The sequence below is a fragment of the Ascidiella aspersa genome, chromosome 9 (assembly GCF_963924565.1).
Source record: "Ascidiella aspersa chromosome 9, kaAscAspe10.2, whole genome shotgun sequence".
Lineage (NCBI taxonomy): Eukaryota > Metazoa > Chordata > Ascidiacea > Phlebobranchia > Ascidiidae > Ascidiella > Ascidiella aspersa.
Window position 1 is genome coordinate 13,367,689 of NC_139455.1, and position 123,115 is coordinate 13,490,803.

The 123,115-nt window shown below is 35.8% G+C and overlaps 4 protein-coding genes and 1 non-coding gene across 5 annotated transcripts; 3 read left to right on the plus strand and 2 right to left on the minus strand.

The window, feature by feature from the left end:
* The first annotated feature begins 4,169 nt into the window (after nucleotides 1-4,169).
* LOC146133069 (prolyl endopeptidase FAP-like) lies at nucleotides 4,170-30,873 on the plus strand. The gene is made up of 19 exons (XM_083397640.1): nucleotides 4,170-4,281; nucleotides 4,335-4,455; nucleotides 8,639-8,762; nucleotides 9,751-9,875; nucleotides 10,037-10,242; nucleotides 10,331-10,464; nucleotides 11,226-11,341; nucleotides 11,977-12,106; nucleotides 12,168-12,314; nucleotides 14,017-14,144; nucleotides 15,181-15,255; nucleotides 16,339-16,507; nucleotides 17,478-17,641; nucleotides 24,866-24,990; nucleotides 25,935-26,060; nucleotides 26,193-26,258; nucleotides 28,003-28,103; nucleotides 29,099-29,206; nucleotides 30,652-30,873. The coding sequence occupies exons 1-19, from the start codon at nucleotides 4,170-4,172 to the stop codon at nucleotides 30,871-30,873; spliced, it is 2,499 nt and encodes an 832-aa protein (XP_083253766.1).
* Nucleotides 30,874-31,140: 267 nt separating this feature from the next.
* LOC146133070 (gamma-aminobutyric acid receptor subunit beta-3-like) lies at nucleotides 31,141-40,019 on the minus strand. Its single transcript, XM_083397641.1, has 11 exons — nucleotides 39,946-40,019; nucleotides 39,708-39,811; nucleotides 38,709-38,776; nucleotides 38,388-38,498; nucleotides 36,470-36,579; nucleotides 36,195-36,277; nucleotides 34,753-34,893; nucleotides 33,947-34,099; nucleotides 33,257-33,477; nucleotides 31,844-32,029; nucleotides 31,141-31,383 (listed from the first exon to the last, which is right to left on the minus strand). The coding sequence occupies exons 1-11, from the start codon at nucleotides 39,990-39,992 to the stop codon at nucleotides 31,141-31,143; spliced, it is 1,467 nt and encodes a 488-aa protein (XP_083253767.1). The 5' UTR covers nucleotides 39,993-40,019.
* An 814-nt stretch (nucleotides 40,020-40,833) lies between these two features.
* LOC146133071 (gamma-aminobutyric acid receptor subunit alpha-6-like) lies at nucleotides 40,834-63,086 on the plus strand. The gene is made up of 13 exons (XM_083397642.1): nucleotides 40,834-40,966; nucleotides 42,457-42,608; nucleotides 50,563-50,662; nucleotides 52,169-52,366; nucleotides 56,256-56,352; nucleotides 56,407-56,539; nucleotides 56,931-57,034; nucleotides 60,239-60,287; nucleotides 60,757-60,900; nucleotides 60,982-61,075; nucleotides 62,559-62,698; nucleotides 62,764-62,879; nucleotides 62,955-63,086. Exons 1-13 carry the CDS (start codon nucleotides 40,863-40,865, stop codon nucleotides 63,084-63,086), a joined length of 1,563 nt encoding a protein of 520 aa, XP_083253768.1. The 5' UTR covers nucleotides 40,834-40,862.
* A 541-nt stretch (nucleotides 63,087-63,627) lies between these two features.
* Nucleotides 63,628-70,167, minus strand: LOC146133072 (succinate dehydrogenase [ubiquinone] flavoprotein subunit, mitochondrial-like). Its single transcript, XM_083397894.1, has 13 exons — nucleotides 69,918-70,167; nucleotides 69,809-69,864; nucleotides 69,662-69,749; nucleotides 68,869-69,033; nucleotides 68,659-68,807; nucleotides 67,337-67,552; nucleotides 67,174-67,270; nucleotides 66,402-66,578; nucleotides 65,943-66,146; nucleotides 65,409-65,600; nucleotides 64,805-64,948; nucleotides 63,908-64,021; nucleotides 63,628-63,714 (listed from the first exon to the last, which is right to left on the minus strand). The coding sequence occupies exons 2-13, from the start codon at nucleotides 69,835-69,837 to the stop codon at nucleotides 63,628-63,630; spliced, it is 1,662 nt and encodes a 553-aa protein (XP_083254020.1). The 5' UTR covers nucleotides 69,838-69,864; nucleotides 69,918-70,167.
* Nucleotides 70,168-80,105: 9,938 nt separating this feature from the next.
* Nucleotides 80,106-80,180, plus strand: Trnaa-ggc (transfer RNA alanine (anticodon GGC)). Its single transcript has one exon. It is a non-coding gene; the product is annotated as a tRNA-Ala (tRNA).
* The last annotated feature ends 42,935 nt before the right edge of the window (nucleotides 80,181-123,115 follow it).

A 123,115-nucleotide genomic window follows, 5' to 3' on the forward strand; every position in this document is an offset into this window, starting at 1 on the left:
GCCCCACCCCCATTTTTGCCAACTTTAGGCATGTGAATGCCAAAAAAGAGTTTTAGCCCATTTTTAGGGCATAATTCCATATTTTGTATATGGACATAAAATCGAAATGAATTAATGTAACCGTATTCTTTTTTGACATCTAAAATTAGATAAATATATATAAAAATTGCCATACAGTCAATAGGAATCACTAGCCCTCACAAATCGTGTACTAATATAGTCCAAAAGTACCACTTTAGCGAGAAATGTGCTTATTTTTTATGATGTTCCAAAATCTCCTTTCGAATATTTTATTTTTTTAATGCAAACACAACATCTCTCTCACGTCGCGCGATAAGATAGGCTTATTTGCGCACAAATTCGTTCGAGAACAGGTTTCTTACAACTACTATAGTTTTATGACGTCGCGTTATAACACTTAGTGATCTCTTAATTATTTTCCAAAATATTCATGCTCACTAAAACAAATATTTGATTAGTGTGAATATTTCTAAATCGTTGGCTACAACTGTTTGCTTCGTGTGTTTTATCTTATTATTTATTGCATGACTTTTATGTTGGCTTGCGGCCTCACAAATTCAGTACTGTGGAAAAGTTATGGCGCTTTTTTTCATTTGTAAATTGCAATTAATGTTTTTCCATTAGTTACACAAATGTTACTCTTGACATGTAATTTTGTCTTTTAACGGTTACAAAACGTCTAACGTATTTTCTGTGCGTATTAGCTTGCATTTTACGATGTTTAATTGCCTGTGCGTTGAATGTGTACTGTTGTAGGCCTACACTTATTTCTATTTCGTATTTGAAAATGAATGAACAACTTCAATGAACTCCTAATATAAGCTTTTTCGTAATGTTGGCCACATAATGATTTACAGGCCCGTGTTTATCCAACGTGTTTGCAAAGAAGCAATTTTGCACCGTGTTAGATAACTCTGGCAACCCTGTAATCATTTACTGTTAAGCCGACGACAGTACGATACAGTTTTACAATTAGCACAGCCTCAAGAAAATATTTAGAAATTATTTGAAAGAAGTTTTTTAAGAAAATATTGAAACTTGAGGCGTAAGAACTGCAGCAATGTTTAAACTGTTAGTTAATTCTTATACATTGTGATGTGTATTACAACGGTTATTAAAACGGTTAACTCTCAACAATGTTCCAGAAAATTTAAGAATGCAGAAAAAAGTGTTTGGGTTTGTTTTAAAATGGTGATATATAAGACCATTAGTACGTAACGGCAAAACAGATAGTAAAACTGGAACAGATAGCCAACTTTACAATTACCTCAATGAATCTGAATGCTTTTGAATAATCTAGGAATAACTTAATGTATTGCGCGGTTTAATGTTTTTTCTCGGCGGACCTCTTTTAGTGACCTTATAGCGGTCAAAACTTTAAATGTTTTATCTTAATTTTTTTGAAATGATTTCCAATTAACCTCTGTTTTTTTACTATAAAGTAGAATACAGTATAACCAAGTCTTACTCAAGTGTAGGGAACCTTTCTGGTAAGAAAGCTATACTCGGAGTAGTCATCATAGCAGTAAACACTCTTGGCATTATGTGAACGGCAGCCCATTTCAGGTTTGACAATCGACTGATCTGCTGGACGCTTGTTTTTTTTCATTTCCACCCAGTTGTACTTGCTGTCGCACGGGTATTTTAAAATCTTGGCTGTCTTAAAAGTTGTTCCACATGTCTTAAACGTTTAGGCCAGCAAATTCAGACTAGAATTTTTGGAAACACCAGGGATGTAACTCAAGTCGACGTCGTACGCAGCACACTCATGTGGATGAGTAATATACTTAGAGAGACAATCAGGTGGCACTATATGAAGACAAAGCAATTCAAATGCATTAAGTAGAAGCACAAGCGCCAGTAAAGTGCGTATCCACAGGTACATGCTCACAAAGAAGGGTGTGATTAAAACAAAACTAAAATGTAACAGGAGGTCTGCGCTTCAAAGTACGCTGGGTGTAAAAGTGTCCTATGAGGCATAGACATAAAGCCCAAATCCAAATTGAGTTCAACATTGATAGCGTTTTACTTTTTAATTATGCTTTGTTCGACTGTGAGCCTCGCTTGACTGCCGTTTCTTACATTTTTGATCACCGAAACTCGAAGGCCTTTAAACTGTGTAATCCTTGCTTAAAATGTTCGCCAACAGGTTTGTTCATAGGTCTATGCCCTATGTCACTTTTGTGCCCAATCATGCGCTTTCTGATGGTTTTCTAGTTTCTCCAATACAGAGTCCAGTTTCTCCAATATTCTATAGCACCGTTTTACACCCAGTGTACTTTGAACCACATATCTCTTGCTATTTCATTTTTACGTCAGTCACACAGGTCTTTGCGAGCATGTGCCTGTGGATATGTTAGGCTTCATCATTCTTATCGCCTTTTACTCTCGCTTGTGCTTCTACTGGTGTATTTTAATTGTTTTCATTTCTATTTTGACCTGATGAAGAATCTACAAAGATTAAAAAGACAAGTATGCTCACAAAATTTAGCGCCTTTTAAATGACTGCATAAATTTGGATGTCAAGCCAACTAAAGTTGCTGTTGAATATCAAATGATTGAGTGGGTTTCTGTGAATGCAACTTTCAATTCATAAGAGGTTTAACCTTTTTTTAAATGCTAAAACTGCTTGTTGAAGAAATAGCATTTGCATTTCTAATGCCATGCTGCTTCACATTTGCCTGGTTTAGATATTCAGTGACGACAACGAGATAGTAAAACTTCCAGAACAAGTCAATGTTAGTAAGCTCTAGCTTAGAATAAAATAGATGAACATTTTTCCCTCCCAGACAAGCTGCAAAACAGCTAAGCACCTTCCTTTTTGACAATCGAAGCACATTCCTGCGTCAAAGCAGACCGAAATCATTACCCAGTTCAGCTAAATTGGCCACCATTCAAAGCTCGAGCAGGATAAAGTTAACTACCGAAATTACCACAGACATTACTTTAAAATTGCTTGCCACTTTAGCATTAAATGCTTCCTGATGAATGAAATACTGGTTTAAAACTGAAATTTTGTCGCGGACCGGCCTTAAAAAGCAACAAATGTTCAGTAAAGGAAAATTATTAAAGCTTTTTTCAATGCGAACTTAAAGCTTGTTTTTCGCAACGATATGCTTCAATCTAGGCCCTATAGGAATTATTGAACTTAATGAATCCCCAGACGGCATCCGGCCGGACAAGCAATTTGACCCAACCCGCGGCACATTTCAATAAAACTGCCTTTAGGTTTATTTTCATTAAGAATATTTTATTGAATAAATAACTTTTGTATACCATGATCACCAATTCCTACTTTTAGCAGCTTGTAAAAATAAAAATATTTAAAGCATTCTTTTATAATAAGTCACACTTTGTATTATATAACATAAATGTAATTTTTTTAGAAGCTCGCTAAAACTAATTAAAGATCATACGTTTTTGTCGAAACCTTTTCCGCATTAATATCAAAATAACAAATCCTTTCCTTATGGCACATGGTTTATAAACATTGTTTGCATGAATCTATTCTATTAGACTTTGGGGTGAACCTGCTTGAACATCAAAACACATGATATTTCAGCCCATTTTTCGATATATTGTATACGTTTTAGGAGTCATTCAAATTGGAAAACGGCATTTTTAAATGTTGTGAACGTGCTATGTAACTCGGCGTTTGCCGACCACTGATCTAATTCGTGTTCACCAATGGCGCTACAAATCCTTTGCTTTTCCCACCATGCAGAACTCACCATCGTTACACACTAAAATAAGTTGATCTATTGACAAATTGTCCTCTTCAACAAAACAAAGAAAGGCCTAAATAAATCCTGCCGTCTTATTAATTCTTTTGTTAGAACATCAAATTTCTTCATGTAGTGTATCGACAGCAAAGTACCTTGCAATCACACTGAACGGAGATGACTATTCAGTCGCGTCATTAACTGATTTTTGTTCTTTAACGAACAGAGCGAGTGGCAGAGCAACCTACCGACCGACAGAAGAAACTAAAAACATATATATTAAATGTTTGCAAAAAAAAAATTACTAAAAAAAAAACAAATTGCATTTTTTTTTCTAAACCAAATTATTGTTTGAGGTTATAGCAAGTTGTACTATTGTGTTAAGGTATTATCAATTTTTCTAAAAGTTTTATATTAGCTGGAAAAATGAGAGGATACGTAAACCTTCTTGTGGTTTCAGTATTAGTTGTTGCTTTCGTCGGGTTTGCCAAGATTGTCACAAGGAACCAAAATAAACATAACACCAGTCTGTTTGCTTGTTTGTTTAAAAATAACAAAGTTTTTTGATTATTTTAATAGTAATTTTTTTAGGGTCCAGTTCTATTGACATTGATCCGATCCAACGCGACTTGAAAGAGGTTCACGGTTCTAATAAAGATGTTTCTGAGCTGCCACCATTTCAATTTGATGATCTCTGGGATCCAAAATTCTCGTTAGTAATTTAATTTTACTATTTAAATTGATTTATATTATGATTTAAGTTTATAAATAAGCAACCTGAAATATCCATCATATGTCTTTTAATATTTAGTTGATATATTTTGAAAAATGAAAACCCCAGAGGCGTTTATATATATTCTAAAAATTTGCTAAACTGTAGTTTGTACATTTTGTGTTTAACTAGATTTTAGTTATCCTATTTGTTGAAAAGTAGATCTTGGTGGTTGGAATGAGATTTTCGGGGCTGTTGCTATACGATTTTGCTGTTGGGTGTTTGTAATAAGTCTACACCAGCGGTTCCCAAACTGGGTAACGCTGACCAACTGGGGTCTGTACAGCAGTTTCAGAGGGTCCGCAATGAGAATTAGTCTTCTAGTTTTAAAACATTATTTGTCTACATTATTAGTCTTTAGTTAAACTTTATTATTCGTTAATATTGCGTGTTTTTATGATGTCTCTTGTGACATCATGACATAACTATTATGCTGTACTGTACTAAAGGCAGGGTTACCATACGCGTGCTTAGTTCTAAGAAACGTGCTTATTTTAGAGTTGTGTACTTACTGCGTAGTTTGTCTTTTTTTAGTTTCTAAAAGCGTTCTTTATCAATTTTTTATTTATATTTACCAAGTTATTTAACCCAGATTATAACAGTAAATGCATTAAATTGCATAATAACAATGGATTATGATTGTTTATTCTAAATCTAAAAAGTAGGCTACATTATAGCCTATAGAAGTGTGGTAGGTTACTTTAGCAATCAAGTAAACTTTCGGATTGACCTGAGGACTGTCTTTTATCTGTCAGCACAGACAAAATGCTAAATCAGCCCAGAGGCTATGGAAAACACAATGTTACTACAAAAAAAAATTGCTAGATGCATTACAGTAAATCATTCAATGAATAATTTTATTACAAGCATAACTCCGCCAAGTGAACCAAACTTAACTACCAGGCAGGGTCAAAATTAGGCGTTTCATGCTGCCATGCAACACGGTTTAAAAGGTGTATAACTGGTGCGTTCTGGCGCGAAAAAATTGACAAAGCTTGCATTAAATAAGGGTGGTTAACTTGCCAATTTCAACCAAATAAACGCATTTTTTTGCGCTTCGCGCGATTAGCTACGTTTTGCGTATACAAAAATAGCTGTTTTTCGTTTTTTTTATTTTATTTTATATTTTTATTTAAGTTTTTATTTTATTTTATAACGTTTTTTCTGAAACCTTTGATTTCACCCCCGGAGTCCTGGATATGTCCCTGATCTTTCGTAGCGTGCTTATTTTTTTGGAGTAGCGTGCTTATTTTTTGGTATAAACAAATGGTAATCCTGACTATAGGCCTTACCTGCTATCAGCAAATCGTTCGCATTAGTTAGTTAGAGAGTGGTTATATAGAAAGAATCGTGACTACTTGTACTACAATAAACATAGGTCGACGGACCCTTGAAGGTTTATAGGGCCGCGAAATATCAAAATAATTACAAATGGTCCACCAGGCAAGGCAAAATTGTTAGAAAAGTTTGGAACCTCCGCTCTACACATAAAAATTTATAATTGGGAACCTGTAGTTTAAGATACACTAACGACTAAACCAAGGAGGTCCAATATTGACAGCATCGCGGGCCACAATATTTCTTGCACATACTTTGCGGGACACATAAGGTAGACAACATACGTGACAGGAGCGGATTAACGATTTTTTTAGCATGACGTCATAAACATTCATTAAAAAATAACGTCGAAAGACCGATAAGTTTTTCTGCTATTGTTGAACTTCTGCGCAAATGAAAGTGGAAACACACGTTTATAACAAAGAGCGTGCAACAATTTTTTCGTTTATTTTTTTAAATAATAGTAACGAATTTTCTCTACTCATTACGTTGTATGTAATGTCCGTTGGATATTTGTATGTAATGTCCCGTTGTATGTAATGTCCGTTTGGAAGAAGTTATTACTTAAATTCATAGGTGTTTTTAAAGAGCAATAATTGTTTGGGATGTCTGATCAAATCTGATTGAGATATCCGAAGCCATTTGGTAGTTGGTACTCGTCCGATACTAGGATGATATGGTTGACAATCCGATACTAAATTGTAGGAATTTCAGCCATGATATGCGATCATTTGCAGCTATGCAACCTTAAAAGGTGAATTTGTTAAAAAAAATACTAGGTTAACATCAGAATTAAACTTTCTAACGCTAAAGCAAATTTTAACAACCTGAAAAAAGTATACCTTTGAACGTTTCAATTTTTTGCTTGTTTGAGCGGAGTAATGATACCTATTGTCCAAAAATATTGGGTATTGGTATCCGAGTAAAATGGATATCGCAATTAAACGTATCGCACATCCCTAATTTATTGTCAAGGTTTTATTTAGGGTTGGCAAGCCTGTCAATTGACCGGTCAATTGACCACACTTTATTTAACCGGTCAAATACTTATATTGGATTTAAATGTTGTTTAATTTTTTAAGAGTTGTTTTGTGATTTGAGTTTTAAATAATCTTGATTGTAACTTTTTTAAAGAATTCAAATATAAAATTGTAGGGTTTACCTGATGCAAACACAGGTTCTGTGGTAATCACAAAGTGTTTGTAATAGCAAAGTAGATTTATTTTGTTTAGAATAAGTACACATATATCATGAATCGCGTTTGTCATAAAAGAAAACACTAGTTCCAGTGGTGGGATTCAGCCGGTTCGCACCGGTTCTGTAGAACCGTCCCACGAAATTTTATGAGATCAGCGAACCGGTTAGCAGCATTACTGGTTACTGTCAACAGATTTTTGCATCTTATCTGATACACCGAATTTTGAGATCCAAGTAGCTCACGTGTTTGTTTTTTTCATAATGTACAATGGTTAAGTTCTCAAGTAAAAGTTATACATTGTGTTAATTTTTTATAATTATTTTTTTTTCTTTTGTGATTGTTTGTCTGAAAATTGAATTGCTACGTCATAAGTACAAGTAAAAAACGCTGCTTTTCAATGTGGCTGTTATATAGCAGTGATGGGATTCAGCTAGTTCGCACCATTTGCTGGAACCTGGGGTTGCACGCAGTTTTTGCAACTACTTTAATCTCAAGAATAGGTTGTTAGATAGTTTGGTTTATAAGAATGTGATAGGAAAAGAAGACGTTGTCTTCATAAAACGAAGTTCTGTTGTATATATAAAAATTATCTGTTTACTGCCTAAAAATAAGACTTTTTGTAACAGGACCGGTTTAAAATGTGACTTTTGCGATAGAAACTGCTAACAATAAAAATGTTTCCCACCACTGGGTATACCACAATCTTTTTTACTGATGCATTTATTTGTTGTAAAATTTCGTTAATAAACTTGTTGGCTTTACTTGGTGGTTGTAGTAATGGTAAAAGTTACTACAATACTGCTATAGTATTGCTTGCAAGATGGGCATTGTTTTGCAAAAATTCTTATTGATAATCAAAAAATAATTGTTTTTGTTTTGTAAACTATTGTACTTAAACCAAAATGTTCATATATTTATTTAAAGTTAAAATCAAGGTTTATTTCTAACTTTAATTGCTTTTTGATTGTGTGTATAGTATTTGACCAATATTTGACCTATTTGACGAGTATTTGACCGGTCAATTGACCGGATTTTATTTGACCGGTCAAATGCCCAACCCTAGTTTTATTCATTCGTGTATAGGCCTAAGATTTTTCCTTTTTTCATTTTGCTTACTATTGGCTCCGATATTTCAACAGAGAGGACTGCCAACCGTTTTTAAAAAGCCTCGATGTTTTGACGTGGATTTTGTCAAACTGTTAAACTTGCTGGTCACGCTGCATTTTTTGCGTACTGATGCTGATGGTCCGTTTACTACAGTGTATATACAGTTTTGTTATTTAGTGATTTAGAATTATTGCTACGGGTTTAGGACTTAATTTGGTGGGTCGAGGTCGTTTCTATGTCGTACAAATTATTTGGTTTTATTATGTCATTGGGTTTAGTACTATTGCATTAGGAATATTCCGATGTAGATATTGTTGCTTTTTAGCTTAACAGCGAAATGTTGCGAATTTACAAAACAATAAATTTACTGTTTGTCATATAAAACAAGCAGGCAAACTTTATAAAAGATATTGAAAATATAAATAAAAGTTTTAACCAACTCAAAAAAAAATGTTAATTTAAACAATAACATTATTCCAGATACAACTCTTTTTACCCTAATTGGATATCGAATTCTGAGTACTTGTTTCGAGATGAAGCAGGAATTAACATTTATAACCTCGACGACCGCACAAATAAGACGATAGTTAGCGACGAATTTTACGTGAGTATATACTCTTATATTTTGGTTTACATTCCCTTTGTCCACACTTTTTACAAGTCCTTGTAACCTAAAATAACTATATGCTTTATAAAAAATACCAAACTAACATTCAGATTTGTTTAATTACAATTATTTCGATCAGTTAGGATGGTAAAACCACAATAATACGACAGTGCAATGATTATTATGCATTTTTTTACATGTTTGAAAAAAATTGCTATTGTAACTGCAAATATTTGTTTTAAATTGACTATACAGCGAGAACGAAAAAAATATATACCGATTTATTATCTTATTTAGTACACATGATTTAAGTCAACCAAAAATCTTGACTCTTGCTTTCACACAACTTGTGCGTATAAAAAGCATAGACATAGATTTATTATAAGGGGCTTGTATGACTCACTGAAAAAATCCGACTAGCATTCTACCGGTCAACCCTTCACGTTTGTTTGCCGAGTTTTGCTGACACAATACTTTTTTAAAAATTCTCTCGCGAGGTAGTTGATCACAATACTTGCCTCGATCAGGACACGTGACCTTTCATCCTTTTTTTAGCATTTTATGAAGGTCGCATATTGTTTAAAAATAATGGTGGATCGACTATTAACAGTTTATGTTGTTGTCGTTTTGTTTGACAACCGGTGAAAAAAAAAAACCTTGATCAGTTGTAGCGACAACATGAAAAAACTCTTTTTGCAATTCTCTTTTTAAATTTTAGTTTTGCCTTGCTAATAGTTAAAATTTTTGATAAGCCCATAAACACAAACATCTATGAAAAAACCGAAGCTGCTAAAAATGTTCACTAAAGAGCACGGTGAAAAGAACGACCACTACATTTATTTTGTAAAAGGTCACGCCAACGGTCACACCAACATTTTTTAAAGTGAAGTTTTAAGTAAAGTGAAGGAATATGCGCCTTATAACTAAATGCTCTAAACGAATTTAATAAAGGTTCTTATTTATCTTCTTGTGTTTACTCAACCAGAAACAAACAAATGCATCTGCGTGGTCTATTTCACCCGACAAGCTATACCTACTAGTACGAACTAGTTATTTTAAGCAATGGAGAAGCTCTTACAATGGTTCCTATGCAATTTACAGAATTGCTGAGTAAGTATGGAAATAGGCCACTATAGTATGGTAACTTAATAATGTCGAAAGCTTACGTAGAAAGTAGGCTACTAAACATTAAAGTAATCGGTCAGTTATGTTATTCTTTTAGTTTTTACGAAACATGTTTCCTTCGGACATCATTTGTTATATTTCTGCAGCGAAAATAACATTTTTACCCTTTCAAATGACGATGTGCAGTACATCCGTTGGTCCCCAACAGGACATGCTCTTTCCTGGGTTGTAGAAAATGATATTTATTTGCATGATGGTATCACTCCTTTAAACGAAACTAACGTAGTCAAAGTAACTTCTACGGGAGAAAAAAATAAAATATTTAATGGAATTCCAGATTGGGTCTATGAAGGTTTGGTTTTTTTTTATATACTGAACTAATTAAAATAAATATAGGCCTAACTTACACAAAATATTTAAATCAAAATTTATTTCTTTAGAAGAAATGGTTTTTACAAACCACAACTTGTTTTGGTCGTATAATAGTCGTTTCCTTGCATATGTGGTCACTGACGACAGTTTAGTTAAGCAAATTAAATTTTCAAGATTCGACCATCTCAAGTATCCTGAAACGGTAATATTTTAATTCACAATAAATAAAATGTTTAACATTGACTACCATAAACTCATTTTGCTCATGCACAAGGGCCATGTCCGTGATTTGGCCTAAACTACTTTTCCCGCCTCTTTTTACAGCATAATTACAAAATAAGTTCGCATTTCCGTTTAACTTTCAAAGATTTTTCGAATATGCTTGAGTGCAGTGAAAGTTAAATCTCACTTTATCTGAAATAAACGATTTATACTTTCTGTATCCCGATTTATACAGATCTGTAACGGTTTACACCAAGGGTAGCCAACACTTCGATCGCGATCGACCGATCGATCGCCACATTTCACTTGGTCAATAGCGTCGAATATGCGTTACGTCATTACAGTAACTGTCGCCCACAAGCGGAACATTAAAATGACCAATTGTTGTCCGGACATTGGACAAGCCTAATAAAGCGTCCGTTGACGTAGCAAATTACCCTCCATCACTGGCTTGGAATGCAATTCTCAAAAATGTTTAATAAACGCTCAAAATGTTTAAGGTGTTCTTGTAACTTTTTTACCGAACCAATCGATCAAGAGTCTCTAAAAAATATTTAACTCAATTGCAATCAAACCTAAGTTGGCTGCCCCTGGTGTCAACGATAAAAGCACCTCTTTTATCCTCTAAGTTACGTTATTTTATCTATTATTATTAAGTTGTGGCGTTATCTTTTTTATGACCTTTTTAAACGAAAAAATATCTTGCTATATATTGCTATATGTTCTACTAATGGAACGCAGATTGAACTAGCTTATCCAAAAGCTGGAACTCCAAACCCAAAAGTGAAGATCGATGTGTACGAGCCCGGAAGTGGAAATAATTTTACTGTCCTCGCACCAACTGATTTGGTTACAGAGTAGGACATCTTTCATGTTTGTCTATGTTAATTTTTTTGGGCTTAATCGTTTCCCCCTCTTATATAATAATTGGAATGGTATAAAGAACAGTGTTTCGTAACTTGCGAGCTGCGAAGCTCCTTCGGGCGTTGGCATACTTTAGACCAGTGGTTCTCAACCGCCAGTCCACGGACCGGTGCCGGCAATATGACGTCATACTCTGGCGACTATATTAGTTGTAAAATGCAAATGTTTTTGTTATAGGATTAGGCTGAATAACCCAAAGGGGTTAGATCAGGGTTTCTCAAAAATCACCATAATGCACATGTGCACGACTTGCTGCAAAATGTCAAGAAATCACTGATATTGCAAACTATTAAGTCTTTCCACATTAACCAACGTTTTCTTTAGGCACTATTTTTCGCCCTTGTGAGTCATTCTCATTAGTTTCCGTTGCTTAACAAATGATCTTATAAATTGCTTTGTGACGTTTCTCGCAGTAACTGCGGTAACTGCAGTGAATACACCCTGGAGTGTACACTACACCCGGTTAAAAAACACTCGTGTAAAGTGTGGCCTATGATTGAAAAGATCATCAGGCTATTTTGTTACAGTTTCATAATTAAAACACACAGCTGTACATTTTTGGAAACAGGGACCACCTATTCAGTCGATTTTACTGGTATCCGGATTCCGAAGCTTTTTTGGTTATTTGGATGAATCGTATTTCTAATCTAAGTGTTCCACAATTGTGTTTTGTCAATGAAACATGCTCAGTTGTCGAGGTTCGTTGAAAATTAACCATTCGACGTAATGTACGCTATAAAAAAATAATTAACGTTTCAGATAGGAATCGAAGAAAGTTCGACGGGTTGGATTGGTGATGGCGGTGTTCCCTTTCGTCCACTTCTGCTTGATTATATCGATCGTTCATTTTTCACAATATTTTCAGACAACAATGGTTTTTGGCAAATAGCTCTGGTTAACCTTACTGTAAGTTCGCCTCACTTTCTTTCACGCCAGTTGTTTACTATAGGCATAATGACCCATTTGATATGGATTAAATTGTTCGAAGAATTTCGGATATACATTTTCGGATATATATATAGTAGCTCATTAAGAACTTTTAATTATGCTTAGCTTTCTTAAAAAAAATAATGAAGTTTAATAATAGTTATATCAGGGAGTCTAACCGTTTGACATTTCCGGTTCAGGCTCGGTTCCGTTTGAAATATTTTTTAGAATCCGCTTTAACTCCGTTTCGACCAAAATTGTTTCAAAATTGTTTCATAAAGTTGCGGTTTGGGTTCAACACAAGTTCCTTGCGAGTAATTAACCTACAGCTACTGTAACTGGTATTTAATCTAAGTTTCGATGAAACAAGCAGCCTATTCCTAAACCTGAATTTAATATATATGCATCGTTTTATTTAATAAGCCTGCAGTTTGTTTTTTTGTAATTTTTCGCGCTGTTGCATCGTTTACCACTTTTGGTTACGGTACGTTAGTTGTGGAGGTATTCGATATAATTCTCTAGTTTATCTCGAAGAATTATCTCTGGATTATAATTTGATGAGATCAACTTTATCCAATATTTACCCAACATGATAAAAATTAGGTTAACAAAGAAAGTTAGGACACAGGTCGATAAATAATAATCTTTAGCATTAAAGGCGCCATTTCACGGCGTTCTAAAAAGTAAAACCTATTCTGAGCCACAGCACATAGTTCACCAATTAAACAAATTCCTAACGCTAAAGATACAGAATTAAAACAAAGCCTATATTACTTACATGTGAATAGCTTACCCATAGAAAAATTTTATTATAAAAATAACAAGTCGCATGTAGGTACCATACACAGATAAACAAAAACTGTCGCCAAAAATTTATGAATATGGCTATTATATAAGATTTTTCGTGTCGGGGAAAAAAATCGTAATAATAACTGTCAGACTGATTAATTCATTATACTGTGACAATAACACTATTATTATTTTCTAAATGACCATTCTGCCCTTAATCACGGGAGCCAGAGCATCACGCATATTAAAGAGCTGCTCCGGAGCCGCAGGTTGCCGACCACTGATATAATTTTCAAATTGTTTCACCAAAATAAGCAGATTTATGAAGTTTATTTGTAATTGTGACGTGAATTTATGATGTCATATTTGAATTTGTCTTTGCCTACAGTGGTCCAAGCGAAGCAAAAAAAATTATGGGGTCCGCTGTAAAAAAAGTTTAAGAACCCCTGGTCTAATTGTTTTGTAATACATCGAGTGCTTTTCGAGCAACCATTCCAGTTTTATAACATCTTAGTTAATTAAAGAAAACTCTCCCTGTATGGAGTCTAAATACTCCGTTTTACTTATAATTATTGTTTTCCATGACAAACTAATTACTTATTAAGTATACACTAGTATTTTAATTAGGCCTTCATGGACCCCCTTACACTAGTTCACGGCCCCCAAGGGGTCCATGGACCCCAGTATAAGAACCCCTGAATTAGATCTTGGTCACAATTCCGGAAAAATCAACACAAAACCGGTTTGCAGATCCGGTTTGGGTTCGATTCGACTCCCTGTTTAAAAGTAAACTTGATAACCATGACAATACCAACACGCAATAGCAATTATGAACAGTATTAATATGGCGACTGTAAATAAATACGTTCTTAAAGCAACAACTTGTTTAAAGACCAACAGGAGAACCTTTTTAACAAGCGGAAATAGTGTAGTTACCTCACTGTATGGCTACGACGTGGCACACCAATGGATTTATTTTCGTGCTGCCTATCCACTGCCCCGGCACCGGCATGTATATCGGTAAGCAACTATATACAAATGTAGAGGTATATTATGTAATACTGCGGGTTCTACATTAGGCTATATACCGTCGAGCCAAACACGCATATACGGATTATACCACGGGACACTTCTCATTGAATAAATAATCATTATTATCAGTTTATGGCTACTGCGAAATAAAAAGATAATACTTTATTGTTAATTGACATTTTTTATAATCGCGTTAACAGAGGGATTCGAATAGCTTGCCTTCCAAAACACTCTCTACATTAGTGGTTTTCAACCGTCAGTCCGCGGACCGGTGCCGGTCCGCGTCAACTTTTCTGCCGCTCCGCCAAATATATTACAATTTTATATCTCAATTGCAAAATGCAAGATGTTGAAGGCTTGTCCACCAAATTTAGAACTTCATCAGTTCCATAATTTGCGGCATTGTGACGTAACATAGAGTTAATGGTCTACTTTGGACGTAAGTCACAATGCTGCAAGTGCTGTGCCCAACTGTTTAAAAGGCAACGACTCGTTTGAGTCTTAACGTTTAAGACCAGTTGTATATGAAAAACTTCAATAGAACAACGTATACCACGTATGATATCAAAAATACAGCGGAAATTGCTAATTAAATTGAAGTTTCCATCCTTTGCTTTTAAGTTGCATACCTTGTCGTTGGTTGATTTTGATTTTTAAAGGTCCACCGGTCCGCAAAATTTGTTTTGAAATTTTACCGGTCCATAAGCCTAAAAGGTTGAAAACCACTGCTCTACACAACAAATTCATGCTAATACAGTGGTTCCGAATCTTTTTTGTTGTCGCGTGAATTCGAAAACCATGTTTTTAACCACTCGTATAAATGATGTTCATGTTCCTCCCCAAAAAGTCTTCGGCAGGGCACATATTTTCGCGCTGCTGCGGGTCGTAGGTTTGACACCCCGGGTGTAAGTCACTGCATTGTGCAATCTTTCCTCTTTAGATAATTCCTATAATGTAGAAATTATTATTGTGTACGTTGCAACTTATCACTAAAACTTTATATATCACCAAAACTGTTTTGCAGAATCAACCTCAACAGTGAAACTCCTGTACCACAAGAAAACTGGGAGTGTATGACTTGTTCGATGGATGCAACGAGGTGATCAACATTTAGTTCGTGCAGTTGTTTGCTTATTTTGGTAAAAAAACGAAAAAAACAATAAAAAGTCTTTATAATAAGTAAACACACTTAAGTGGGCCTAAAAACTATAGTAAAAAATAATAAATAAAAATCGTAGGAATAAAATTGCACTGAACTATAAAACAGATTAAGATATGTTGGCACATTTCTGCGGCTGGTACCTTTATTCACACTAAAACATTTTTCACACAACTCTGTTTGTTTTATGAATTCTGTGTAACAACGTCGGGAGCCTTTAGACCAGCCTTTCTTAACCTGGGGTAGATTTACCCCAGGGGGTAAATTTACTCGTTTTAGGGGGTAAATCCAAGGATATGTATTTTAAGCTCTGAATATTCTGATTCCATTTTCTTTAACTAACTTTTGCAAAGCGGCTTCTCTGCATTGCTAACTATCAAATATAAAGCACGAAACCGACTTCATGTTAAATCTGATATTCGTTGTACATTACCACTAATTTCCCAGACATTGCAATTTAACTCGTTGCTAAAAAGCAAGGGCAGCCGTCACACTGACTATAACTGATGTAATTTGTTACTTTCGTTTTTTTTAATAAATGAGCACCACTTTATATATTGGGAGTAAATTTGATATTCACTTTTGTTCAGAGGGTAAAACATACAAAAAAGGTTAAGAACCGCTGCTTTAGACGGATCGACTAACTAAAATCAGTTAATCAGTTAAGGATTTTCGTGCAAATAAAATTTCAGTACTATATTATGTTTGTCGAAATCGTTGGTCACTACGACTTCTGACACGTTAGGTAGCAGTTCTACACAGCTGTGTATATTTTTTGCTTGCCTACATTGTCACAAATCACATTTGATTTTTGTCGTTAAGCACATTGGATTTATATTAAATATTTAGGTATTTCAGCAGGTAGCCAATTGGTGCTTGTGATCTATTCCATGTTTCAAGTATGTGTTTTGTAAGTGAAATTCGTACTTAACACAAATACACGAACTCCGGAACGAACAAGCAGGAGTAATAATAAACCATCGGTAGTAAAATATTTTGTACTTTTTAATAACTTATTATTAGATGTGGATGGGTGACACCGAGCTACAGTCCCAACTTAAAATATGTGGCTATAAATTGTGGTGGTCCGGATGTGCCAATGTCTTTTTTGCAAGAAGTTGATGCTGATGGCGATTATAAACCTCCTGAGTTGTGGTACAACAACAGCCATTTAATTGAAAATAAAGCACAGGTAAAAATACGCGCAAAATCAATTTACTATAAAATTAATTTTACTTAAATTTCTTTCTAGAAGTTTAATTTAGAGCAGTGGCTTAAAACGTTATTCTCGAAAATTGAAAAACAATTTTACGGTTTACTTTCTACGTATTTTCTGTGCAATTTTACAGCTGTGAGTTCAATGGCCCCAAATTATTTGTTTTAAAAATCATGGTGATAAACATCATTGTGTCGAGCAATAATGTGCTTTTTATGTACTCAATGCGCCACCTCTATTTTCACAAGTAAAAGTTTTGTGATTTAAACCAAATGAATGGAATATTTTTCTAGAAAAATACTTGATTACAGTTATTCAAATTTACTTTAGTTGCTTATTTGCGCACTAGTTCGATCAAGAACAGCAGATGAAACAAATTACTAACCGAATGTATTCGGCCCTCGAAAGATACGCAATAATATTGTGTCCCAAGGTGATGGTTACTTGGACTACCCTGATCCATAGTGTATTGCAGCCCGTGGGCATACTTACAAGAGTTTAATAGGGCACTTCGAGAAACTTGAGTTTAAGACATTATGAAATAAAGTACGTTATGAAATAAATTAGGCTTAAAAACGTCTGTTGTTCTCAAGCGAACTAATTCGCAAATAGAAGTTGAAAAAAATATGGTATTTCCATAGTACAAATTTGCAAACAATATGGTTTGAGGGAGATATCGACTGGCCCCTAGAAAGTAGAAGTAATAAACCGAAACTTGTTATTACTTCCTGAGCCACACACCAGCCGCACTAAAAGCTAACGCAGTACACATATGTGCGTAGTCCTGGTTTAGTAATGTCTTGCCTGTTTTTCTTTAGCTTTTTTCCGTATTTAAAACAGAATGCCATTATTAAGGGGGGATTTTTTTAAATCGAAGACCTAAGACCTGCCTTAGGTTTAGTGTATTTCGCAAAGTAAAATTATAAAATTTCATCAACTGTTTTAGGTGAAATGGCCTGTGAAAGAATATGACTCATTCAAAAGCAGTTCTGAACCTGGAATTGACATCCTTTATCAAATGTTTAAACCAATTGACTTTGATCCGAGCAAAAAATATCCTCTTTTAATTGAAGTTTATGGTGGACCTGGTTATCAAAAAGTCCAGGACAGGTAAGTTATACTCTTTGATACTTTTTTGTGTACGATTATAATGAAAGAAATAAAGAGCGTGCTTCTAAATTAGGCATATTACAGGTGTGTGTTTTCTGTGACTGAAGAGTAAATTGTTTAGCGTAGGGCGCCGCCACCTTTCAATAATTTATATAGGGTGACGTAAGCTTAAAACGTTTGGAACCACTGTCTAAATCAGTGCCCGCAACCTTATATCACTTGCGGCACACCAACAGGGCTAACACTACTTGCGGCACACCAACGCACCAACGGGGATAAAACTATATTTACCTACAAATATACGACAAGACAAGACTTATAATTAAACGAACCGAAGGCGCCGAAAATTTGACGAATTACATTATTTTATCTTCTGATTTGGGGGGTTTAACGGTCTTCCTAGAAATATTATGCGCGCCACCAGGTCCGAAAAATTGCACCCCTTTGCAATAGCGAATCAGAAAACATAAGGGGTTTTTAATAGTATATTCGAAAAATTAAAACCTGACCATTTTTCCCCAAATTATTTTTCGAAACAGCAGCCCATAATATATACACTCACAAAACGCCCTATACATTTACAAAGATATTTTGTGGGCTACCTTTTAACTTTGCTGTAAGGTTTGAAAACAACTCTTGTATGTTTACTCCTGAGTTGAGTTAGTTGAAAACACTCGTTTGAAATTAGACTTCCAGCGATTATACGTAACATAGGTTAAAAAAAAGTTTTAAATATTAAGGAAAGTTCATTAAGTTGCAATTGGATTATTGCATAAGGTCAAGATGCCTGCCATGAGGTACCCTTTTCATGTTAGTTCTCTTAAATAAAAAGTACCCTTAAAAACGCGGGTAACGCTCCTCCGGGAACGTCGCGGCACACCGGTTGCGGAGCACTGGTCTAAATCAATAAAAAGGCCACTTAACCATTTGTTGTCAACTATAAAGATTCCGTTACCGCGTGTTTGTTCTCGTTGTTGTTAACTATAGTTCATAGTTCACCCCAGCTCCTAAAGGGACTCTAGCCATAAGACCAAAATAAGAACAACATCAACGTCGGAATCAAACATACTTTAGAATAAGACCAAAATAGCACTAATAACTAATAGTCGTAACACAAAAAAATCGGATTAAGACCTAAACCCGTCGGAATAACACCTACTGTAAATGGCAAAATCAGGCCTATACAACATTTTAGCAAGCCCCAAACCCCACCCCTAAGTACATCACTAACTCCCCTAGTATTATCAACCCCAACCCATTTTCTAACCCCACCCATTACCCACAAATAACCCCAAACAGCCAAAAGAATCTGGTGCCAAAACAGCGGCGCCGTGACGGCGCCATTCAAATAGGGCGCCCAAACGTCGACACCACAACGGCCGATGCCAGGGTAATGGCCCCCATATCCTTTCCCTACAGTTTAAGGCGTTAGTTTGGCCTATTAGGCCTTATTCTGACTGGTTTATGTCTTATTCAGACAATTAAGTTCTTATTCTGTTGCAGATTAAGTCTTATTGCGTTTTAGGTCTTGTTGTGTGTTCCCTTCTAAAGTTCATCCGCTTTTTTAATAAGGGCTGGATAACTAAGGATTAGCGATCGCGGCCCTGATAAAAAAATCGTGTCGAACACAAAAAATACAATAATGAGCCTTACGCAGTTGTCATTTCGTCAGCACACTTGTCATCAGCACAAAACCAAAAATCCAACGACGCAGACAGGCGACGTATAGACAGTAATATAGTAATTTATAAAATAAACTTTTCTAACTGTTCGTCGCGACCAAATTTTAGTCGTGGAACAATCCGTCGTTACGTAATTATCGCAATAACTGGTAAACGTGCGTAAAATATTGTTTTTTAGACCGGCATCTTTATCGTTAAGTTCCGTCCTAAATGACTTTGCTTTTACTTTGTAGTACTTCACCACTATAATAGTACAGTAGTTATGACGTAACAAAAAATAATTTTGTCTACCTTTTTACGTTCCACTTAATCTACTAATAGGCCTACGGTGGTTCTCAATCTTAACCTTTTCTAAAACGATTACGTGGCGGTCTCCTGCCAAATTTTTAGATGATTCACGGTCACTTATAAAATGAAGGACAGTCGACAGAACAAAAGCGTGATTCTGAAAACAATAGTTTTGTTCCAAAATCACTAAAGTGTTTGAATTAAATGGACAGTCGCCAACTGAGAGTCCAAACGAGTTTTTCAGAAAACGATCGCATTCCTTGTTTTCCTGGAAATTAGGGCATTTTTTCTTAACAATTAAAATGTGACAATTTGTCATCTCAAGGATACCGATATTTTAGTAGACTTGGCGTTATTTTTTTATCAAGGAATGAGTTTTTAGCACTTTGTCCTTCGAAAGCCTTCTCACGTTTTTGATTTGCTTTAACTGTATATTTAGCTTGCTCGGTTTAAGTGCAGATAGCCTAGATCAGGGTTTTTCAACCGTGGCCCTCGGCCCCCCTGGGGGGCCACGGAGCGGTCATTGGGGGTCACCGGCATAACTCTCCAGTTAGATATTGCGAAAACCAAAGTGTCACTATTTTTTCACAATTTACCAGTTAACTTAATTTTGTGTTTTTATTATGACTGTAAACCTTTCTTGTAACATTTTGTAACACATTTTTCTGACACCTGCTTTGACTAGACAGTAGGGGGGTGTTTAAAGTAGAATATTGAATCCTTTTTATTCGTTTTTCGCGGAAAGTTACGCCTAATTGGTCGTTCGCGAGTGGCAAGTTTGGTTAGAAACCTGTCGCTGTGGCGAAACAATTACTGTGCTGCTTTGTAGATAGTTACGTATCGTGCTGCGTCAGCGTTTTTTTTTCGAACAGCCAATTATTACTTGCCGATACCCTTCGACTAATCATTAAGTGTCCGACAAAGCTGTTAGGCGAGCTACTAGTGTGTATTGCCAGGTGCAACGGTTCGCAATTTCCTTTAAGGGCGTTTAGTTGCAAAATAAACATTTTACCGTAAAACGCATAAAGTACCGGTACGCTATACTGGGTTATTCAAAAGGTCATTTTTAGGCCAACATTCAGCGGTTTATGCAGCCTATTTGTTTAGTAGGCTAATAGTAACGCAATAATAAAACGAAAATCGAGTAATCATCTTGAGTCTTGACGAATGTAGTGACATCGCTTGGCTTAGTACAAAACAGAGCCGAATATACAAAATACCTTGGTGGCGTCGAAGAGCAAAATTTGTAATGACTAACTAAGTTAGTTTAAATTAAAATGACTTATTTGGTAATTTTTTAGAAAGTAAGTGCATTTATTCGTTGATTAATGGTGTATTGGTAATTAACATGAAGAAGTAAAACAAGTGAAACGAACTTTAACCACGATGCTTGGTATTTTTATAAGCAGGGAGGCCACAAGGGTCGAGTGCCTTTCAAAGGGGGCCACGAAGCATAAAAGGTTGAGAACCACTGGCCTAGATGCTAGCACTTACACACGGTGCACAAAAGGCACTTGTTTCTATCTCCACCTAACTTTGTCACAGCAAGCTCGTAACTGCGTGGAAAACTATACCATCATTTCAGCTTTTTTGTGTTACACGTATGGGTGAATTTATTTTTTTAAGCATCGATTAGGAGAATGGTTTTCAACCTTTTTATACCGCGACCCTTCCAAAAAAATTGATTCAGGCATATGTAATACATTTGACATTTGTGTATGCGCAATACCACAAAAAATAAAAATAACATAAATTATGATACCACTCAGTTGAAAAGATACTTATTTATTAAATTCATCACCAGCATCATTGAGATGGCTGGTGCTGCATCTTGGCTAGGCGTGGCGCGGATCTGGCAATACTTGTGACATCATACTAAAATATTTCCCGTGATAATAATCGTTATTAAGATATGTAATAACTAGTACATGTCACTTCGGTTATTAGTTTTTTTTTGTAGTACAGTAAATACTTTTTTAGCCTGTGATTTCAGTCTTTATTGAATCTGAGGATAAACAGAGCGCAATATGAATAATTGCGACTTGAATTTAAGGTTAGAGTTTGCAATTAGTTGTTTGACAAATTGCGAGGACTGGCGTGTGCAAGTTCTTCAGTAAACGTAGAAGTGTTAACTGTTCCAAAAAAAGGTTGAAAAGCACCGCCGTAAGCTATGATTGAACCAGGAAACTCAGTAGTAAGCTCACACTGTTAAAATAATAGTCTATCACGCAACTTTCTTCCTGGCTGCTGTTTGAACATTCAACTTTTATTCAACTGTTTAAACATTCACTAATATCATTACAGATATTTTTTATTGTAATTAATTGGCATTCTCGTAATAGTGATTGGTATTGAATTGTCGTCTTTGCAACCCCCAAAGAAATAGCAAACAACCCACCCGCAGTGACGTGCGGTGAGGTTTCTAGATTAGAAAATTGAAAACAAGAAACAAGCAAAGTAAAAAAGGCGATTTTTTAAAGCACAGCCACCGGTAGCGTAGCCAGCCGGAAGTTTGGGGGGCAAAAAAATACCTTTTTTGTTTAGCTTTTGCCATTGTATGAGCTGCACATCGAACACAAATAAATATGCTAGCATGCCTTTGATCGACTGTTGTTGTAGGCTACTGCTCATAAAGGTACAAAACAAATTATTATTAAGAGTACAATATTTATAAATTTTGGGGGACCATGACCCCTGTGGCCGCCCTGGCAACGCCTATGACAGCCACACATACACTCCTTTTTTTACCAATCTCATTAAAAGTTGCGTGTTATTTTTTTTGTCCAGTCGTCTAATGCAAACTTTTAAGCCTGAACAGGTCTGCCTTTATTTATGACTTCAACTTTAGATTAAAAGTTTATTTTAAAAAATCTCTCAGCTTAGATGCTAAATTTTCCTCCATTTTAGTTGGGACGTCACTATTGAGGCATGCCTCAAATCATAGCGAAATAGTTCATCAATCATCATGTTTCCGAGAAATTTGCAAAAGAAAAAGGCACGCATAATGCAGTGTACAGCACTTTTGTGATCTGAAGAGAGCCAAGCCGTGCCCCTCTGCGTATTTCAACGATTTTAACCGCGTAAAGGCTTAATTCATATGAATGGGTATAGAAACGTAACATTTGCGGGAGAGGTGTACGACTACAGCAATTCGTAGAAATTAAAGCACCTAAAACGTGCAATGTTTACTATACTTTAGCAAGTAATACATATTCTGTGATAACCATCTCTGTGATACAAAAAAAAAGATTGACTACGCAGCAGACTGGCTACCAATTAGATAATCCTAGCTTTCTAATAGTTGAAAGGATTAAAGCAAATTTTCAGCACTGTCATAATATGTAACATTTAAACTTAAATGGCAACTTTTGTACTGAGAACTTGTAGACTTAGTGGTTTCCCGCCCATTGTTAACTTCTGACCTAATAATCGCCTTTCTTATGCAAGGTTGTTAGTTGTTGTTGTGTTTCACCGATTTATACGCGGGAAAATGTTTGTTTATTTAAAAAGTATTTGTGCAGAAAGTTGAATTTTTTCTGGTAATAACATAATCTTGGGAAATAATATGTATGTTAGGAAGTAATTTTTTATGTTGAGCTAACGACAAGACTGAATGTCATTATCAAGTTAAATGCAGCTAGTATAGTGTTATATTTAAGTACGCATAAAACTATATGTTGAATCGTTTGTTAGGCATTTTAATTGCAGTAGCGCAGAGTAGTTTGTATCAGTGTGTTGAAAGCTTAACGCAATTATTGTTGTATGTAAATTATATGTCCTAATTTTTTTAATCATGCCTCTACGTCATTAATTTACACATGCTCACGTAAATTCCGATAGTGAATGTTTGTTAGACCAGTGTTTCTTAATCAGGTGAATGGTTCATCCCAGGGTGAATACAATTTTTTCAGTGGTGAACCAACCAAAAGGGCTGAATAAGGGTGAACCGTCAGAAATGGACGAGAGCTTGCGAAACAACTTAAGTCATTTTGTGTTGTTATATATGGAAGAGATAGTTTTATCATATCATGAGAAGGGTGAATGAAATTCCGAGATAGATGCTGGGGTGAACAAAACTAAAAAAGTTTGAGAAGCACTGTGTTAGACAAATGGTCTCCAGCATGTGGGTCGCGACCCCAAGTGGGGTCGTCTAAAATTTTTGTGGGGTCGCCATAACTCACCATGTTCCTGCTGTTTAAGTACTATTAATGTGTTTCGTTTTCTTTACAATGGCGTCACACCAATAAACGGGACTGAGTGCATCTTCTACGCGAAAGTGCCCTTTTTAACTCGTAATAGCTGCTAAATGAGCTAACGTGACATTTTACAAAGTTAGGTTTTTTGATTTAGCGCAGCTAAGGTCGCACTTGCTTGTTTTGCTGCGACATTCTTTCTTTATATTCTTAATTACGACAGCGGATGCAGCAAACCGCATTTATTTTACCACGTTTAAAGTCAAATGGTTTCAGCAAATATTTTATTTTGAACTTCGATGCAATCAACGTAGCCGACTCTTTCTAATTTTGTTATTGAACTACGAAAAACTTCTTAAAGGCAATCATTTTGGTGCTCATCTTTAGTCATAGTCATCTGGAATTGTGAACAATTTACGCATACTCGCTTGTGTTACTTTGTTCCAGCATTATTTGAAATAATCCATTCGTATCTAAAAACAAACAGGGGTCGCAATGTTAATTCTGAATTCATTTTATTTAAATTGTCGTCGCTTATTAAAAAGGTTGGAGACTACTGTGTTAGAGTTAGACGCCCTAAATTCCAAAAACGTCACTGACAGCTCATCGAAAAGAAAGTGCAGACAGTGTAATGTTAGACAACGATTAAAAGCTGACATTTATTTCGGCACTGTAGGCACATAATAACGACCTGTAAGGCAAGGTTGGGGGCACTAGTATAAAAAAGGTTGGGAAATACTAATTAAAAGCAACCACTGTTTTGTTTTAATGCAGCTATTTGCTCTTAATCCAAACTTGCTACTGGCATACAGTATATGCAATTTATGATCAACCGTTGGCTGTAAAACAATGAATTTCGAATTCGGCTTTGCCTGTTTCCAATTAGTTATATCACTGGCAGATTTGGATTGGGATACCCCAGAAACTGCATTGTTTTTGTGGTTGTGGCCATTAGCGGCATCGACTACCTAAGTTCATTGGTTTCCATTTTCAAATTGGACATTTTGAAGGTAATACATTCAATGTTGTGGAAAATACATTATTTTTTACTGTTTCTAAAGATGGACCCGAAGTTGGGCTGCGATACACATGGTCAGCCAGTACGGTTTAATAGTAGCAAGCCTAGATGCGCGAGGAAGTGGATACAGAGGTGATGGGATCATGCACTTGCTCTACAAAAAAATAGGTATTACTGTTGTTTTGTAACTTACCTTAAGACCAATATTAATTAAAACGCGGTTACTCTATTGGGGCGATCTTTGTTGGGTATTACAAACTACCCTTTGTTTGTTTATTGTTGCTCAACGTAACTTAAAAAAAAACAATTAAATCGTTTGAGTCACTTATCGACCAGCCTAATGTTAGTTACCTACTAAGCTAAAACTGCTATGGTGCAGTCACTCATTACGCGTATTTACTCAAATGTGAACAGTAAAATACTTCTAATCAGAGTTGCAGAGTCGAACTCGGGTTTATTTCGCTTGAGTCGGAATTGGGGCACGTAACTTTAAGTATGGCTATACCTGAGTCCTGAGTTCCTTGTCATTGAATACGATAAACGCCGCAAACTATAAATTGTTAAGGTTTAATAGAATTTGGAAATATTTTTCACCCACGTATTTTGCGTGGATGCGTTATAAGACACCCATAAGAGTTTTTTTGCTCTCGGAGTCGGACGCGGGATGAACTTACCCGACTCCACAGCACCGCTTCTATGATAATTTTAAAGCCATCATCGGGCTGCTAATTGTTGTTCCCATGAGTAAAATAAAACCACTTAAAAAATCTTAGTTTATCCTGCCACCTTCACCATGTTCTAAAGAGAAAAAAACAAACAGGTACGCTATTCGGTTAGTGATGACGCAGTAGTTATCACCCGTAAATATAAAAACAACGTTTTTTTAATTAGCTGTATCCGCCTGCTTTTTCTTTTGTGAAGAACAAAATAACAACGATTTGACCAAACGACCGACAGACAGAGAAATACAAATATATATATACAGGGTGGGCCAAAATTAGGCTTACAGTTATTCCATAGCGTTGGCTTGGAAGAAGAGGTAGCAAGCATTGAATGGCCACCGCGCTCACCTGACCTGACACCAATGGATTTCTTTTTTGGGTGTGTTGTAGGTCAATTGGAAAAGAAGGATACGACAGAGTTCGCGCAGTATCTTGCTTCACAATCATGGATAGATGAAAGTCGGGTAGCGTTATGGGGATGGAGCTACGGAGGATATACAACAACTTTTTCAATTTGTTAGTATATATAGCTTGTTTTTAAAAAGTATAAACTTAACCAGTTCCAAATAAAGCAGAATTACGTCGAACAATGAATTAGTTGCCACTAACTACAATGAGTAAATACTTTATGATATGTTTTTTTTTCAGCTGAAGGATCTGGTGCCTTTAAATGTGGATTCGCAGTGGCACCTCTTGCGACCAGGCTTCTTTACGGTACACTGCTTACTTTTAAATATTTTAGTGTAAGTTTAAAACACATGAGCTTGTTGTTATGCTCATGATGTTGTGATCGACGATCGGGGTAGAACCAGGGGCGATATGAGCACTACGAGTCCATCATATGGTCTTTGTATTGTAAGTATCTTAACATCTCTTAAACCTAAATTATATCAAAATAAACGCTTAAACCTTAGTTTTAACAAAATAAGTTTTGTGATTTTTACATAGGTATTTGTGGAGCCAACAAAAATGCAAAAAACCTACATTTCTATATGTGATACTATAATCGCATTTTTCTACAATAAGCTTATTTTCAAACAGACACTTTTTATTTAACAAAATAAAGTACAAATAAAACATAATGTATAATCTAATCCGAGGCGTGCACCATACGTCTCACTGGCCGTGTCATGTTTCCATTGTTTCAGAAATTTTGCGTTTTAGGGGAATATATTTAGCCTACAGGCGCCATGCACCATACAACTCGACTTTATTCAAATTACACGAACAACAAGATAAACAATTACATTTTTGGCACTTTTTGTATTTTTATGACAGCTTTTTCTTTGTGATCATGAATTACGCTTCGTTTTCTTTAAAAAGGGCAATTATTGCTAAACTATAGCAGCTAACGCAAGTTTGCCGCGTTTAAAATATGGCTATTGTAACGTAAGAAACCTTTTGTCAACTAAAATGACTAGTAAGATAAATGTACTGTAGGTTTGTTTGCGTCCCACGACAACTTTTACCGGATTTCTGTATAAACATTAGCAACAGGGGACGTGGCGTTATTTTGCACATTGTGCGCAAAAATGTGCACGCCAAAATGTGCAAAAATGTGCGCACATTTTAAACTGCCTTCAAAAATGTGCGCACTTTTGCACATTGTTAAAAAGGCAACAAATGTGTTTTTGCACATTGTTGAAAAGGTGACACATTGTGAAAAAAAGTGCGCACTTTTTTGAAGGCTGTTAAAAATGTGCGCACATTGTGAAATAAAGTGCGCACATTTTTGAAGCCCTTTTAAAATGTGCGCACAATTTTTGCACATTTTGGCGTGCACATTTTTGCGCACATAGTGCAAAAAATGTTCGCATCCCTGTCTCAACATTAGGCTGTGGGCGATTGAAGTCACAAACAAATGACACTTTAACGAGCAAATTGCGCATTTTTTGTTTTGGCAATGAGTAACGTCTCCTTATAAATTAAAAGTTTTGCCAATTAAATCGTATCAATTACTATTTACGCCTTTTCTCACCTTCTGCATAAATGTAATTAGACTTGTTTAATTGCCGAAATACAATGACTCTGTCCCTCATTTTAAGAGGTGTAAGAATGATTTTTACACCTAAAACTAACAAATCCTACATTAAAAAGTAAAAAAAAATATTAAATTTGGTCCTAAAAATATTTTTTAACCAAATTTTGACATAATAGAATACATGCTGTTAACCGGTACGCAAACCAGTTTTGTTGTTGTGATTAATTAATATTTTTTGCTTAAAATCCACACCATTTTCCGACACAATCGTTAAATCGTAATTCGCCTGGAGCTTGTTGAGTTTGGTTTTGGCATGTGAAGAGGAAAATATTGCCAACCCGTATTAATAGCGTGCATTTGATAAAATATGTAATACTTGGGTTACTTTGTTACTTGGTTTTCACAATGCGAAGCTGATAGCTCTGGCCTTTATCTACAGTTCGTGCCGTATAATTAACAAAACACCGCTTTTTATAGACAGCATACACACAGAGCGATATATGACCATGCCAAACGACAATGTGGATGGCTACGAGAAGTGCTCAATTCTTAATTCAAACCTTACCAACTTTAAAATGGTAGGTTACGTATGATAGGATTTTTCATAAAATATTTTAGAACATTGTTGCAGGAGATTTGATAAAAGGGATAAAGCAACCAAACTGTCTATATTTATTTTCACTAAATGCCGTTGACACATTGCAAGTCGGTGGACTTTACGCCAGGAGAGTCAAACTGAAGTCCAAATGAGGGCCGGGTGGTATGCATATAGACGTTTTAGCAACATATTCAAATACAAAGTAATAGAGTCGCTTGGGCGCAGCATAACTTCAATTTCCAGGCGTCAAACATTTTCTATTTGAAAAAAAAACGTTGCAAAGGAAAGGAGACAATACTGTAAAAAAAACACGATATGCCTATTTAGAACAGATTTAAAACGTCAAACCCAGTATTGCGCCAGAGGATAAAAATGAAAATTGTATTGTAAAATATTTTCCAGGGTATATAGGTAGCAAGTGCACCCATGTAGGGTTTTTTGACAAGTAAGCAAAATTTAAAAAGCCGCATGTTAGCATGCCTGGTTTAGACATGATTTATTAATTTTAAATAGGCAAACTGGCCAAGTTTATAATCGATATTTAGGGTTTGATTTGTTGGCAGTTTAATAAAAATTAATAATTGGTTGCACATGACAATATGATTAAAAATACACGCAATTATTGACGTGTTAAGAAAAACCTAAAACTGAGACAGATTCACTTGTACTGAGTTCTTGCCTAAAATTGTTTTGAAAAGATCTTGAAGGACACAAGAAATAGTCTCAACCGGTGCATCTAAAATATACAGAAATGAAAACGCAAGGATCGCAAGGTACCCAAGACTCACAAGGATACATGCAAGGATCGCAAGGTAAACAAGGGCGTATATGCCGATCCTTGTGTATTGTGTACCTTGCGATCTGATCCTGTGATTCTGTATATTTTAGATGCACCCGTCCAAACGACATGTTTGACCCCCCAATGCTTTACATGACTGATGCATTGGACCGATTAATATTTTGCTTTGTTGTCAGGCGTCATATTCGATAATTCACGGAACCGCTGATGACAACGTTCACTTTCAAAATGCGGCTCTCATTTCAAAAGGATTAGTTGAAGCAGATGTTGATTTCAGCAGTGTAGTAAGTTTGACTTTATCAATTTATAACCCTATTTTAAGTAATAGGCATATTAAATCAGAATTTGCTACTACCAGGCGGTTCTAGGATGTTTATCGTGAGTGGGCCATGAAATTTCATAGTGACGTCAGGTTGCGTCATAGCGTGACTTTAGGATAAACGTAACCTTAAGATACTTAAGGTTCCAAAATTACGCAACTAAAATGTGATCTAAGTTCACTCTAAGAAATGGCGGTGGGCGTTTATTTTAGTTTTTTACAATGCGTTTGTTTGGTTAACCTAGAAGTTCGAAAAATGTGCGTCGTGTCAATTTCCTATAAGAGCGCCGCTAACAGACCAATGCTAACAGATTTGACGCGTAAATTCGAATCATTTTGACGAAACAGTAGCATATGTTACATGACTATGATTTAAAAATTAAATTACACAATTCCTATTTATTTCAGCGCTTAACTAGGTGAGTTAGTCATCCATGAATGTAAAGTAATGGCCAATGTTGCAACCGATACGATTTGCAAATTTTGCCATTAAAGATAGTCTGTCCCCCAAAAGCTAGGTCACCAGAAATCATCACAATCCCAATTTGCAAATAAACCCGGAAGTAGTTTGCTCGACATTTTAACGTTATACACACGTGTCACGCTAATTTTTTTCTCGTTTTTTAATAATAAATGCAACTTTTATAGTATGCATTTTTTTTAATCTTAGTAATTGTTATTACTCCCCAACTCAGAATATATAAACGATAAAATTATAGCGTTCCTGATATAGTTTTTATTTTACACGTGAACATACATGTTAGTCCCTTAGACTTGAAACTGATAAGTTTGCTAAATTAGTCTAGTCACCGTAATTTGGCGCTTCACAAAAATTGAATAGGGCTTGCCTATTTCAACTTACAAAACGCTATAGGTTTCGCGCTTATTACACTATTCACTGTATATTTTGCGCAAGAGTTCGCATGCCAATATAGGTAATTTTATGAATAATTGTTTTATGACATCATTCCTGAAAATTGTCATTTTCCAAACAAATATTCGCGATCCGATCTTGATCAGGGGTCAATAAACTATACCGCAGGTCAGATGCGGTCCAAAGAAGTTAATTATTTCGACCGCAGTACTTTTTTAAAACACGGTTAATTATAGTTTAATGTTTTCCATATCCAATTTAAACTAATTTTTTGTAAAATTTAAAACACGAACAATTTATGAAGTTTAGTACATTATTTGTTAATATTTTTATGTTACCATGTTGAATAACAATAATCAAGTTAATACAGTTCGACACAAAATAGAATATCTGACCATCGATAGCCAGGCCTTTTTATCCGGCTTTTATGAAAAAAGTTCGGTGACCCCTGTGTTACTAATATAGGGTTGATTGTTTATGTAAACTCCATATTAGTTTTGTGTTGCTACTTTCATTTCCGTTACTCTCACCTATAGTTTTACGCGGACGAGGCTCATTCGGTGAACAGTGGTCCAAATGCAAACAAGCATATTTATGGACTGCTAACAAGAAAAGTGCGGGTGTGTTTTGACCTTTCTCCACCTTCACACAACGCAACAATAGATACTTATCTCAGGGAGCATTCAGTCGTCACATACAAAGATCATCTGAACGACCCAGATTTTTGCGATGATTGTAACTCTCAAATCGACTACTAATTACACGATTAGACTACATTTTCTATACTGTTAAGATTAATTACGCATTGATTTTTCCGCATATCAGTTGCTATTTAATTTAGAGCATGTATTATATTACTGTTTCTATCAGGTACTTGATCAATATTTTGTAAAAATGCTGTAAACTAATCACTTGTGATTTTCAGTTCCAAGCGACTATATATTTACAATTAAGTCAAAAATAACTCAAAATACAAAACAAGAAAATCGCAAGAAATGTTACGTCGGTGAAGTGGTTATTGTAGTTCAAAAGAAAGCATAAAACGTCCAATAAACGAAATTAAATATAGCGAAAGAGGCGGGAAAAGCGATTCGAGCGACTTTGTCGATGATGCTTACGTCGCTGATGGCTGGAATCTTGAGGGAGGACAAAGAACGCCTGGCTCGCGTAACAAGGCCTCTATAGGGTTTACCTACTGTCTTGGCATTGGGATTATTGCTTCGTCGCCTAGAACTGAAATCATACCGAGATGCCTTTCGTCCTTTTCCCTAACAACATAGAATTAATAAAAAATTACACTATACACCTTTTTATAAATTAATGTAATTTAAATTCATTAGACAAAAGTAGGTTTTTAGACATTTAAAAAAATATATATTTAGGGTGAACAATTAAATAAATTGTCGCACACAGCAAAGCAATTGATTTATTTTGTTTCGTTTAGCTAAAATGAAAATTCCGAATTAACGAAATTCCTTGGCTTTATGAATTGACTTTATGAATATCGCACGATTACAGTATACTGATACTATTATTGGTGTCTACTTCGATCTGTTATTATCGGACACCCATAGTCATAATTCACCATTTTGGTCAAAAGAACGGCTAAAAAATGCCGATCACTGAAATGTATTTACCATTTGATATATAATTACATTACCACATTTAAAAAATTGTACTCAAATTAAATAAAACATTTATATTAAAAATTTTTCTTTTCAATTATACCTGGATTTTAAAGCTTATATTTCTTCGTCGAGTGGGTTGAGTTTGTTTACTTGGCAATGGTATTTCGGATTTCGGCGACGTTGGCCCCAGGCTGCTTGCAGATTCCACGTCAACGCAGTGTGTTTGTTCGTTTAAGTCGCCGCTGAATACTGCGGTGAAGTTTGCTGCTTTTTCTTTTTCTTCAGCCTTGCGAAAACAATAATAGTGGAATCATCGTTGTATAAGCCAAAAGGTATACAAGTTCAAAATTTATAGACCTTGGCGGTTATACGTCCATAAGCACACGTAAGCAAAGTAGGTAAAAAAGTGGAAAACGCATTATACCCGAGGGCCGCAGGTCGCACATACCTTCTAAGTTCTGCGTACACCAATGCTTACACTATAATATTAAACATCAAACAAATAACCGTTTGACTCTGAATTTTTGGCAGGGTATACATTTTAGGCCTATACTGCCTTCAACAGGAAACACAAAATAGAAAGAAACGTTGCTTTTGGGATAGTGTATGCCTTTTACTCTTCATTTAAGGTCAAGCAGTCCTTGTTACAACATCCCTATAAGTATTGTTACGGCGAAACTCCGCATCCCCATGTTGTTTAAAAAATGTATTAATAGAAATCTTACTCGTTCGTGCCCTTTTGAATAACATGTGCTTTACAATCAAATAATTCGTTTTACTGCACATAGCTCAGTTATTACTGTTAATGACGTTAAGTTAACCGTAATTCTTTATGTTTTACCTAGAAATTAAAATGAATATTAAGTAATTAAATTGTTAACACGCGGTGAAGTTTCACTAAAGCCACAAATATTCGGTGAGTGTTTTCTCTTGTTGTTTACCGCCAGTGTTATTATTTCTGTAACCGTTTCTATTTTCTTTTAGAAAACGCATGTATGGTCTCATGTATGAACGTCGAATGTAACTTTTGTACCTGTGACTCCGAGTGCTAATTTCAATATATCACCTTGATGAAGCATACATGTTGTTGTCGATACTTATATAGCAATTGACTAGTTTTCGCCGCAAAGATGGTCAAATACTGTCACCCTCAATGTAACTGCTGAGAAGCTAATTACGGCAGTTACAAGTATAGGTTACTTAAAGTTTCAAACAAAACTCTTCACGTAACTGAAAGTTGTTGTCTTGTTATCCGATGTACAAAACCATCAATAATAGTACTACGGTTGTATGCTGACGAAATTTATTCAAAGTGTTTTTAATTTGGCAAACTTTTCTCTTGTGATAAATCACCAGCAAAACTTCCCTTTCATAAACTGCTCACTTGAATTACTTTCTTATCGAGAAGTAACAACGGAACTTATTTATTATTTATTAAATTTTTCGGACGTTTAGCTTACTTTCATCCCATTTTTAAGATAAAAAATGCAAATATTGCCTTATCCATCTATACCTCCAGAGCTTCATCAAGTCGTTTACGAAGTCTATTTTGCTTCAATCTTGCAATGTTCCCGTAGTAGGTACAATTCACCATCGCGTATTCGAGTAACGCCAAAAAGACAAAAACGAAACAGCATATAAGATAAACGTCGATGGCTTTGATATCCGGAATCTTTGGAAGAGATTGCCGAACATTTGTGCTGATTGTTGTTATTGTCAACACAGTTGTGATTCCTTTGATGAAAACAACCAGTTTTAATAAACGGTAGCCAAAGGGTCCCAACTTTAGAGGTAATATTACCAATTGAATTGGTTGGTTGTTTGATCTACCTTGTGAGTAATGTTGTAAGCAAAAAGCATTTAAATTTGTCAAATTACACCGTTTCGTTTTTAAATGGTTAGGTTTTGTAAAAATAATTAGTTATTTTTTTTACTAAAACAATTATCAAAACAAACTAAAACTAGTTATTGATGTTTTCTATATTTTCCCCTCCGGATAAGAAACCGGTTTATAAAGTTGTTTTTAGAGCTGAAGCTTAGCCGGAACTATTGCTCCGAACCTAAACTGAACCGGAAAAGTTAAAATGTTCGACTTCCTGGTTTAAAAGCACTGGCTTTTCTACTGAAGTAATTAAAATAAAAGCCCATCAACATTCATAGGTTTGAGATCAATTTTACTAAATGTAGCCAATAGAATACTTACCAAGCGCTACTCTTGCAGCTGTGGCTTCATGATTGATCCAGAATGAAACCCAACTTAGTATGGTAATAAGGGAACATGGAAGATAAGTTTGTAAAATAAAAAATCCGATATTGCGTTTCAATCGAAAACTTAGTGATACTCGCGGATAAGAACCTGCCGAAGGTAAAGTGCATTTAAACAAGACTTTAAAATAATACTATTGCAGCAAGTCATTTGCGTAATGTTTTCACAGAGCGTAATGTTTTGGTTTTCCCGAAACACTAGGCTTTTCGTCTCTTGTAAATTACTTGATCTTACTAGAAACAAGATGCACTGAAAAGTCTTGGGTACAAACTATATTCCATTGCAAGTCAAGTTAAGTCCAGTAAGTTTATTTCAAACCGTGAGTTAAGTGCACTTGGCGATATTCACCTAGGACAAAAGTTCACAACCAGGGAGGAATTCCCCCTAGGGGGAACTTGGGAATTTGTTTGGTGGAATTTGGAATTTGACCAAAAAAGCATGGTTTTACGACCGTGAAAATACAACTATTTTTGCGATATTTGTTGACATCATGCAAAACACTAGCAAGACTGGTGTAATTTAAATTAAGTAGGCTCAATTGACGTACTAATGTTATTCCGTAGTGGGCGGCAATAAAACGTTGCTAGGGTAGCACGCATCCCGCGTACTCTATGTTGCACAGACCTGTTATGGGCCATCATGAAGCATAAAGTGTTATTTTAAACGATTTTTTCCGGTTAAGCTACATTGCTTTTTAGTTTTAGCATTTTAACAATAGGTACGATTTAGGTAAAAAGGTATACCTGTCGCAAAAGTCTTGTTAATAATGTGTAGCTTTGAGTCAGTCACCTGGAACTGGGCCAATTTCAAGTTCTCAACACCAGTCACTGCATGGCTTATTCCACCTAACATAAAGAAACTAATGTCTGAAGTGGTGTAGCCATCTGCCAAACAAAAGAACGGTTACGTTTACAAATACATCATGATAAAATTTGATACCGTCAAAGATCTAACGTTTGCGAAGAAAAAAAACACATAAAAAGTGCGAAATTAGAAACTGGGGTTATAGCTAAAAATGGCGTAAGGTAAAATAGGAAAGCGATAATATAACTAATTCCTATATTTCTGTTAAGTCCATCGAAAGCTTTCGGTGTTCTATAATACTTAAGCCGTTAGTGTTCATCAAAAACAACTACAGCAGGCCTTGTTCACAGTTGTTGTACTCTTTTATTGACTTGACGCGGCACTCTAGATCCTCTTTAATATAAGGTTATTTGTACGAACAGGTGGCAGCAAGCAATAGTGTCATGTTGGTTCTCGACGTGCTCCCCTATGAACCCGTGTTGCTTAGTAAGTTTGGATAAGGTCCCGCTATGGACCAGGTCGTAAGTTCGAACCTCCCGCAGGCTTGTTTTCTAACCTTGTTCGCTTTAAATTCCCTAACTAATAGACTGATTTACGTTGGTCTGTTAAAAGGACCCGGTGTACTACTACATATATATACACATATATATATGTAAGCCGTTATCGTTATTCAAAAATATTCGGAAGGTTTGTCTATGTATGCATACTTTTATTATTATTCACTAACTGCTGCTTTGCCAATCTTATAATACTTAGTACTATCTTTTATTGCGATCTTGGTGCAATCTTTGTAATGCATTTTGTCGTGTTTCGGGCGAATCATTACTATTTCGAAACGTGAACACAACATTTCAAGTTTAACGGCCCAATTTATTTAACGGCGCATTAGATTTTTTACATAAATTATAAGGGTGTGTGCCATTACTTTTAGTTTCCTATTAAACTTTTTGCAGACCAAAAAAAAAAAACTTTAAAGAGTTTATTTAAGTTGTTAATTTACATAACTAATAGTTTCCTAACTATTTATTGTACAGAAATCTTGTTAGATTTTTGTTTAAGTTCCTGTAAGATTTGAGTATATATAGTGTACTTCGTATAGCAAGCTTATGGTACATTTATCGTTTCAACTAAAACGACGAACTGTGAAACTCTATTTGATAAATGTTGAATAAAAATAAGTTTAAGAAACGTTGACAATGGTAGACTTAAATTGAACGTTTTTCTGTCCTATCCATAAATCCCAAACCGTAGACCCGCTTGTGGACAAGACTGCATATGCTTCTTAAAATCGATTTGCTGGGATTAAATGTAATGGCGTAAAATTGGTTTCTCTCATTGTGAGGACTCTGCTCCCAATAGGATTAACTCCCGTAAGACTTACAGCTCTCGATTTCCAGGGTACAGTTCTGCTCATCCATTGGATAGCGACGCAAGTTCATCATACAGGCTAGGTCTGTAGTAATTCTAACAAAATAGCCCGTGTTTAAAATAAAATTAGGAAGAATATGCATTTTCGAAACACATATTAAAAGCTTTTATCATCAACTTTATGCAAATTTAATGGAAATTTTATCAAACGGTGTGATTGTTTCAGTTATTCAGTCACTACATAGTGATAGGGCCTGCAACCTATTCATTTTCTTTGAATTCACTTACCTTAAGCCGTAAAATACTGTCCCATCCGGTTGAATACGAAGCATTCTGTTTTTGCGCGTAATGGTATGAATATAAGACTGCTTGTCATTAACAAAGTATGTATCAGGTACCTAGCAATTTAAAAATAGTTTATTTATACTGCGAAGTTCATCAGAGAAAGTTAAACGTCGTACCTAATGGCTTCTAAAAAATAAATTATTAAAATAATTAATTTTCAGTAAGGATATTTGTTTTATTGTTGAAGTCAGGCCTTCCAATTTTCTTTTCATTTTTTTTTGCAAAGCCTTTACAGGTAACTGTGAATGTGTTGTTTTGCGTTCGCACAACATGTTATGTTCTGTTAAATTTTACAGTGTTTTACATAAATATACGCCCAATAGGGATTAAAATTAAGCGAATCAGCCATCAGAGAAGAGACACTGTGGAAATTAGTTTTTAATTTAGCGGTTAGTTCGGAACTCGTTAATAATTAATCAAACTGGTATTTGTACACAAACCCTGCTATCTAATGTACTGTTTTATTACTTCTTGATATTAGAACACAGAATAAAAATCTGTGTATCTATTTTTATTTTATTCTTTTTCTTTTATTCATCACAAACCTTTTTGTATATGATGTTTACCATGCATTACATATATATATTTCCGACGACGCCTCTGATGCGGCCTTTTTTACAGAGGTCATTTGTTTAACTGTAAACCTTATTAAAATTACATCTCAATAAAGAGTCTATACTAGCAAATAATGCCTTGTTTTTATAAAATCCATTCAAATGGATAATTTTAGAATGGGTAATTTTCAGAGTTTTTAAAGAGGTTGTCATATTTACCAGTGATTTTAGAAAGTAGGTTTGTCTATTTTAATAAGTTAATCCTTTTAAATAGCTAATTTTAGTTAGTTCGTATAAAAGAGGTGGCAAACCGGCCATTATGTGCGGTCCCTGAGACCTTAAAACAAATTTGGCATTTGCTCAATTTCCACATCTGTGTATCACTTTTAGATTCACACAAATAATCTATTTTTGCAATGTGCTATTTTTTACCAATTAACCAACTATTTGTTTAGAATTGAGAATATACAGGTGTGTTAAACTTGTGGCTGCAGGGAAAACAAACAAAACGGGGATTGTTTTTCATGAGTTATCCATTAAAAAACGCCAAAAGCAACTAACGATCTAAAATACAAGGTACCGGTATTCTTACTTCCACTAATGGACGACAAAAATGTCAAGAGATGCCCTTGACGTAATTCAGGAAAGACACGACACAATTCCCGCTTAGCATGGAAATGCTTTCAATGACTGTCGGTTGAAAATCCTGACGTAGCTATTTCGTGCCGGCGCAAGGCCATTTGACGAAAAATCATAATTATAAGCGTGTCGGGAATTCGATTGGCTAACAGTTACGCACAACACTGGTCGATGCTTTTTTCGATTAGGGAATGTCTTTTCGGCGCGACAGGCTTAACAAGCTTTAGAGACAATTTGCGATGAGTCCGCAGGGAAACACCGACCTAGAATTATTTCTGCTATTCAAGCGTCTCACGAGGGTTCACAAATCGAATAAACATTGGAAAACATTTAAAGACTCAAAACTTTATGTTTTAACGAAATGGCTATGCAATAAAAGGTAATCATAAAAAAAAAAGTCAACTATTCAAATGCAAAATAGTTCAACAAACATTTTTTTTCTTTTTTTGAATAACTTGGAAATCTTTATTTATTTAAGGCGATTGAAGTAAAGAAAAAATACGTTTGTTTTGTTTCTCTATTAAACTGAGACAGTAAAACATTTTTTGTCTTATTTTGCATACTTTCAACTGTAAACGTATGGTCCAAAGGTGGGTAAGGGTTACATTTGATATTTTTAAAAGCGTGGAATAATCCAAACACACGAAACACTTTTTTAACGATCTTACCCATATTTTGTCAACAACATTGTTGTCCAGAGTCAAATTAAGCGGAATTCCTTCAAATGCCAACCTCTTATCCCTCCACTGCTGGTGAAAATACAGCGTCAGTGTGTAGTCCTGGATAAAATAATGTTTTAAAAGCGCTATCAACCTCAACTGTTAATTTATTGACGAAACATCTCGGAGTAGCATAATTATATATATATATTTTTTTTTTTTTTCTGAATAACTAGGTTTTCTAAAAACAATAAAATAAAACTATTACAAAAACACTTTAGAATGCATCTACTGCAGAAAACAAACGATTTTTGATAAAATGATTCTTACCATATTAACTTCAGAAACCTTATCAATACTTGCAACTTCGATACTCATTCCAACCGACAATGGATCGGCTGCAAGGCATATATGTAAAATCAATAACTGACATGAGGCACATATTTGATGAGTATTGATAGTCGATAGACAAATAAGCATCTACATATCTCATAACTTCGCAAATATATTTCAGTTACAACTTAGAAATGTATATAGTACAATTGCATGCAACCACGAGCTGATGTTTTTCCCTAACTTTAAATCTATAAACACTTAGAGTCGGTACAGTCGCACAATAACCCTAGAATCTAGTAGACTGCAAAAGAAACCTATGTAAGAGAAACATAAGTAGAACTACAACCTGTCAAGTATAGTTTACTTAAAAGTAACAAATCTTTATTATAGACTTAACATTGTCGCTTATTAAAGTAAATGATCACTTTTAAATTACTTTTATATGTTGTGTACCCATTGGTCCTATCAAATTTGAAAAAAAAACGGGTTATAACCATAGGTTAACATTCCTTGTTTATTTCTAAGATGCATGGTTATTCGAGCGCAGTGTCTTAGAAAATACTAATGTGCTTATTTCCAAGAAACGTGCTTATTGTTGGGTTGTGTGCTTAGTTTGTCTAAGTTTTATATCCAAGGATGTTTTTTAACCACCTTTCTTGATTCTAAGTATAAATAATACCTTTATTATAAGCTGGTATTTGAAACAAATTTTCAAACCGTAAAATTTCGCTAGAATAATTTTTTTATGTCATACCTTGCAATAAATAATTGCGGGTATGAGTACGACCTATTCAGAAGATACCATCTAACTGGGAATAATTTGTGACAGGATGGAAGACTAAATGTGGAAGGCCTATATACTTTTACATTCATGTGCTGCTCTTGTCTATATTGGACGTCATTTTTAAACACAGGGCCTTGTAAATTAGTTTAGCTTGTGATGCACGTATTTTGATTTTCCATATTTAAACAAAGCTTTAAGTATACTCCTACCTCCATATTGGGGACGCAGTCTTATGTCGTACCCCTTTCCTAGCAAACTGTCCAGCGTATGTTTGATTCTTGTTTGAAGATCAACTTTATTTGTCCAAACCAAACTGCATAAAAAGTAAAAAAATCGAATTGGACTAGTCTATAATCGCAAAAAAAAACAATACGCTAGTTTATACTGCGCCTATCCTGTATTCATTTTAAACATAGTTCTTTTAATATGGATAAACTCGCCGTTTACCTGCAAAATGGTAGCAAGAATACCAAATTCTTCATCAGCTGTGCCATGTTCAAAAAACTTATTCTGGCTTTGAACTTAGCTGTTAAAAGTTTTTTAAGAATGTGTTATTCAATATAGAAGTTACACAAGAAATGAAATTTGTCAAACATAGAGATAATGACTTATTTGAAAATTGGCTGTATTTCTATGACTAATGGGAATAACATAATTTTACAAATTATGGTAGGAAACAAATAAACTTATTTCATTATATCTGGCAGTAATGTAAAGGACCACTATACCTAGTGCAGTCTAGCTTTAACGCAGTCTGCGATATAAATAATTAACATTGTTTTTTTAGTTTTATTATTCGCAAAAGTATCACTAAGCTAGTACCTAAACTATAGTGTAAGATCACATAAACTCAAATAACTGATAGTAAGCGTTTCGTTCGACAAACTCAATATATCCAAGCAAGTTGTTTTGTTTAGGCTACCGGTACGTAAGTCTCAACCTGGTGATAGCTCGCTAAAAGTACAAGTAATTCTGCAGGCATGACAGTCCTGCCTTTTACGCCACATTAAAGACATTCATCAACGTATCTGTACTTTCACGAGACAGTTAATACATTTTTTTGTACGTTCCAGTATTGATCGAATTCGGTGTTGTCGCGCCAACCGAACGACCGGCTCTATTTTATGTTCATGGGAGTTCAGCAGCGATAAGATCCCAGTTGCAGTAAGTTAGGTCAAAACGTATAGGCTACTTTAAAAATAACAACTGCTGTTAATATATATGCAAGTTTGTTGTGTTGGAAGTCAGAACGAGAACTTGTGTAAAACGTAGCTTTCATCATATAATCGCTGTATCGCGACCTTATAATTAACAATTTCCTATTTTTTGCATTTAGATTATTATGCAAAATTATTTTATACTGAATGTTTGAAATCCGAAAAATGAACCTCACTTGTCATATGTTGCTAATGCTGACACTAGTCGTGCTAAGTCTAGTTGTTACTTCGGTTGCACCTGATGGTGGAAGGTACGTAAGAATTTATTTTTTAATCTTAACATAGGTAACGCTAATTCCAGCTGCTAATTTTTTCATTGTATTAAAATTTGTAATAAATTAACACTAAACGTCATAAAAGTTCTAGCTTACCCTTAGCCCTAACCCTTAAATAACCTTTTTAAATAACAATGTAAAAACGTATATCTTAATTCTGCAGTTTCGATGTTTATTTTGCGTTGATCTGAGTTCTCTTTTTATACAGATGTTTTTAAGGTCTTATTCAAATTTGTAAAATACTCTGTATTTTAGACTAATACATTAACTACTTTAATATATTTCATTTTTTTGTACAAAATATTTCATCAAAACGAACATACAGTCACATCATGAAGTGCACACCTTATAGTCAACAAAATACACGTGCAAAATTCCTATTTTGTTCGTCAAATTAAGTATTGCCTGTCAGTGTAACGATTTTATGTCGACGTTGCATTAATGGAACATGGTTGTAATTTTCAGAACTTTTGACTTTTAGGCTACCCCACTTTTAGGCTACACCAGTTATTGAATCCTAACTACTAGGCAACTGGATTTTATGCGTAATGACTGAGACTAAAATTGCACCGTTGACGTGAAATTATATCTCTTCTAATGTAAAAAAGTTATTTACTGTTTATAAATTTATTAAATTAAATTTTGCTGTACATATCAAGCTGACAAATATAATACAAAACGGAAAACGATTATATCTTAATTGAAAACACTAAACATATATCATCGTTTTGTTTTAACTTTTGCGTTGGCCTTGATGGGCGAGCATTAAAGTAAAAATTATAACAGTAGATTAACATGAGCTGTTTTAATCAATTTACCAATTAAGATTTACACAGATTGATATTTTTCAGGATTTAAAGAATCAATTTATAGCGTAACCCTTTTGTTTAATTTAGGTCTTGACAAAGCATTACGTTTGTAATCCAAATAAATTGCTTTGAGCTTTTGATATCGATCAGGAATAAACATTGATTTGATGCGCAACATAAACAATGGATGTCTGCGGTCAGTAATAATCACAATCGAGCTGAAAAATCGATGTTTTCTAAGAATTATTACAACATGGGAAATTCGAAACAACTTTGGTGCACGGAGTGTCTAAAATACGTGCAGTGGTAAAAAAATGGGTTTAGTAGCTTGTTCTATCGCTTCAACCATTCTTTTCTGAAGAATATTAGTTTACAAGGACGGGGTGAAATACGTTGCCTAACCTGAATAGCACAACAAACAAATAGCATTCAGCTCATAACAATTCCCAGGGTATTGGCTTGGCGAAATATCCGACAACCGTTCTCGCAATCACGTATATCATAAGACCATGCAACTATACAAAGTGCAACATTAATCCGTTGCATTCTTTATATTTCAATTACAATACAATATTTAAAAAATTATTTTTTAACGAGGGTTTGAAAAACAATTTGCCAATAATGACGTCAACGCCAAATTTAAATTCAATTGTTCAGAATCACCGAGAGAAGTATAAGAAAAAGGGCAAGTCGAAAGAAGCAGGACACAATTGCGACATGTACGAGGAAAGTTTGTCCAGAAGACATTACTCACACTCTAGACACCTTTTTGCTAAACTACGACAGCAGAATTCGTCCTGGTTTTAACGGTAAGCTTATTGTAAAAATTCCCCCAAAATAGACCTGGGTGACAGACGCCTTGCCACAAAATCACGTTCATTATCAAGTAGTTTTACAGGGATGCCGGGTAACGCAATTTGTGACACTATTCCCCCCGTCCCCTCCCCCCCACGTCCCCCCAACTGAGAGAACGATGCTCCCAACCGAGAGATTCATGCGAAATGTTTGCAGGTATATCGTCCAACGCATAACGCCGTCATTCGCGAATTTTGCCTAATAAGACGGATAAGTGAGCGGCTGGTGATCCGTTTGGAGAGTGGACTCAGCGCCGTACAAGTAAATCTTGTACTTTTTAATTGCCCAAACGATAGCAAGGTACTCCTTCTCGATTGTGGAGTACTACTCATCCGCCTTGTTGAATTTTTTTTTTGCGTAGCTCACAGGTAATAGAGTCCCATCACGATCTTTGTAGAAGACATCCATCCGAGACCTTTGTTTGACGCATCTGGGCGTATTTATCTGTGTCCCTCTTCATTGGGAGGATGAATAGGGCCAACGAGAACAACAGCGACTCGTTTAAAAGGAACGTCGATTTGTGGCGCTGTATGCAGAGGGACCCTTATCACACTTGCCTTGTCCATCGTCCTCTGACAAATGTCGCACGATCGACACAAGCGTTTTACGTCGTTACGCATGCCAGACTAAACCTTTTGAGAGAGGCAAGTTGCATCCATGATCTTACTGTGTAAAGTTCCACGGTGCTAATGCGGTATAGAGTTTGAGATTCTCGTCGGCCTCGGCGGCATTGCGCGCGAATGGCAATCCTTCGCTAGATGTCCTATCTTGTCGCATATAAAGCACCTTCTCGTTGAGTCTTTTGTCAGCCTTTTACCTCTGAAATTCTTATCTCCGACATGCAGCTAGAACAGAATTCGCGCACTTCACGTTGACGCATATCCTGGGCCAACTCACAGTTGTGTGCCGCCAGGAATTGTTTAGCAACACTCTTTAGAGAATCCAAGGACTTCGGTGGGTGTTCCTTTAGAGCAGAGGTTCCCAACGTGGGCGGTACCGCCCCCTTGTGGGCGTTGGCGAGTTACAAGGGGGCGTTTTGAGTCTTTTCATGATTTGGGGGGCGCTGAACGCACATAAGGGGGCGTTACATGAAAGTACTTATATCAAAATTTTATAAAAAGTTCACATAAAAATAGTAACAAACAGCACTGTAGGACATAGGTAACTTTTAACCTTAAATGGCAACTTCCGTACTGCGAACTTGTAGTAGTTTCCCGACCATTGTTACGTAATAATTGGCTTTCTTATGTAAAGCTGTTGGTTGCTGTTGCGTTTCACCGTTTTATACGCGGCAAAATGTTTGTATATTTAAAGCAGGGGTCGCCAATCTACGGCCCTCTACCCACCGCCTCTTTGACAAATAGACACGAGTCCATTTTAAATACTTTTTGACTATTTTAACTTAGCACAGACAAAAAATTTTCGCGCTTCGCGCGAATCATCTTTCTGCGTCCAGTTTTTTTCGTTTTGATGCTGTCTTTGGAATAGATCAGCGCTTCTTTACCGTTGGGACGTGGAAGCAGGGCCGGATTTAGACCATGAGAGGCCCTAGGCTATTCTATTTGTGATGCCTCTCCTTATTTTTGAGCTCAGAATTTCTCTCTAAACATTACCATATGTCATTGCTTAATGTTCAAAATATAAGTACATCAAACTCCTCGATATTTTCATTTTCCACTAAGAATAAATATTTCGTTTTTAAAAAATTGAAGGCAGTTTTGCTTTTACAGCCATCAAATACTAAGACTAGACTACAATTTTTTTTCTAGCTTTTGTCAAAGCAAAATCATCCATAAGTTCATTAAAATTTATCTGTTTAAGTTTGTCACTTTCAATGCACAGAATGCATAGTAAGGACAACCTTTCTTGAGAGACATTGTAGATCTCAGTTTATTGTTGATGCTTTTGAGCCTTGAGAAAGATCTCTCTCTTTGCAGAGAAGATTCCAGCAGACTGCGCGTAATAATGACTGTTTACAACGTGGTTGAAACCAATTGTGTATAGAATTACAAACTTCAAAACCGAATTTCGAGGCCCCTGGACGTCGAGGCCCTAGTCTTCAGCCTGCCTAGCCTATTGGTAAATCCGGCCCTGCGTGAAAGGCTGCCAAGTGTGTCGCGGACAAACGAAACACGTATTCAAAAATATTAGACATATATTTTTTTACATTTTTTATTTTTTTCGCCAATGTAATACAAACTAGCAGGAAATTTAAAATATATGCCGGTATACCCAAAAAAAATCGCGCTGGCTTCGCTCGCCAGGTGCGCCCGGACTTAAAAAGATTAACAAACTTCATTACACTTTTCATTAGTAGAATGGATGAAAAAAATCCGAGGCCCGCCTGATTCACAGTTGTTCTAACATTTTTCTTAGTTAACATTTTGTGCGGCCCACAGAGACCTTTATGATTTTGGTTGGTGCCCGCGACTAGAAAAGGATTTAAAGTAGAAAAGATATGAATTTTTCCTAGTAATGACATAACCTGGTGAAATAATGTATCTATACATTCCCAGAGTGAATGTATGTTAGACAACCTAAAATATGACTGTAAGCTTACCGATACGAAAGTGAATATGATGTTAGACTACGATTAATATAATACTTTACTGTAACGCAAGATTAGGGGGCGATATGAAATAATATTGAGCCCAAGGGGGCACTAGTGTAAAAAAAGGTTGGGAAACACTGCTTTAAAGTTAGTCGACATCTATTTGGGACATGACTTTAGAAATTGCTCTTTGGCGAATAGTTCACTCACATCGCCCCAGTCGATAGTTGCGCACGATAACTTTGCCGGTTTAGGCGCTTTTGCCTTGCCTATGGCTGCTTTCTCGCGTCCAGTTGAAGTTTCAACCGTTTTAATTCCAACTGGTATTTCCTGTCTCACTCCTCGACTTCCCTTTGCCTTTCTTCAGCTTCAGCCTTTTTGCTAGTCTTCAGCTTTCTAGCTAGGCGTCGCTCTTCTCTCTCGAACGCCTGCTGTTACGTAATGAACTTCGCCAAATCGGCTCCAGTCAAACCCATTTGTTGCCAATTTCAGCAATCCTTTCCATCTTGTTTTCTTGCTTCACCACCAGATAAAACTAAGTCAATAGATAACAAAGTTCTATAGAATAATCCCGAACGTGTTTCAATTGTCACATATTTAGGACAGATATCCTAAACTCATACCTTAAACTGTTACAGCAAAAACTTTGGAGTTTAGTGCCACATCGTTTATGTAGAATGTAGATGTAGACTAACGTGCGACGCCTTGCAACAAAGTCACGTCAAAACAACAGGTTACTACAGGTCAACTGGTCGCACGCTTATAGATTACAATAGAAATATTACGTCACAATGGTCAGTGACAGATGGCCGAGTAACGCAACGTCTTGGATTATAAAGTAGTTCAGGGGTCGGCAACCTTTCGTACGCAGTGTGCCAGTTTATGAATAATGTCAAAATATAACAACTCGCATGCCAAACATTTTTCTATGTTTGGTTTCGCACTGGCAATCAGGGCTGCGGACTTGGTTAAAAACAAACCCGAATCCGACTTCGGCTGAATATGAGAGATTGAGAGTTCATCGCGTCCCGAGTCCGACTTCGACTCTACAGCCTGTATTTCATCAATTTACGTAACTAAATTAAGGTGGATATTCCAATCCACTCATAGGGTCATGGAAAATATGCCACGAGCATATGCTATTTCACCTTAACAATTTACAGTTTGCTGCCTAAATCAGTTTCGAAATTTGGTACTGCGCATGCCGCACTCGTCGGACTCGGGTAGTTTTACCTGGTCTTACTCGAGTCCCGTGTCCGACTCAGCAGCTCTGCTGTGATCTGGCATCTAATTTACGTATATTTTTTAAAATACACTTCGATGCTTTTAAGCCGGTACCTAGGTGTTAAACCTAAGTGTTAACTATCAGTTTCGCTTTTTGTTGGTTTCTCAGTCGTACGAAAACACACGTGCTTACTTTCATTGTAGAACAGTGGTTCTCAAACCTTTTTAACTTACGGACAGGCAAAATTTTAAAACAATTTTCGCGAAAGTATGCAACTTAAAAGCAAATAACGAAAACTTCAATGTAATGAGAAATTTGCTGCTGTCTTTTTGATACCATACGTGTTTCCCTTGAAGTTTTTCACGTATAACTTGTCTTAAAGTTTAAGACTTGAACAAGTTGTAGCCTACTTTTAAACAGTTGGGCACAACACTTGCAGCATTCTGACGTACGATAAAGTCCGAAATAGACCATTATCTCTATGTTACGTCACAATGTTGCAAATTACGGAACTGGCGAAGTTCTAAATTTGATGGACAAGCCTTCAACATCTTGCTTTTTACAATTGAGATATAAATTTGTAATATATTTGGCGGACCGACAGGAAAGTTGACGCACACCGGCGGTTGAGAACCACTGATGTAGAATGCCCTGCTTTAACGTAGTAAACGTTACTCCAAATTTGGGGCATTGTGACGTAATACGAACGGTTAATAGTAAACAACAAGTATAACGCCCACAAATAATAATATTAAATACGACACAGTTAAGACGCTTATTTGTGACACGAACTGGCAATGTGTGCAACCATTTAGTTAGCCCTATAGTGTTAGTAATACCATTTAGTTCTATAGTAATACCATTTAGTCCTATAGTGTTAGTAATGTAATGGTTGCACTTTCTTAAGGTGATAAAACGTGCGCGTTAAATCAATTGGCGTGCCATGCAAAATCAGCTTGCGTTCCACAAGTGGCACGCGTGCCAGGGGTTGCCGACCCCTGAAGTAGTTTTACAAGGTGACGCAATTTGTGAAAGCCTCATTAAAGAATATACTAAGCGTAACAAAAATCAGAGGAGCCAAATCGATTAGTCAATTTGTTACGCAATTTAGGTGTCATCAACAACAAAAACTTCTACAAATGAAGTCAAATTGGCAATTAGCGCAGTTATTTAAAAACTGTGAAATCAAAATATGTAAATTGAACCTTTAACAGGAAACCACTTCTTTGCTTGTTCCTTCTGTAGGTAGTATAAACTATAATTGATATTAGAAATATCAAGGCAGGCATAACTAGATCGTTTGTTAATGTGTTCTTGGAAATCTTCGTGAAACAATAATAACTTGTTTCTAAAAAGTTTTCAAGAGGGTTGTTTCTATTTAAAACGAAATATACCAGCACATATTCGTTGATGCTGAAAATTGTGACGAAATAGCAAACTGCATGTGCATGTTGGTCCGAGTTATGAGCAGAGCCCACTTTAAAAGATATACCAGTTATTCTTATGACGGGGGGGACAACCAGTTCATAGGGGGCGATCTCACTACAATATTTAACTTCTGTATAGAGAATTTAATGGTACCATGCCACGCTTGGTGTTTATTCTGCATTTAGGCTGTCCTATGCTTTATTAAAGCAAGTGTATAATTAAGCAACTGCAAAATATGGTTCACGATGTTTCACCGGGTTTAGGTTGTTTAATTTATATTTGATTCTTTTTATGACCGATTTGTAATATGGTTTTGTTAAAATATTTTGGTACAGTTGATAAGAATATTTTGGTACGGTTTGATTTTAATTTCCTCTGTGTAGTTTGATTTCAGTTTTCCCTCTGTTTTAATTTCCTCTGCGCATTGTATGATATATTGTGTTTCGCGCAATCTTTTTACGTGTTTCTACTCAGCCTTACAACTGCGGACTCAATGACCCTGACGACATATTCAGCGTGATAAAAGTCCAGGCGCGAGCAATGTGTTTATTTTTTGTGTGTCCAATCCGTCAGTTTGGAAAATGTTTCCACACCCAAGTTATGACGATAAACCTTACATTTTCGCCCAAAATATGAAAAAAAGCGTATCAGAATTAGGCTCCGTAATCCCACTGGGGCTAGCTTATATCCACATGGATGTTTTTAAAAGCTAAAAATGATCACTTCATATTGAAGTCATCTACAATCCTTGAGCTCCACACAATTTAAATGCCTATTGACAGTCGAGATTAGACTAAAAAGAAAGAATAAACTGTGGTTAACAAAATAATAATTTAAACGAAAAAAATTAGTCCGATTTTTGTCCTTTTAATGCAGGGGTTCCCAACCTGTGGTACGCGTACCACTAGTGGTACGCGAAGGTTTTTCAGGTGGTACGCGAGTAGCCTCCGGTTTTTGCACCAACCCTGGATTCACAACTTTATATTTTGTTTACATAAAATAATTTTCCCCGAAGCCCATTCTTATTGTTACGTAACTATTCCTGTTGTTTCGAAACAATGCGATCTTTAAAACACAGGCCATGTCAATTGTCGACAAGGAGCATAGTTAGGCCTACCATATGTCCTCTGTTTTCAAGAAAAATGAATGGTCCTCCGAGGACGCTCAAAAGTGCCCAAATGTCCTCTTTTTTGCATTTCGAGTTAGTTCCTTATACCTTTAACAAGACTTTTAGGCGATACGTTGTATTTATTTCCGAAAATTACTGTAACCATGAAACATGCTAAATTGCTGGTTTAAAACAGGTTTTCCGACAAATTTCCCTAATGTTTTTCAACAAATTGCCCCGCAAAATTGTACTTTAGAGCCAATTCAACCTAATTTTTTCGCGCTTCGCGCGACCGACAACAGACTTGACTATTTTCAAGTTGTCTTAGTGATATTTAATTGAAAATTCCGAATTGCTTTTCATGGGGTTTACGAAAACATTAACCAATTTTGGGGGTGCAAGGCATAGGAAAATTTTCAAAAAGGTTAAGAAACACTGGTCTATTTTATAGCATACAGGTGGTTCTCAGCAGATGCTTTCATTTTTCTTTATTATTCTCTAAATTTAGACAACCAAAAAGCAAAATAAGCTATAAATTATAATGCTGAAGAGGAAAACTTTGTTTACTGATGAGCTATGTAAGAACTATCCTTGTTTCAGAAAAGGACGTGTTTATGTCAAAATAATTGCTCTTGATAGGTATCATCTACTGTTTTATAGCTTAAGCTACAAAAAGCGTTGAATAATGCTAGTTTTATGTTAAAAATAAATAAAATGTGATTCGAGCAAATTAGTTGTTCCGCAAGAAGTGGTACACGTGACAATACAGAGCGTCCAAGTGGTACGAGATCGTAAAAAGGTTGGGAACCCCTGTTTTAATGCGACCCGTGTGTGGCCCACGATGTGATAACATTCGGTTTGTAGCCTGCAGTGATGCGGAGTCGGAGACTTGCCCTACGCATGCATAGTAGCAAGTTCAAAACGGATGAACTGTAAATTTTTATGATGGATTAACATGTATTGTAGGTGCATGAGTTATATATTTTTTTAATTCCATAATTGCAATATTAAAGGCCGAATTACTTTCGATGTCATGTTTGAATATTAAGGAGAAAATGATGCCCTCCAAATCAGATAAAACATGACTAAAAATATGTATTTTTTTTAAATCGCGGCCGATCCCAAATTGAATCACTGTGCGACGCCCTTAAAAAACTAAAACGACGCACCAGGGCGTCGCGACGCACATTTTAAGTACCTCCGCTTCTCCGCTTGGAGACATCATTATGCAGTTTAATTTTGAAAGAGACGCGACTTAAACAAAGAAACGACAGTACAATGACTATCGTATAGGTTTACGCAAACGGCAAAATTTTATTTGAGTCTCATTTACAAAAACGTTAAAACCACTTTTAGGAATTAAAATAAATTTGATCGCTTATCATACTTGGAAGGGGCAAATAGTACCATTTGAATAGGTCATTGTACATTTAATGGTATGTTTATTTTTAAAAGACGAAAACTTTTCATGTTAATAGCGGTTTGGGTGATATAATGCAACATGTTAATTAATGCATATTTATTACAAAATTCGGACTAATCTTTTCGAATATAAATAAAACCAGGCTCACTAAAAACGAAATATCTTTTCTACAGAAGGACCAACTAAAGTCTACAGCTACTTTTATGTTACCGGATTTGGACCAGCGTCAGAACAAGACATGGAGTACACCATGGACATGTTCTTCAGACAAAAGTAATGTGTATATCCAGGCTATATTCTAGAGTTCTAGACATTAATTTATTAAACAGGTATACACAGAAAAGACAATAATTTAGGACAATGTCTTTAAAATGGAAGCTTATCAAGGTTACATCTAATTTTATTCTAGTTAAGACAGGGTGTCCAACATGAGGACCTAATAAAAAATGGCACGCGAGCCCTCGAGAAATATAGCCAATTGACAAAAGAACTAAATTTGTTACACAGCCAATTCTTATTGTTTATTGACAATACAAAACAACCCCAGCAATTACGACAACAAACAATTACTTCTCATATTATAACACTATACTGTTTTTTATTTTTTGTATAAAAGCGCTTTTACTATTAGAAAAAAATAGTTGCTAAACTTTGGCACGAGAAGAAGTTATAAGATAAAAATGGCACGTCGGCATGTTTGAGTTGGACACCCCTGGGTTAAGATAAAGCACTTCTGGAAAGTTAAATTAGGGCATTTAATATATATATTCATACCATTCAGGGCATTGACCGTTCATTTTAACAAAGAGTAATATTTTTGATGGCTAATGTCTAGATATTTTTCCAAGCTAATTAACTTCATGGTTTTAAAGTTCTGGGATTTACATCAAATTATTACGACTACCGTGAAACAATACATTAAGCGAAATTAGAAAGTCAATGCCATTCTTTTAATGTAATGTGTTCTGTTAAAAGCATTTTTTGGACTGCATTGGTCTCTGTGAAATTGAAATGAAATGAGTGGCGTGCACAGCGGCCTGTTAGTGTGCAAACGGCACAGTGGGCATGCATTATTAATGATTAATTGTCCATCTGGCAAGTCAATGTTTTCCTTGGAACAACTAAAAACACGTACAGTAATTCTATGTTTACAGTTGTAATGTTCGTAAAATATAAAATATGTACAAGTTTAAATGAAAATAATCCACTATAGCCGAAAAGCAACACGATATCCTACCAAAAATAAAAAAACAAAACAGTTAAGTTGTACAATACAACGTCAATGAATCCCATAACTTAACTTGAGGAATTTTTGAAAGTACAGCTAAAACATTAAAATGATTATAGAGCGTAAAATATCTGAATACTTACTAACGTTGAATTGAAAGCAAAATATTGCTAGTTTCTTTAGGCAACTGGTTCTCAACATTTTGTTGCTTGCGGCACGGCCGAAAATAACTATTAGATTACGGTATCCGTACTAAAAAAATTGATTTGTTGCTATGAACTCTACACAAAAAAATATCTTTTGATTTATTGTATTTAAACGTAAACAAAGATAAAGACGCCTATCAATAGAATAAAAATTGGAATAGGCCTACTAAAGAACCCCAAATACTTTTTGGCACCCTTGAGCATTAAAAATGGAACCGGACAGTGCCGCGGTACCCCGTTTAGAAACCATTGATTTAGGCTATAGGCTACTTGTAATCGAATATTTTGAGAGTGTTTAAGTTTCGCAACTAACTGTTGCAACTGACACGAAATACGTGTATATAGGTGGCGAGATGACCGACTGGCTTTCAAACATATGAATGAAAATATTACCGAGCTAAAGCTGAACAACAGAATGGTGCAGATGCTTTGGACACCAGACAGCTTCTTTCGCAATGGAAAGAAGTCGATAGCGCACAGCATCACCGTTCCCAACCGACTTCTGCGGATCGATCCCGAAGGAAATATTTTATACACAATGCGGTATGTCAAAACAACTAACACTTAATCTCAAGTCCTGTTGAAAAAAGTTTTTTTCGTTTGTTCTGTTAATTTATTATAGGGAACTGACTTAATGGTAAAACAACTCTTTTAAAAAATAAATACATTTTTGCATCTTTTCAAATTTGTTATAAGTACAAATATTTTAAATAAAAGTACTATTCTGTTATCAGGCTGAATTTGTATTAAAAATATTTTCTAAATTAAAAGTAAGTTTAAGAAGCGCAACGATTTGAACAAAAACCAGCCAGCAAGGTGTTAAAACTTCAATTATAAAATATCCCTTTCGACAGATGAGTGGCTTTTTCAGTTATTCTATAGAATTAAATAGTAAAAAAATAAATAAATACGATTTATCGAAAACAAACACAGACTAACAAATGCTGTGTGTAACATCCACCACTCATAAGGATAATGTCCGTTGGAAACCGAGCGTCTCAGTTTAAAATTAACCCCAGAAAAAAGCGATGTAAATCGGGCGTAACTAAAAGCAAAATAAGATAAGGAAACTTTTTTGTAAAGAGTTGCACTTGTCAAGCTTATTAAATATTTGAAAACTTTTATCTTCGTGTAATGTGTTCTGTTGAAGGCAAGATTCTGTTGTTTAAAACATACCAAGCTTTAAAGAAAATATGTTATCATTTGACATTGCATGAAGGTAGCACACTGAGTTGGGTGAATCTGGACATCTGCAAAGCAGTGTGACTGTATAGTCGATCCAAGTACGGAGTGAAACTAATTCAGGCATGTGTCAGAATCATATGGCTAGTTTAGGTCTAAAAATAAAAGCACCACTTGAGCAACAAAGCCAAACAGTCGAACAGAGAATTATTTACGATATAATAGAAGTTATATTAGTAGTTTCCGAGCAACAATGGGGATTCTGTTTGGTTTGGTTGAAACCGAATCTTCCAGAATCGGTGTGCGAACACGCATAGCTATTCCCAATTAACAGCATTATTTAACCATCATCTACCGGCGGAAGATCAACTTCGTAAAAATGCGATGTGGGACATAACCAGGGATTTGGTCCACCTACAATGCCAAGTTGATTCTTAACTTCAATGAAGTATGCCATAGATGCGTAACAACATTCTGAGGACCAGTCATTTATGAGGGATGTGTTCAGTAGGCAAATATTCTACTCCAGGGGTTCCCAACCTATTTGCGGTCTCGTACCACTTGGACGCTCTGTACTGCCTCGCGTACCACTTCTTGCAGAACAACTAATTTGATTGAATCATATTTTTATCTTACAACTAGCATTTTGTAGATTAAGCTTTAAAACAGTAGATTATATCTATCAAGAGAAATCATTTGACATAATTAACGCCCACTGTCCCACAGCGTTGTACGCTTTACAAAGCAACTGTGCTTCTTTTGACATTTGACGAGACCTGTATTTTGAAGATCGTAATCATACGAGACAACAGGGATAGTTACGTAACAATGAATGGGCTTCGGATTTTATTTTTGTAAACAAAACCTAATAGACAAAGTATAAAGTTGTGAATCCAGTGTTTTGTGAAAAAAACGAAAGCTACTCGCGTACCACCAGAAAAACCTTCGCGTACCACTAGTGGTTCGCGTACCACAGGTTGGGAATCCCTGTTCTACTCGATTGAAAAAAGTCAAGCATGTTAATCGGATTCATCTCATTTTGACTAGATCTAAACATGTTTTCGATCGAAGCATTTATATTAAAGAAATTTGTCACACACACACTTTCTGTGGTTATGATTTAATTTTGAATTTACCGAAGTTCTGAAGTTCTGACAAAATCTTTGTTTAGCGCCGAGTAACTCTACATGCCAAATATATCGCGCCACAAAGCGATTGGATTTATATGATCACGTATAAGCCCTGGTTTTACCGAAAATTACGAACCGAGCAATTCATCGATATGGTCACTTTATATCAAATTGGTTCTTCATAATGCATGATGATTAATATTCAACAACAAGCTCTTTTACATGCACTTTTCGCAGGCAGATGATATTAAGGTTCGACCAGGATTGAAGATAAATTTGTTCTGGATTTGTACATATCGAGAAATTTAAACTGGAGACCATGTCTATAATTTCAATCATAAAACAGCAGTTTAAAAACAAATTCGAAAATTTGATGGAACTTCCACGCGTCACATCCTTCTTTGAGAACTATATACCTACAAAACAACGATAAACACATGGCTTGTCCAGTGCAGTAGATTTATTATATTCCCTTATATTTTAAAAGACCGAAAACAAGTCAGAAAACAAGCCGCCACTCTCCTTGGACTTGTCTCAGTTGCTCCTCACGATGGCGGATAAAAGAGTGCTAAAGACTTCTAAATGGCAATGAAAAAATCAAAAGCTGTCTTTCGGAAAACCAGTCAAAACAAAAAAATACAACTGACCCAAATAAAAAGACAAAAATGCCTATTATTTTTACATAGATTTTTATCACAAGTCTAGGACCTTTAAAGTGACGTTGTGGTTGAAAGCTGTCAATAGAACTGATGATATTGATGCAGGTCGATGAGCTCTTTTAAACCTGCAATATCCTCCGAAAAGTTTTCAAGCTGTGCGAGAAGCGGCATTCTTACCCACTGTTATAATGGCAGGATTTTTCAATGTGCATTAAATGCATGAGCTCCGCAAACAAGTTTTCTAAATGCTCAATTTTAAAGGATTTAGCGACATTCAATCTGGTAACAGCAATCTGGTTCCATTCCTCTAACATACTCATGTATGAATGGAAGTGCAGTTTCTCTTCCATGACCGAGTTCTTCTTACTGAGTTCGATCGTTGTAGTTTTTCCCTCAAAGCGGAAAGTGTAGTGGTTTTACCCCTAGTACACATGGCTTTTGTCAAAACTCTAAAACAGTGTTTCCCAACCTTTTTTATACTAGTGCCCCCTTGCAGACTTGGACAACTAGATTTATTTTAGCTTTTTAAAATTAGATTAGAATTAAAATTAGAGCATTTTAGTTTTTCTAAATTAGATTAGAATTAGAATTATATAGTTTTCAGTTTTTCAAATTAGATTAGAATTAGAATTACCGAATTCCTAAAAAAACAATTGTCAACTAGAATTTCACTTAGAATCGCATTGAATTATTTATAACCAATTTAATTTAATCACAAGTATTCTTGTAAGAATGCGAATGGTAAATTTTATAAAATTTTGCCATAAGTACTTTCATGTAATGCCCCCTTGCCCCCAAAATGAGAAAAAGACCCAATACGCCTCCTTGTAACTCGCCAACTCTCACAAGGGGGCAGTAGGCCTACCGCTAACGTTGGGAACCTCTGCTCTAAAACAATGCCCTTTATTATACGGTGTAAAACGTACTAGATAATTAGAATAGAAAACTAGATTTGAGACCGTTAAAAACATCTACAATGCTTTGCACATTTTACGTGCTTAACGCTAAGAGCGTAAATGAACGATTACGATTAAGGTGCTAAGCCAGGGGTGGGCTCTTAGTTAGACAGCGGGCCGCATAAGAATAAGAACGTGTCTTGGTGGTCAAGTAAAATATATGATCTGAAATACGCGTACTATGAAGTGTGATTTTTTATTTTAAAGAAATCTGTAAACAGCATTGTTTGACGAAGTATAGAAAGATTGGGTTAGGATAAATTACCTTACCAGTGTACTTATTTTAAAATCGAGGTATGAAAACAAAAAGGAATGTTTCTACTTAATTTTTTTTTAAAGTGAGCCGTGGTACCGGATTAAATTGCTTGGCGGGTCACATTTTGCCCAGGTCTGTGCTAAGGTGTGATGGTTAAGGTAGAAGAATAATGGTTACTTGCTTGGACATAACTTTTTAGGACTTTTTCAGGGAAAAATTGCGAACAATTTACTTTGTATTTTACTGCAGATTGACAATTAAAGCCAAGTGTCCGATGATCTTAATCGACTTCCCGATGGATGTTCATACGTGTCATTTGGTGTATGGAAGCTACGGCTACACTAACGTAAGAATCCATGCACATTTTTTGTATTGTTTTGTCAATTATGGATGTTTTTAGGAACAAGTTCAGTTCATATGGCTCGAGGACAACGGCACTCAACCAGTTGACGTTCCAAACACATCTTCGCGCCTTAACCAGTTTGAACTAATAAACTACACATGGAACTCGGACACTATCTTTACCGTGTCTGGTAAATATACATTAAAGTTATTGAAAAATGACTGTTCAGCGGGAGTTAAACTGTTTTTCTTTTTTAAGGCACGTTGAAGTGTTCGCACATTTTGCGAAAGAAGCTCACATTCACCTATCCAAAACCGATTTATAAACCTAAAAGCGATGTCCGTATGAATATTTCTAACGTAACATTTTTTTAAATGTTTTATCTACGAGGCGTTTTGTTTACTAGGTGTTACATTTAACGTATAAACATCTTATAGTTGCAGGTTTTAATCCTTTGTCGCGTGGTTTAACACCAAACTATATTAGTAACTTTGTTGACAGTTATACATCTGAAAGCGGTTTAAGCTATCCTACTCAAAATATGGGGCTATATTAAAGGTTTATGTTTTTGTTTTGTTTAGGAGAATATTCTGTTCTTGAAACAAAGTTTCACCTCAAGAGGCAGATGGGTTATTATGTCATTCAAACTTACCTACCCTGCATTCTCATCGTAATTCTTTCACAAGTATGATCTGTTTTTTTACTAGAACAATCTCGATGAATTCCAAAGATATTCTATTTTTTTAATGCAGTAGGCTTGCTTGGCGTAGCCTAAAGCTAAGAGACGTTGAGCAATACAGTGGGTTACAATGTCAGAAATTGTATCCAACGCATAAACATTGCACTAAGCAGGGTTTGTTAACTTTTTTTCTTTAATTTTTTGCTAGAATTTTCATTGACCTACTATAAATAAAAAAGCAAAAATATTATACCTTATGAATATAAGCACAAAAGTCAAATGAGTTGATAAACAATTTTTTTTAATTTAACGAAGGGCGAAAACAATACGTTTTTTTCCCAATCTTTACAACCTTAATATTGTTGCTAACTGAGTAGACAAATATTCTACTAGAAGAGAAAATACTTGCGCCAACCTAAAGAAAATATACTTGCGCCAACCAATTCTAAAAATCTTTAAATTTGTCCTAAGTTCAATAATAAACAGCTTAAAATCTTCCTTAACGTTCTTTCACTTCTTGTGAAGCTTCCGGTTCTATCAACTTGTGTTTAAGTATAGTTTTTTTCTATTATAATATTAATTTCCGTTTAAAAATTATACGCTTTCATTGCGCGTTTATGGATCCTAAAACAAGCCTGCGTACATATAGTTAAAGAACCGCTACACAGGAATGAAGACAAGAAATAATGTAAACAAGTGTTTCATTAAAATAGAATTCGGTCGCTTTACGTCTACAATTCTTGATAATCTTATAGTACAGTCTTAGCACGCTTATCATTATCTTTAACATAATTAATTCAAAAAACATTGATGACTAGTTTAGGGTTTTTCAGTTAAACGTAGAAATAGGCCTAATTGTTTTTTTAAAACATAACGTTTCAGAAACTGAACTGCTTAGACTGCAGTAAATAGTTCCAGGAGAGCACTTAAAACATTTTTACCTCGGGGTTGTAGTCCCAAATATTTTTTGATTTTCTGCAACGACTGTTTCACCCGAAACGTGTTTACGAAGTTTGTTTCCACTTTGTAGTTCAAAATGTGGCTTTCACAAATTAAATGCCTCAGTCACTCAGGGTAAACTAAAGGTAGGCCCAGAGCAAAAAACGCACAAAGACTCCTAGCCAAACAAAAGTTATGTTTCGTGCTTTCTCTTAACCTTAACGTGTCTCTGTTAGTCACAAGTAAAATGTAGCATACTTAGTCTAGCTAGCGCTGTTCCAATTTGTTTGGCATTTGGTTTTTATTAGCAACAAACTGGTCTATGCGTTTCAACGGTTACATTCTTGTTCGTAGCCCTTCGATTCACATGAACATCGTTTGGCAGGACAGACTACCGTACTTGATTATTATCGAGCAATCTGTGTAACCTAAGTTGAAATACGCAAAGAGAGGCAGTGCCAAGCTGTGCCTCTCTTCAGATCACAAAAGTTCTATGTACTGCATTATGCGTGCTTTTTTCTTTCACAATTCTCTCGGAAAACATGATAAACGATTTAGCTATGATTTGAGGCTTGCCTCAAATGTGACGTCCCAGCTTCTCTCTCAGATCACAAAAGTTATATGTACTGCATTATGCGTACTTTTTCTTTCCCAATTCTCTCGGAAAACATGATAAACGATTTAGCTAGGATTTGAGGCATGCCTCAAATGTGACGTCTCAGCTATGAAACATTGCTACATTGACTTCTTGCAGTGTAAAGGATTGTTTTTTATATAAAATTTAACTAAAAGGAGGAAAATTTACACTTTCAATCAATCTAAAGTTAGATTCATAAATAAAGGCAAATCTGTTTCCCATTTAAAAGGTTTGCATCAGACGACTGGACAAAAAAATAACACGCAACTTTCAAAGAGATTGGTAAAAAAGGAGTGGATGTGACTGTCATAGACTCAGACCAGGGGGCCACAGAGGCCATGACCCCCTAAAAAATTTATAAATATTGTGTACTCTAAATAATATTTATTTTGCAGTACCACAAAAGTCGATCACAGGCATGCCAGAACTTCAATTGTCATGCACTGTTACGTCATAAACGATTTAGTTATTATTAAATTCGCTATAGGCTACTTATTGATGTAGTTTTACTTTTTAGTCATTTTGTTTTTGCTCTCTGAATAATTTTTTAGAATTGCGCTAAAACTCAGTATGTTGCTGCTCGAAACGGTTTGCTAGCGTATTTATTTGTGTTCGATACGCAGTTCATACAATGGCAAAAGCTAAACAACAAAAGTTTAAACTTTTTGCCCAGACCCCACCTTCCTAAATTTTTGGCTGGATACGCTACCGGTGGCTGCGCTTTAAAAATATCGCCTTTTATACTTTCCCTGTTTCTTATTTTAATTTTTGTATTAAACGTGAAAGTGTGGGGCGCAGCCACAATGAAAGAATGTAAACATTAAACATTTTATAAACATTTTTTCTTTGTGGCTGCGCCCCACAAAAGCATGCCGCTAATTTTTTTTATCTTTATTAGTTTTTTTATCTTTATTAAGAAAAGCGTGGCTTGAAAAAATTAGTGCCTCACCATTTAGGAACGTCACCGCACGTCACTGCTTTACTGTATTATTTTTTGAACACACACAGTCCTACTTTAAACAACGGCTTCAAAGGCATTTTTTGTGAAAGCACATTAATTTCTGGCACTTTGCGTGAATACTTTTTGCCTTACAAAACAACAGCAAAACTGTTGACGGTTTTATTTAAATTACAATTTTTGTTCTAATCGATAAAATTTATGGCATACTTAACACCATTTTTATTACACCTTTTCTGTGTTACACAAGCTATAACCAGGTGGACTCGGGCTGTTTTTCAAAAAAAAAAAAAAAAAAAAAAACTCTCAACTGTTTACCAAAATTATTTAGATAAATGCAATTGTATCAACAATGTACGAATGTTTCGCCTAAATGTTGTTAGTTTGAATACTACCTTAAGCTTCATTAATATGACAAAGGAACAGACAAACTTTTGCAAAAATAACGTAGATAGGTTATGTTGGCGTAATGTTTGCGCGAGTGATTATACCTAAACTTGTTCGTATTTAAAATAATTCCCCAATATTTTTTTTGCTCTTTGATAAGCTTTTTTGACGCATATTTTTGTTTTTATATTTTTTTGTTTTTTATTATGACTTGATGGTAATCCACTTAGCGGAAATGCTACCAAGTATTCTTGGTAAGTACTGCGCTAAGACAACTTATTTGTTTAAGATTTCTTTCTGGATCAATAAAGAAGCAGTTCCGGCAAGAACAGTGTCAGGTAAGTCTGCGGAAAAAATTGTCTCATTTGAGTTCCTGGTAATAAAGCTACCTTTAGAAATCAATTATTCGCCAATATTTAATTATTCCAGCTTTCCAAACTTGTCATATTCAAATTATTTAAACATACGGCATAATTTTCAAAAGCTATATATTTTAAAAGGAATAAATGAATAGAGTTCCTCGTAAGTATAGGTTCAACTAAAATTTACTTAAACCTGGAAAAATCCTCGTTTATTGTGTCTAACTATTTTTGTTTATTTTTTTAGTGGTGCAGCTGACCATAGTAGGCCTATTTAATGTTACTTGACTATTTCCCATTGTACCATGAAAATACCTTTTGTGTTTGACCTAACGCATAAAAGGCGAACAATAGTAACATTTATCTATTACGTGTGATTTAGAGACATTAAATTTTAACTATGTGCTAGGTTTAAAAAACGTATTTTACCTTTTAAAATTATTTGTAGGTATTATGACTGTCCTTAACTTAACAACGTTAAGCATCAGCACTAGACAATCTCTACCCAAGGTGGCGTATGCTACTGCCCTGGATTGGTACATGGCTGTCTGCTTTGCATTTTGTTTCGCGGCACTTATCGAATTTGCCTCAGGTACCGGTAGTCCTAAATATTTATAGTCGAAATTCTAATCTCGCCAAATTTAAATACGTTTTCTTTTTATTCTTACATTAGTTCATTACTTCCATCTTCAAATGGAGAAATCAAGCAAAAAGCACAATGGACCGGATGCCAACATGTTTAGCTCCTGTGCTTTGTTTGGCGAAAGGTCAGCTCGGTGTACAAATTACAGCGAGAATTAAAATAGTTTTGGACCTACAAACTTAACGGAGCTCAGCTATAACGATATTGAGATACACTTACACATTTTCAAAGCATCGATATTAAGTTATATAAAAATATGTAGCTTCTTTAAGACGCATCCCCAATATTTCACTTAGCCGAGATATTTGGAGGTCCACTGGACTGCGCTTATTGAACAGTTACGCTAAACATTTGCTGATAGGGTCATCAACCTATAAAATAAAATGAGAAAAAGTAATAATTTAGGAGCATAATGGTTGGAGGTTGTACTCGTAGTACGACGTAATAAGAATATCTTATTATTATGCCGGTATGATACTTTCCCTTTATTTTTAACTTACACCACCATTGCCTCTATGGTATACGTAGAAGTCGATAAAATGTAGACTACGTCTGTACAACATAACTACTTAGGTTTCAACAAAGTAGTTTGAGCAGCAATACGTTACTATGCAACGACTGGTGAACCAGCGTATAAAAAAACGCAAATCTGGAAAGAGGTCTTGTTTAACAGAAGATATTTCCACCTAGTGTTACGTTACAAAGAATCGCTTGTTGCAATTACATTGGTTATATTGTGACAGCATTGATCGCAAAAAGGCACAAGTTACTTTAGTTTAGCACAAGTTTTTAAAACAATATTAAAAAATAATATTTGCATTGTGCGGTTTGGCGCTAAGTTTTAAAAATAATATTTAAAAAATCCCTTTAGCATTGTACGTAATGTCTAACAGTTCATGTTTAAAAGAGGTTTCCATCAAAAGCTGGAGATTTTTTGTTTATCTTTGATAAAATCACGGACAGCAAATATACTGCATATAGTTTCCATTAGGCATACATTTTGATAATATTGAAAAACTACAGCTGTCCTGTCACATTCATTTCAAAGGGGCAACCGTGAACACTGAACAGTGATTGAAGCTATTTTGGCACCAGGATATGAACGATATTTTTGCGAATTTTTATTGTTTTTTCCGTTCCGCAAAATCTTTTCAGCCCAAATATACCAGAGCATACTATAGCAGATATTGTGGAGTGAAAACTTATAAACACTACAAAGGTAATTTCTTCCAAACTTGACTAATATGCCATTATAGCGAGCAATATTTTAATCCTTTTTATGTGTCCATTGCGTCCGGTATCCTTAGTTAAAAATTTTGCCAATTTAAACCAATGTGTCATTTAATTAGGACAAGGGAATATTTTTTAAAACCAAGTTCGGCGCTTTACTTTAGTCGAAAATATCGCAACTCTAATTTCAATCCAATCTACGAAAACACACACCACAGACCTAATTATTTCCGTTGACTATTGTGGGGGTGTACGAGAAAAAATTCACGAAAGCTCAAAGGGTAAGAGCGTTAAAAAGGTTAAGAAACACTGTTCTAGTCGATAACTGGAGTTAAAAAAATGCCTTGAACCTATTACACTTCTTATTTATTTAACAGAATATTGGAAATTCGAAGAGGTCAGGGTCATTTGAAGGTCAATCTAAGGGACCTTTTTAAAATGGCTTCGGGAATTCCACTCGAAAGACAACGCGATTTTGAATACCATTTACGACGGCTGGCTGGATTCATTCTTCCCAGTAGGACCTCTTATAAACTAAGCTTAAATGTTAAGCGCTTGTAATAATCGCGATTATTTGAACAGGACATTGGTTGAGAGAGATAAACGAAACAATTCAAATTAACACGGCAGACATGAAACTTGCTCAGCGACTATTAGCCGCTGCCGAAGAACAAATTGATGACGTAAACAAATCTCAGGTGATTTAGTTAAACCTTTCATATATACTACGTTGGAAATGTTTGCACTTTCTAAATTATACCTTGCTAACACAGGGAGGAGTAAACCGAATCGACCGGGTTTCTCGCGTTGCCTTTCCGCTTGCGTTTTTCTTCTTCAACGGAATTTACTGGTTTGTTTACCTTACTCATCAAGCCCACGAGGTGGCCCACAGACTCAACGTGTAGTTGCTAACTGCTTGGAATACTATTCATCAGGGCGACACTATTATATAAAACTGCAAAGTGGAAGTGGATTCGCCAATGACACTCCAAATAAACGATTGGTGGCAATATATTTTGTTTGTTGTTTGTTAGCCACTAATCGCTAAATGTTAATTGAGTTTCTTTCTGTTTGTAACACAAACGAAATCTAAAATTGAATTTGCGAAGAACTTTATATTTTACTTTTAAACGTTCCTGTTTCTATGTACGAATATACAAAGCAAAACAAAGTTATAAACAATTCGTAAACAAAAAAATGAATTTCTTATTAACCATTAAAGGCAAATTTCTGTTCATTTTAAGGCGTAAACATTTTCGGAAAGCAATGTTATATAGAATTTGCTGTTTAAATGCAACGAAATAAACGAATTGCTACGGCATATAAATTAAGAAAACTTCCGTCGTGACACTACCCTGGTTGACGACATTTTACGTGAAACTGAGAGCGAACAAGACTTTCCGTACAGCGCGTACGTAACAAGGGTAACTCTGTTACAATCCATTTCTAGTAGGACCTTACAGCCGGAGGTACTGTAGAACATTCCTTCGAATCCAAAGTATGGTCGATTACGGGACGATACGACAGTTGAACCTAGAAAAAAAAATAGTTTAACAAGAAAATAAAAATACGAGAAATCCTGTGTAAAAACTGTTATAGAGGGCATCAGGACGCGAGAGAAACATTATGTGCGAAATGTGGCACATGTTTCCCGTTTTTAACAGATTGCTAGTTGACCTGTCAGGAAGGGGTGCAATGACACCAGTAGCAATTAAAAACAACTTACTTCTCCAGACTCCATGTTGAAGTTGCATAAAGTGTGTTTTCTCCAGTGTTCGGTCATAGGTTTAACGGTTTGGCCTTGGCTCGGTTTGCTGTAGTCGATTTCATCAATCCGAACCTGCAACGAAACGCAGTAGCTATTTTAAACAATCGTGCCAACACGACTTTTACCAAACAACTGAGACGTTTAAAGCAAGTTAATAATTTTGTCGTCTTGTTACTAGTTTGTAGTCGTCGTTGTGCCCCAAATAAGTCTCCGTTACATTTTTTTAAACAAAACTCAATCTAGGCATTAGTTCAACAGTACAGCAGAATAAAACAAGTAGAAAGCGTGTTTGGCGATTAACAGTTCACTTTGAATTTGTTGATTATATTTATTGCTTTATTTCTCCCCAAACGTGGGTTCGCAACGATTTGTTTTCACATCTATGTAATGAAATAAGTTGCTAGTCCAATTTCTGGACAATTTTTTAACATACACAAAAAATACGTAAATGACGTCAATAAAGGATATTTTGAGTTGCTGGCACTTGTGAGATTAAACAAAAAAATTATATCTAATAAATATATTCTTCCTGCATATCTGTAACTAATATGTTAATTATTGTTGCTATATGCATATATGTTTCAATTCAAAAACCACTCTGGCGTTAATTACAATATATGGCAGTTTTTTAGCGTATCTACAAAGTTTAATACGCAATTGGATTACACATTCAAAAAAAAAGACTTACTTCAAAAATAAAGAATAACGAGTACGCAACTTCAGAAAGTTTTGTTAACAGGTCTATGTTTAAAATGACTGAAGTCCATGCCAAGTCATTTCATGACTTCAACCAATTCATTACAACACGTTTTCAAGTAATAATTCTATTATTATAACATCCCTAGTATAAATAACCTTAAAATCTTCTCGAGCATGGGCTCCTCTACTTTCCTCTCTTGCCTCAGCTGATGTAACGGTCTGGGCTGCGTTCAGCAAAAGGTTTTGCAACTCCATCGCCTCAACCAAATCAGTGTTCCAGACCATTCCACGGTCAAACATCTGGGCCAAGTAAAGTAGATACATGTTTTTATTTTTTATTTTAAAGCTAGGCCTTTTCGCTGAATCCATCTATGGAAGTTTTTTCCCCAAAGTCTAGCAAAGTTGTTGGGCATGGATGTTTTTGTAATGAAAGGACGATAACATATGCTTAGGACAATAAGTGTGTTGGTCTTGACCCGACATTTAAAAAAGTGCGGATGGAGATAAGAATCACTGGTCCATGATAAAGAGGTCTGTGGTTAGCAATCGCATAGGTTGAATATTGTTTGGAAATTTTAACCTGTATGGACATTAAGCAATACGTTTTGACTTCTTGGCTGGTCAGTGGTTAAGTACCAATTAGATATAATTTTTATTTTAAACATATTTTTTAGATTTTAATATAGGCCGTTTTTGAACTAAATCTAGTTGTGAGATGAAAATTAAATCAACAATACCTATATGATATAAATTTCCTTGCCTTTATATTATCCATTTCTTTGTAAATACGATTAATTTTTTCAACTCCTTCTTTAAGCACAGGTCCCGTGCGAAAAACAGCTGCATTGTTCTGCATGGTTTGCTGCATTTTCATCCGTAAATCGGCGGTTGATATTGATCCGTCAGAGTGGCGAAGTTTGTCGATGTTCGCTACTGACGCTTCGCCTGCGTTCTAACCACAAAATAACTTTATACTAACCGTATTTTCGTTAAATCTATATGGTATTCAAGAAAGTGCAAACAAATTTTGGTTTACTGGTCTCATACGGTATAAATAGCACAATGGGTTCCTGAGTTGAATCCTATATTCAGTCAATACGACTTTGTTCGAAGAGACAATTGGGTACTTTTACTTTTATCACTAAGAACCCGTATTTATGGATGATAATTTTGTTTAAGTCCGCTAAACAGTTTGGTCTCTGGTAACAAGGCCTGTCGTCGCATTAGTTGTAAAAAACGATGTTGGGCGATAACATATCCTAGAAATTTGAACAGTGGTCTGGTGGGAACTTACTGCGCTTAGTGGTCCGACTTCTTCGCCAGGTTTGTTCTCTTCGGCGATTGTGAGCGCACAAGCACGACCAAACACTACAAGGTCGAGCAGTGAGTTGGCACCAAGTCGGTTGGCTCCATGCACACTCGCGCAAGCTGCTTCGCCACAAGAATACAAGCCGCGCACAACAATGTCTTCCTGTTTGTCGGAGTCGTGCCAAATAACCTGCGAAAATACGTCAACGCTAAAATTGTGAAAATAACATGTACACCAGTCCCAGTCTAAGTGTGGCGCCAAAAACGATGAAAGGGGTGTAAACAAGCCTAACGTTCCACAGACAACTTTACAACTCTATCAACTTGTCGATTGTACAATTAAACAGACTTTTATTACAATAAATAAGTACTTCACCGTAAGCCAATCCTGAATCAAGGCGAGGTCTTTAGAATTAGCGTATAAAACATAAATGGATAAATTTACCTGGCCCTTAAAATTTGTTGGCACTCCGCCCATGTTGTAATGCACAGTTGGAAGAACAGGTATGGCTTCTCGAGTTACATCGACCCCCGCGAATATCTGCGCCGTCTCGGAGATCCCTGGTAACCGCGTGGCAAGTTGACTAGGTGGAAGGTGGTGCAGTTGTAAGTAGACATGATCCTGTTATGAAAACGTCATTGACAAAACGCAGATGTATTGGGTTAAATTTTATGAATTATCGTTTGAATTATGTTGGATCGCAAAAAATATTTAAGTCTATTATTTAGGACATAACAATAAAACATGAAATGGCTTAGGCTTAGCACATACAAATTCCACTGTGCCGACACCACGAATGCAATTCATAAAACCAATAGAAAGTACTAGGTCAGATTAAAAACACTGCAAAAATATAAATTTAGCTTTCTGGTGACGCAGACGGCAACGGTGCGTTAAAGTTAAACAATTAAAATTGGCGCACTAAATCCCACAGTTTCTAATCACGAATAACGAAAAAGGATCTGCAGTTACATATCATTATTCAATGAAACATGTACACACATATGTGAGTTTTCAATTATGATGTGTCCCTTAAAGTTGCTTTTTGACCTACGATTACGGCTTACGTAAAATTAGAACACCGCAAGCCATCGCAATTTGAAGTTGCTTCTACTAACAGAATGTAGCAAGCATTGGCGGATGGTTGTTTCTCGCCACACTCCTCTCGAAATGTTTTCTAGTAGATATTGAATACCGCTAATATTGTGGACAATACCTTATTTGGCCCGCAACCACGGCCTTCCCGAATCTCCATTGTCATTGACCTTGAAACTACATCACGAGAGGCAAGATCTTTCGCTGTTGGTGCATATCTAGGAAAATAAATATATAGAACATTGGAAAAGAATACATAACTTTCAGTAGGAATTCTTATTAACCTTTCCATAAACCGTTCGCCCTCTGAGTTAATAAGATAGCCTCCCTCTCCACGGCAACCCTCTGTTATAAGGCATCCTGCTCCATATATGCCGGTGGGGTGAAACTGCACAAATTCCATATCTTGGTTAGGCAGCCCAGCTCTGGTCACCATTGCAGTTCCATCTCCGGTACATGTGTGTGCTGATGTACAACTAAAGTAGGCTCTTCCATAACCTCTATACATAACAGAAGGAGTATGCACATTTATAAGTCAAAATGGCCGGAAACTTAAAATTGTTATTAAATAATATTTTTTATTTTTTTGTTTATTCCTTTTTTTATTTATAATTTTTTTTTAATTTCAAATAAAAGGCATTAGTCAAGAGAACCCTTTAAACCAGTGGTTCTCAACCTTTTTGTACCCGTGGCCCCTTTTTGATGCTTTGAGATAGTCGCGGACCCCTTACATATTTGTGGTGTAATATCTGCAGTTAGTTCTTTTTAATAATTCAGTGTATCCTCCTAGTTCACCCTTGTGTTGAGTGAAGTAACAGAAAACACCAATTTACCTTTTGACCGGTTTATTTTATTATGATTTCTGCTGCTACATCTACGAAGCAATTCTAGAAATGCTTGTTTGTTTTTAACAATGCTAGACTGGTCAATACTCAATAACGTATAGCGCACGTAATTTTTGCTCTAAGGTAGCATAAACCAAAATGCAGTACATGTAAACTATTGTAATGCTGCCTTCCATTTTACAATATATTTGTTACATCACAATGGAAGTGTCACGTCACACGCAATGCGACTTACAACATGTTACAATGTGACTTTATCACTTACCAAGGTTGTGATTAAGCGATAAGCATGTTTTCCTAGCGGTAATTAATTTGATACAGGTATATTTAGAAGTTTTTGCGGACCCCCAGGGGTCCGTCGACCCCCGGTTGAAAACCACTGCTTTTTAAACGATTTTAGTAGAATAGTAAATAATTGTTTCCCTAACTATACACCAAATGTAATAACTTTTAATATTCATACTACATTGCACTCCACAAGGTCTAACTAAAAGTATTCCTGACAAAAAATTAAAAAATATTTCCAATTTTTGTATGTTACTCTTATTACAATTATGGCCAGTTATATACAACAATTGTTATATACAACAATTTTTTTTGCTATTTCGTCCTACGGACCGCATCTGTGTTTATTTATTATCACAAAAGTAGAAAATAATGATTAACCTTTAAATATATATACCTGCCCCTAAAAATATTTCATTATAATTATAACACACTGCAAGCGATAAAATGATAACAATGGGGAAAAATCCAAATACCCAGTAGCTAAAACAGTGTTCTTGGCACGGATTCTGTGAAGGGTTCCATCTTCTAAGTTTAAAGCAATTACTCCTCTACACTCGCCCTCCTCCATAAGAAGATCCATTGCAAAATATTCAATGAAATAATCCGTGTTAAAGGCTAGTGACTGCAAAAATTAGAAAACATTAGGAAATATAAAATGAAAGTTAAAAATCAACATGTTTTACCCTGCCATAAAGCGTGTGGAGTAGAGAGTGTCCAGTTCTGTCAGCAACACAGCAGCATCTATGTGCCTGACCACCTTTACCATATTGCAGACTCTGGCCACCAAAGGCACGTTGATAAATTTTCCCCTCTGTTGTTCGACTGAATGGCATTCCATAGTTTTCCAACTAGAAACCCAATACTTTTTAGGTGTATATTCATTATTATTTATTCAGCACTGCTCTGGTCGATAAGTACATAATTGGGCTCAATGTTTCTGAATCACAACCTTAATTGTACATTGTACCACTTCAAAAGTTGGCATGAACCTACTGATTATTTAGTAGTCAGACACATTAACCTTATTTAGTAGACAACACTTCAGCAAAAATAAAAATTTCATTTATGTGTTTATTATATTAGATTATTTTGCACTAAATCAAGTTTTGGGGGCCGTTGACCGAACAGCTACAAGGTTGCACAAAAAACCTAAAATGTATTTAACTTTAAGCCTTAATTTTCCAATGTTGGTCTATATTTTGCAAATAATTAAGATGTTTTTGTTACTGTACTTACACAAGATTTTAAGGTAGGTGTGCACTTAGTAAAAGTTTTATTTCAAAGTCTTTGTTGTTTCTTGGGCAATCTATAATGTTGGTAAATTATTTTGTTGCATGATCTCATTGTTATCAAAACTTAATGCTTTAAAGGCCTGAAATCGATAATAATCCTTCCAGTTATCTGGTCCTTGATCTTTATGACCCCTATCTAAAGTGACACTTTTTACTGAAGTAGCAATTAAGCATTATGAAGTACCTCAATTACTGCAGCTGGGGCTTCTTTTGTCATATAGTGAATTGCATCCTGATCACCCAACCAATCAGAGCCTTTTACCGTATCAAACCTGAACAAGTATGAAATCAGTTATAAACCTAAAATCAATTTCAGATTTTTACTTCTTACATGTGCCATCTCCATTCATCCTCTTCCATGTTACCAAGTGCTGCATTTATTCCTCCCTAAATATACTCGTCATGTATACAGAACTAAAAATCGAACAATAAGTTTTTACCTGAGCAGCAACGGTGTGAGATCGTGTAGGAAAAAGTTTTGTCACACAAGCAGTTTTAAAACCAGCTTCTGAAAGACCAAATGCAGCCCTTAGCCCGGCACCTCCAGCTCCTACTACCACAGCATCATATGTGTGGTCTACCACCGGATAATCAGCTGAAACAAAGTCTTTTTTTGTGGGTTGCTTTGTATTAAGATGTTTTGAGGTGGACAATGCCCGGTAGGTTTGCACTGCTCCAGTGTAGGAAGTTGGTTTCTGTAATGAAGCAGACACCCATATTGCAACATTATTAAAGAAAGTGGCATAAATGTGCATAAATAAAACATCGGACAAAGCTATTTGCTTGGCACCAAGGTACTGAACTTTGTTCACACAACAGAACAAGTTTGCCGTATATGAATGAGCCAGGAACAGAAAGGCGAAATTTGTCTAAAAAAGCTATGTCTAAGAACAAAAATCAATCGATTTCAGATAAAGCCAAAGCTAACAACCACTGCTTGAACACACAGTAAATGGAAAAGCGCAGATACTGTTTAGTATCACTTGTAAACAAACAAAAATAGTAAATCCCAATAAAATAGAATTTTGTCCTGAACTGACAAAATAAATCATTACACATTTGAGTTAGATATTTAATTTAGGAAATAGTATAAAGCTGGGAAATTAAATTTATTTATACTAACCATAAAACCAGAATTTAAACCAGTGGTTCTTAAACTTTGAGACACGCCCCCCCTTTACAATTTTAACCAAACTCGCCCCAACTTGTTTCAAAATAAAAAAACAGAAGCATAACAGCAATTTATTTCCAGGTAAGTTGCATCAATGCGAAGGATGTAACTGTTTTTAACCTAGCCTAACCTAGCGTTGCCATATTTCGAAACGCTGAATTCCTGACAAATTTACCGCGGTTGCAGTGGTCAACTCCAGATCAGGGACCTTAAAAAACATTGAAAACGACGGAGTGCTGCATAAAAATGCCTTTGTATATAGTTCAAGTTGCCCAAATTTTTATTTTCGATGTTGCGATGAGACGCACATCACTCTGACTGATCTGATTTCAACAAAACGGGTAAAACATATATTTTGCGCTTTTCATTTACATAATTTTACAAAGATTATGAGGACTGATGTGCGATTTTAAATTCGCGCTAGCTTTGTATGAAACTAAGATATATGTGGCTGGGTTGTAAACTAACCATTCTGCTTCCCATTCAAATTCTACCATTTCTAAAGTAAGGATATTTGGATATTCTGCTTGTATTTCACTCGTGTATTTACATTTTCTCCTAGAAGTAAATTTAAGATCTTAACAAACTCAGCTCGATTTTTAAAAGAGATCATGTTGTTTTATGGCAGTTTGGCTAATATACAGTAGCTTGGCCAGATAAAAATTTTGTGTGTAGCTAAAACTAGACTTTAAACAACTCTAAACAAGTGAGTTTCAACAGTAGGTTTAGCGGTAGGCAAATGATGTTTACCTGCAACTCGATATTTACTCAAAAGAAGAATATATAATCTTGTTGTTTAGGCTTGTTTGTTTTGCTAACATTTAACTTGCAGTACAAACATAAAAAAAACATGCTAGGTAAAAGTTTCTAACTGAGCTTAATAGAACAGAACGCAATACGCAAAAACTCTTCAAAAGCTAAAACAAAATGATAAGATAGCCATAAAGGTGTGTTACGTAACACGTAACAATGAACAGTATTTTCAAACAATGAGCAGTTTTAGCACTTCTCAAGTTACCCTCACGAAACTATTTGAGCTATTTATTAAACATTACAAAAAATCAAACAAGTTTTGGCATTAACAAATATAGTCACTTGGGGTAAAAAAAACTTTTGCTAAAGTTGGGGTAAAAAAAACAATGCCATCACAACTAAAGTATATATAATTTTTTTTTAATTTTTTTTTCAGGAAAAAATACACTCTTGGCCTAACTAATAAACCCTCAACAATATTATTTTTTTTATCCGAGTAAAGTTATGCTGGTTTAAACAACATTTGTTAAATTTGTATCTTAAAAAGGTTTATAAGACCATTAGAAACGTTTGTGTAATTCCTATACAACCAAGTTTATGGCAATGGACCTTATTCTGTGTTGTGTCATAACATTGATCTATTAAACAAAAAATACCTTACTTTTCTAGCTGTTTTAGTTTTTTAGATTATTTGTGTTTTTTTTACCCTGATTGATTCTATGGGAACGGGGTAAAAAACAGTGTTTTTTATTACCCCAATGTAATTAGGTTTAAAAAGTAAACTAAATATGCCTAGCCAATGTGTACCAATACTAAAGCTACATAATGAGGCTCATTTGTAGACCATGAGCTAAAAACACTAAGGTAGAAAACTAACAGGCATGTAACTTTGGGTAAATTAACCAAACTTTTTAGTTTTATTCAGAAAATTTAAAGCTATACACCAAAATGAATAATTACCAGGTAACATTAGTGCCAAAAGAAAGTAAAACATTTGAAGAAACTAATCGGTCACGAATAGGGACTTGAAATTTTATTCTGATACTGATACCCGATATTTTCAACAAAGTGTATCGCGATTCAAATCAATACCACATGATGGTATTATTATGCTCAAACAGGCAAAATAGATTAAATTGAAACTTCTAGGGTTATTCTCTTCAGGTTAATTGATCAAAATTTGCCTTAAATGTAAGAAAAACTACCTTAGTAGAAAAAGTAGAAAATTTATTTTTAGTAAATATAACAAGTGGCCCAGAACCTAAACAAGTGCAGATCACAGAGGTAGACTTGAGCAATTATTTTAGACTTGCCCCATAACATAGGGGAAAGATGTGAATGTTTTTTGTAATGATGAGAATGAAATAAAGGCAACTTACCAATTTTCTTCATAAAAAATAAGAAAAAGCTAATAATTCCAGCTTGTCTTGGAGTGGCCCGCAAATTTAAAAAGTTATGTTGTCGAGGTAATTTACTTCTTCTAGGGCCTAGAAATACCACTGATTACCAGTGCTAACTGTGGAAAGGCACAGTTTTAATTTACCAGGGAAAAATTAGTTGCGAAAAATATTTTAAACAGGTGCAAATTAGGGGTACCATAATGTAATCACAAAAAATGTTTTTTTTTACACAAATTCTCTTTCCAATAAAGGTATTCATGACATTTGTGTATTGTTGTGGCTTTGAAAGACCATTTTTAGTCTATTTACTTCAAATAAAGTCAAACCTGCTTCTATAAATTATTATAAATGGTCCTAATGTACACTTGTTTTTTTTACCCCAGCATTGTTTTTTTTGCCCTTTCTTTCATCAGGGTAAAAAAAACAACAAATTTTATAAAATATTTTCTTTATTTTATAATAAAATTAAAAATCCTGTATGTGGTTGGAAAGGTAGACACTATAAGCTCAATAAGAATGAAAAAATAACACTTCTGTTGCGAAAAACAAGTTAAGCAGACAAGTTAGCTAAAATTGTTTTTTTTACCCGCTTGACTCATCGTTTTTAATCGCATGCGTGCATGCGGCACACACCATGTTTTCTCGAATGGCTGATCCGAGCGGGTAACTTAATCAGGTGATTAATGCGTTAGCAATAAGTTTTTTTGGAATCATCTCCTCACAAAATGAAAATACTAACCTAAAAATCAATAGGAATATTCTAAATAAAAGAAAAAAAACTGATGTGTGTTACCTCGATGTTGTCCATTCAAATATCACTTCACCTAAAGTTTAGTCATAATTCATACAGAGTTTGTTAATTTTTCGCGCCCCTTGTGAACCTCACACGCCCCCCAGTTTAAGAACCACTGATCTAAACGCTTGGTCACCCCCAGGCTGGCTCTTGCCAGCGTTCTGGTGACAAGCATTTTGGATCGAAATTATTTTGTGTGTCTGTCTTGTCACTAAAGTTAATGCTGTGTTCGCCTATCAAATGTATAAACCTTGTCATGTTTAAGCAATAATAAAGACAATTAACATGAGAAATAGTGATACAAGAGTTATACATAAGTAGGGAGGTGAAAAAGTACAATCTGTGGGTGCACATGTATCCTTTTTTGCCCGGACACTGTTTGTTACTTCCTATTGGTGCTTAAAATATATATAAGATTGAATTGTGTGGGAAACAACAACCATTTTTTTTAGTGAAATGGATTTTATATTTATTTCTTTTGTTTTCTGACTGATTATTCGGCCGACATAGTCACCAGCCTTCTGCCATACTGACAACCAGTGTTCCCTACAATTTTTAACCATGATGTGCAATTTTGCACAAGAACCGAAAATCAGTGCGCTCAAATTATTAATTAACAAAAAAATAAGCTTGGCGGGGAAGTAAAGCCAGCCATCTCTAAAACAAAATTCAAACAATTTTTTTAAGAATTATGTAAACACTGGACAAGACGACATCCATCCTAATGCAAATATGGACTTTTCTTTAAAAGAAGTTTTATAGAAGAACATCATCATGCGTCACTTGTTTCAAGGTTTTTCAACTTACACTGAAATTTTATATTAGAATTTATTGCCAAAGGTGTGGACTGTGGAGTAATAGGTACCGGAGTTTCTGTACATGGACATCAGGGTATCAAGCTTCAGAATTACTGTTTACTACTTTGCCAGTCTGGAAAGTACAGCAGATTTTTACGATATCTCGCAGGTGGGGTTCCTCTTTTTCCCGGATGAAAATTCCAGGAAATCTCACAGAAATTATTTAACTTTTCGAGTTTATTAATAAAATAAATTTAATGAAGATTTTTCCGCTGGTAAGCGCAAAAAAAGCAAACAAGATTTCTGAATCGATATTTCACAGGAAATCCCCGGAATTTCATGTCGAAACATTCTCGGAGAGGAACCCTAGCCCGAGTGCACAGCCGAAAAAATCCGGGTGAGCGGATGCAACAAAGGTCAAAAGAGTGCACTTTATGATTTTCGGTGCAGTATGTTTTGCATACAATTTACTGTAAACGTATGCCTCACAAGCTTATACATATTTGGGGTGCAGTTCAGTTTTTTGGGGGACTAGCACTTTTAAAAGGTTAAAAAAAAACTTGTGGGTGCACTTGCCATACTTTCCACATTGGCTGCTATGGCAGTAAATCTAAGTTCTGTAGCCTGGCAAGCACAGTAAATAGACAATTCTTAAAATATAATTACCAGGGTCCAACAAAAGTTGCTTGTTTTTCCAACAGCAACTTTAAATAGCTTGGATGCCATGCCAATTCAAATAAAATCAGCAATAATTATTAAATTTAAAACGCCTGCAAACATAATAAAATTATTTACAGGACTTTTTATTACCAGAATCCTACCATTTCTTTACAGTAACAAAATGAGTTATTAAAATTGAAATTGCAAGAAATCAATATGGGAGAAAATGTGGCGCTCTTTCACTATTGTACGTAAAAATTAATTAAAAAAAAATTTCTTTAAATGCCGCATACCACAACACATATTGTTTGGGTTAGGGTGCAGGTTAGGGTTTGGTTGAGGGTGGGTCAAGTTATTATTAATAATAAACATAATATTACTTGACCCACCCTCACCCAAACGCTAACCCGCACCCTAACCCAAACAATATGCGTTGTGGTATGCGGTATTATTATTATTTTTTTTTTTGCATAACTTTTTACGTACAATAGTGAAAGAGCGCAGAAAATGTGGTGGTAGTAGGGTTTTTAGACAACGTCGTCCGCACATTGCTTTTGAAAAATTTCAGTAGACTAGATACACTTGCAGATTGTTTAGCACTTAGCACCAAATGTTAACAATGGAAAAATTAATAAATTTCAGCAATTGAGAATTTATATGTATATTAAATTGCAAGTAGTACTTGTTACAAGATGTATGATGCTACAAGTAGCGCACTCATCTCCCATCATTTTCTCTTGTAGAGCGAATTCACCTTTACGAAGTCATGGGTCAGTAGATTTTTTTATGTAGGCGTTCAACCATAGAAAACTAATTACATAGAAGGCTCACTGCCTTATTTGCATACTGTTCCGCAATAATGACACTTACTTCGGTCGTGAATGTAAACAAGCTTTGGCATCAAAAATTGTTGTATTGTGAATTGGGTTTTAATCACTGACGTTCAGAACTAATTTTAACTACTAATTAAGATCAAATTAGGCTTTTACCATCGTAAAGGCCTCTCCATACAACTACGATTGTATAAAATGTATAGGCCTACGTATAGTCGCGGTCACCTATACCTGTGCGGTAATGAATCTGGGAACACACAATAAGACCAAAAAAGCAACAATACCTAAAGCAGAAAAATCTATAAAACCATAGTATTAAGACCAACGACATAATACAGCCAAATACGCAGTAATATCCAGTACAGCATAATATCAAAATCGTCTGAATAAGACCTAAATCTGTCGGAATAAGGCCTAAATTCATCAAAAGAAGGCCTGAATTCATTGGAATAAGGCAAAATTCATCAAAAGAAGGCCTTATGGCCAATCCGTAATTACTTCATAGGCTAGAAGGGAAGCTGAATCTCTCCCGGCAGGGACACTAAACTGATGGTTGCTTCTGCTGTTGGCTTGATTAGTGGTTGTAATTCCACTTCTTGGGGAACGTTAAGCAGTTCGGCTATTACCTCACTTGTGTAGAGGAACGACGCATGTCTGTTTGTGCTTGTAATTATAGCGTGTTCGCCAGGTAAAGTGTTAAATATTTCACCTCGATACTCATTTCCTTTCCTGGCCGTTCTGGCAAATCAATTAATCCCCATCGCAGTCGCTCTTGTGCTATATAGTGTCACGCTACTGCTGGATAAAACACAACAGTAACAGATGCATGCCTTACTTGCGAGACGTGTTTTTACTGCGCTGTAAGCTATTTCATTGAAAGCGAACTATGCTGAATTATGTGAATGTACAATAAATCTATAAGCGACCTGACAGTATGCTCCTTAAATTACAATGGCAGCTTGTTTTAGTTTCGATTTAGTGGAGTCAGATAGCACGGTGGTCATGTCTCACCTGTTGAAATATACATTGGAGACCCCGACCGTGATATGAACATGCAAATAAATCCTTCTGAATTAAATTTTATGCATACTGTCAGGCTGTGTAGAAAGTGAAGCAAGGTTGTTGATTACAAGTTTCATTAAACTAATTTGCCTCTGTCAATCAACCACACTATTACTTTAAGGTATTTGCTGTAGTCTGATTACAAATCCACACAGTTTTGTTGGCTGGTGTTGAGCTGGCCAACCAGAAGCCGGCAAGCAACACAACCGCTTACTGTATTAACTAGACAAGACTGATCTGGTTTATATATTAACGCGCTGCTTATAAAAGGTGATAATTTGCATGAACAAAAACAAAGGCGACACAGAAAAGCGGAAATGTTTCATATGCCGAAGCCCTTTTGTCAGCCGGGAACTGTTACAATAACGCGTTCACACAGGTGAAATACTTTTATCTGTAACCGAATGTGTCACGATATACATTAATCATATGTGAAACAGCCAAATGCTTTGTTCTCAGAATGACAGCGAGTGTTTGGTAAAAGGCGTGAAAAAGTGACAAATCATAAATCGCAACATATTTGATAAATACACAATACAATAAATTCCAAATTATCCACTAATTATTACTTATAATGCTACAAAAGTATGAATTAATTTGGTTTGCTAGTACAGTTTCTCGTTTGTAAGTATTTTTAAGTTACGCCGATCAGTTGTGATTTGTTGAAACGTTTGTTGACAAGTTTTTGCCAGCGTTATTGCTTGTTAATTTGATGTTTGATTAGATGTAATGCAGAGAAAATCGCTTGACGCTTTAAATTGTTAGTTACGCAAGACTGTTACAGTTATTGTTGCAAAATTATGGCCCTTTTTGGTAAAGTTTTAAAGGTGAAAGTATTACGATCGAGGTTGAATACCTCTCTTGATATCTAATCTCAAAACCAATAAACGGATAGATTCTATCTCAATCAGCACTTACAGAAGTCGTTACTTCTAAAGTGTCAAAGTCACTGCGGCTATTGTCTCTGGTCACGTGTTATGGTGATTGATGTCTTAAATCACACCCAAGATAACCTGACCACTTTGTGTGAAATCCCTGCGTCACTTAACCGTTATGATTTATTAGAAGGAAAACAGAGCAGAAGGCCAAACCTTGTTGCCAATTCCCCACATAACGCGAGATTTATTTCATTTGTGATTGCAAGCGAGCATGCTCTGGGTATTATAAGCCCATGATTTTTAAGGCCTCTGATGCCTCATTTACCTATCAGACGGTGCGAGATAACCGTCATGTAGCCCACATGAAGTTACTAGCATGCAGAGAGTAACTTTCTAGAATGACCTTTTGCGCCAAGGTTGTAGCCCACATGAAGTTACTAGCATGCAGAGAGTAACTTTCTAGAATGACCTTTTGCGCCAAGGTTATTATGTCTGCTTTAGGGAACCCAACTAATGTGGACTAGGCGATGTAATTTGTTTTCGCGTTTCTGAGATTAGCAACTTACCCCCTTTCAATGGGAATGGAGCAAAAGACTCTAAGCAACTAACTTCAGTTTTGCGATTTTAAATTCGAAATGCGTTTTAAAACGATAATTATCTGCATTATAGGCTATATTCAAAAGTGTTTTGCATTGTTTGTTTATTGTGCCTTTTAAGTACCATTTCAGACGTTACATCGTGTCGCACAATCAACTACCTCTGGAATCGTCCGTTTGCCGCCAAGACAAGGAATTCATGAACATTTTTCGCTCTATTGAACAACACGATTCCCAATACGTGCTGGATCGATATTGCACAAATGTCCGATGTTCTGCGGTTGCTGGTCGACTCGTGATCGGATCCTGGGAAGATTTTAAAGAAGAAGCGCGGCCCAACGAACTGCTCGAGACCCTTTTCGTTTTCCAAGGAGGAGGGAAATGATGTTGTTTGTGCTTGTAATTATAGCGTGTTCGCCAGGTAAAGTGTTAAATATTTCACCTCGATACTCATTTCCTTTCCTGGCCGTTCTGGCAAATCAATTAATCCCCATCGCAGTCGCTCTTGTGCTATATAGTGTCACGCTACTGCTGGATAAAACACAACAGTCAACAGATGCATGCCTTACTTGCGAGACGTGTTTTTACTGCGCTGTAAGCTATTTCATTGAAAGCGATCTAAGCTGAAATATGTGAATGTACAATAAATCTATAAGCGACCTGACAGTATGTACTTTGAAATGCTATGACAGTTTGTTCAGTTTCGATTTAGTGGAGTCAGATAGCACGGTGGTCATGTCTTACCTGTAGAAATATACACTTGTCAGTCCAATACTTGATATGTTAAATTATATTAAACTGACAAAATAAACATGGATATAATTAGAAAAGTTCGTGCACTTACTGAAACGCTGAATAAAATACGCGAAAACGCGAAAAAAATACGCAGGTCAACAAACGACATAAATACTCTACCTGTAATTGCCGCCGAAACCCGTGTTTTTAACCAATCGTGTCAGTGTTACTCATGCGTGACGAGACACAGTGAGCCTTCTATGTAATTAGTATTCTATGGTTCAACCAAAGAATAATTAGTATTCTATGGTTCAACCATTGAATTGTTTGATATATCACTGTGGTCAAACCCAAAAAACCAAAGATACTTGGTAAAACCGTCACATAAATCAGTGATTCTCAACCTGGTCAAGATAAACTACTGGTGGTCCACCAGGAATTTCTAGTGGTCCACGGTGGGTTTGTAGCGGTTTGGGGATGTCTTAAATGTTCATTGGGACAATTGTTAGATCCCTATGACTCCGAAACGAATAATGGTAAAAGAAGGCACACTATCCTCAGAGACGGGCTCTAAACCAAAATGTGCACATTGTGCGCACCATATGCACTTGTCATATGTGCACTGCATTCGAAGGTGCACATTGTGCGCACCATATGCACTTGTTATATGTGCACCGCATTCGAAGGTGCACATTGTGCGCACAATGTGCACGTTTTGGTTTTAAGTCCTATTGCTCAGGAATGCACGTCCGATATAAGTCCTTAAAATAACGGTCATAAAGAAGGTATTGTTAACTGTAGTATTTACATTTCAGTTGTAAACACACATGTGTGTTCATGTTTCATTGCATATGATATGGTACTGTGAATCCCCTTCAATTGAAGTTGCTTGTACTAACACATTGAGCAAGCATTGGCGTATGGTTGTTTCTCGACTCGTTCCCGTCTGAGCCTGCATAGCTCAGTTGGTAGAGCGACGGTCCCGGCTTGACCGGAGGTCGTGAGTTCGAACCTCACTGCAGGCTAGTTGTTTTTCTAGTCTGCCCTGCTTGCATCATTGATCGACAGATTCGGTTAGAGTCTGCAATGGCTTTCGGTATACTAATGATATGTAAGCCGTAATCGTTGGTCAAAAAGCAGCTTCAGAAGGGCTAGATTTCAGTTGTAAACACACATGTGTGTTCATGTTTCACTGTAGTATTTATGTAAGATCTTAGGTAAAACAGCAATCGGCAAACTATGGACCGAGGCCAAATGTGGGCCTTTAGTCACTTTTGTTGGACTGTGATCTAATTTTTGAAAGTTTAGTTTTATCATGTTGTTGTGGGCCGCGTGATAGCCGTACGGCGTATTCATTGTAGGTCTACTATGTTTTTAAAGTTGGTTTTTACTTGGATACTAGTTGCATTACAGGACCTTTCGGCCATGGATTTAATCTAGCCTAAACAACTTTTTGAATCTGGATTGTGGAATTAAAAATCGGAATATTTAATGACGTATTCCAACCTTAGAATTGTTTAAACTTGTCTTTCATCTACACTCTATAGCAGGGACGGGCAACATACGGCCCGCGACGAGATTTTGAGCGACCCGCAGACAGTTTCTGGTGTTACATGATAATGTGGCCCCCGGCCACATTCTGCCACAATCCTCCACTACTTGCTTACTACGTCAATTTATAAAGATTGTTAGTTATTCTTTGGCTCTTTGTTTTCTTGGTGTTTTGAGATGCTTTGTTTTGGGTTAAAACTATATTTAGAATTTACAAAGATATTTTCCCATGGATTTGCCCAGAAACGCAAGTTTGAGAAGGAGTGTCGCGAATTTACCAAGGATTGAATGCCCAAGTACTTTTTCACTCAAATCAGCAAGAATCAGTATTTTCTTTTGAATAACAAAATCCGAATGATGAAAAACAAATGATTCCGGTTGCACATCATTAATAAAGAATGTTTATCATTAGGGCGAATATTTTTTGACCAAAAAATATTTGTTTTGACAAAATTTTGACCTATTATAAATATATTGATTATTTTAACAGCATTAGTGTCTTGGCGTCGTCAACAACACGTTTTTGATGTTTTACTGACTATCGGTCGAACACAAATCAGCTATTTTTTCGGGTTTATGCAAAATTATTGAAATCCTTAGTTGATATTTTGTCATTTCAAAAAGTGAAATAACTATAAATTGCCGAAGAAAACAAAGACGCTGGTTATTTTAGAAAATGTTGTCAAGAGAAAACAGACAGCAAATACTGTTCAATACATTTGTCCAAATCATAAATAAACAACTGTATAATGCAAAAACGAAGCTGAGCCCAATGCGATAAACTTGGACAGGGTGGATAATTCCGGAAGCTCGCGTATACATAACACAGTTAAAATGTCGTGGAATATAACTCAAACAAATCTTTTTTTAATAACATTTTAACATAACGTCAATTATAAAAAAGCTGATAATAGTTTTTTTAAATTGTAAAAGATTTATGTGCATTTTTAATTGTTTTTGACTTGAAATAATTTTGATAAATGTTTACCAAACGTGTAATTATTTATCTCATAACATCTAAACAAACCGATTTTCGGTTTATAAAGTTATACTTTGTTTATTCTTGAAGTCAGCAAAAAAGTGTTGCCGTGTTTAACGAGTACAACGTTAGTCGCTATTATGCGACAAAACATGCAAGCTTTGACAGTACTTAATCCGGCCCGCCAAGTACTTCATTTGGCCATATCTGGCCCGCCGACCGGAGAAGTTACCCGCCCCTGCTCTATAGATAAAATTAAAGCTTTTGTGAAACAAATTGGAATTTGGTAATGGAAAGTGGTGTTAAGCTGTTTGAAGAAAACATAACAGATAAAATTATATACCGGTACGTAAGAAATAACCAAGTGTTTTTAGCACTTATAAGACCAAAATTAGAAATATCCTGTCAAGTATAAATCTAACTTAAACTTGCCATTATAAATGAATAAAAACTAAATGATAGTTCTTGTTAATATTTTGCTACAATCAGGGTATTTTTCGTAAGCCAAGCAGTTAGTAAGTTTAATAAATGGTGTGGTATTTTTTTGAATTCGATTTATATTTTTTTATCAGATACCGTGTGTTTTCATAAATACAAAATTATTATAATACTGAAGTCTTATTTTAATTTTTTTTTCTCTGCGGCTTATCTTTTAGAATACAGAGCATCGTATACTTAATTTTCTAAATATTAAAATTTAGGCCCATGTTATAAAAACTTACTGGCAATCGAAAGATATCCAAACAAAGTTTGCACTCGCTTATCTCGCCAGGTGCGCCGTCACGTTTGCGCCCTAGTGCTTCACGTGATTTGACTGGATTTTATCTGCATATTTGTGCAGGAGTTCGCTCGAGAACAAAACGTCCTTTTTATTAATAATTGTATTATGACGTTATTCTGAAAATTTGCCGGCCGTTGTCCACTTTATATTTCAACTTTAATGAATTGACACTGGATGACGACCGGTACCGCCCCCTTATGGGCGTTAAGGAGTTGCAAGGGGGCGTTTTGAGTGTTTTCATGATTTGGGGGGCGCTGAACGCACATAAGGGGGCGTTACATGAAGTACTTATGGCAAAATTTTATAAAAAGTTTACATAAAATAGTAACAAACAACACTGTAGGTAACATTTAAGCTTAAATTGCACCTTTCGTACTGCTAACTTGTAGTAGTTTCCCTACCATTGTTACGTAATACTTGGCTTTCTTATGTAAAGTTGTTGGTTGCTGTTGCGTTTCACCGTTTTATACGCGGCAAAATGTTTGTATATTTAAAGCAGGGGTCGCCAATCTACGGCCCTCGACCCGCCGCCTCTTTGACAACTAGACACGAGTCCATTTTAAAATACTTTTTGACTATTTTAACTTAATACGGGCGAAAAGTTTTCGCGCTTCGCGCGAATGATCTTTCTACGTCCCGTTTGTTTACGTTTGGATGCTGTCTTTGGACTAGATCAACTCTTCTTTAACGTTGGGACGTGGAAGGCTGCCAAGTGTGTCGCGGACAAACGGAAAACGTATTAAAAAATATTAGACATATATTTTTTAACTATTTTTATTTTTTTGCCAATATAATAAAAACTAGCAGGAAATTTGCGAGCGAACACTTCAAAAGATTAACAAACACTATTAGGCTACACATTTCACTAGTAGTATGGATGAAAAAAATCCGAGGCCCGCCTGATTCACAGTTGTTCTAACATTTTCTTAGTTAACATTTTGTGCGGCCCACAGAGACCTTTATGAGTTTGGTTGGTGCCCGCGACTAGAAAAGGATTTAAAGTCTTGGTGCAGAAAAATGTTAAATTTTCCTGGTAATGACATAACCTGGTGAAATAATGTATGTATAAATTCCAATAGTGAATGTATGTTAGACAACCTAAAATATGACTGACAGCTTATCGAAACGAAAGTGAAGACAATATGATGTTAGACTACGATTAATATAATACTTTACTGTAACGCAAGATTAGGGGGCGATATGAAATAATATTGAGCCCAAGGGGGCACTAGTGTAAAAAAGGTTGGGAAACACTGCTCTAGAGTCTAGACTCAAAGACTCTAGATCAGCAATTCCCAAATTTTGTAAAAATTTTGCCTGGTGGACCTGTTGCAATTATTTTGATATTTCGCGGCCCTTCAAAAGTTCAAGGGTCAGTTGACCTATGTTTCTTGTAGTACACTAGTGCAGTCACGATTATTTTTAAAGTAACAACTTTCTAACTTATGCGAACGATTCGCTGATAGCAGTACAGCATAATAGATGCTTTATGATGTCACATAGACATCATAAAATACGCTATATGATCGAATAATAAAGCATAACTAAAGACAATAATGGTGACCGATAATGTTTGAAATATCGACTAAAAAAACATTCGAAGGCCTATAATGTTTGTTAGGTTATTCCCAAAGCCAAATTTTCCGAATGCTGCGTAAACATATTCCCAAACAACAGTGTCAAACGTTTAAATGTCCAAAGAAAGTATGGAGCCCGGAATGTTATAAAAATCTCAGAAATCCATAATATCACAGAGATAGGCGGAGATTATATCACCAATATACCTGCCGTCTATGAAACCACTTTGAACTCCACTGATTAGGTACTCGATATTAGTTTTAGTTCTGTTGTTTATAGGCAGAGAGATGGGGCGGTGATAATTAGTGAAGGATTTTTATGTGGCTTGGTGATCAAGGGTAAAACACGCTTGACTTTGAGTAAGTTTAACGATTTTTTAGTATACATTCAAGCATCTTCAAACAAAGTTTTCATCTCTTGCCTAAAAGTATGACGAAATTCTACACGCAATGCATCAAGGCCCGGCGACTTATTCCTCGGCATAAAATTAATTGCGGCTAGAATTTCCTCAAGCGTGATTAGGGGTTCGGTCGGTTCGTTCGGTCTTGCCTTGGCAAATTTAGCGCCGATAATTGTACGTTGATCTGTGCTTTATAGTGTATTTAGAATCGCATCGTTTGCCTTTGCAAACAAAATAAAAACAATGGCCCGTTCTTTCAAAATATCGTTTTGATTTGTTTGGATTTGATTAATCTTGTGTTGTGCGCTTCGTGCTTTTTATGTTTTCGTTATCTAGCAAAATATTTGTGTTTAGTTTCCAGTATCCTCTGCACGTAGTCTTAAAGTATGCTTAAAGAGCATAATTTTGCGTTAACCATCATTACTTAAAAATGGAGACTTTGAAACGCGCACGACAGTCACCATTATACCTCCTTTTAAAAATCTGCTTCAGTTCAACAAATGTCGATGTTACACCAACATCGCATATTAGCGCAGAGACCGAACAGCGAGGAACATACTGCGCCTAACTCGACGTTTTTCAGCGACAAACAAAATAAAGAAGGTTTGACTTAGCGTTGTCAATTGTCGAATACACACTTGTTAATCAGTCAGCCTAAACAAATAACGAAAGAGAAAAACTTCCAGCGTTTACGGTCGACCAAACAAAAGACGAAAAACGGCGTTTTGTGCTCGATTTTGGTTTCGCATTAGATTAAGACGCGTGACCCAATTACTTAAAAAGCACGCCGCTTCGAACAGTTTGTTAAACCACGACAAAAACGAATAAAAAACGATAATATCACTTCAAAAAGGGGGTAAGAACTCCCGCCCCCTGGATACGCCACTGGGGCAATGCATAATGTATAATATTTTTAACCTTCATAAGTAATACATATTACACTTATAAATAATACTAATAATCTTTTTGAAATTCCAGGGGGGGGCAAGTTCCCCCCCTTTCCCCCCCTCCCCCCCGTGCGGACGCCCATGCTTCATACCCCTCACTATACCTGTTCTTCTGTACGCGTAATCTGATATCCTAATTCATGTTCAAACCCGCATTTGCAGTTATATGACCGTCTCGGTTCAATAACCTCGGATTTTTTCCCGCAAATGCAGTGTATCGGTTTATATTTGCATAGATGATTTGAACATTCCTTAGATATGGCAACGCTTGGAAGGGCAAATACAGTGTTACACCTAGATTGCTTCAAACAGGCAGTGAGTCGTTATTATGATCAGCCGTTTGCGATGCACTTTCTTTACCCGCTTTTAAGCGCAGAGGCGTTGATGAGCTGGCAATCTTGCCTGGTGCAATTATCGGCGGTTCAGTTGCTCATTGGTTTGACTTCCTTCGAAGCTGTGGATCTGCTTTTCGATAGACACAATCAGCTTGTTTTGGGCCAGGTACGGCACAATACTTGCAAGCAATTTTTTGTCCGTGGTACGTTACATAAAATTCACAATCGTTTATTCGTATATAACTTGGCTAAATCCGCTTTATTCATTGGTCCTATCCTCATTCCCGTTAACAAACCTTCTTTGTCTTTTCTATGTGTCATTTTTGTTACTTCTCCGAACTGTTCTTGAATCCGGTTTTAAATAGCTTCACTCGGAAGTGGAATTGTCATCCAAACCTTTCCCACATTTATCACATCGGTTTCGTAAAGACGTATATTCCGAATGTATGACAAGTTTAGTAGTCTTTGGAAGCCAAGTGTATTTTCACTTGACGTCACGTCACAACGCCACGTCTACTTAGAGTCCGTTTCATTTCAACAATTCCTACTATTTTTTTAGAGGAATGTTAACCTATTTCATTCGATTCCACAAGTCTTCTCTTTTCGGCTGATTAACTCCTCTTTAAGCCTAAACAGTTTCTTAGCGCACTCACTGCACTTTCGCCTGCCGCTTGTGCATAACGAACTTTTTCGCTCATTTTGCACCGTTTTCTAGGAGCACCTGTCTCGAATGATAATGGCTAATATCGTATGTCTTTAATTATATGGATGATTTAACGCACTCTATAGCGGTACGTCAATATAATTGAGCTGCCCCAGCCCAGATAACGTCCCATCTTATGTAACGTTTCTCTTTAAAAGTGTATGTTAAATAAATAACAATATTCACTAATACAACACTTTTATTTAGTATTTATTTATTTTTAAAAGCTTATTTCGCTTTGGCCACAAATAATACCATCAACACAACCTAGGTTAATTGAAAGTTTGGTCTATTCCCATTTTTAGAAAAGCGTTGTTTGCAATTTTTTATTGTTATATTTTTCAATGTTACACAAACAAGTATACGTCTTGGATTTGTAAAGCTTTTTAAAACTTAGGTAGTTTAGAATAGGTACGCATTGCTTTTAACTTGGAGAAAATTCTTCGTAAGTCGACCAACTGAACAATGTGCATGAACTTGTTTTGTACTTCTGTAAGCTCATGATCGCCAATTCTATGATAAATATAAAAGTAAAAATATTAGTATTGTAGAAAAAGCATGCTGATTGAAAGCGAACTGTTTAATTTCGACTTATAACTAGCTTGTTGTTTTTACTTAACAGCTAATCCACAGCTGTGTATGGTGTGGTTCAGTAAACGCCGCCTACGGGCTTACTATGGTGAAAACCATTCTTACTTAATATAGGACCACTCAGCAACCAAGAGTTGAAATAAAATTTATTCTAGACAAAAAGGAATGAGTGCAAAGATAAAGGTCCAATCGGGATTTGCTATTTTAGAAACTCGTCTTAATCACGATCGGAAAACCGGGACGGTCAAGATCAGCGTTTCGGTAAAAAAAACATCGGCAGGATGCCCTACCGTTAAAATTTTTTTTGAGGATGCATGCTGTCCAAGTATTTGCCTATTTAAAACGACTTTGAACTATAAGCCAAGATTTCCTAAGGTTGCTTGTTTTTTGACGTAGCCTTGATTTATATTTAAATGGTGCGTTTCTGTAAGAAAGTAATTTACTTTTACCCCTGCTTGGGTGTATCTTTGAGGTGCTCCGTCAATCGCCTGTAGCTGTAAATATTTTCACGTTTTTATGGACTAAGACCATTGTACATTTTCTCCGTACGAAAGTCATACAGAAATATATTAAAGTCATAAAGATGTTACTCTATTTTATACAATACTTTCCCTATGTCGTCTATAAGACTGTACAGCCAGAGATCACCTATTAAGACCAAAAAATAAACATAGGATAGTGATCTGTGATCACATTAGTAGTTTACCACAAGTATAGGTATTTATGAAGAGGCTATTTGACCGGCAATCAAGGACCGGACTTCGAAATTCGAAAAAAAATAAAGTGCGCTAATTTAATAATTGTTGGGAATAAAAAGCCTGAATTCGGGGACGGCATAAATGGGAACCCACATAAAGCCTATAAAACAGCAAAATCGTAAGAGAATTTATTTACAATACTATATATTTTTTTTATTTTGGTTGAATTTATTAGGAGAGGGTTAGTGATAAAGTTAGGGGTGGGTTTGTGGTTATATGTGTTAGGTTCTCTCGACCGTATTTTGTCTTTAGGTCTTTTTCCGAAGGACCTTTATTCCTATCAATCTCCCTGCCTGTTGTCACATAGAAAAGGTGTAAGAGAAATACGTCGGGAAAGTGGAATACCAAAATGTTCTCTAAGTTGACAAGGTTTATTAATTTAAATAGCAAGGATATATTTTAATGTATTGTATGCTAAATTTCCGATAATATGTGCATTTTTAGTGAATAGTAAACATGCAAGAGTATATGCACATAAAATTTGACCAGCAAACTTTCTACAAAGCAGAAACAAATAAAATAAAACATTCAATCAAGTCCCAGTCCAAGTCATCACTCGCCCAAGTTAAGTCCCAGTCAACTAATTAATATGAGAGCAAATCAACTTCAAGTAATGTCAGTGATAAAAATAAAATGTTAAACGATTGAAATTGGTAAACGTGTCCAATTATTTACAATATCAACTAAAAATAGCAAAAGCAATATACAGCAAGCAAGATATTTTGCGTTTAAACGAATAACCAATTATAAAAGGGAGCCTATAACACCCAAAACTTAAAAAAAAATAATCAAAACCTGGCAACTTGTAAAATCATGAACCATCAAGATACAAAACATTTCTATTTTGGAATTCAACAATTATAACCCGCGTTACCTAAAAACCCTATCTATATTTTTTTGCGAACTTAACTTTATGATAATAATATAACTCTAAGAATAAATGTAAAAATAAGTGATAGGTGTAACAACATGGTAACCCAGATTTTGGTAATGTTAGAGTGAATCATAAAAAAACTGAAGTGCTGGGTGCAACATAGGTTTAGATTATTACAAGCCTGTCAAAACCATAGGTTTAGATTATAAGCCTGGCAAAAAAACGACTTACAAATCTATTTTTTTAGTGCTTTTAAACATTTGGTATCGTTTTTAGAAAATCAGATTTTAAACACGAATATTATACTCACGATTCTCTCCAAATTTGGAATATCAAGTATATTTTGTTTGACTGAGAAATATTTTTATCAGTCAAAAGAACTTGAGCAGGTTCGCTTTTGGAGAGGCCAAGTTTAACCACAAAGCGTGGTATTTCGTCTTCTGGGCAATTTCGTGCAGTAAATCTCATCATCTTGTTTAGCAAAAACTCTGCGTTTAAATTTTATCAACTAATTTAGATGTTAAAAATCCAAATATACGTGTTTTCATTTTTTTAAGCTTCATGTGATATTTAACTCAGTTTCGAACCTAGGCCAGCGATCGTCCCCCGTAACAGCGTTTAATTTAGAGATTTAAATCTAAATACATACAATAAAAGCTTATAAAATGTCACAAATTAAACGGCCATTAAATAAATATTACCTCGGGATTTTATAACCTTTTGTAAGTGGCCTGCAAAAAATACGCAAATAATTTGGGTGGTTGGATCAGCGAAACTGGGCGCCCTATAGTGCCTTGATAGTTTTTAAGTGTACCGAGAAACGTTTTAAAGCTATTCGTTTTGCAAAGCGGCTTGAAGGTTTGAGGAACACTTTCCTTTAAAAGGTGAAAGAATAAATAATCGTAGGTTTGGAAAAATTCGAAGTCAAGGTGTGGTTTATTCACGAAACATAACACACCTCTCAAAATTTACTCCTCGAGTATAGTTGTTTGGGGCGTACACGTTGCACAATTTAAATTGTTTGCCTTCAACTGTTAACGATGCACCCAGATACCTCCCTTCGTGGTCTATTTCTAGCACCTTAATCAAAATCGTGATATTTGTTGTCAATGAAACCGCAACTCTTTTACTGCGACGGCTTTTGTTTGCTAGGTTTTCTAGAATCGTAACGTTTGGAAGGACAATGTTTCTTGATTTACTGCCAGGGCGAGAAGGTTGGCTGTTGAGGAGTCGCTTTCGGGATGTTTTTAGTTACAAGCTCCGTGATTCTGCTTTGCATTGGTTATCAACAGGGATTGATTCAACCAAGGCCAGTGAGTCGTTATTATGATCAGGCGTTTGCGCTGCAGTTTCGTTACGCTTTTAGCGTAGAGACGTCGATGAGCTGGTAATCTTGTCTGGTGCAATTAACAGCGGTTGAGTTGCTGATTGGTTAGACTTCCTTCGAAGCTGTGGATCTGCTTTTCGCTTGGCGCAATCAGCTTGTTTGTGGCCAGTTTCGCCACAATACTTGCAAGAAATCTTTTGTCCGTGGTACGTTACATAAAATTCACAACCGTTCATTCGTATATACACTGTATACATTTTTTTAAGTCCGCTTTACTTATTGCTGCTATCCTCATTTCCGTTAACAAACCTTCTTTGTCTTTTCTATGGGTAATTTGTTTACTTATCCGAACTGTTCTTGAATCCGGTTTTAAATAGCTTCATTTCGGAGTGGCGTTGGTATCCAACCAATTCTCACTTATCATATCGGTCTCGTAACGACGTATATTCCGAATGTAGCACACATTCAGTAGTCTTCTCTGGATGTTACGCACATTTTCGCTGGACGTACACCTCACGTCTAGAGTGCTTTTCATTTCAGCAATTCCAACTATTTTTTTCAGTGGAAAGGCAACCTCTTTCATTAGATTCCACAAGTTCTCTTTTAAGCTGATTACCTCCTCTTAAGGTTAAACAGTTAGGCCTTCTCAATGCACTCATCGCACATTCTCCTGGCACTGACGACCGGTGGAATGCAATTCAGTTGTTTTTAGGGGTTTATGTAAAACTCTTGAAAATTCTTATGTATTTTGGCATACCAAAAAGACAAACAACTGTAAAAAAGCCAAAAAAACAGACGTTGGTTATTTTTTTGAAAATTGTTTAACCAACAGGATGAAATGCAAGGTAAAAATAATTGTAAAAAAATTAACAAAAACCTAGAATGTTGTCGAATTAGGAAATTGAATGTTTGCAAATCACCACAAAAAAGACACCACAAATACTATTAAGCACATTTGTCCCAATCAGAGATACATTTACAAAGTTTGAGCTGATCGTAATGCAATAAACCAGACCGTGTGGTAAATTCTGCCGGATCGCGTATACCGTGTTCCAATGAAGATACAGTTAATATCTTGTTGAATGTAGCCTAATTTAAAACTAAAATTTATAAAATAATAAACTGAACGACAATTTTAAAAAGCTTAATAAAGTTTTTGTTCAATTTGTAAACAATTTTGTGCATTTTGCAAATGATTTTGACTTGAAATAATTTTGACAAATTTCTAACATGTAACTTAAGTAAAACCAATGTTAAACGGTTCAAATGAGCTTTTTTACGCAAGGAGGCATGTGTAGCTTAGTTTGCAAACATTGGTCTCTGGAGGCTACAGTTGGTTTTCTAGCCTGACACCTTGCCTATATGATTCGGTTAGCGCAGTGGTTCCAATACTTCGGTCGCAAAGGGTTGTCTCGGTGGTTCGCCGTGTAGTACGCTTATTATAGAAAAACCTAACAGAAAAAATATGAACCAAAAGTTCACCAGTAGAAGGGACAAAGGCAACCGCCAGTCTAAAGATTGTGTTTAAGGCGTTTGCTGCGGTAAATCTGCCGTGTTTATGACGTCAAACAGAGGTTTAAACCCTCTATTTCGAGCTAATCTAGTTGTTTATACCTTTGGCGTAAGTCCGGACACTTTCAACAAATTTTAAAATAATCAGACTAGAAATGCAAACATTTTGCCAACCACTGGGTAAGTGAGTTCCTGTGCATTCGTAAGCCGTTATCTTGATCAAAAAGCGACTTTAGAATGTCTATATCACGTTTTATGACCAAAATTGTGAGGTTATCTCTAAGAATTTTTTTCTTGGCCCTCCTTCAGAAAAAAAAACCTGGATCCCACCCTGGTTTAGACCTGACATACATTTTTTCTGTCTTATGTATATACAGTATTGTGCAGTGTGCAGTATATACAGTATGTGCGCTTTGCGTATTTTATTTTGTTTGGCGACTATAGTACCAGTACCAAACCAATAATTGCTTTATTTGGTTTCTTATATGGTTTCAACGAATCAACACTTTATCTGGTGGAGATGAACTTTAATAATTAAAAAGTGTTTATCTTAAATACAGTAGGCCTATTCGCTAAAATACCTTGCATCTGCTTATGTTTCTCAGACAGCCATTCTTCGTTTTGATCAGTTTCAGACATAATTGCAGTTGCGATACGCAAAAATCAAAGAATTTTTTTCGTTTAACATTAACGTACGTGTTAAGGCAAATAATTTACTTAGGTTATTTTATAATATCTGTTAGCAGTAAAGGCAAGACAGGGTTAAAAACTTTTTATGATGTCACAAACCTTGTTCATACGCTTAAATCTCCATTTAAGAAACACATTCGTAAGTATTTTATTGTATAGCGAAGTTTAACTGCCTTCGCAACATCGTTCTTGTGACGATAAAGCGGGTTTATTCATGATTCTTATTGCATTTGGCGCCGCTGTTGCGGGATTCATGCAAGCTTGGAATAGTACAGCCGCCTCTATTGTCTCGTCTTGTAATCTCAGAACATGGGCGCACCACAGTAGTGGATAAGTTTATTCTACCACTATTAGACGAGCTAGGATCCAAGGTGGTGCTTTTACTAGGCCCTTCGTTTTCATCGTTGAAAGATAGGTCGCCGCTATGCGAAGACTGATAACATTGTGATTTCGCAATTTCACAGAGATGTTCGGAATCATATATAGGAATGTTGTGGTTAGGAGTGCTTGTTTCGAGGCCCAAAAAAGCAATAGTTTGTCGACGTTTCTTTTGCATTTGCCCTTTCTCTTGATCTGACCTTGTCTCTGTGCTTTCAATGCAATCGGTGGCTTAGAAAACAAAAATAACAACGTTATATCTGGTGTTAAAACTTTATTGCGTTTCTCTCATCTAAGAAATACCATAACATGGAGGATTTGGTTTTTGATTGATACAGTAAATATTAACTACAGGTATGCTAAAGCAACCCCTTGTATTTTTGGGAGGTCATGGCGTCACTTTAATTGTACTTTCTGAAACTGCATTTTCCGACCTTGTGTGATTTTAAAATTATGTGCGCTGACAACAAATTATGTAAGTATAATATTGACCTATTTTTTTAATTAAAGAATATAACTGTAGGCCGAGGCCTACTGCCTGTTACTATTTATACATAGTTAGACATTTTACTTAGCCTACAGCATATCATTTTACGGCAAAATTTGTTATTTAACACATACGTTGTTTTATAATTAACGCCTTCAAACGAGTTAGTGGCCCTAAACATAAATGGATTTCATTTAAAATAAAATTTGCATTTGAAAGCAGCATGTACGACTAAATACACTCCTTGTATGCAAATTTAAGTTACTGTAAATAGTAGTCGTTTAACTTGATTTATATCTTCTCCACTGTGTATACAAAATCCAAATTTATTTTTTACCTGGTGTCGTAAAATAATGTCTCATTGAATACTGAAGGTTCTTGCGAACTTGTCTCAAATCCTGGCGTACCTCCATCTCTAAAGTACGGGGAAGCTCACATACCAGAAACTCCTTGTTAGGGGAAGTAGCGCTGCTTGTACGCGACTTGTTGCCTTGACGTCGGGCTGGTAGAGGCAAAGATCTGCGACTATGACAAAAACAACTTTAACTAGATTTGGTTGCAGTTGATGAATACTGCTTTTCAGCGGTTAGTTTGTTTGTTAGTAACCTGAAATAGCAGTGGGTTTTTTGATGTCTTAAATATATTTTATATTTGGCTTGTTCGTTCAGACTACATATTATGTGTTCTTCTTTTCCTTCAGAATTTTTTGTCAGAAAAACATAAATGGCCCGTAAATATCCCATTTACTTCACAGATAGAAAGGGCTAATTTGTTCAAGGGGGTGTATTTTTAGTGTCGTTTTTTTTTTGTTTGTTTGGTAATTTTATGTTTTCAATCCTTACCCTACAAACTTCCTAAACCTGTCTGACACCACCTCACCCTCCGTATACACCTTAACCGCTAAAGGAAAAAACTAAATATTACTAAAACAACCTCTCTTCTTAAAAGAGAAAAAGCGCTCCTTATGCATGTACCCACACCAAAAATTAGCTCAAACAAACAAGACTTTTAGTTTATGGTGTAACATTGCACAAATTCCATTTTACCGAAACACTTCTACTATCCACCCTACGCCGTGTGTACAAACAATATGAGTTTCTAAGATTTTACCTTTTTATAAAACTTTAGAGAAAAAATCGGTGTGAAACATAAATTAACCCGAAATGTCTACAGAAACAGGATATGTATGTCCCTCCTCTCCCTCCAAAACAGCAAACGTAAAAATTATTATAACTTTGCCGCAGCACAAGATACTACGGTATTTATATTTGATCGGGGCCAACGGTTACAGCAGCTTAAGCTAACCAAGTGGTCCTTAACTTTTTTTTTCTTGTCAAAACGAATTCACCCTGGTTGAGAACCTCTGAGCTAACCATTCAACATTTGTTAGGTTGCGTAAAACATTCGTTTGTCATTATTGAAAACAATTCTGTGAGATTCGCAAGTGCTCCGCAACCGGTGGGCCCCAATGTTCTTTAATCCGCTACTGCAAGGGGGTGCAGTTGTCAACTTTGACCGGCTTAAGATTACCGTAAAACAGTTTTTTTAAGCGGAAGAAAAATGAATGTAATACGTTTCATTTTCTACTCCGAAGTAGAAAGGGTGAGTCTACTCCTAAGCCGCTTCTCTTTCCCCCTTCATTGGATAGTTGCCGATGTGGTATATTGTCGATCGACCTATATTTTGTAGATTGGCCGCCAAATTGTTTTAGCACTGATAATGTGCCGCAAGTGAAAAAAATAGTTGAGGAGCATTGGTTTAGGCTACTGTTCAGCAGACTATTTGGTTAAAGTTCATACAAATAACCTATTGTATATGTTTTAGCTTTTAGATATAATCTAAATTGCACACAATCGTAACCTGTATTTTTAATATTGTGTAAGGACCTACCGAATCCATGAGTTTGTGTCATCTTCGTTATAGGCCGGTTTGAACTTTGTTTGAAGGGAAGTACGTATAGGATCTGTTTTGCGGTCCATCTGACAGCAGAAATTTTGTAATCGCCTACTGAAAACCTTGATAGGTTTCAAGGGGCTATTTATAGCAGGCTGCGATGAGAAAGAATCGTGGTTGCTTTCTTTTTCATCGCTCTCGTCATTCAAATTTTCATTTTTTTTTTGTTTCACTGTTTTATGCATGTTAAAATGATATGACCTGTTTTTGCCACAGTCGTTGTCAATCAGGTCATTAGTCGAAGATAGATGGTTAGTTATTGTGGAAGGATTTGAAAACGCTATAGTAGAATTACTTAAGAACTCTGTTGAGGGATTGGAATGTTCGGATGTGGGCTCGGAGCATTCTTCTGCCCGATTGACCCGCTCTGTTGTGGGATTAAAGGATTCTGCTTTAGGGGTTATACTTTGTTCTTCTGTAGTGATTAAGCGCGTTGTTGTAGAATTAGATTTTTCTGTGATGGAGTTAAAACATTCCGTTTCTCGACTTGACTTTGTATAGTTTTGATTGGAGTTTTCCCCTTTTAGAAAGATCGAGGGTGCCGTTTTGCGTTCGAAAATACTGCAGGATCTTGTTGCAAGAGTTGAATGTTCCACTGAATTTCTTGGGCGTTCGGCGGTGGAATTTGAGTTATCTAACGTAGATTGTTCAGCTGAAGGAACATGACGTTGAGTTGTAGGCATTGGGTGTGCAGTCATTGGATTAGGAAGCTCACGAGTAACATTTTCATTTAGAGTAGAGTTTTGCCGTTCTGCAACAAATTGTACAAATAAATAAAATCATGTTTACAGTGGTCGTAGAGCGCAGCAGTAGAGCAGTTATACGAAGTATACCATGCATATCAGGTATGACGCAATCGAAATATATACTTTTGCTAATGAACAAGAAAGGCTTAAATATGTTTAAGCTGTTTTATAGTAGAGTAAATATTAGAAATACCAAGTCAAGGCAGTAATAGGCAGACTATATGGAACAATTAAAGCTAGCTTTACATATTTTATTTTTTATTTTTTTAAACTTGAGAAAATTGTTGCGCTCTCTGACAAAAAGGATCATCAGCATTTTGGGCGGCCGCAATGGAAAACCAGCAAACAAATGTAAAATGATGCTTTTTTTCTAGTTTTACTGGGTTTCTGCAATAACGAAGGATAACCTCGTCGTGTGAGTGTTTATTGAAGTATTGATACAAATGTATCAATAAAATCGTTTTTAATGATTGAAAACACTTCTGTATTTGAAATTTTTAAAGATCAAATGCACGGAACTATTTCTGCAGAAAGTTTGTTCGAATCTTGAAAACATAGGCATATACACAAATAATTCACTTTGAACGGATAAAATGATTTTTTTTTTTGACACAAAAGTATCTTTAGTTGTTTTTATTATTTATATTATAACTATATGACCATAAGTAACTATGTCATACTCATACCCTATACAAAGAAGATTTGTTAGCTATGCAGGGCTGCGGAGTCGGTTAAAAATAACCCGTGTCCGACTCCTGAGTCCGACTCCGGCCAAAAAAACTAAACCCGAGTCCGACTCCCGAGTCCCGAGTCCGACTCCGGTCAAATGTCCAATTTTGTCGGGTCCCGAATCCGGCCCGGACACTGCAGCCTGTATTTCACCAATTTACGTAACTAAAATAACGTGTATATTCAGCAATCCACTTATGGGGGGTCGTATAATTAATTCACTCACAATACATGGTTGGAAAAATTCTGCCATATAATATTCCACCTTTACAATTTCCATTTGGCGGCCATATCAGTTTTAAAATTCGGTACTGCGTATGCGCATGTCGGACTCGGGACTCGGGTAGTTTTACAAGGTCTTACTCGAGTCCCGAGTCCGACTCCAGCAAAAACAAACCGACTGCTCGAGTCCCGAGTCCGAGTCCGACTCCGCAGCCCTGGCTAAGTGTTAAGCCCGATTAAATTTTATTTGTTTTAATTTAACTTCCATGGCTAAAGCTATTAATTAGTATACCTTCGGCTTTATTTTCTGAGGCATCACTTGTTCCTGTTTCAGAATAACCGGACAATAAGTCTTGAGAAAATTCGCTGTTCGAAGGGGCTATGATGACACTTTCCCTGCTAAAATTTGTCATAAAATCTCCTGTCTCAGACCCTTCTTGCATTTCTAAAACGTAAAGAATGTTAAGATTTGTCAGTGTTGTAAAGAAGTTATTTTGATAAGTTAAGTCACACTCCAATCATTTGTAAAACAGCTAAATCCCCGGTCGAGTCTCAAAACTAAAGCATTATACCCGTTGTTCATAAGCTTGTTTTTACATAAAAACTACCCAAACAAAACAAATAGAAAACAAAGTCTCGCATAATAGTAAACTATATGCTTCAATTTTAATAAATATATATCCGCTTAAAATTGGTCTTTAAAAACACAGATCTTAAGAGGACTTTGACTTGAGTCATTACAACACTGAAATTTGTTGAACGTTTGAAAAGGTACGTCTTTATACAGTAATATAAAAAAATTCGCTTTAATTTTCACGATTTTTACCTCTTCGTTTCATGGTTACAATGGCATGTCCGACTTGACGAAAAACAGACAAAATTTGACCCCGAGATTGATCTAGTCTTTTTTTACATGCTTCTATTTCCTTTCGTTCTTGTAAGATTTGGCGCCTTCTTGATTCTAATTTCCAAAAACATTTTTGGTGGCGATTTTCTATTCCCTTTGCATCTTTATCTGGAAATATTTAAAGTATTGAAGAATTTACGTAACGGAGTAATGGCAAACCGTTACGAAGCGAAATCGCAATTTGCCTCACTAATTGAAGAAGCATTGATAAAAAACATGTAAGGCATGCAGGCATAGATCAGGAATCGGCAACCATTTCCTAGCCGCGGGCCAAACCCAAACCAATAAAGGTTTTGGGGGATCGTATTAAATTTTACTTTGTTGGTAAAATGGCTAGTTTTTAAGCATTTTATAAAAACTGTTAAACTAAGGCGAGCTTAGCAATTTTTCAGGTAAAAAAGGCCTACTTACATTTAAGAAGAAGGTGGTAATGTGTGGAAGTTTTACGTGAAAGCGCGAAAAAAGGTCGTTTGTTTGGTTTAAAAGTTGAGTGCATTTATTATAATAACGACAAAGTGTTCTAAAATTTTTTAATAAATTGCTATAAAAGAAATCGTTTATATCAGGGTTTTTTAATCTTTTCGGGCGGCGACCTCCTTGACACAATTTAAAGAAACTCGCGCCCTCTCTGCGAATAATATTTTTCTTACCACTATGATTAGCAATATACAAGCAGTGTTTTCAAAGAGAAACATCGCACAGGTGTGCAAAGAGGCGCTAAAAATGTAAAACCTGCTAAATATGCGAAGGTAGTTTGATACCTGTGAGTTTATTTAGCTGAACTTTAGCTTGGCAATATCAACATCTAGAGCACATTAAAGTTGTTTTGGAGAGTCCTTTGCGCCCCCTTGCAAACCCTTCACATCCCCCAGCAGGGACATTTAAAACAGCAACGATTTTTTGCGAAGCGCATTACATCGCACGGCGAAAGTTACATTGTTGATAATTCTAGGGCAGTGATTCCCAAACTTTTTCTCTCGCGTACCATTTTGAGCTTTTGTACAGTGTTCATGTACCACTTAAGTTAAGCCTACATCTGACTAGAATATCTCAAACTATAGCTATTTTAGCATATAAGAAAATGAGCATGTAGCTGTATTAAAGTTTGACATATGTCATTCCAAGAAGACATAAAAGCCATAAATTATAGGGTATAGGGTAGGGATTTCGCCCACCCGCCAAAGTGCCCTAGAGTGAAACTTGGTTGTTGTTTTTAGTTAGACGTACTGAGGCATATAATTTAGTGATTTGTAAAAAATTATGTTTATCTTTAACGTTTAATGCAGTGTTTTCCAACCTTTTTTTACGCTAGTGCCCCCTTGGGCTCCATATTATTTCATATCGCCCCCCCTCATCTTGCTTTACAGAAAAGTATTATATTAATAGTAGTTTAACATCATATTGTCTTCACTTTCGTTTCGATAAGCTGTCAGTCATATTTTAGGTGGAGTAGGAAATATTTATTTCGCTAAACATCTGATTTGATTAATAATATTTTTCTGCAATAATTTTGCGCTGTGTTAACCGACATAACAAACGCTAAATAGTGGCTTATAAAGACCGCCTAAAATAAATAAAAAAACCTAACCGCAACATGCCAAAATCACAATCTCTGTCAATATCGCTTACTTAATGTTAGCAACATTCCATATATACATTCGTGCGTGTAAATAAACACCCTGGTTTGTCTTTTGAGAAGCGTGTATACGCGCCGCAATAGTACAAGGCAAGTGAAATGGTTAAAAAAATAATTTAATACGACGAAAATCGGCAACGGCGTGCCAGCTTTTTTTAAGTGTTATTTCGTCCAGGTGAATGCTGATTGATAGACACTCGCCAGATTGGTAATTGCAATTTTTAATGCAATGTTATGAGTAGCGCCTTGTTTAGGCTGAACAGATTTCGTGAAACACAAAACCACTACATGCACAGCGAAATCGATTTGGAGACCCAATAAATGTATAGCGAAAAAAAAATAAAATTTCGGTTAAACAAGTCAAAAAACGTAGGGAGTTGCCTCGTGTCCACTTTTGTAAAAGACGTGGCGGGCCTAGACCATAGTTTGTCGAGCCCAGGTCTAGATATAAGTTTTCACAGGCACGTGTGTTGGCGTTCACGTTTAATCCCATTTGATTTAAAGTACGTTACATCACTACCTTTGTGATGAAACATAGAACTTTCCACCTGCGATTCCTCAAGACAGGATAAAACTTCACTCCCCGAGTTGAAGGCCGCATTCTTGTATCTAAATTAGGTATGATATTATGGTGTACAAGCTGCAAAAGGAAATACAGATTTGCAACTATTAAATGTAGTATGATATATTTTTGTTTTTAAGTATAAACTATCAACCTCGCATATAAGTAGTAACGTCTAATTAGGGCAACTAAACGCATGTGAACGCTTTCGTGATAAACTTTTGTTGTCAGTTCTGCTTTGGCCATAAGTTTCGGATCTAGATTCTTCTTTGCTTGGCCGTTCATTTTGTGGATCTGTTCTAATGCTTTAACATACTTTGCAGTATTTGTTGCTCTTGCTTCCAAGTGCTACAAATTGTAACAGAAAAAAATTCATTATGTCTAGTACTTTTTTTTAACAAGGTTAAACATGTATTTAAAATATGATACTTCATGTGAATCAACAAAAAAAGTATTTAGTTAGAAACAACTTTTTAAAAAAGCGTTAGAAAAACGCACTTTACCTCTGTTGACAACTTAGCATTCTCCACTTGCGCGATAAAGAGGTTGTGCTGCTCTGGCTTTGACTCGTTCTTACTTTGCGCTAAAAGCGCTTTTTCCATTCGAAGTCTAGAAACTCTTTCTTTTTCAAGCAATACTTCAGTTTCAATGAGTCGACGCTAGTTAGAAAATAAATGCAATAAATACATTTGAAACTTTTGGCAGGTGAAAGTATTGGTTCCGTTTGCCATCAAATACAGAAGCTAATATATTCGATTGGTTGCCGTTTGTAGGCTACATTTATAACAGCTCAAAAAACATCTTTGCATGCAAATATTACCTTGAGTTTGATCTGCTGCTCCTTTGCATACATAAGTGTTGCTTCCAATGCTTCTTTGGTTTGTGGTTTTTCGTCAGGTGCGAATACTGTTCTACGTCGAACCATTCGTGTTCCCTCTTGCTCTAATTCCTGTAATTAGGCCAAATTTGGTTTAACTAATGAGTAACAGAAGAGGTGTGCTCAGTGTACAGAGTTGCAGTTTACATGTGAATTACCGGACAAAATACTCATCGCCAAGTCTATTTGAAATTTACTGCTTTTCGCATTTCAAGTGATTTTCTGTACATTATTTACATTCATAGTTTCAAAAATGGGCCGGAAAAAACTAATTGGTAATGATCCTGAAATGTTTATTTGAAGGTCTATTATCGGTCATATGCCATGATTTATTTTCCCGTTGCCTTTTTTTGTCAACTCGGCGACAACCTAACAAATCATAAACAAATGTTTCTAGAATATATATATGTTCGGTGGGGACATTCTGTCAATTATACGTTGGATTTTTTTCGTTATGCTTACTCTATTTTACCATTACCGACCAGAACTGAACACAGGTTAAAGGTTCGATTTGGTGAAATATTATGAGCTGACTCCCGGTTATGATTGCTAACAGAATTAAATGAAACACATTCGGCTTGCCTCACCCGGAGAGATGCAAGTGCGTTTTCCTTCTCCGTTGTGATATTGCGAAGTTCCATCACCAATCTTACGTTTTCTTTGGTAATAATTTGTTGCTGATTTTTCAACTGCAATTTAAGATTGATAGTAATAGAAAAACTTGTATGTAATAGAATCATGTATTTTATATACAGTGTAAAGAGATAATAAGTTATCTATATTTAACCTTGTTTATTTCTTCGTTTAGTCGACAAACTTTTATTTTTAGTTCATCGTTCGCTTGTGTTTTCTCTGCAAGAACCTTTAAATGGTGAACAGTTTCTAGACCCAATTCGTCGATGCTCCGTTTTCGCAGCTCCAACTTTGCCCTTTTCATAGTGTTTACTGCCATATTTAAAGCACGCAGGAATATGTCAAAAGCATCACTAAATCTGAAAGCAAACAAAACATTTAGAAAAATATCTATTATTCTTTATTGTTCATTTGACATATAATGTTGGAGCGTAGTTTACCGAATTTTGTTTGAGAAATCGACTAGTTCGAACTCAGGTCCTATTGAGTAAAACTGAAAGGCTATATTTTTAATTTTATTTAAATTTGAAGAATCAAAAAGCACACCAGGTTTGACTTTGCCTGGGGTACAGTGCTTTATCTACCACCTCACAATCATCGTGAAGTTTCTCTAAAAAGATGAGGCGACCGCGCTCGATCTGCCGACTGAGATACCCCGGCTTAGAAGGGAGCAAGTGAACAAACAACCATGGCAACGCTGCCTGCTGCATCCTGTGATCGTACTACGACAACTTTTTTTAATTAGATCCTCAATTTCGAATCAGTTAACTTGAAACTATAATACACCTTTGAGTATACTACTTAACTAGAATAAACCATTTCGAACGTTGCACTAGATAACGATATCGGGTCGATCCGTAATATTGAACATCCGTTTGCAGAATAGCGTTATGATCCGGAATAGTCGAGATTGCGAGTTTAAATTTCACCGCACGCTTGCTTTCTAGCGGCCAAAGCCTTGCTTGCGAAGAAATCCTCATTGGCAAGCTGTTGCCAAGCTTTCGGAATTAATTCTACTTGGCGTGTTCTGATACGGAAATTGTTTACGGAATCAGTATCCTTCAGCAGATCGACTTTCGAAAATAAATGATAAATGATTGTTTAATATACCCATGTGTATATCAGTTCCAAGTGCAACGCAAGGAGTCTTGGGGGGCTTAAATGTATCGGTATAATACCTTTCATTCATGGCTTTTACACTTGCGACACAGTTTGGTGGATTTACAGCAGCAATGTATTTATAGGCACTTCTTGCTTCCTTGGCAGCCGCGGTCATAAGACCCCTTTCAAGTAGAGATGCCATGTCGGTTTTAAATCTAAAAATGTTTACTTTTGTAAAAACGATTTCTGCTGTTTATAACAAATTTTTTTATGTTAACAAACTTTCTCTCCTGTTAAATAAAAAGTGTTTAATCAGTTTCGCTTCATGAACGGTAAATATTTTATGCGACAGTAAGCCGTAGAAGAACATATAGACATTATATGCGTAAAATAGTGTAATATAAAATGTTTTTTCCCAATGACTTGTTGAAAAAAATCTCCATTTTGAGATACTCTTCATATATGTTTGCGGTGTCATTTTTCAACTTGTCTTCTTCTAAAAGCATTCTCACGCGATGTTGTCGATCAAGGTCTAACTGTGCTTGATCAAATCTAAATTTGGATTATGTCATATGGCTTAAAACCTTGTAATTCGGTATATCACAATTTTTAAAACATATACTTAAGAAACCCAAAAGATGTGCTGCTTTTTATTTTATAAACAGTGTTACCTTTCCTCTTGGACCTCAAGCTCTCGCATTAATTCATCCACTTCCTTCTGAAGTTGAAGTGTCTCATTTTTGCTCTCTTTGAGTTCGGCCACGACTCGTTTGTACTAAAATGTTTTACTTGCAAAGAAGAATCATTGCGATAATACAGCAAATTGCAAATCTATTTGTGGGTAAACTTCTTATTCTAAATTTACTGGAGAGATGACCGAGGTCGTTAGGTATAAACGCAACGTAGGCTATATTAGTCTTGCTTTGCCGTTTTGCATGAAAATTTCTGATATTGCCCTCCGAAATAATTTAGGGGTAAAAAATAATATATTGGGGCTACCATATTCTCAGCACCCAAAAAGAGGACATTTTGTTGCCGGCAAGTAAAACAAAAGTAGAATTGTTTAGTTTGAGTTTGATGATGTTTACATTTCTTATACATATGGTTCCAGGCAAAAGTTGCAAAAACAGACACAAAAACAACAAATCAGATTTATTTTTCCGTTTCAGTCCATGAATACTTTGCGGTTCCCTAACTTTTGCCAATAAGGAGTGGTCATTTTTAACGAGATCGTAAAATTGTTTACACGAAATATCATTGAAATTATATACAACCGTCAAGATGCTCGAAACTGATCCAACTAATAGGCTGTCTCTTGCTGTGCACCATTGTGGCTGCATCAAGAAAAAAATGCGTTCAACATCTGCATTATGGGCCATAATGCTAAAGTAAAATGCGCGATTTTTAACAGTTTTTCTGGCGCAATGTTTGCAATAACAATCAAGAAGGTATGGCTGGTAGTGCGCAATTTGTTGGAAAACCTTTTTAAACCAGCAATTCAGCATGTTTCATGGCTGCAGTAATTTTTGGGAAATAATTACAACGTCTTCCCTGAAAATCTTCGGAGGCCATTCACTTTTCTTGAAAAAAGAGGACAAATCCTCCTAAAAGATGATCGCAAACGCTAACCTGAATCCTAACCCAAATAATGCGCGTTAATTTGATAATTATTGGGAAAAAAGCCCAAAACTCGGGTGGGCATAATAAGATAGTTTCTCGTCCATTGTATATAGGTGTGTTACGTCACAAATCGAGATATTGTTGCCTGTAGCGTTTATGTAATTAATAAATCAACGCACATTATTTGGGTTAGGGTGCTGGTAGTGTTTGGTTTCGGGTGGGTCATGTATTATTAAACTTTATGTTCTTATGCACATTTGTTAAGTCAAATTAGTGCATTGTTCAAGACTTCAAAGTCTAACCGTCGGACTTTTGATCCTTTGGATGCACTAATTGACGTAGACCTTTTTGCTTAGAACTGCACTAATTTCTGACGGATCGGGTGCCGTTGACCAGTAAAATTTCAGAAAGCCTGCTTTTATTATGAATTTGGTAAGAATCGGTCATTCACTTAGATTCATCCTACCTCTCTGCTATTAACCGTATTTACGGAGCGTCTTTGTTCTTGAGGTCTTGCGGGGGGAATCACCAATGGAGGAGGATCATTGACCTCACCTTTTTCTTCATTGGTATTTGCTGCTATGTCGTTCACGGGTATTGCCAACGCTAGTTTTGACCTTCGGCAATTAAATAAGCTTTGCTTATCCAGGTTTAGGGCTCGTGGTTTTATCAACATATGCACAGACAAAATGTACACGCCAAAATGTGTTCATATTTTCCTTTTTGAAACTTGACATTTTAGGTGTGCACATGTTCACGAATTGAGTTGCTGACTCACCGAAATTATTATCCAAACAAAAAGGCATTCTGTAAGTGTGTTGAACAATTGGTGGTATAAAATTTGTATACTCTTATTTCCAAAATCAGATTAATCGTATTGTGCAAAAATTTTACATATCTGTTATTGTTTCGTTAACTAATTTTATAACGATTAGAATACTGATTTTGTCCTAAAGACAGGGTTACCATACCGTGCTTATTTCTAAGATTTGTGCTTATTTTTGGGCGCAGTGTCTTAGAAAACGCAAATGTGCTTATTTGTAAGAAACGTGCTTATTTTTTATTGAGTTATGTGCTTAGTTTGTCTTATTTTAGTTTCTAAAAGCGTTCTTCATCAATTTTATATATATTTACCAAGTTATTTAACCCAGATTATAACAGTAATGCATTAAATTACATAATAACAATGGATTGTGATTGTTTATTCTAAATCTAAAAAGTACATTGTAGCCTATAGAAGTGTGGTAGTAAACATTCGGCTTGACGTGAGGACTGTTTTTTTTGTGTCAGTACAGACAAAATGATAAATCAGCCCAGAGGCTATGGAAAACACAATGTTACTACAAAAAAATTGCTAGATGCATTACAGTAAATCATTCACTGAATAATTTTATTACAAGCCAAACTCCGCCAAGTGAACCAAACTTAACTACCAGGCAGGGTCAGAATTAGGCGTTTCATGCTGCCATGCACCACGGTTTAAAAGGTGTATAACTGGAGCGCTCTGACGCGAAAAAATTGACAAAGCTTGTATTAAATAAGGGTGGTTAGCTTGCCAATTTCAACCTAACGAACGCACTTTTTTGCGCTTCGCGCGATTAAGATACGTTTTGCACATACAAAAATAGCTGTTTTTCAAGATTTTTTTTTATTTTGTACCGTTATTTCTGAAACCTTGGATTTCACCCCCGGAGTCCTGGATCTGTCCCTGATCTTTAGTAGCGTGCTTACTTTTTTAGTAGCGTGCTTATTTTTTGGTCTAAGCAGATGGTAACCCTGCCTATAGGCCTATAGCGCATAAGTTACCGGGCGCTATTACACTACTGAGCGTTGGTGCGCGTTTGTAATCGCACGGTTTGTTATTTGTCGCTGCATAAGGAATCTGTTTTACATGATATGTCAGTATCCTGGTAAAGACGTTCTGTATAGGACGTCGAAACGTCGATTGATTATATAATACTGCTGGATGAGCAACACTCGGTTCTATAGCGCATATGTCCGCAGGAGGTTTATAACCCAATGTTAAGAAACGTGTAATAGAATACATTTACAGATTGCTAGCAGTTAAAATGGACAAAAACACTGGCCTGGTAAACAACACACGATACAACATATTGTAAATCGAAAAGGTGCCCTAACGGCACATTCAATCCAACTTTAAAATGAGTAACCTTGAACGGACGACTTGTAATCTTGCTTGGGAAGCGCTTGATAAGGCGAACATATTCGATGGTTTAGGAAGAAGCGATTCTGTAAATAAACGTAGATGTGCAGCACTAACAAGAATATAAAAACAAACAACTTTTTTTCTGACAATTTAAATTGGACCGATTTTTCGTGTAATAACTTTTACTTAATTTGCAATAAATCCTAATTTAAGCGTAACACATTTTTATTTACAACATTTACTTTGTGGTTCTTCTTCTTTCTCAGCACCTGCTTTATTATCGGGTTTGGGAATAACCATCGTTGATGATTTTTCGACTGGCAATATGTCGGCGGACTTTTTTATGGCGAGACTTGGCCGTCGAATTGAGGTCCTTCTTGGTCGTATAGAACCTCTACGTTTTAGAATCGCGTTCGGTTCAAGGTCTTCGTTAATCGTTACAGTTTTCAGTTTTTCCAGAAGCTCGTCTTTTGTCGACATTTCGTTTTTTATCGTTGAGAGATCACGTTCGAGGACCGATAGCGTATCGTTTTTCATGTTTAGCGCCTCCTCTAGGCCATCGGCGCGCAAATGGCACGCCTGTAACTCGAACGAAGTTACTTTAAGTTTTTCCTCAACAGTAGCAACCCGCTCTGTGGAATTAAGTAAATTAAGCTTTTCCGTTTTCAGCTCTTCTGAATGAACAGTTGCGATTGTTTCCAGCTTCGATTCCAACTCTGCTATTCTTTCTCCTCTATTCACCGAAAGGGCGGTTAATTCCTCTATTAAATGTTTGGTTTCATCATGTAACTCAACCGGAGCTTGCTCATATTTCTCCCGTTTTTTCACTTCATCCTCCAAAACAGTTATTTGGTGCCTAAGTCCAGTAATCTAAATAACAACCGGTTGCAAAATGGTATTTTACTTCGAAAGCGGTAAAGCAAGGAAAAATTAATAAAATTATAACAACAACAAAAAGTATTCTAATAGGCGCAATACATTATTTGCAAACTTACCACGACTTCTTTGTCATTTAACTGCCGTTTAGATGCAGTTAACTCGCCTTCCAGTGACTCCACCTCTGAAGATAGTTTTGAGCACCTTTCTAAGGATTCCGACATCTTTTCACGCCACGTTTTTACTTCTTTGTGTAAATACTCAATCTTGTTATTGTAGGCGTGGGATTCAGCGCGTAACTTAATGAGATTTGAGTCCTTCTGTTTAACCTAATAGTTAACATATTTCCGCGCATAAATAAAACATTGTTTCTTAGCTACAGATAGATAATATACACACACCCTTAAATAAATATAACCGTCTTAGATGTCCCGTCTTGAAATCATACAGAAAAAACAGATAATTTTTCAGGTTTAATTTCGGTTAAGGTTCAACATTTTTTTTTCAAACTTGAATACCTCGCAAGTAGCATAACTTAGACAATATTTAACAATACTTTTACTTAACAATACTTTAATATATATTGTGTAGTGTTTTTTTCAGCTATCCTAATTGCGCTAGAGAAGTATATAAAACCTAATATCTCAATGTAACCGCCTATAAGTGCAGGGGTCGGCAACCTTTTCCTAGTCGCGGGCCTGACCCAAACTTAGAAAGGTCTCAGCGGGCCGTAATAAATATCAACTTATACTGTAAAAGCGTGGTTTCTGCATTTTATTACAACAACTGTTAGTCAGTGGCGGACCGAGGAATTTTGCATGGGCCTAAATAGTCTAAAATTGAAGAAAAACATGCGTTTGTTTGATTTAAAATTCGAGTCAGCACAGCGTTATCCATGATCACAATAGAACGGGATGATAAAAATACTAAAATAAGGGAAACGCAATAAATTTTATCGTTAACTAGCTTATTGTGTAATTTGAATCGGACTGTCAACTCTAGATATTAATTTGAATATTTAAAATTTAAATGATTCAAGGACTAGTGCACAGCACAAAAAAGTTCATTGAAGTAAACTAAGCGTTCCAGGTTAACGGCAGCATTAGTCTAAAAAGATTCACTCAACACTGGAACACACAATAAGATCTAAAAAGCAGCAATACCTAAATCAGAAAAAAACTATTAAACCATAGTACTAAGACCAACGACATAATAAAGCGAAATACGCAGTAATGTCCAGGACAGAATAAGAACTTAGGCTAATTGTCTGAATAAGACATAATCCTGTCGGAATACGTCCTAAATTAAAACTGTAGGAATTTAGACGGTACCAACGACTATTAGGTATTAGTACTACTTTGGCCTTATTCCGAAATGTGTTTTATTCTGACCTTGATGACGTTTTTATTTCGGTCTATGGCTGGAGTTCTTTACAACGCCAATACACGCGAACCGAAGCGCGAATTTTGTTTACATCTACGCCAGGGGTTCCCAGCCTTTATTACACCGCGGCCCCCTTTGAAAATTTTGAGAAATCAATGCCCCCCTTATTTTTTTTAACCTTTTGAATATACAGTAACAGTATAATGATAAAATTATATAAATATGATAGTACATTAATTAGTGATAAATTAGTACATTAATTAGTGATTAATTAGTACATTAATTAGTTATTACATATTCAGTTAATGTGATGGTTGAGCTTGTTTTTTCTCTGACAATGAGCCAATCGCATGTCATATCGAATATCCAATTAGACACTGCACTGCTTTGTTTTCAGAAGTAACATTGTTGAAAACCCACATTAACAACGATATGTTGATGGGAAAGGCAACACCAATGGCAGGACCATTTCATTAAGCTTAGGGTATGAATTGCTAAGGTTTTCGCAGGAGCCAAGGCCCATAGGTTGGGAACCCCTGATCTACTCAGTTAAATGGACAAAAATATGGGAAAACGGCTTCCTGTCCAATTTGAGGTGGTCGACTGGATAAATTACTTATCCGACTCGCGGGCCGTAGGTTACCGACCCCTGACCTATAGTGGTTACATTTCTCGCTTTTATTTACACTTTACAATTTAGGTTAATAAATAGGTTTTTCTGTGCAAGTTGTTATAAATTGATTGCCCAACGAAGTAAACATCTTTTAGAGCAGGTTAGGGTTCTGTTTTAAACCAGTTTATTAAAAAAAACGTATGGGTAGGGTTTATTTTTGAAAACAAACTTCATAAGTGGAAATTTTGTACCACAAACGGTATTTTGACATGTAAAATTCGACATGACATCCAGTTTCGAAGTCAAGTTAATATTGATAATATTTAAATTACGTGTTTTTGTGTTGTTACAGCAGCACCTAATCTATTAGCAGCTGCAAATTAATATAATAAATGCTTTAGCATCAATTCAAGGCAAAGATATTCCATTACAAACCTCTACAGATTTTTGTTCTAAAAGGGCGACTATAAGCTTAAAGCAGTAAAGAGCTCTGCGAATGGCCAGTTTGGTCGCACGCTTCATCATTTTTAACTCGTGAACGCTGATAACGATTTCTCGTACTTCATCGCAAACTTCCTGAAAGCAGTATTATACGTGTTATTCCAATAAAGTGAACGCTAACGATTAACTGTTTTGGTACAGGGAAATATTTTATATAAATAAATTATACTTATAGCGATACAACGCCTAGACTTCACAGTGTTAAATGCAACATTGCAACTTATATTTTCAGCTTTATATCTGATTTTACAATTTTCAGGGTCCTACTATTTTCTTACGTGCCAATTTCTTGAAACATCGTTTAACATTTTTTTTTCTTCCGCATCCTCTTCATCAAATGTGGACTGTAGCGATTTGATATCTGCAAATTTAATTTTACACAAGTAATATGATTTAAGAGATACGTTTGCCTATACTTTCACTTGACAAATGTTTACGGTTCCTATCCGATATTATTAGAAAACCCATCCCTATGTTGTAGGTGTGATCGACCTGTGATAAAGTTAGATCTGTTAGCGAAAGAAAGTTGTGCGCTCTAAAACAAGAATTTTTCGCTTGACGAAACTCCGCATGTGAATATAAAGTGGTTTCAAGGAAATACACAATACGACCTATAAAGCAACAGTATCTATTTTAAAGCGACTTGGGAAAACCAAATACGCAGTAATATCTACGACAGAATAAGTACTAAACTCATCTGAATAACTTAACCTGTCGGAATAAGTCCTAACTATTATCGTTTTTTGTATTTTCTCCCCTTCCACAAGCCGGCATTGTAAGTCGTCCTGTGCAAAATTTTTATGTGTTCTAATAACCTTGGACTGTTCAACGCCCCCAACACTTAATTAATGCCAACATATCAAGGAATGTACATATGTACGAATATACTTAATCTGTCCACAAAGTGCCACGCCCCCTTTAAATTAAAGTTTTCATTTTAAATCAAATAGATTTTTTCGCGCTTCTCGCGATGTCTTGTCCCATATAAATCGAATTCAGTTGTACATTTGCGCCCAACTCGATCGTATTTTTGACCTGGCCCGCCACAACATTTTATGTTTCTAATGCGGCCCGCGGTAAAAAAATATTTGCCCACCCCTAGTCTTGATAATATAGTATTATAGGCCTGATTCTGACCTTTTAGGTTTTATTCCGACGGATTTAAGACTTATTCCGATTTAGACAGTACTAATACCATTAGGTATCAGTCCTAATTTGGCCTTATTCCGAATTGTGTTTTATTCTGACGTTGGTGTTGTTTTTATCCGGTCTTATGGCTAGAGTCCAGTTAAATGAATCTCAAACAATTTGTGAAACCGTCACACATTTCTCTGTCGACGTTTATTCATGGACGATATAAAATCAGTTTAATCAGGATAACGACCAATGACCATGTGTGAAAATACTGCTTTACATTAATAAGAGGTGGCGAACGGGATGCAATGCGAAGTTTCTTAGCAATGTGAGGCTTTTTACACTTAGCAATTCGATGTGTAATTTATAAGATGGTAATAATGCCTATGGGAGTTGAATTTCGAAATGGTGGTCTATTTCAAATGATGGACAGTTGAGCAAAATAATTTCAGGGTTGATTCAGGAATTGTGAATGTAGATGACAACTAAGCTCAAAACTCAACATGCTCAACATGGTTTCTAACTTGCCATTTTCCCAGAGAGCTGTAATCCATAGTTGCCATTATACCAGGAAGCTGTATAACAGTCTCTTACTTTACATTTATATAATGATTGCTCTATAGCATCGTTCTTAACTTTTGGCTAGTATGTGTTAACGGTTTCTCGTTTCTTGGACAATATTTGCTACTTATTACGACCGATATGGACTTTGTTTAGTCAGAACAGTATGATATGGTCCATGGAGAACTAAGTTGTGCAAAGGGGTTAGGTTCATGGTACCCTCTCGACAAGTGCTTTTGCCAATTTCAACACTAAAACTGCGAAAAATGTTGGGCGCGAACCTGTCGTTCATATATCACAAATTTGGAAAAACACACTTTTTGGGAGAATTTGTAATGTTATTTGCATTATACAGCCTTTGAATTGTGTGTTATTAAAACTTTTGAAACACGTTCAACGCCCTTTACCAGTATTTGTTTGTCAAAATAAGCTCGATGAAAAGCAATATATGGAGCACTAGAAATTTTTTGTGTGTCTCCCAGATTAAAGTTTAGTCAACTCAAACCAAATAAACTCATTTTGTTCGCGCTTTTGTATTTTTATGTTGTCGTACTGATGTGTAATCAAAGAATACCGATTTTACTTTTAGTACGATAACGTTAACAAAAGTAACATATGACTATAAAGCGAGGTTTTGAACAACTTTTTATTCTATGGTCAAGCACACAGATCTATAAGAATTGAAATATGGAACTTGCTATACAGCTAAATCAAAGATTTAGAAAATCCTTTTTGAAATCCGGTTATGTCCGCAACAACAAGACTAACCATCTGGTAAATTTTTTGGTAAGAAAATCGACTTCATTGCCGTTGCTCTTCCTATCGTTGGAATAGCGTCAAGTTTCGCACTTGCTCGGCGCACTCTAGCGTTCAATCTAGCCGCCATGTTGCTGTTAATCGCACTAAACCAAATAGAGTCTAATTAGGATTAGGTACTTTTGAATTTTACATTGTCCATGTATGTCAACGATAGGAAAATATAAACATAAAGTAGAATAACAGTTAATTTATTATTTTGAGGTAGTATTATATGAAGTATATACAAATGAAATATATGGAATCGGGCGAAATCATGAAAAACGCAAAAAAAGAGCAAACAGAAAATATTTATACAAAACTTCGTGACATTTGTACATTCAATGTATCGCTAAATGTCTACTGACAACCTAAGGCATGTGTTGCATCAAATGTCAAACTATTTTTCCCTGTTGTTTAATGGGTTTCTTTTTCGTTTTTTTTATCTTTGGCGTTAAATATGCTCCAAGCGCCAACTTTACGATCCGTGTTCTTACAGTTTTTGCGTGTTAAATCGACTGAAATGTTGTACAACTCGCCAGATACAAAAATGTTTTTTAGCTTTTACAATTTTTTAATTATTTATCCGTAAAACAACAGAAGACACGTTCCATTCTTAGGTATTGGGGATGCAAATTATTTTCCCCATAACCTTAGACATATTTTAAGCAGTGGCGGATCGATGATTACACGAAAACGTGCTCTTCTTAAGTTTACGTTTTTTTACATAAATTGACTCATCTATTTACTTTATATCGTGCAAATATTTGTTGACTTTCTCCTATGATAAGGCCTAGTACATTATGTACCTGATCTTTCATAAAACAGTTATTTTACAAAGTCACACTATGGCGCAACTCAAGAAACAATTTCCTGGCTTTCCCACTTTTGGAGCCTATTGACATGAAGAATGCATTTTCTAACCTTGGTTCCGATGTCAGGTGAGAATCGTCTTTGTCTTCAAACAGGGATCGACCAATTGCGTGCAATCGTTTAACTGCTCCTTCAGCAAGCTTAAGTGACTCCTCCAATTCTTCTAGAGAAATCTCTTCATCCTTACATCGTTTGCGCAACGCTTTGTCAAAAATGTGCTGCGTTTGTTCTCCTACTACATCGTCAGTCGATGCAAACCATTCCACAATTTCCATAAGAATTTGATCCCTGGTTACAATTTATTTCACCGTATTTGGTCAATGCAATATTTAGTAGTACAATACCAACTATAGAGCAGTGGTCGCCAACCTTTTTAATAAGCGACCCCAATTTAAATAAAATGAAATCAGAATTTACTTTGCGAACCCATTTTCAGGGCTCGAATCTTCCTGCAATATGACCGCATAGAAACAGCGGGTGTTTTGACGAGCTTTGTCTCCCAAAGATATTTTTGGAAAAAAAAATTCAACTAACAAATAAATGAATTGATTTACAATAACTAAACTTTTCGTATTGGTCACCAGTGGATATAACCAATGAGAAATGCCGATTTGGCCCGTTGTCTTATCAAATACACATATTTGTCACGATCGGTGTATCATGTTGTACATCCTAACCAATAACCACGACAATGTGATGAGGTGTTTGTGAATATATTGTTTGAATGAAATGTTTTCACAACGTTGCTTGAATATCTGTGCACCAAAACAACGGCTTATCCTAATGTATAAATGTTTTTCAACTTAGCTTAAATATCTGTGCTCTAAAAATAGTTTATCCCAATGTATTTCGAACTAAAACTCAGTTTCGTTCGAAAACCTGGACTAGTACGTCATAAACATTTTTTTATAGCTCAAATGGATATTATTATCTTTGACGTGAAAATAATGCTTTAAAATAAACGTATACTCAATACCTGTTTGTTGAAGTCTTTAAAAATGTGGAAAGCAAATCGTCAATACAAGATTTTGATTCTGCGTTTGGTGCTAATTTTCCGTTCTGTTCTCCTACTTGGCATGAGCTTGGCGGTCTAACGGCAAAAGTGTTGTTGCCCCACTTCTTCTCCTTTAGAAGGTCTGGTTCTGGAAGTTCCGGGGAAAGGCCAGCTCCGGCAAGTAAGTTTCCAACGCGTTGCAGAACAATTTCCAGGTAAACCTTTATTTCCTTAAGCATAAGAAAAGTGTGTTTATTAAACGGTGTATTTTTTGTAGCTGATATGGTATGCTGTTTTAGGCCTGCAACATCGACCTTTTACGAATGGTGGAAACCTGAGTAAACACCCGACCAGAGATTAATATAATAATAATCGAGTGTTATTGTCATAATGTTTAATTGACAGGGCAATGCTGTTTACTCTATACCAGTGCTTTTCAACCCTTAAAATTTCCATCCTCACTTTTTAATTTCGGAAAATTTCCATCCGCACGAAACAAGCACAGTAAGTTTGCAACCTTAAGCTTTATTTGTGAAATAACAATGAAAGGGTTGTGTATTAAAACCGTGTGCCTAAGTCTTGACCGATATCAACTAGACTTAAGCTGCAGTAACCCACTACGAGACTATATTACTGTGCCTGTAACGCATAAGTGGGCGCACCAGCTTATTTGATTACTGTTAAAAAATAATAGCATGCACCATCGTCATCCGCACATTCATCCGCACTATGTTAGTCATCCGCATTACATTTTTTTTATCCGCAGAAGTGCGTACCATCCCACGGGTTGAAAAACACTGCTCTATACTATATCTATAGCTATACATGGACTAACAAATAATATATAAAAGATACGAGAAAAAGGGCGGCCAAGCACACCGCGTTTATCAGGTTAATTAAAAAAAAACGGTATATTTCATTAGAAAAGTAGTATTTCGTTCGCGGGCCACAATCTTCGCTCGCGGGCAGCAGATTGCACATATGCACGTCTGACGTAAACGATTCGCGAGATTTGTGAAAGCTACCTTTGACAATACCATCCATTACAAAGAGTATTATAGTCGACAGAGTGCTTTGGTTACAGCGAAAGGACTAAAAAAATGTAACAGGCGGCATAAAGAATATTCTTAAGCTTGCAAAAGCCAAAACGTTAGCATACCAAACACAGGTTATAACTATATGGGATTGCGGACTGCGGTTCATGTATGTTTTGTCGGGGTAATTTTTCAGGGCCTTATTTTTCAGGGTGGTTTGTAAAAGTAATTAGATGAGTCTTTTGTAAAGTAACAGTAATTGGTTCATTATAAATAGGGTTATTTATTTACAAAACATTTCTTGACTGGTTTTCGCAAGCAAAAACAGATATGGGCCGAAAAATTCCCAGCCTTTTTACCATGATTTTATAGATGGGCAGTTTGCTATGGAAAACAAATCGAGTAAGGCCCTTAAAGGGAATATCAAAAAAATCTCCTTACCTTTACAGCAAAAATAATCTTAAACTTTTGTTTTGTTCTCGCTAAAACAATAAAAAAATATTCCAAATATATCATTATCACAAAACAAGTATTTTACCTCATACACCTCCATTAATAAAAATAACCAAACCCCATGTGCCACCTTCAGAAATATATCTCTCAACACCTGCTGGACAACAATCTATGTTAAACAAATTGTTTGACACTGTCACAAATTTAAATATCGCAGAACTTACGTGCGAACTATTGAGGGATACGTTTGATCGCTTCAGATCGGCTACTCAGTTTTCCTAGGGATAGGACTTTGTTTTAATTTTGCAGCCTCCGCTTTCTCAACGCTGCGTGGTTTCTTTGTCCGCGATTTGGGCAAATAATTATTGATTTTATGGATAGAGATTGCCTATTTTGGTTTGTTTTGTTTTACCTACCCATTGATAAACATTTTTGATGAGTTATTTAAATCAACGCCAGCATGCTATTTAAACCATATACCAACCAAAGAGTACGGAAACATCTGTCTGTATTTCTCTACATTACAGGTCTTGAAGAAAAATAATAGTGGCAAGGTTTTAGCAGGTCGACTCTGTCAGAGCATGCGGTTAAACTTTAGCACGGAATTAACTGGGATAATTGTAAACTCTTAGAAACATAGAACCGCACTTTTACTAAAACGATTTATTGCATCCTTCCGACTCAGCCAAGGTCGTAACACCATGAACAAAAAAGATTCGTATTCCGGCTATCTACACGTCTCTGTGGCTGATAAACGCCGCATTGTCCGCCGCAAGCGCGGAATTGACCGGATGGACCGGTCGCGCCACAGTTTATTGTATACTTCAACAACAACTGTTCCATCTTTAATCCATAGTCTTTTTTATTCTACCATTTCACAAAATAAATATAATCTTGTTAACGTATTCTTATTTTAATTATTTATCTTGTTGAGGACATGTAATATTACAGCCGAAAAGACGATTTATATTCGATTTTGACTTATTGATATATTACCTGGTGCAAGTTTCTATGTTTTATTATTTTTGTTCAGTATTATTTCTAATACAACAAGGCTCTTGGCTGGTCATTTTCTATGTGCATATCGCACTTGGCAACACGCCGCCGCGACGCTTTGTCATACGGGTAACCACCGCTCGCATTACGCGACTTGGATCATTCAACGTCAGCGACGTGTCGTCGCGGGAAGGAAATTTAGATCAGCAGTGTTATTTAAAGTTACGTTTTTTGTATGCTCAAATGCAACACGGCACGAAGTTTATGTTCGGTTGTAGTAAGGTTATGTTTACAGGGGAAAACGAGGAAGGATTTTTTGTGATTTAAAATAATATTTTTTGGCAGAACAGGGTTCTGCAGCATAAAAATAAAGACAAATAAAATAACTTTCCGGACAATAGATTCTGATCAATCATTCAGTATTACTAGAAAACATATTAGTCGACAATGCTGTAAGGTCATTTTTGATTACAATGGATTCTTATAAAATTTTTTAGCATCGTAAGAATCAAAATTGAAAAATAACAACGTTAAAAAATGGCACCAAAACTAGTTTTCGAGTATTACACATTTGAAGATATGTCGTTTTATTTTCTGTAATTTGGGTGAAAATCAGAGCGATTTTTAATGACTTTCCGGACAACATATTTTTAGCAATCATTCAGTATTGCTAGAATAAATCTTCGTCGACAATGCTGTAACGTAATTTTGATAACCCCATAGCTAAAACGCACCTAAAGTTACACTGCACAAAAGTTATCAAAAAAAAGTAAAGGCGAAATAAACATATGAAAAAAATTTTAGAAAAAAAAATTACACCACAATACCAGGAATCGTCTATATCTTTTAAATATAAAAATATTATCGAAATAAAAAAAATCATTAATATTCCATATAAAGATAATTGCAATAATATGAGGAAAAATGCTTGATTGATGATTTTAACTAATAAATTCGGGTTGCGCAAGAAAATACCTTTCCAGTGATATAAAACTTGCCCTAAGTTTAATAGGAGAAAGTAATTTTTAGCGTCGATAACTGATAAAAATATTCATAACGGATCGCGGCAATCTTGATACTGCTCCGCAGACGGCTCGAATCTAATCCTAATCGCGTCGATTTTTGAACGGCTCATGGCCCCCCCCCCAAAATTTCTAAATATTTTACTCTTAATAATTTGTTTTGTATCATTTATGAGCAGTACCACAACATTTGATCACAGCCATGCACACCTTCAATTGTCATGCATTGTTACGTCACAAACGATGTAGTTAATATAACATTTACTATACATTCATGTACTTTTACTACTTTCAGACAGTTTTTGCTCATTGACTGTTTTTTGAGTATTGCGTTAACACTCAGTCAGTTGCTGCTCGAAACGGTTTGCTAGCATTGTTACTTGTGTTCTTTACGGCAGTTTATACAATGCTAAGAGCTAAACAAAACATTCCAAATTTTTAGCCCCCCCCCCCCAAATTTTCGGCTGGCTACGCCACTGTGCCCTTTTATATCATTAAAAACAATGTGTTATTTTGTGCTTATTTGTGCATATTTTTAAGGGGCCGTAAGCAATTAAAAAAATTGCTAGGGGACCGTTGCGTAATTTTTTTAAAAAAGTTTGAGAATCACTGGTCTAGTCTATCTTCCTAAAAAAAAGAATTTTTGAAGAAAAAATTAAAGTTTTAAAATTTCATATTCACAATTTTTTTTTTGGAAATTGCCTTACTTTTACGCTAAAAACTTGTATCGTAAAAAGGCGGAAATAGGCCCCCTATAAATCGTTACATTGGAGTTACCAGGTATGGGGTCAATTTTTTGACTTTGCCGTTTGGTTAGCGAACATTTCTTCTAGAACTGCCAAAAGTTTGAAAACAATCTATAGTTCGGATTATTTTAACATTTGTATTTTTTGCTGAAAAGTCGTTTCTTACAAAAATAGGAAACTGGTCCCGAACAAACGTTGAGAATGTCTACTAGATACGCCAAAACTTTAAAGTACTGCATGGTTCGGAAATATTCCATATAATTTATATATATTGCATAGTTAAACGGTTTACAAGTAAAATAGTTGTTATTTTCTTACTACATCATTATCAAATATTTTCAAAAATATTTGGAACATTTAAAAAAAATATTTAAAAAAGACAAAAAACGAAAAAATCCTACCAGGATAAATAAGGTTGAAATATGGCTGTTAAGTGTTAAACTGTGAAAGTATGCAAATTATGTTTGATATCTGTGGCTTTCTTTAGCCAAGCATTGGTGTTGCAATGTCTTAAAGTAAATGAGCATTTATAAAACATTAAAGTTTTTTACGTCACAATTTATGAACTGTACTGAGACTGAGTGAGGTTACAGACGAAAAATAGTTGAAATAATTTAGGTCTAATGTTTGGAGCTGGCCTCTAATAAATAGATAGATAGATTTTAATAATATGAGTAATTATATAGTAATTATAATAATATTCATGATATTATTATTATTATGAGTCCCACGAGCAACCTATAGCTCCAATATTTTTGTTAGTGTTTAAATGATTTGGAATTATTTTTTTCCTTTTACGCCACCGTTTTATAAAATCAAAACAACGGCCAAGTGACCGCGGTCCAGCGGCAATTGCCGCGATGAAAGCCGTTTTAGTAGCCCTGGGCGTTTTACAATATAAAAACCCAATTAAAAGTAGCTCGATGGAACATAAAAGGATCAGAGACGGGTCGTGGAATTAAAAAAAATGTCATAAAGTTGAGTAAAGCGATTATTTAGTTTTATATATGAAAAAGTTTTTTTTTTTAACTCACACGTTAGGTCAAAAATTGTCAAAATCAATTCAAGTGAAAATCGTTTACAAAATGCACCGTACATTGTTGACAATATTAACAAAAAACTGTAGTGAGCCATTTGAAACTGTCGTTCAGAAATATTATTTTATCAAATTTAGTTTTGAATTACATCCAACAACATTTTAATTGTAATAATCCTTCATTAGAGGACGGTATACGCGAGCCGGCAGAAATAACCACACAGGCCTGGTGTTTATCGCATTAGGTTCAGATCGAACTTTGTTTTTACTTCAGCTAATTTCAACGAATATGTTGAACCGTATTTACTGTGTCTTTTTCGGTGGTAATTTAGAATTACTTCCTAGTTAAATATATATGCTAGTTCTTTCATCATCATCATTCAGTGCCATGCCTGAACCAGGCTTCGGCTGCCATGAAACACTGTTTTCTCCATATGTAACTATTTCTTGCTAATTCAAAAATATTCTCTGCTTTGATGTTCAGAAAGTCCCTCAGTTGATTTATAAGCATTTTTCTTTGTCGTCCAGGTGCACGATTTCCACATATTTTGCCACACGAAATTATGAATTCTTGTTTTTGGTGTCTGGTTATATGGCCGAAAAACTTGAGTTGTCTAAGTTTTATAGTGCTTAACAGTGATCTCTGTTGATTGGTCTGAATCAGTACCTCTTGATTGGTTTTATGGGACGTAAAAGATATACGCTGCATTTTCCTCAGGAACCACATCTCAGCGGCACTCAGGTTGTCAATCAGTTCCTTTGTGAAAGTCCAACTTTCACACCCGTAGAGAAGAACAGGCCACACATAACTTTTAAGAACTCTCACACGGGTATTTACATTTAATTTTTTGTTTGTCAAGATTGACTTGAGATTTATAAAGCAATTTTTTGCCTGTGCAATTCTGGCTTTAATTTCAGATTTGGACCGACCATCATCTGTAAGTATACAACCAAGGTATCTAAATCTTCGGGTTTGTTTAATTGGTTTATCTGAAACTAGTATATTACATTTGTTCACACCTGCTACTTTGGCAATTACCATACATTCTGTTTTATCTTCATTTAAAGCCATTCCCATTTTCACACTTTCTTCTTCCACTGTTGTTACCATATTTTGAAGCTTCTTCTCGGATGTTGCAATAAGTACCGTATCATCAGCGTACCGAATATTGTTGATGTTTACACCACCAACTTTGATCCCTTCTAAGTCAGCTATGCTTCTTAAGATGATTTCGCTATATAAATTAAAAAGGTCTGCGGAGATAACACACATCCCTGTCGGACACCCTTTTCTATGGTAATAACTTCGGTTTCGGAGTCTCCCACGCGCACCACTGCATGTTGGTTGTAGTAAAGGTTTTGAATGATTCTTAGATCCTTGTCATCAATGTTGATGTTTTTTAGCATCTGTAGCATCTGCGCATGATTGACCCGATCAAAAGCTTTCCTGTAGTCAAGAAAGCAAACATAAAGTTTTTGTTGCATTTCGATTGCTCTTTCGCTGAGTATTCTCATCACGTATATCGCATTTCGTGTCCCTTTGTCAGTCATAAACCCATATTGTTCTTCTGCAATTTCTGCATTAATTTTGTTTTTCATTCGATTCATACATATTCTTAGCAGTAATTTAACAATATGGCTCATAAGGCTTATTGTCCTATAATCTTTGCACTCGATTGCTCCTGCTTTTTTTGGCAGTGCGACAAAAATCGACTTCCGCATGTCTTGAGGAATTTGACCACTGTTGTAAATGCTATTTATAAGAAGTAGAAGTAAATTGATTCCAATGTCATCCAAAGCCTTCAACACTTCTATTGGAATTTCATCAGGACCAACCGCCTTTCCATTTTTCATGCTAGCCAGGGCTTTCTCAACCTCACATTTCATTACTTCTGGCCCAGTTAGTGGTTCTTTAAACATAATTGATGGGGCGTTTCTTGTTGGATCACTGTACAGTTCCTGGGTGTATTCTCGCCAACGATTTTTAATTTCCTCTTTTTGAAACAAGATCTTTCCGGTTTTACTCTTCACGCAGCCCGATTTTATCCAGTTTTCCTTCTTTCCATTGAGCTGATTAATTTTTTGGTGAGCTTCTTTCGCGCTGATATTAAAAAGCTTATCTACCTCTTGACATTTTTGATTTAGAAATTCTTCATAAGCAGAGTTGCACTTTAATTTAATACACCTATCTAATTCCTTGTACTTCTTAAGATTTCTTTTGGTTCTGCGCCTTTTTTCCAGTAAACCTCTTATTTCATCTGTCATCCAGCTTTGCAAGTTCTCTCTCTGGACTTTCGGAAGGTTGTTTTCCATTAATATTCTCAGTGACGTTTTGATTTCCTGGAATATGTCTTCTGGCCAACTCTGTTTTTTTGTCATGCAGGTTTTTCAGTGCATTACCCATTTCATGTTTCAGTACTTCCTTTATTTTTGCATTTTGACAGGCGGCAACATTGTATTGCAGTTTTCTTACCGGTTTTCGACAAATCTTTAGTTTGGTATAGATATTTGCGACAACAGGTACATGGTCGCTCGAGCAGTCAGCACTTGGATAAGTCTTTGCATTTAAAACACTATTCCTGAAGCGCCTTGAAATTGTGATGTAATCTATTTGATTTCTGGTCTGGTCTCCTGGTGATTTCCATGTCCAGATGCGGCGTGGATGATTCTGAAACCATGTGTTGCTTATAGTGAGATCGTTGATACGACACCAATCCACGAACAAATCTCCACGATCATTGCGATCGCCAAGTCCTCTAGTTCTTTAGTTTTTCGCAATTATTTTTACCTTGTATTTCAACCACAAATTGTTGCTCAACAATTTTAAAAAATACGTGATGCTTTGTTTTTATTTGGCCTTTTATAGTTGTTCGTCTTTTTGATATGCAAAATATATTTACTAAGCATTTTCAAGAGTTTTGCATAATCCCGAAAAATAACTCAATTGTGTTCCACCGATCAGTAAAAACATCAAAAACAAATGAACGTCGAAGCCAATTATGACTAATACAGTATACTTTATACATTTATACAACAATGCGCTGTTTAAATCAAATGCATTGTATTCCAAATAAGTCAAACAATATTTCAATTATGGTCAAAATTTTGTCAAAGCTTAATTTTTTAGGTCAAATACAATTGACCTTGTCATAACGTTAGGTCATCAACGTATCTTTAAAAAACGCAGTCCCAGGGCAAACTAGGGTTCAAATGCTCAACTTAATTGCCATTTATTAGAGTTCGTACAGGCAACATACCAAGCACAGCGTAGCCTACTACAGATGTGGCATGTCAAAGTTTTATTTTTAGTTAATGGAGAAACGATAGCAAGCAGTTTACACATGGATGTTTGATTCCTAAAAAGTAAGCTGTTGTCCGTACTTTTATGTTTCAACTAGCTTTTTAGGTGTTTGTAGTGTTTTAAAAAAGTGTTGAAATACATTGCTTATAGTGCTCAAATTTTGCGGGCAGCGCAGCTTAAAATTTCGAAAATAAATTGCGGTGCAGCGCGCAGCTTGCGAACAACTTATTAAAGAGCGGTGCGGGCAGCGAACACAAATTTTGTATTCTCAACAACTCTACAGCGTACAGCCGTCACGGTGCATTGTACTTTTCCTTAAAACGAAAAATTAAACAATAAATATTTCGCGCGAAGCGTTAAAAAATTGAATTTATGTATAGTAAAATGTGGCAAAAACCATAGTTTGGCGACATGGTCTAGTCCAGGGTTGGCGAACCTTTTCATTGCGCGGGTCTCAAACACGACTTTTATCTCCCTACAAAATGCACAAGTGGGTCATTTATTTATTTGTATGCTAATTTTATACGAAACTTTGCTGCTGCGTCGTTTTAAGTGTTATTTTGTCTGGGTTGGTAATTCATTAAGCTTTTTGGACGGT

Bases quoted from the DNA above. Each gene is read 5' to 3' on its own strand.
- LOC146133069 (XM_083397640.1), top strand. From the start codon at position 4,170: ATGAGAGGATACGTAAACCTTCTTGTGGTTTCAGTATTAGTTGTTGCT. The intron at 12,107-12,167 runs GTTCGTTGAAAA...TTAACGTTTCAG, and splicing joins AAACATGCTCAGTTGTCGAG to ATAGGAATCGAAGAAAGTTC. The intron at 26,259-28,002 runs GTACACTGCTTA...CGCTTTTTATAG, and splicing joins TGCGACCAGGCTTCTTTACG to ACAGCATACACACAGAGCGA.
- LOC146133070 (XM_083397641.1), bottom strand. From the start codon at position 39,992: ATGGCACAGCTGATGAAGAATTTGGTATTCTTGCTACCATTTTGCAG. The intron at 39,812-39,945 runs GTAAACGGCGAG...CTTTTTATGCAG, and splicing joins TTCTTGCTACCATTTTGCAG to TTTGGTTTGGACAAATAAAG. The intron at 33,478-33,946 runs GTAAGTATTCTA...TTTTCATCAAAG, and splicing joins AGCTGCAAGAGTAGCGCTTG to GAATCACAACTGTGTTGACA.
- LOC146133071 (XM_083397642.1), top strand. From the start codon at position 40,863: ATGTTTGAAATCCGAAAAATGAACCTCACTTGTCATATGTTGCTAATG. The intron at 52,367-56,255 runs GTATGTCAAAAC...ATTTTACTGCAG, and splicing joins AATATTTTATACACAATGCG to ATTGACAATTAAAGCCAAGT. The intron at 56,540-56,930 runs GTAAATATACAT...TGTTTTGTTTAG, and splicing joins CACTATCTTTACCGTGTCTG to GAGAATATTCTGTTCTTGAA.
- LOC146133072 (XM_083397894.1), bottom strand. From the start codon at position 69,837: ATGGAAGAGGATGAATGGAGATGGCACAT. The intron at 66,579-67,173 runs GTATTGTCCACA...TTTTCATAACAG, and splicing joins GTGGTTGCGGGCCAAATAAG to GATCATGTCTACTTACAACT. The intron at 66,147-66,401 runs GTAAATTTATCC...GTATTTTCGCAG, and splicing joins CAACAAATTTTAAGGGCCAG to GTTATTTGGCACGACTCCGA.